Here is a 144,179-nt window from a genome sequence, read left to right on the forward strand (position 1 = left end):
AGTACTGTAGGCCACTGTTTTAAAATGTTCCTCTTTTTCTCAGAAACTGGAAATATTACTTGTTCAGGATACACAATGGAGACGTGCCAAATTTCAAGCTGACACCTGCAAAAGGTACAGGAGAATCACAAGAGAAATGTGTAAGGATCAAAATTAAGTGATACGTGGTTTCAAAAAAGTCATAGCGTTACAGAATTTTGACCTGGTAGGAAAAATGCTAGGTGCAATAGCATGCAACACAAAGAAATGAAAACACATCAACATGTGAATGCGGACTGACGGAAAAGGTACAGCTTCAAAACATCCATCGTTGTGTTCCTAGACACAACAATGGATGTTTTGACTGACACTATTTTGTTTTACTGAAATAATAAAGTTAAAAAAAATGGAAATTATGAAATCTTAATATATAAAGAAGAAAGTTTGTCTGTTCCTTTATGTATTCGGACCCCGCAGGAGCCAGTACAACCAAACTCTGCATGGCCTCCTCTTTCATCCAGAGGAAGGTCGAGGACTGTGTTAGGATCCAAAATTTTGACCCTCTGGTTACTTTATTTAGTAACCCCATCGCTGGATCACTTCAGTAGCCATGTATTACAAATTAAAGAAACCCAGAAAACCAAAAAATAAATAAAAAGAACGAAAATTAAAAAAAAGGTAAAGGGGCCTGAGCACACTGAGCAACACCCAAGACTGGCAACTTAAAGGAACCCATAACGCTTTCATTCCCCAGTTTGTCATGCATGAAATATTGAATTTCCCCCAGTCAAGGCCGGGTACTTCACCTAGTGGTTTATAAAATAATATAAGTAATTTTTAGTCTTATGGTACAGTAGTAGGGGGTATGAAGGTTTACTCGATTTGAAGAGCTTTTTGCCGTCAGAGACGTTGCCCAGGGGTCACTACAAGGAAGTAGCTCTTCTTGACCCCCAAGGTTTACTTAATGGAATAGAAAAAAAAAAATCCAACTTTTACTGTTTCAGCTCTAAGAAACTTTGCAAAAAGCCAACCCTGCTAGAAGTGGAATTGTTTCTACTGAGCAGCTTCAGATTCCACAGTTAAGAGACATAAACAGTTATTAATAACAAAAAATATGGTTTAATTACAAAAACATGTAAAATACACTCTAGTAACATTTAACGTCCTTTAAACATAGACCACACATTTACTATGGGTAAAACCATAGCAACGAGTCACTGATTGGCTAGAGTGATAAGCGATTAGAAGACGTGCCAATCCCGTACTAGCAAAAGAGACTGTGACCGGGACATTTCCTTTTCTGTTTATTTTTCACTAATAGTTGGATACGGAATTACCGATAGTCACATTAAAAATTGCACGTCAGCCCAATATGAAATACTTTTTTTTACATTTTTTAAATGTCACTAAACTATGTTTGCTGTGAAGTTTTAAATATATGAAATAAATACTATTACTTTTATTGAGAACTCTGTGTGGGTATGGGCTTGATTTTAACAGGAGTTGCTGTCTTTTTTTCCCCTTCGCTGTGGTTGTCCCAAGACATTCCATTTTTGAGCAATGAAATGTTTAAAGCAGCATTTCTAATAGTTCATTTCAAGCAGAATGTTTCCAATACTGAAATCTGGTTATACCAGCTGCTTCTGCTACTCCACTGTGAAAAATGTATCAAGTAAAAACAATTCTTTAGCCTCTGCATGATTGTATATCATGCTTATAATAATAAAAATAATAATAATAATAATAATAATAATAATAATAATAATGATAAACATTTTTAAAAGTGAATGCATTATATTGCTTTATTATTTCTAAAAGTCTGATGTGAAAGATTAAGTAATTTTTGAAGCACAATCCTATTTGTGTTTGTGAAAACACTGAAGTCTATGAGCGATTGAATATTACTTTCTATGTGGTTTACATATATACTGGTCTCGGTCTTGACTACATAACTGGTGGAAACACACGCAACATTGTTAGTTACTTTATTATTTGTTACTTACCTCAGGAACTGGACTTGAACTGCTGTCTTCACAGAGAGAAGGCAGTGGGATTAGCCACTAGGAAAGATTTGTTTCACACAGGTAATAAGGTGAATTAACCAAGTCTTTGAAAATAAAGGAATGAACTAGCTGGATATGAACCTATTCCCCAAGCAGGAACAGTTCAATATGCTAGTCAATTAGTCCACTGTGCCATCATACTTCCAAGGAAAAGTTTGCTTTATCATTCATTATATAGAGAATGAATTATTTAATGAATACCAGTGAATTAGCCCACACTGCCAAGAGTAAAGCTGGCTCACCTAACATAACTTGGTTTCATTTATGACTTGAACTGGATTCAAAATTAAATGTAAAGGTCTGTAAGGTAAATTAAACAATATTTAAAAAAACAAGGATTAACACTTGTGTTTCATGTGGGACTTGAACTGATTACCCTGGGAATCAGAGTCCAGTGCTCTATCAATTGAACTGCTTAACACCCACCCTCATCCTACCGTGGTTGAATGACCTTCCTACGGATTTCAGGACTGCCCAGTCCCTGACCACCACCTGGTGCCTCCTCAAGACACATCTCTTCAGACCCTGTAAAACACCTGTAAAACTCAACTCTTCCCTTCTGGACTTCACTATGTACTTTAGGCCGTATTTACTTCTTATGGTTATAAATGGACACGTTTGCAGACTGGGTCGTTTACTTTGTTGGTCTGAATCTGGTGCTGTTTTTAACAGCAGTCTTGGTAGTCTGAATTCGATCCAGAAAGTCTGTAGACGGTTGATTTCTTACCTGTTTTTACATGGTTTATCTGAGAAAAAGTGTGTTTTCTTTTTTGCAGAAGGCAACATATTAATGGCAAACTTGGCAAGTGTAGAAAAGCGTGGCTCTTCTGACAAAAGCACAATTTTGTGCCAGTTTTCATCAGCCTCCAAACCCTGTCTAAGTCTGTCACTTGGTACTGCTTAAATTCAACTTCTAGGCTATCCAGAATATTTCCATGAACAATCTGTGGGAAAAGAATTGCAAGCTGCACGATGTCTCCCGAGCTCGCTGTGCTTTGGCTACTTGGTTGAAGAACGCGTAACTAATTTAAGGAAAATATTCTTTTGATACTTTTCACTGCCATCACATAAGACACGGGTATATGTAATTCGAGCTGATTGGGAAAGCCACAAAGCAATACAAATATACCATTCTTTATTTCCAGGTTTACTGACACAGTGCTAATTTTTTTTTTACTGACTGTCTGTAAATTTATGAACAGCTGGCAACCTTGGTACCTAGAACCCAACTCGGCAATAGACCATGCTGCCAGTCCAATTTTGTGTTACAACCCACCCTCATCCAGTTCTGTCCAGATTTATTTTGGGCGAGATCCTGCCAAACTAGAGATATTCTCCTCATGCATGGGCTGGTTGATTTCTACCCTTGGACTGACACAAGCACTAGCAGGTTTTCTGATGACAGAGAAGGTGAATTAAATATATTTTTTAACTTTGGGGTGTTATTTTAAAAGGTGACTACTGTTACTGATTGTTACCTTTTGAATGAAAAATAAATCTGGAAATTCCAGTTATTTTGGATACTTTAAAACAAGAAAAAAAGCTTTATCTCAGGATTGCCAACCTGATAACATACAAAGTAATTAAAAAAAAATAAATTACCTACTTTTAGGAAAACCGGATAAACCTGAACAAGCAAAACAGTTTCTTTCTGGCTTGAATTACAGATTATTATACTCTTTTGTTTTGCCGTGGATACGTTTTTCTGGCAATACAAAGTGTTCCACTAGTTCCGTTTCACTACAACGGTAACTTCAGTTACGGAATAATAATCAGGAAACATGTCAAGAGTGACAGGAGCATAACGAACGGCAGTCCGAATTACGTACCCAGACTACAAGCCATCCATGAAGACTCAATGCAGTTTTGTTTGTTTTTTCAGGTTGCGTTGTTTTGATGTCTGTCTGTTTAACTCAGATGTGATCAGACCACCCTGTGTTAAAGGAAATGATATCTGGATACCTTCTTTGTTCTAGTTCTATAACTTTTAAATAATAGCCATATATTCTTAATACATTCAAATAGACTAGCAGAGCAATGCCAGCTATTCTCTGTATTATTTCAGAGTTTAACCAGGATCAACACTAAAAGAAAGAACTGCAACATAGAAGAACATCTCTTTTTTTTTTTTTTTATTTCAGCATGACTTGAAACAACATAACATGTGTTAGGAAACTTCAATATAAACAATTGTTCTTTACTGACTATATTTAGTTTATCTGAATAAGGCCCCTGGTGTATTTTACTCTCCTAACATTAAAACATAACAATTCTCTGTAAATGCATTTGCCCTGCTGTTAAATACCACAGAGCTAACTCCAAAATGGACAGGCAGAAAAGTGTCCTTTAGATCTGTGCTGGGGGTCAACATGCGTCCCCACTAAGTCAGACGGGCGGTATGGAATGGGCATAGCAGCTATCTGTGTCATGCCCAGCTTACAGCTTTGGTGGCTGGCTACTCCTTACCCCTACACAAACTAGTAATGACAATCCTATTTTCTCCCCTCTTCAATTGAAATGAAAGTAGTCCTGTCCTTCCTTCAGGTTGAGGGAACATAGGTTTTCTTCCAAACCGCCACCTGTCATATCCTATAAGAGAAACGAGGTTTAGGTTTCACATAAAAAAGAGCCTATTTTTGATAATGACTATTTCATTGGGTGAAATAAATTTGGCAAGAAGTAGATAGTAATTTATTTTCAATGTTTTCTGAGTGTGCTAGAACTGAATGTGAATCATCTCCTAGGATCTAACTCTGCATCGCATTGGAGGCAGGAGGTGGGAGGGGTAGATAAGAGGATAGGAGGTTGTGGACTCCGTGGGATTCTTTATAGAGCCAGTAAATCAATCTTCATCTTTACACGCATGTTCCAGAAAGGGTGTTGGGGGGGTGGTAAGATCCAGCTTGATGGATTTGTTTATACTCAGCCCTTTGATCATTTAACTTTGGAAGATTTTAACAATTAAGCTGTCAACAAGTTCAGCAGTTTTTAGCGGTTCAGCAATTATTGTGAAACAATCTGGTTCTGCAGTTTTTGGCATATTCAGGAGCTCCTGCATCGGCCTCACTTAAAAAAAAAAAAAAAAAAACAGCCGTGACTTGGTCATGCCACTAATGAGCCTGTGTTCCAGTACATTAGGTTGGACAGCAATGGGGGAACCATTTGTCAGCTGCTAATTCAATGTGCTAGGGAGGGAAAGCTGTTCAAATTGTTCTACAGGCACAAGAGACCATTCATCAATAATTTCTGTTCATTAATTGTTGGTTGAAATCTGCAAGTCTGTTTTCCTGAATGGCTTCAAAGACTTTTCTTTGTGCAACATCATTAATATGTGCCTTCTTGCAGGCAAAAGCCCCTGACAGCCTGTTTTGAGTATTGTATCAAAGTCGGTCCATGTGCTGTCTAGCCTATCATTACTTAAACTGACTTACAACAGGGAATTTAGCAAAACCATCATGTTTTCTGTTTATCCTTCTTAAAACAACCTTATTACTGTTTCAAAGCCAGTGATTATAACAAGATGCTAACCCACCTTATTGTTTGGATATGAATTGCCTATTAAAAAGATAAAACTTCCCTAGGCTGGTTAGTTTTTGTAACGTATTTTTCTTTTTGGGAACTGAAAAAAAGTATGTTTTGGAACCCCTCCTAGGATAAACTGCTTGTGCATTACCTTTATTTTCAGTTGGCAGTATGAGATACAATTCATTTGAAATCCTCAAAATTCCTGGAATAATTGTTAATTTATTTTCAATTCTAGTTCATCCTGAACAAAGTCCACAAATGACAGTCTGCATGATCTGACCCTGATACGTCCTTTAGATGTGCCATCCTAGACCACATGATAAAGACAAGAGAATTATCTGAAGTTATGTTTTTCTCTTCCTCCTTCCCAGGATCCAATCCAGTCACAGTTATCTTACAAAAAGGCTCATAAGCTATAACACAAGGACATGACTTGAAGTTATTTGATTTAAAATAGAAAAAGTTACTTGTATCTAACATTTTTTAATCAATATACTGAATTAATGGAAAACACATTTTTTTAAGTTACCATGAGGATTTGCTCAAATCTTGCGGGGGGCGGGTTCTTACTTCCACTAAAACAATATGATTTTCAGATGTCGCTGCATAACTTAATACCTTCAAGCTGTTTATTACCTTTTGAGAGTTTATAGAGCTCATAAAGCTAGGGTTCAATCTGTTAGATATCAATTTGAGGAAGGAAGGTAAGATCATATATTTAAACACTGTACCCATCTAAAACTGGAGGTCAGAAGGTCACCATTTAAAAAAACTGAAATGAATAAACCAGCACACAATGGAGGGTCGTAATGTCAACAATGACTGGTAACAACTTCTTTTCCAGTTTAGTCTAGCTTGAGCATTGCCTTGGTATGGTGCTGTACCCCAGTTTCATTCATAATGAAACTAACCTTGTTATCTTTCACAGCTACAATACTGTATATTTTCCAAATTTGCTGTACCAGGACTACAGAACAAAAGCCCACAAAGAGTCTGAAAGTTCACTGACCATCATTTAATTTGGAATCAATATTGCAAAATGATACTGATACGGTAGCATGGCACTGCAATGGAGAGTGTATTGGATTATGTGGCGGGGTGCCACGCCCCTGTGCGTATTTTAAGTTTATATGTATGTGTATAGTGGTGAATGCGGTGTGGGTTATGTAGCATGGGTGATTATATTTGTATTTACGCACAGGGATTGCACAATCACTTCACGTGCAGATTAAAAAGGTATGTTGGTATGTGAGCACAGCGATGTGTGTGTGGAATAGTGGGTGACAGGGAGGATGTTAAAATCCTCCCATAAAAAATACATGGGAATGTGGCTGCATATTAATTAAGGTTCCAGTCACAGGTGATACAGGGTTAGTGTGTTCAGAGACGGAATGACACATGGGTCATAAGATAATAAGAAAAGCTAAAGGATACAAACAAACAATTGCTGTGCGTGCTGGTTCTGAACCAGCATGATACTTGTTTTATTTAGTGTTTGTTCCATGTCTGTTTTGGCCACCGTGACGTTTATTTTGAGAAAGTTTATTTTTATTTATTATTAAATCTGCGCATCAGCGCATTCAATCCCAGCACTGTTGTCTGTCTAATTCCTGGCCTGACGTCACCACATGAGCCAGGCTGTTCATGATCATACCATTGGTATGTCACAATATTAAAATGTAATTACTGTGGTACCATTCAACCAATGTACATTTGCAGACTCTGTGCTTCCAGTCCAGAACCATTAATTTACAATTGTAGTGCCACTGCATAGCCACTGAAAATCACTGTATACATGAGAAGTTCACTACTACAGTAGAACCCCCATTATTCAAACTGGAGGAATGTTCTCCCTACATTGTTCACTGATATCAACACTCTTTTTTGTGAACTCTCATTTATAAGGTATATACTCTTTTCTATGTTCCCAAGGCAATTTGAATAAAAGAAGCCCTACTGTAATTAGGTGTGATATTTAATTGGCAGTTAAAGGGTCCATAAGGACCTTTTTATTTTATTGTGTTACATGTTCCCATGTGTTGCTACAACTGCTTACATAAGGTGTGTGTATTATCTTTTTTTTTTTTCACATTTTGACCACTTCTTTAAACTTTTAAATTGCACTCAAGGTGGCCTCACATATACCTGCATGGGCCTCTCAGAACTACATTTCCCATCATCCTCCTGCTCACTGGTAAATCCATCTCAGTTACATATGTGAGCAGGAGATGTAGTTGATGGGAAATGTAGTTCTGAGAGATCCATGCATGTACACGTGAAGACCTCTCAGATCCTTGCATTTGGCATGTGTGCTGGGAAGAGCGGAGAACAGAATAGCCAGCAGTTGAAAATGCTTTGCAATCCAGGTCCAAGTTGCATTTACTAGAAGGAATAAAGACTTCAAGTGGGCTGTTCTCTTCATGTTGGTTTGTTGTCCTGCATTCCTGAGTCCTGTCTGCAGAGAGTCATGTGTGCTCTCAAGCACTGCAGCCAAACATTGAGCAAGTGTAATTATATCATTAGGACCAATTAGTTTTTTGTGTGTCTGCTTGTTCCCCTAAGATGTGGGCAATGAGACTGGTTTAGGTTACTGCTAAAAATAAGCTAGAGGAGAGCAGTTCTGGTTCAAATGTTGCTTTAGTTCACCACATATGACTGAGATCTGGGTTTCCTGTGTAAGTCTGAACTGGTTTCAGATTGTTTCCTGCAGTGGTCTGGGGTTGCAGGTTTTGTGTTTTTGCAATAAAAGGTTGCCTGTGTTAAACCACAAAGGAGAGCGCTCTGGATTCAGATCCATAGATAGAAATGAAAAACAAAAAAAACAGGCAAATATTTGTATTGGCAAAGTGAAGCAGAAAGTCAAGCTACAGTTTAAAACAAAATGTATCCAGCACAAGTAAAAACAGTAGCTTACATCCGTGGCATATACATTACAAGGTCTGGGCAAAAACACTGTCAATGTCTATAAGGGATCTAAACTGTACTGGAGAGATGCGTGACCATTTCTCAGTGATTATATAAGGGAGTCTGGGGTGGAAATCTGAAGAGCAGTTCTGTTCTCCTGAATGGGCCGTAGAGTCATCACATTTGAGAATGTACCTTGTGAAACATTAGTCAACCAAGCTAGGTGTCAGATCGCTGTGACTTGTGACTGCAGGGAACACATATGCACATTAATTGAATCACCTGTGCTACTCTTTGTCTTTGCAACATGCATAGGAAAAAAGTAAGCCCCATCTTGGGTCGTGCACTTGCACAATACTTACCAGCTTCACACAGATAATGTATGGCGGTGTGGCTTCTTTGAAATGCTTGACTGGAATCTTTGGCTTGGGTCTCTCCTAGAAAGAACATGACAGAATAAGTGTGCCACATCTGTGTACGCAGTGGTAAATGAACAAAGTGTAATGTTTGGATTCAAATCTTTACTTCTAGAGAAATACACAGACAACCACGCATGCTAGCAGTTAAGTGCATTTCTGCACTAACCATTTTCTAGTCTTTTTTATTGTAATGTGGTGCGATAAATAAAAAATGTAACTTTTTATCATGCACAACCATTAACTTTTAGCGTGCACTAACCTTTGACTCCTCGTAGGTGTAAAAGCCTTTTCTTATCTTATTTTCATCGACATCGCAAAAAGCCACAACCTGTAACAGAGCAAAACAGAATTTTACAGGTTCAAATGCGGTATACTGTTAAAAACAGAATATTCCATAATGAAGAAACCATAAGAAACTGAGGGGTCTAACATGTATGAATATTGAGCCTCTGGTGTAGAGGCTTCATTCACTTGTGCCTGCGTGTTTTAAGGGGGCTCCTGAACCACATCCATACCAGGTTACCCACATTGCTTTTACCACATTGTCCGTGATGATTGCCTTAAAAAAATGCTATTGCATCAACGATAGAATAACCTCCACTCTTCAACTAACCACTTACTGTACTTAATAAATTAAACAGCCAGGTGTCTTCCTTCCATTAGTTACATTGTTGGGTGTTTACAGTTGCCTTGTACTAATGGCCAGCCAATCATCCTCAGTTAAGCACAAAAAATGTCGGTCTAATATCAAATTATTACCAATAAAAATCAATTCAATCCATAAAAGTTGTGGGGTTTTTTGATCTCCTGAAATGACCAACCAGAAACTAGGCTGTCCAAAAATACTACACCAATGATGTACAAATCTGCTCAGTCCCTTTTTAGAAATGAAAGGCAGGTCAGTGTTATGCAACTATTTACTGTGCAATTAACCTGCCTCTAGTACTGCTTTCTGTACAGCCATATGTAGAAAACGGTCAAAAAGCCAAACACTGCTTAAATAACAGTCTTATTTTTGTTCTCTTTAAACAGCTGCTTGCCATGATAAATACTGTTCTCTAAGTGTCCTTGGGTTTACTGAATGATTAGTAACAGAAACATAATGGTAGTCTTGGGAGATCATTAGGAGCTCCATTATTATAAGACTACACAGTCTATAAATACAGCTCTCACTTTTAAATGTTTAGAGCCCAAAGCGATCCAGTACAAGAGAGTAGATTCAGTATAGTGGAGCATTCACAGTAGTCAGTTTGCAACAGACTACTGCTGTAAAAAGTGTATTAAAACGTGAGCCGACTTTTAGCAACATTTTATTTTAAATGGTGCTCCAGTGCAGTTGCATATAAGTACTGAGGATCCTGTACGTCAAGATTAGATTTTTTTAAATTGCATATTTGCTATCATATGCGTTACTTTTAAAATAGCACTTATGAGATCTAGACAGCAAATGATTCCATTAGTTATAACCACTCTAATCCTAACTTGAGTCTTCCCGAGAACAGGCAGTATAATGAAGGAAGCTTTTCTCGAGCATCACAGTAATGGCAAACCCAGCATTGTGTGAGCTTGGCACCAGGTACTTAAATATCCCGTTTCTGGAGAATTACCAGCCTAGTTTCCTAGACCTCTCTGTATTACCAGACCCACTCATTCCAGCTGCAATGGGCAAGCTGGTTCCAGGCCATAAAACATATCTTGTTACTGTATGTGCCTGATTGCTTTCGAGAAACATCCAGAATCACGAACAGGATGTAATGCATTTTGTTAAGTGGTAGTTCACATTATACGTGGTGCTGCTGATATTATCTGGTCCTATACAAACAATTTAAGATTTTCAGCTGCAGTTTCCCAGGAAATGTCACTCTACTTTCCACTCTAAACCCTGGTTGAGATGAATATTTTTAAAGAAGAAAATGAGATAGGAAGAGAGTGTGAGTTCAGAAAAAGGAACTCTTTTTCGCTTGCATGATGCTTAGCCTGCAAGAATGGCGACCCACAGGAGACATAAACATGTACTATATTATCTTTTCTGTTTACAGCTTGTTACACAGAGCCCAATCAGCACTAATGTAGGACTATTTAATGTTACAGTACCATAGGTAAGGTAGTCCAAATTGGGGTCTGAGAAACCCTGTGTTTCAAGTACAGTGAACTCTTGTTCAGATTCGCACTGATTACGATCTGCACCATATTAAAAACACATAGGGCCCTATTGAGCAAATATTTGCGCAGCTGCTGTCACTATGGCAAAAATGACAGCGTTAGCAAACCGCTGTTATAGCACACAAAAACATAAATTTGAAGTTGGGTTTCATGCGTGGGCTAACGCAAATAGCAAATCATGCGCCCAGCCAACCAAAGCACAGTGGGGGGGGTGGGGAGTAAGGTTACAACCAATCAGGATTCAATATTCCCTTTAAGAGCACCACAGCGTCTGTGATAGCGAATGGAGGGTATTTTAAAACCAAAAACAAGAAGGAAGACAAAAGTGCAAACATTTTTTAAATGTCCAGCAGCCCAAGTGAAGAGGATGACCAAGCCTCTCAAGCAAGGCTACAATCTTTTTTTTTAGCATCCTGGAAGGGGAAAGTGAATATGAAATTTAAAAAGTGCTCTATAAGCAAAATTAACATTTTTTTTTTCTGTTTCACTTGCTGAGCGAGCGCGTGACGATAGTGGGTGGTAGGGGGGCCCAAAAATCAGGAGTTTTCCTTAAGTTAGATATGTATAGCTCACCTTCGAACCATGAGCACCATCGCTACCTTCATAATAAATGCTTTCCTGTTAAAAAATATACTGACAGTACGCTTTTGTGTCTTAAACAACAATAACTAAGCAGCATTTTTTTTTTTTTTTTTTACCGGTTCTCATGTGTACCTGCGTACCAGTTAGGTGAACCCCTGTCTATAAGGCTTTGTCTAATCTGCCTGGCACTTGCAGCATCTGCACGCTCCAACACTGGGGCTTCAAGTTCAGCATCTACTGATCCGACACTGGGAGAGTATTGGAAACCCATAAACCTGGATCACACACTGCTAACCAAACAATTGTTTAACTTCTGGTTTACAGAGAAAGAAACTGCGTAGGGGTTTTAATGGATACATACTTTCTATCAATAGTCAGTGACTACTTTAACGTAAAATGTATGCAAGTCAGAACTGGAGGGATTTTATGTAATTTTAACATCCATTATGGAAAGCTATGTTATCTAAAACACAAATATCTAAACAGGCCAGGATGATATTGCTAACCTTCTGAGGAGTATACTGTAGTGTTCCCCCAGAGTCATCCAAACATCGGAATCGCATTTCGAGGATTCCAAATGTTCGCTCAATTACAGTACAAGCACATTTAAAGGTACAGTTATACCTCTGTTCGACAGGGGTCGTGGGGTTGAGCAGCAGTCAGTACCCACTGCTTCAGTGGATACCCGTTGTCCCCCATCAACCAGCCTTTCAGACTGTCATCCTGCTGAAACGCAGCTGCCACCTGCGAATTAGCTAGGACAAACAAGGCATCACAGACCACACACTACTTGCACGTTGACAGAATAGGTTCCCTTATGATTTCCGTAGGGGTGCCTATTCTGTGTTGGTGCACGTACCTTAGTGTTACAAGCATACAATGTGCTCTCCGCATGTCTCCTTCCAGGTCAGCCTGAAGCAGCTGGCAGATGTCAGTGATTGTTTGTCTGTTGAGGCGAAATTGCTGCATACATTGTGTGTCAGACAGGCTCAGAAAAGACAGATGACTTCCTAATTTTTGGGTACGTCTCCTCCTCCTCCCTTTGTCTGGTCACGTAGAAATGATTATTATTATTTATTTATTTATTTATTAGCAGGCGCCCTTATCCAGGGCGACTTACAATTGTTACAAAATCACAGTACAAAGAATCATTACATTAATCCAGTGCACACTCCATATTTCTTTTATTTCTCTTTTTTCTCTCTCTCTTTTCTTTGCCTGGTTCCCTGGTAGTTGCACTGGCATTTATAGTCGACCATGGAATTTGCACACAGTTTAGACCTGCTTTTCACACATCAACTGAAATGCAAACGCTAACACTGTTAATTGTTTGCTAAATCGCTACATTTTTATTTAAATGAGGATACCCCCTTAAAGTTCAGCCTATGTCCAGTGCTAACCCTGACTTGCCGAGTGGGCACTAAAACACAGTTGCTAAATTACATCTGTTGGTAAAGTCTGTTTGCCCACACGTGCGCCTGATTCTGGTGCGATAACTGTTTGATTGCCTTAGAGGTTAGTGAACACTGATAAATAGGGTTCCTAGTCTTTGTTTTAAGTGCTTTACAGTTAGACTAATGATACTGAAACTTGTTTTCAGCATGCATTTCATTATAATTCTATGGTTGGTATTATAGGTCAGTTCAGATTAGTGACAGTCAGCTGTACAGTATCCTTATTTGAGCAGTCAGCTTCAGAACGTGACAACGGTAAACTGCCTTCCATCTTGGATGTGTCTTACCTTTTTCTGATTGGCTGACGACAGGCCCCTGTAAAGCTTCCGCCCCTGTTTCCCAGCATTCCAAATAGTGAAGGAAGCCCAGTGGCTTAGGACCCTTTCTTCCAGAAACGTGACTCTGTGGTTCCAGATGGTGTCCCTGGAGAGCGGAGAGCAGTCAGGTTCCAGGGTAATAACATTATCAGCACAGGAAATCCTGCTGTCAGAAGCAGGCCTGGAGCAGGCAGGCAGGCTGGAGTGTTGACTGGCAACACTTCTGCCTGCAGCTGACACACTTTCTCCACAGCAACTAGGCCTATAGTGCTCTCACTTTCATCCCCCCGAACGGCACTGCAAACACAGCCAGGCCTGGCGCTTGAGAAGGGATTTCAGTGGAAGTCTGAACCATAACTTCACTCAACGCTCAGATCATAAATCCGAAAAACACTCACGGATCAGCAGACAAATGATTCATCTAGTTGTCTAGGTGAGCCATGTGGGTTCTGATAATAGCTTCATGCTGTATTTCATGGTTGTGAAAGCATAATCCACGCATATTAAAAGCATATACAGTACAATCACAGGTAAAGCATGGTGCATGCATGGTTAACACTAAAGGGTGAAGAATCAATCTGCCATAAACTTTATATTGGGAAGTCCCATTTAGTTTCATTCTAACATTATAACCCTTCCCTTTTTACAGTATTTTAGTATACCAGACAATAAAGAAAGCATTAGCGTGGGTCAGGTTTTATGACATGTAAGTATTATCACAAATGCATCAAACTGATGCCTTTTTATTTGGGAGTCCTCACGTCCCCTAATATGTTTCAATGTAGCCCAGAAGAAATGCTAACCTCCATTTATTGACCAATTTCTAACAGGATTATTCAGATAGAATCTCAGTACTTTTCTTGTGTATAACAATGACACAGACAGAACTGTGATTATGCAACCAGTTAATCAACCAGTACAAGCTACCCTGCAGCAATCCAAATACCTCCACCTTAAACCCAGAGGTCAAGCTCTTTAAGAGCTGGCTAGGATCCTAACCCCTACATTTCCTTGTAATTTTTAACAGACAGGAATTTCCTGTCTCCCAAAGACTTCCCTTTCCTTGTCTTTGAATGATAGGTCTTTGTTAACAAAAAAGGAAAAGTTTCTGGAAGTGTTTAGAAACATTGTGTGAGTTCTGGGGTATCCCCCAATTTCATAAAGAAAATGTAATCAGGTACTTGTAAAAGTGGTTGTATGAAATTGGCACAAATTAGATTGCTAAACCTTTTGGCATAAATGGAATTTATGAATGGAATGGAATTTTTTGTTGCTGTACTTAAAAAAATATTTTTAGGACCAATGTATTTTACCAAGCCGCTTCAGTGTCCAAACAACGTATCATTACAATATCTATTTAGCGGTAAAGAGTTTGCTTTCCAGTATATTAAAGCTAAACTTTGCTCCACGTCATCCCTTTTGAGATCTCAATTTGTATTTATTTATTTTTTTATTATTGAGCAACAGTTGGTAAAACCCCCTTTGCATATGTCTATATTGTGAATTATGTTGTCTATAAACTGCTTTTTCTTTCAGCTGGTTGTGATCTGTAGATTCTCTAAATGTTATGGTTATTTTTAATGCAACCAGTTTATCAAGCAGTGTTAATAAAAACAGAAGAGCTAGCTGTTTCTTTCATTGTAACTTAATGGGCACTAAATTTAAACATTCGGCAGATTTCCTTGAAACAGATGTACTGTGAAGTCTGGGTTCAACAAAACCATATTTTTCAAAGAAAATAGATCAATACATAAAAGTCCTCATTAGCTAATAATAGTGCTGTATACTATTAAAAACATGCTGTGTACCATCTGTTTGCATTCTAAAGCATTTTGTTTACAGTCCCTAAATATAGTTTTATCTGTAGAGGCACAAACTTCATTCTTCATTGAAACTTGCTAGCCACTAAGAATCACTCTGAACCAAACGAGAATTATTCATAAGAGGTCATCAGCTAGATCTGGCTACTGTTTAGAGAGCAAAGCGTTATTTAAAAAGTGATGCACTACATCTTTAAGATCAAAAAGTTGTCATTGCTCTGCACTCTCAATTCCTTTAAACGCAACATGAAGCAAAATAAGCATAATCTTAAATACTGTTGTAGTAAAACAGGATCTGACCTGTTGCAAGTGCTTTTGAGCATCTGGGTTCCAATTAGGTTTATGTTCTGTCATGGTTAAAGTGACAGCAGACTGTTATGGACAATGACAGAGCAACTGGACACTTCAATTCTGTTGTACATTTCACCTGTAACTATAAGCAGACTTAATAAAGTGAAGGCAAGGTGCCGCAATGTGTGTCTGCATGAACTAACAAGTTTCTTTAAGATTCTTAATGAAAACACCACTCAAGAAAGGCTTTTGTCCACATTACAAACCTGTCCAGCAAGTAAATATGCCTAAGGTATAAATGATGCATCATTTCCAATGTTTAATACAGGAGCATACAAAAAGCATTCTTCCTTTTAGCACACACAGACCACCTACAGCTGCTTTTCAGTCACAAAAACACACAGCTTTCAGTGGAACCTCATATATTATCCATTTACTACTAATGCAGAATGATTGAGTGCTAAATTTGCTCTTCTAGAGAAAACATCCAAGGAAAAAGGATTTTTCAAAAATGTAGTACTAGAGGCGCAAAACAATTACATACCAAAAGAAGACAAATCAAAATCTAAAACAAAAAGGTCAAAATGGTTTAATAGATCAATCATTCTGAGAAAAAGGACACTTTACAGAGCATTTAAAAGGGACCAAGAACAAAGTACACAGAAAGAGTAACTGCAAATCAAAAAGAGAGATAGAAATGAGCATTGCTAAGGGGGCTAAAACCAAATCCAAAAAGCCAGAGCACATTCAAAGAGGAGGTAGCATGCCTAAGAGACACAAATGCAAAATCATAGATGCTTGATTTTATTGAGGATGCAACATCGGCAGTGGATAATTGCAAAGCATATGACATGGTTTATTTAGATTTCCAGAAAGCTTTTGACAAAGCCCTGCATAAAAGATGAATTCTCAAACTGAACGCGGTAACCTCAAAATGGAGCGAGGTAACCAGTGGAGTACCATAGGGATCAGTATTAGGTCCTCTGCTATTCCTAATCTACATTAATGACTTAGATTCTGGTATAGTAAGCAAACTTGTTAAATTTGCAGATGACACAAAAATAGAAGGAGTGGCAAACACCATTGCAGCAACAAAGGTCATTCAAAATGATCTAGACAGCATTCAGAACAGGGCAGACACAAATGACATGTAATACAGAAAAGTGTAAGGTACTGCACACAGGCAATACAAATGGATATCGCTACAAAAAGGATATTGCTGCTCTAGAAAGAGTGCAAAGAAAAGCGACCAGAATTATTCCGGGTTTAAAAGGCATGTCACATGCAGAAGACTACAGAGTGACATTCATTCAAGCATTCAAAATTCTAAAAAGTACTGACAATGTCGACCCAAGGGACTTTTTCGAACTGAAAAAAGAAACAAGGACCAAGGGTCACAAATGGAGATTAGATAAAGGAGCATTCAGAACAGAAAATAGGAGGCACCTTTTTACACAGAGAATTGTGGGAGTCTGGAACCAACTCCCCAGTAATGTTGTTGAAGCTGACACCCTGGAATCTTTCAAGAAGCTGCTTGATGAGATTCTGGGAACAATTTTCTGCAATGGTAACTGGCAAAACCAGTACCACATTGATAAAACATAGAGAGGCAATGGACAGATTGTATTTTTCCATAAGAAAGAAAAAAAAGAAAGTTATGATTACCTCTAACAAATCCAGAGCACTATTATTAAGAGTTAAGAGAAACGGTTGACTGCATGATTATAATTAAAAACAGAACATGAATGTGGAAAGCCCCAAATGAGCTGATTGAAGAAAGAATGACTTCCTTCCATGTTCTCTCTGCATGAAGCAATCTACAGCCCTCAGCCCAATCCCTGTCCTCTGCCAGCTGAAGAGTGAAAAGGTCAACTGCATTAATAATAGAGCAAACCATGTAATATGACGAGAGAAATAAACTTTATTGACAAGGGTAGCAGAAAAATTACCTTTGAGAAATCTCTGTAGTTGGGAGAACTCTTGACATTTACCGTAAAAAACGATGTATAAGTCTCACCAGTGTATCAGTCGCCCCCCTCCATTTTTGAGACAAGAATTTCAGGAAAAAGCCTATATGTCGCTCCCCCCTTTTTAGGACCCCGTAAAAATACCTGGAAAATAGACTTATACAAAGGTTTTTACAGTAGATGGGGAACAGTACATGGACGCACTGCACTCACACATCCAGGGGAGAAAATTATATGAACAAGCAAATAAAACCACATGTATCAGTTGAAAGAAAATCAACCATGAATCCTCTCAAGCTGTGCAATGAAAGGTACAACTTGGTAAAGCGTGTCTCTTTTCTTTCCAGCCTGGCCAGTGAGACTGAGCTGCAACACTGTAAGATAGGAGAATAAATAACTTTAAACACTCAATCATAAACAAGTCACTTTGTTATAGTTTAATCTCTCTCTGATTTCCACTGAGATTGTATATCTGATTTATTATTATTACCATATTATCACGCAAATAAGCACATGGGCGTATACCGTAGTTGGGTACTTTGGATGATAACTTAAACTGGTTTAACAATAGCAACTTCTTCATTTTATATAGCACTCATTGGTACACAATGTTTACCATTTCAAGTTGTATGTAGAAAGCATGACTTCTTGTTAGTAATGCACGATTAACAGGTTTCTTTTAAATACACGCACAGTGATTGATGGTATCTTTCACAGTTGCCACAAGGCCTCATTACACATATTTTAGTGACTAAATCATGTTAAAATAAAAAGTCCAAAAGGTTAGCTATGTTTGTTTTTCAGCTAAATTTGAATCAAGCCAAGATTACTGTACATGACTACTTCAGAGAAAAACCCCAATCTTCTCTGAATACTAGAAGTAGAGAGTCTGTCATCAGTGAAGGTGGTTTGGTTTGGTTTGGTTTGTTTTAATTTAATCTTTAGCAGCATCATCACTTTGCAAAGTCAAAACAGAACTTGAAAGTCCTTTTAGCAGGGCCTGGAATGAATGAGTATGATAAATCCACTGGGTACTGCTGTGATAGATTAAAATAATTAATGGGGCCTATTGCACAAAAGTGGTATAAAGAGTTATCCTGATAACTTCTAGGTTTAATTGTGAAAGTCAGGCTTAGTCTGTTGCACAAAACAAGATAATAACTCAGGCTGATATCCTATGGCAATTTATTGTGATTAAACTAACCTGCTTCAGAGCAGGTTAACAAAGATTAATCCTGACTTTTAAAACAAAAAACAAAAAAAAAATAAAAAATGGTGTCACCTTTTATACAGAGTGGTAGATGTTGGTGCTATAATTGTAAGAAGGGCTTTTCAGGGGAGAGGGTGTTCAGTGATCCAGACTCCACCCTGTATGAGCGATACCGCTTCTCTAGGGATGGTATCCTGTATCTGGCTGATCTCCTAAGACCCTCCCTTGAGCAACCAACCTGACGAAGCGGAGCCCTTACCCATATACAGGTACTAATCTAAGATTTATGGCCTGTGGAACATTTTTGTATGCAGTCGGCGATGCTGAAATTCTTAATAAGGCAATGACCTGCAGAGCTATAAGGAAAGTGTACCTTGCAATGAAAAAGTTGCTGCCAGAACATTTCCCGGACATGGTCCAGTAAAGCGGAACAAGGAGGCGTTCTATTCTATTGCAGGTAATTATTATAAGATATATTTCATATTTTCTCCATATAAATAAGGAAAAAAAAATATTTATACTACATATTTAAAATTTTCATTAGTATTTTTTTCAATATTATTATCATTTTTCATGTTTCATTATTATTAACACATTATTTACTTATATAGGGTTTCCCAATGTGATTGGTGAGGTGGATTGAAATAAAAATAGTACTCTCTATATATTCTTTGGGATATTATGGCTATAAATTATGCCCATACCTAATTTTTATGAATCAAAATACAGCGGGATATAAATATAAATAATATATAATATAAATAATACAGTCATGGGATTTGTGCTTGTGTACTCATGATATCTGTATACTTACTCATTAACAGCATCAGATACAGTTTGCCAGGGGGCCACCCTGGCTTTATTGGCAGTAGCGGTGTTTATTTTCTTTTTTCTTTTGTTAATGTGTTGCTCGGAAGCAGTAAAAAAAGTCGTCCTTTCCTTCTCCATTTTGTCAGATGACCGTTAATAAAGATTACCATGACAACACACTCAAACAGTTAGTTCCAAGCGCATAGATAGAAACACTAACCCGGCTTCAGTTATCTAGATTAATTTAAACTCCGTCTACGTTCTTGCAACAGAATTATATCCTGTTAACTCAAACCAGATAAACTAAACCCGGCTTTTTAAAACCACTTATGTGCAATAGGCCCCAGATGTATAGGGGTACCATTTCCTTTTACTAGAGGTTAATTTTGTCTTAGCTCTTCTTATACAAATGGTAGAGTGCTTACTATAACTGCAGAATGTATTGTTTTTACAGTAGCTTGGGTGCACAGTCCAAATTATTATTATAACTCAAGCATAACAAGCAACCGATCACAGTTACAGATTTGTTGGAATACCAGTACATCTTACCCAGTGTGCAGATACTCTACACAGAATATACTGTATGGCATAATTCAAGAAAGGAAGAAAATAAATGTTTATGTTAAATAGCAGTTCCCTGTGTCAGTACAACCTGCTTTTTTGTACTTTATAAAAAGGTTGTAGGATGTGTCTTATTAAAAACTGCACAATATATTGTATATAAGAAACAGGACATTAACACATGATACAAGCAATGTCCTCCCAGTTTTAGTTCCAGCAGTAACACTTATTATACAGTACAGTAATACAGAGATGCCTTTTCTCTGTCTCTTCTAGTAATTTCATTTCAATAGTGCATTAACAGTATTACACAGTCATTTTAGCATTAACTGTGGCTGTGTTTGGACCAGATCATTTGTTAATTAACCCTGAGGATTAGGTTTAGTGGGTTCAAAATGCGTGTCCTCTTCCTTTTCAACAGTTAATTAACACCACATAAAAGTCTGAAATGAGGAAACCCAGTAAATGATACAGAAGCCATTTCTGTTCAGTCTTAAAGCCTTGTTGCTATGCATACAACTACCAAACCTGACTGGTCAATGCAACAGACCATACTGGATATTGTTACAAGCCTATGGTTTAAGTTCTAAGTTCTAAGCCTAAGTTCTCAGCCCATAGAACTCAGTTCTCAGCCTTTAGTGTCTAAGGTTTTTACCTGAGCATTTATTATTGAATGTTTGATGTTATGTATGACCTCCTAAGGTTCCCAAATACTCAAAACTAAAAAACAACTCCTTCTGAAGCACGCAATTCTTTTAAATCCAGTTGCTTTTTGTTTTCTTGTGTCACACAGATTTCAGAGTCTCATTATCTCTAACAATTATGGAAAATGATGTTTTGTTTAGCAGTTACCTCAGGAATGTAATAAATACTTTAATTGTTAAAAGCTTTACAGGGTACTTCTTCACAACAACATTACTTTCCATAAAAGTACTCCAGATGTAACAAATTCTGCAGTGGGACTTCAATTACGTGGCATTCCTTTGCTAAGGGCCTCCGTGAAAACAAAGCAGCACATCGATAAGAACAAACACACAAGAATGAAGTGTGCCCTACAATTCCGAAGACAGTAAAGTTTTCTTAAAGGTACGATTTGTATGTGTTTCATGTTGTGTGACATCTCGCCCTCTCCACTCATTCACTTGTATCCTTCCCATTACAAATGAGACAATTTAAAGAATTCATAAAACTGAATCATTTTTAAATATTAGACACACCTTATTTATATTTTCATAACATTTAATTTCATAGCTGTTTAATATTTTATTGTTTAGTTCTGTACCCCTGCAAATATTGCTTTTGAAAAGATAGGGCTGGAAGTGAGGAGAGGACGAATAAGAGTTGTGCACTACAGCCCACAGATACAGTATTATGCACTGAAGCCTCTGCAACACTGATATGCTTCCCCAACACATTTATCCCACAGTTATTCTTGAGTATTCTTTTCAGAAGCTTTTTTTTTTCTGAATTAGTTTACATGCTGAATAAAAACCTGAAAACATACTGTAGTTGATCAATTGCCTTCATCAATTTTGCACATACTAACTTCCGTCCAGTTGTCATGTTGAGATAAAAGATTCCTTATCAGCCATCCATCCATATGAGTAATTACAGTAATTTAAAGGAATTATCCTTGCATGTCCATAAACTGACACATACAACGTACATGAATAACTCGAGGTGGTGTGTACTTGCAAATTTGACTTCAGTTTGAAATATCACAGAAGTTTAAAGAGCTTAACAAATTTATCCATATTGCTGTTTAGATCTACTTTGTAACATTTTTTTGTTTAAGTCAACTAGTTGATGTTTTAAAACTTAGAAGATAAATGCACCTCTGTGGCAACAAAATGGCTCTCAAACGTCTTCTCTCCAGTACAGTACAGCTGTTACACCAGTGTAGCCATGAATCAGTCCCCTTGAAACACTGCCCACAGTGGATGTACTGTATACATCTAAGAAATGACACATAGAACAAATGGCATTTCTTACATACACTTCTAGTGTTGCCAAGGGACCGATTATGGTTACAGTCTTTGTACCCTCTCTACTTAGAGAGAAGACATGTTTGAGAAATTTTTGAAGCCACAGAGTATGTGATGACTAAAACAGAAAATTATACACCAAGTGATTTTAAACAAGAATACGCTTAGTTAATTACTATTACATTTCAGAACTGTGCCAAGTTGCTCTTCAAAGAAACTACAAGTGCCCTTTCAGCCATGCTACTCTGGGACTCTGATACTTGGACTAGAAAACAAACATTCTGGGAGTCTCAGCCATAACCCTTTAAATATAAAACCACTTCATAAACATTTTTCATATTCGACTTGGAACTCATGTAAAAGTTAATTTTAGAAAGCAGTGAAGATTCCTCTAGTCCCAATCCATCACAAACAAACACGCAAAGCTCTGCTATAACTTATGTGTGAGTTGACAGTGCTGGCATTAGACAATGAAACTGAAGTGGAAATCTGAAGTCATACTTTGTTTTCACTCTCCTGCATCTGGGAAAACATGAAAAAGAAACATGACTGCATGGGTTGTGTTTAAATCAGCTAGATCTAATGGTTCTACATCGTAAAATAAAATCTGAGTAACAGCAAGGGAATGCTTTTAATAAAGTATTTCTAAGTCTTTTCTGCATCACATTACACTAACAAAATCCCAAAGCTGCTATAAGGCTTATTGTAACATGCATTTTTATAGCCAGTTCAGGGGTAAAGCACTGGAGTGATATTATTAAGCACTGTCTTTGGGTTACTTTCTCTTTTGCAACTGTGGTGACTTGCAAAAATATTTTAGCACCTTTTGTTAACAATATTTTGTTGCAGAGTTATGTGAAGTTGAAGTGGGCTGACGATGACACAGCAAGTTACAAAAGAGTTTAGTTGCATGTGACAGTGTATAGCTGTTCACTAAAAACAAGAAGTCTTTTAGGATTGCAAGTTAGCATTTAGTACACTTTTTAATAACTTTGTAATTGGAACAGCAGCATATCAATCTTGCAGACAGAAGCCCCAGACATAAATGTGGAATTCCTATAGTAGTATTCTGAGTCCCCCTGCACTTACATTTTATTTTTAAAAAGCCTCACTTGACTACAGCCCACAAGGAGGTCTTTCTAGACTTTTTCTCACTAACTCTTACCACTGATCTATACTGTGCAACCTAACCCCTGAAGTGTGAAAGCACAGGCGTGGGATGAGTGAGGGTTCATAATCTGTATGCAATTAGTCCATGAAGGAGCTCAGTGTATGCTGATATCATTTTATTTGTCTTGAGGATTGCTTTTCTGGACAGTTGCTTGTGACTGACTTAACACTTGGTTGATTCCATATAAGGCAACAACAAGCTTCTTCACGTCTTTATTGATAATAACGTAGTTCAGACAACCACACAAATTCAAAGACAAATAAACAATGTGATCTCGCCATTCCTCCAGAGTTCCAGTGATGTGCAGCCAACGCCATCCGTCTTACAGAGTGTCAAAGGAATTTGGATTGGTACGTGTCATGTTAAGTGGATGTTTCATCAAAAGCTTGTTAGTTGACTGATTTAAGCCAGGAAGGGAGATAGTGTGAAACTTAAAAACAGTTACTTGCTTTGTGGGAAGGTTTAAGTTTTAGCCTACCCATTTCACTCTTTTTTCTCTGTTACATATACTAACAGTGGACCGCTCACATGATAATGAGACGGGATTCTAAGCACTGTTTGTTGTCTTCATCTACATGTTTTTAATATTTTTCTGCATTCCAATAACTGCAACAGAATTGCCGTGTCTTAAGCAAAGATTCTTGAAAAACAGTACATCCGTGCGTATGTTTCTTTCACATACAGTACATCTTGCCGTCTCGATAAGCCACGGATACTTCATCTCCCATTCAAAATTATAAGAACAGATTTTTCATTTGCATTTTTGTGCATTACTACTGCTTCGGTCACTGTAGTACTCGTAACCAGAAGTAGATGGCTGAGATGCAGATGCACAATCTTCTTCATGAGAATCCCATGAAGATGCTGACTACTTAGCAAAAAAAAAATTTGCATGACAAATGACTTGCTGTCAGTGTCCACTCTGCATGAGGTATTAATTTTTGTGCTTATAAAAACCTGTAAGGGCATCCCTGTTAAACTAGTGTGAATTAACAAAAGCACAAAGTTAAATTAGGCGAAATGAAATGCAAGTTAAAAGTAGGATCGGGGAGGAACAAGTCACGTAATTTGTCAGCTCTGTTTGAAATAAAATTAAAGAGACCAGAATTAAGCTCAGGCAAGATACGAAGGTAAAAGCAAAGATTGTTTTGCATTTAACAGCTTTTTCTGAGTTTAATTATGAAACAGAATCAGCTAAATTTGTCACCTGATTAAAAATAAAACCCAAAAACTTCAAGCCCTACTTGTGTGTGTGTGTGATAGAGAGAGAAAGAATCAATGTTGCAAATTTCCCTCCCAACGAGAAAGGACGCCATGTAAGGACGGTGGTACGCTGCCTCCTAGATGGGACAGCCTTGATGGTAGGTGGAAACCAGAAGGTAACCATATTAGGAGGGGCACGTAATTGCAAGTACCTGGAACAACTCCATTGCAGGCAGCTATGGGACGGTCCTCTATTGGAGAAACCATGGCGACGGGTTGTTTGCAGGGAGGAGTGTATGGGTACAAAGGGGAAGCAGTCACGTCGGTACGCTGCCTTGCGCTGAGAAGGTAACTACCGGCCGGAGGATTGCGTTTGTTGTGATACGTGTTTGTTTTGTTACGTGTTTGTTTGTTAGTTGTCTGCAGAGGAGGAATACGGAGCCAGCCCGCATCACCAGAGCACCACCCGGAGGATTAAGAGCACACTTTCGTGCATGGGATTATAGTGGAGTGTTGTGTTTATTATTTGGGATGGCAAACCAGCCGTGTTCCCCCCGATACAATTGCTGGTAGAGGGGTGGTTCTTTGTGTTCTTTTATTAAAAATACAGACATTTTGGGAAAAGAACTGTTTGGACATTGTTTTATTCACCACACCACTCACACAGTTCACAGTGTGTTTGCATTTACTTTTTCCAGAAGACTTGTTTTATTTCTTAGCAATACGGACCTCTGATAATATGGGGCCTAACATATCATTTTAAAATAAAAAAAACAATGCATGGTGAGATACTATTGTGTTAATTTCCACTGTTCATTGTGTTGCTAGGAACTGTAACCAAACTATTCTAATAGTGTGTGCACCCATTACGCCCAACTAAACATGAAACGGTACTTCAGTGTGGATGCTAAAGTATGAGTTGGATTAATTAAAATGTTTTTGAGTACAGTTCTCGAGATCGGTTATGTAGTGTAGACAGTGCCTAAAAGTAAATATCCTTAATATTGCTGGCAAAGCCAAATATCAGGCTTATTGATGCCACCTACAGGACTGGAGTGTACCTTAATCAATTCTGTTATATTGCAGGACAGTTTTTTTTTTTTTTTTTTGTTAAAACAGTCAAGTATTTTACAGCCATTGCTGCAGTGTAATAGACTACCACGAATATGCATGTCTGTGTCCCTTTCCATTCTGTGAGTCCAGTGAACGCAAGACAACATATTTTTCTGTCTAATGGATTTGTTTTGCATTAACACAACCTCTGCACTGTTGAAGAATAGAGTCCTTTACACTCTTCCACCAAACAAAATGCACATGACTGCCAACCCACACCATCGCCAGAGGCAAACGTTTCAACAAGTGGCTTTTTCCACGACAGTGGAATGAAGATAATTTGGCTGAAAACTTAAAGTATAAGTGAATACGATGCAAATTCCTCACCAGTGTGAGAGAAAGAGTTAATCTGTCAACCAGGCTGAATTTATTTAATAATTTAAATATATATATATATATATATATATATATATGTGTGTGTGTGTGTGTGTGTGTGTGTGTGTGAGATTCTGCTTCTCTCGGGTTCTTTTTCTAGCACTTTGTTGTTGCAGTTACACACAGGACTTGTTTTCAAAGCTCAGTTGCTCTGTCATTTTATTTTTAAACAAAATAAACAAACGGAAAACAAAACCTAACTCTGTTCGGAGTACTGACTAAACACTTTTTCTTCTTTTAACCTGACTCAGCAACCGGGCAGCTACTCTGCTTACCGGTAATAAAAAGAAGAACAATCGTTACTAAAACAAACACATTAAACAAAAAAACCTTTTATTTCCTTTTTTGGCTGTACACACTCACAACTGGGCTTTTCACTCTGCATCCCAGAATGCATAAACTGTGGGGTTGTTATACCCTACTAAATCATGCAATTGGCTGATTAGGCCAACTGCCAAAATAAATAAACAATCACATAATTAAACAGAGAATCACCACAATTAAGGCTTTTCAGCCCAAAGCCTTCTGGGGAATGTGCTCCACAAGACTACACTCTCTTTGTTCCTTGTTTCTCATATGTTAATAGGAATGCTTTGGACAGGTTTATTATCTGGTTCAATATACCAGCTGTATCTTTTCAAAGACCCTATTTTACCTTGGTACTCTTAATGAACTGAAACACATAGGGCAATTTCTGTTCAAGCCAATGCAATCTGCAATGCCACGTTATACCTGCCTTCTCCATAACATGCAAATTGTTGTCTGCTAAAAAGCTTGATCATCTGGTCATTGTTTAAGTCAGTGGGTGTACAGACTTTACAGTTGGCATGAAACTAGATGGGCTTGCTTTGATCTTTCTTGATGTTTCTCTGCCTAAAAGCTGCATACCAGACTGCACTTGCCAATAGCCAGGGATGCTGTTGGCTCAGTGGTGATCTCAGAATCCTTGTGACAGTGCTTCCTTCTATAGTGGAGCTAACCTGTCTCTCTGTTCCAAGGACAACACACTCCCAGCTTGGAACTTATCATTCTTGGAATGTGAAGACCCCAGTTCTGCTGCTAAGGTTATGAACCAAACTAATTTCAAAGAAATGACACAGAGATGCAGCTTCTGGTCATTATAACCTAGTGAGCTTTATTGTTTGAGGGTAGAAAAGAAAAGGCAAATGTGTCCATGCTTGTATGCTTTAAAAAGTCAAAATTACATCATGCAATATATAGTTTTTTTTTAACCAGCTAAACTTTTATACTTATTTGATTATTAACAATAATAAGAAGAAGAAGAAGAAGAAGAAGAAGAAGAAGAAGAAGAAGAAGAAGAAGAAGAAGAAGAAGAAGAAGAAGAAGAAGAAGAAGAAGAAGAAGAAGAAGAAGAAGAAGAAATTAAATTATTAGAAATACATTTACATTTTGGTATTTGTCTTTCTTTTTTTACCCACTGCATCAGGCTCTATTTATAGACACTGTTGATGTGGTTTAACCTGGTGGATTTGGATGCTTGTAACCTCCAGTTGCTCTGTCTGAGCTAAAACCTGCAAGAACTGAACAGCTACAAAATTATACACAATTGTTTATATTGAATATAAACTGAATGAAAACACACGGTGCACTGAGGAATCAGCACGTACACCTGTGTTAATGGCTTTATAAAAATGATGTTCTTGATTACCCTAGACCTTGTTTTTATATTACATTTAGTTTTCACTGTCGATGCCATAAACTAAAAGTGGTTGTTTAAGTTATTTTGAAAACATTTATTTAGAGTTTGTCAGCTACATGAAGTGGCTGAAAACCAGGACATTTTAAAGATTTTGAGCAAAAAGTCGGGACACTGGGACCTTTGATGGAAAACCTGGACTGTCCCGGCTAAAACTCAAAAGCAATTACCAGCTACGTATCTTGGGTTGGGGTCTTGTCAGAAGTTTGAAACCAATGGTTTTGGTGGCTTAATAAGGGAACTTTCCCCAATGGTCAGCCTTCAATCGACTCCCCAGAATGATGTCAGAGAAGGTCTATTTTTGGTTACCATGTCTAGTTCAGACACAGAGGCATAAAAACTAAACTGTATCATTCACAGGTAAACAATGGTAACGAAAAGTGCTGGAGACAAACAAGACATTTTATTTTTCTATCAAGGACATTATCTATGTGATGGTCTTCAAAAAAGGCAATATTAATATTTGTATTTAGATTGTTTCTCCTAAATATCGAAATGCTCTCACCAATATTTTCAAAATTGAAACTGAAGGCACCATTTTAATTTGCCCTCAGTAAAAAATATTACACATGCTACCAATTACACCGATCATTTTTGTTTCAAACTACATGTGATGTTTTTGGTCAGGGGAGATGCCAGACCTTGATTAGTAGATAATGTTATTATGTACACTACTTCAACTGTAACATAGATCCCTGGAATCCAGTGGTATAATAACCATGTGTGTTTAAAAATCCATTAGAACCTGACCTGAGACTGCAAAGCAGACCCTGCTCTTTCACAATGCACATTGTCTTGTTAACAGTTCCAGGAGAACGTAATTATTACTCCATGAGAATAGCGTTTGCTTCTCTCATTTGACTGGAAATGTTTCCAGTAACTTTCCTGACTCATTAGCATGCCATTGTCTTACGTCAACCTGTTATAAATGCTATACAACTTTTGGCCTCTGTCTCACTGCAATAAAAACATCTATATTAAAAATATGTATCATTTGTGAAATAAAGAAAAATTAAACATGCAATACTGGAATATTACTGCATGATCAGTAAAATCAACTTTTGAGTCTCTCCCAAAGACAGAACCAATTATGTTATGGGGTGTACCGTACAATAGAGGTTATTAGGAGGCGTTTGCGGTTTAACAAAAGGCTTTTAAAAAACGTCTTTGATCTTCTGGCTTTTTCTCTGCAGCTGGCACATTTTTTAAAACTCAATAACACTGTTTGCAGTGCCCATGAAACTTGAACAGCAGAGGTTTCGTCATGAGCTACCCGCCCTTTCTCAGGATGCGCTGGAAAACAGGGACCCGCACTCAGTGATCTCTTAACTGTGCTATCTCTCTAGAGCTTGTCAAAAAGAGGCAAATAGTATCCTGTCTCTAATCTCTTCACTCGGGATATGTTATTTCCACCACAGCAGCTTACAGCATTATTTTAAATGGATTGGAAGTTATGATTATTATTAAGAAAATACCACTACTATTTATAAACTACTGTTGAAGAAGAAGAGGAACCCAATATCAAAGTTATTATAAAATACTAATAATTAAGGCTAGCTAGAAATCATGCTTACTTAACAGTCATCACATTATTTTTCTTTCTTTCAACATATTCCACTACACAACCTCTTCTTTCAAAAATGTGTAAAGATGAAATGCAAGTCGAGGAGCTTTAAAGGAAATGGGAAATTTTAATCAGTGTTGAAACGTTACATGTAAACACTTCACATCTGGCACATGCAAACTGAGATGAGGTGAAGAGTCCTTGATGCAGGGGGTTCCATCTAATTCCCAGCTGCTATGCCCAGTCATGCAATCACTCCTAGTTCAGCCCAAGCCTTCCTATGTGTTACGAGAACTGCACGATTAACGCTAAGCTTTAATTAGATTGATTACAACTCTATTTGAATTCCAGCATGCGTTTGGCTTAGGGTTATTGATAGTGCCACAGATTTCTAATTAATCCCCACTGTGGATGATGTCAATGTGGAGGAAGAAAGCAGAACTAAGTTTCCTGCAGGCCAAGAACTACAGTACACATAACGATGGTCCTTGGGAAAGGAGTGGGGCAGTTCGTTGGTCCAGTTGGGATTGCTTTTTATCATAATATGGGGGTGTAACAGGGGAGATCTGAGCTGACACTCCAGGCGCATTCATAGTGCTGCAGGAATAGGGCTGCAGCCCTATGCCTTCAGGGTAGTCGAACGAACAGGGAAACTGCATCAAAACACAGATTTTTTCTCTCGGGAAGGCATGGAGGTGTAGGATTTTCGAATGGACTGGTGGTGCCATTCTGAGGGGGAGGATATGTAACAGGGGAGGGACCTGCACTGACTCTCCAGGCGCATTCATAGCGTTGCAGAAGAGGGCAGCAGCCCTACAATATACCCCTATCAGTCACGGCATTGACATGGAGAGGTGGGAAAGAGGGTGTGTGGGCTTTCCCTCTCTCTGAGTGGCTGAGGGGCGGGCTTTGGTGGGTTGCTGCACTAATAAAATGACGCGCTGGGGTTCCCTCGGGTCTGCCCCCTCTAAGACGAAACGAGCCAGCCAGCTGGTGGAAGCTCTGCTGCCAGACCGAGTACGGCCGGAGAAGAACAAGCAAAATAAATAATTTAAAAAAAAAAGAAATAAAAGATTGTTTTTGCAGTGGGGAAAAAACTTGGGCAGACCCCAATAGGGTAGTGAGGGAACGCATGAGCATAGGACGGAGACCCGGGCTGTACGAGTAGCGGCAGTTTATTTTCCCCTTTTCTTTCACCTTTTGTCTGTTGTGATTATTATTTCCAGAGCATCTGCAAGTGCACCTGCATTAGACTGTGTACCTGGATTGGTATAACCGTGGTCTTGTTTACCGTTGCCGGTACTCAAGCCACGGACAACAGTGCCTTTTGTGGCTTGAAATAAATCAGTGTACCTGAGCGGCGTTACAAATAAGTTCTGTCTCCGTGTCAGTGAATTGCCCACCACCCTTCTACAGGCGGTTTATCTAATAACACAATACTCCCCTAGCTGAGGTGCCTTTGCACAGTTTGAATTATCAAACGTTAACACAAGACTTTTAAATATAGTACTACAATTATGCTGAAAATCAGTGATCTTTATGAATTCCAGGCAGTGTACAACCCATTTAAAACAGGAACACCTCTGTACTGCAGTAGGGTTGGGTGAATAAGAAATCCCTTTAATAAAAAACTTGGCAGAGAATCACAGCATCTTTGAGATATAAAGCCAATGTCCAATGTACTCCCAATGTTGTTAAATAACGTAACGTAGTCCTCACTGTGCAGTAAGTCCTCCTTACTAATTTGTAAGTATAGTTTAACAAATGTCTTGCTTTTTATTTGTATGTTACTACTTGATTGTATGTGCTGTGATAAAATATTGAGAGACCATTTGATTTTCATTTTAACAGTTTGTTTTACCTTAACCTAGTTGTTTATTATTTCCAACACCTATGCACTTCCTTAGGAACTACTGTACAGCTTTGGCCAAGTTTTGCATCACCTAGAATTTTAGCACCGAGACGTTATTTAAAAAAACAAAAATATCATTTTTAGATTTCGAAATGCCACATTTTATGGAAAACTACAAAGCGGTATGTAATTCAACATGTTAACATAACATGATTCAGCAGGTTTCATTTGACTTTATGAAGCAAAATTAGGTAATTCTATAGGGTGATACAAAACGTTTGGCCATAGCTGTAGGGGCGAAGGCTAGAGGCTATCAGCAAATTCAAATTACATCCTCACACTTTTCTAAATATAGGCTAAAAGCGCTTTCTTTAAAAAGTAAACTTAAAAAATCATACAGTTTTGTCCTCCAGTTAAAGCAACCTCATGCTCATCATGTCCGTCTGTCTGTCTGCATGGTGAACACTGCCTTGAATTTGCAGTCTATAATACTTCTTTCCAGCTCCAAATAAAAGGTATCAATATTGTTTCTTCTTTTTCATCCCTGGACCAAAATGGCAACATTTCCATTACAATATTCTCCACACTTTTTATCACAAACTCCTAACCTTTTCTAGATCTTTCCAATTGAATATGGGTATAATTATACAACAAATCGTTGATTTTATACAAATTTCAATACAGAATTCGGAGAACAACAGTATGTCTGTGCTTCACTTAGCTAATTGGTCAGCCGAAAAATAAAAACAGCCAATATACACACGGGCCACACTTGTTACCAATCATGTATAATTTTAGGCAAGGTCAAACACGCCCTATCTTGAAGAGTGTAGATGTTAAAAGATGTAGAAAACAAGATAGAAATAGCTTCTTGGAAAAAAAAGATGAAGAAACTTCTGATCATCTGATATGTGATAACCAACAGGAAATGTTGTGATGCCTGTGTTTGCTGTTCCTGTTATGTTTATTTTTAAACTCATGATCATGCACGAAGCACATTGTGTTTCTCTACAGGCATGCTTTGCCTCAACATTAATCAAACTGAACTCCAAAGACTGCAACTAATTGCCCTTGTAAAGTCTTTAGTATCAAATCTGAGGGTAGCCTGCAACTATAAATGTTCCTTGAATTTGATTATACAGACCACTATCTGAACTAAGCTACTTTATTAAACCCACTGCATGTTAATTAACCTAGTTATGTTTTCTTGGCTGATGTGAGTTTATCAATGTATCTTCTATATATATAAAAAAATAAATAAATAAATAAATACAATTTTGGGGAGAAAAGCGTTTTCTTTCTGCATCTCTTTGCTGACTTCATGAAGGGTTTTTGGTAACAAATTAAAGGTTAAGGCCATTGGAAAAGTGTTAAGGCCAAATAAAAGTTTCCCATAGGAAAAGTTTTTTTTCTGTGTACTTTGAGCTGCGTTCAGGTGCTGTTCTTCTCTTCAAGGAAACTGATCATTTAAAAGTGCATTCTAGAGCTGCCACGATATATGTGCAATTACAAAAAGAACCACAGAATGATTCATCATTATAAAAAAATAAAAAGACAAGGAGACAGTATATAAATAAATAAATAAAACTTTGGAAACGTAATTTGAAGCTTTTTACTATTACAGGTGTTGCCTGATATTTTCTGGTGTTTTGTTATAAACATTGAAATTGTATTGGAAAACTCCAAGCTGACATTTTCATTAAGTGTAATATGCCATACATTTATAACGTATGAGACACCTTTAAAAAGTTATAAACAAAAGGATAGTAAAATAAATAAAGGTCATGGATGCTGTGATTTAAACCCCGGTTTTTCAGCATCCCAGCCCTATTCTAACCACTAGGCTACACTACGTACTGACGATGGAAATGGCGGCTTACTAGAGTTGTTGTCATAACAGACTTTCACACCTTCTGGACACACTGTCTGTTGCTGTGACTGAGTGATGTAGAGGAACAGGATTTCTTCTACTGCACTGACCTCACAAGAATGCTCTGCGTACTCAACTTCTAGCAATCCTTATTTAGTTGCTGCTGGGTATCGCATGCCTGTCCTCAGGGCCATAACTCAGAATTAAAATATGAAAAAAGTAAACAAACTAAAAATTCCATCGTGTTTCAGCAGAGGCTGCCGAAACATTATTTTTCTGTCAGTAACTATAAATAAGTGAGGACATGTTGTTCCCAAATTCAAAGTCAGATTAATCTGTCTATGTAAACAGAACCAATACAATTCACACCATCAACAACAACAAAAAAGGAAAAAAAAAGTGAGGTTTAAAATCTTTGTTTTCCAAACCTGCATTTACTGACATGATTTTCCATGGGGAGACGACTCCTTGTGAATTACCGTATTCGCTTGAGTAAAAGTCGACCTTGTGTAAAGTCGAGCCCCCCATTGTGAGGGTGAGATTCGGGTATAATTTTTTCCCCAAAGGATTATGAGCTCATTAACACTAGAACCACCGCAGTTATATTTATAACTAAAACTGCCGCTGGCAGTCACTATCACGGTACAGTTTAAACAACATCAATATTAAAATGAAAGACAAACTATCGGATACAACTCAAAAGTTTTATTGCCATGGGCCAAAACATACGAATGCATCTGTTGTTAATATTATGGAACCATCATATATGCCACTTCTAATATCTAACTACTGTATATCTGTTGGAGTGCTGAAAATGCATGATAAAATACAGGTTTCCTATTTGGCACAGGTTCCTGCAGAATAGCGATGGAGCATTCGAACCGCAAAGATAAAGAAGGGTTCTTACTCGAGCACAGAGTGGGTGGCTGCCTGGGAGTGATAGCGGTACATCAGGAGGCACTCATCCACGCGGTACACTCCCCCTCCCTTGCGAAGGCTCTCGTAGAAGAAGAGCAGGTCTTCTGGGACACCCTGTGGGGAGAGCCATGAGATTAGATCCACCCTGCTGGGACACCCATGAGATTAGATCCACGAGGAACACTGCCTCTCATGGGGCCCTGGGCTACACACAACTGCCTCCCCACCAGCAAGATGATTCATAGGAATCCCATCAAATAAACTGTTGAGTCCCAATTATATTTACTTCATGACAAAAGCTAAAGTGGTTGCTGAGAAGGAAAAAGGAACTATGGTGTTTCTTCATGCTTTTTTAAAGTCAATCTTGAAATAATCACATAGCTAAACCTGTACAGTTTATTTGGTTACAGATGGGGAAAATGCTCAGATTTTCTAGTCCTTTAAGCGTTATTATTAAAGAATGTTTGTCAATTATCTTTACTTTGAAATGTGATCATTTCCAATATACTTTAATTACTTTTTTTTTACATTTTGGGTAAAAAACAATAAAAAGACAGGGTAGACAATCAATATATTTTGCATATCCTTATCTTGCTATGTCTGAATATGGATAGCTTTAGTTTCTTTGTCAGGCACTGGGAAGGTGTGAGAGCTGACTGCTGTTTCTACCCGCTCACACAGTTAATTCCAAATTTCATTCAAGAAGCTTCTTCATGTTCCCAAACCCAGAATAGCGTGATCAACCGAGTCATTCTTGTGAGAACAGACCTCATCACCCAGATAAAACATTCTGAAAAAAAAATGAAACAGACTGGACACCTCTCCTCCCCCACATCCACCTTCAAAATCCAACAAAAGCCTACTGTGTAGAGGAGGAGAAAACCTTGTAAGCCAGCGCACACACACACATTCTATTTTTGGTTTTAAGTCTCTTTAAATTAAACATGATAAAGGTCAGCACATCCACCATCTATTTATACCACATCACAGAGAGGGGTGCCGTCATATGCGGTGCTGTCAAAAGCAATATTTTCCTTCTTCTTGTTCTACTTGAAGAGAAGCCCAACTTGAAATTGGTTTCAGCTCTTGCATTTGCATCAGGGCCATCCCATGAAATTGGTATATTAAAGTTAGGGTTCCTGAGAGTCCTCCCTGCTTTCAGATCTGTACTGGCCTACAACAGAATATACACAGAAACTACAAGGGCATAGATTCAGACTATAAAAAGTTCCAACTATTTCACAGAAAAAAAGAACTGCACTAACAATTACACATTCTCTAATATCCAATAGTATTGACAGAATACCACAGTACCTTTTCCCAAAGGCTGAAAATAATTCTAGAAGTTGTATTAGTAGCAAACATGGTGGCCACTTGGTGGTTTTGTGGATTACTAACCTACCCCAGAGCAATTAAACCTATAGGTGCAAGCACCAGATAATGGGAATCAAGACTCAAGGACTACCCCACTTAAGGGCCATCTTAAGAAGGAATCACTCAATATGACAAATAGTTGCCATAATCAGCTGTCAATATTAATCCATGTTAATGCAGTTAATGGAACAAAGCTGGTGGTCCTTGAATCTGGTTGTCCATCGTCTGGGTGTTTCACCCACAAGGTGGCCAGGAAAACACAGAAAAAAGTTCTTACCTTGCCCCCCTCGTTAAACCTGCCAACTTGATTAAACCAGTCCCGGGCACAGAACCAGCTAGGCATGATGACAGTGGGCCCATGAGAGGTAAATACCTGGAGGGGAGGGAATAGTTATACTCATTAGAGCTGAGTGATCAGATCAAAGCATTATGGAGCAGTTTGATGTCTTCCATTACATGAGAGTAGATGTTAAAATGTCATGCTGATATTGGACTCTCGCCAAGATAAGCACCAACTAAAACATAGCTTCTTTTACTGTAAACTTATATGATCCATCTGCGTTTCCTTCCATCTGATCATGTAGATATCCTTCTGCCTGATGCTGATGGCTGAAGTGTAATGCTGGCTCCAGGGATCAGCCTATTTTGCCTCCCTGGCGCATCAGCACACACAGCGGCTGCAATGCTGGCTCCAGGGATCAATCACATCAATCCCTAACGCATCAGCATGACAACCATCTGGACTGAGCCGAGTAGGGTACTACTCTGGGGTCTTCAAATGGGCACCTTCCATCCTTGGTGTTTAGTCGACTAGCCCACAACACCTTAAGAGGACTCAACAGTGATTCTGGCATCCTAGCATTACCCTCCTCCATCCCCCACTCAGCTCAGCCCAGCTTACTTACCTTCCTTTACATCAAGTTTTTTTTTTATTTCTACTGTGCTTGAGGTCCCCAACCACAATATTTTTGTCTCAACCAGAGCCAGTTGCTACTCCTCTCTGCTGCTTCAGATAAGTTCTTCACTATGTGTCACAACTCTTGACCACTGAATCCGATGTCTCTGAGAAACCAGGTTGACAACCCACCACCACTGGGTAAACTTGGACTCTTCAACCTTGCTGTTCTGCTTCAGCAGCTAGCTGAGCGTACCAAAGTTTCTTCCTTTCATACGCCTCATCCTCCCATGGCACTGTTAAATTTACCAGGTGAACAAGGCATGCTGATCCAGACCATAAGACAATATCAGGTCGAATGTTAGTTTTGGCAATCTCAGGTGGAAAAATAAGCCATTGTCCAACACCTGCCAACATTTTCCAGTCTCTAGCAGTTTCCAGTTCCAGAATAATAATTGAATGACTTCAAGAACGTTAATTGGACCCAGTCATAGTGCTGTTGGACTATTTTTTATGTTGTACTGATGCACTGGAATGGCGGTCTTGTATAAAAACATTAATTTTTAACAACACTTTTTCCTACATCCTTTGGGTATTTTACATTATTCTAGTATTCCAGAAAACTGCAAAAAATATACAGCGTAAAAACCCTAAAGTACTATATTTAGGGCTTCTGATTTTCTGTGTTTTCCACCAACTTTTCTACTCTTCTTAAAAAATTAAAATGATACACGTTCAGCCATTCATGTATCTCAGTCACAACTGAGAAACATGTTAATAGTAAAATTGATTTAATATACAGGGGGTTTGAATGAAACAACTAAATGGGCTTTTACATTGTAAGTCTTACTTTTTCATTGTAAAGAAAAAGCTACTCCTCTTTATTAATGTAAATACAGTCACGTAGAACGATTATAATAAAGTATATCCAACATAAAATATTTTATTTTTCATTCTAGCTTTAATAAAGATCAGTTGCTTATTAACATGTTGCGTTCTTGTTTGTACGTTCTGCTTGTTAATCAAAAATTAAGGTTTGGTCAATTTAAAAGCCAATTTAGTTGTTTCACAGAAAAAAAAAAACAACAAATTAAATCAATTTTACTATTAACACGTTTCTCAGTTGTGACTGAGATACACAAATGGCTTAACGGGTATCAACTGAATGCTTAAAGGAGAGTAGAAAAGCCAGGGTAAAACCTATTATGGTTGGTGACTTTTTTTGTTATTCAGCGTCACTGAGGTTACTGGCCACCTAAAGTTTAAAAAAAAACACCCAAACCCGAATGCTAAACAATAGCACATTCTCTTCATGACAGCATAAGTCAAAGTTTCGCCGAATGAGTTAATGGCTTAGAACATGTCACCCAGCAAGTTTTTTCATTTGCAACATTAACACCTGTTAAAAGAAAAAACAAAGGCAGTCCGTCATTCCAAGGACACTTTGCATTTTGGTCAAAACAACACTTGGGGCTGTATTCATAAATTGTAATCTACATTTCAGGAAGTTGCTGAATTGTTTGCAATTTTTGAATTTTCTGGCAGGTGCAGATGTTTTTTCAGTCAACATTATATGTAGCAATTCAAATGAAACCATCTTGAGTTACCAATGACAAAGTACAATAGGTGGCTTAAACAGTAGAGTTGTACCTTTATGTGTCAAGGTACCAAAATGCTCTGAGCTGTCTTTCTGGTCAAAGCAAGAACTTCATCATCCCTATTACAAATCGCAATAATAATTTAATATGGGCAGTTGACCCAGGCAGCCTTTCTTGGTACTAGACCATTAAATCCCTTGTCCTGCCATAGACTTCACATGTACATTTTGTGGTGATAAAAAACCTCATAATAGCACCCCACTGTGTCCTGTTCCTTCCTACTGAAATTGTGAGTGACAAAACCCAGATAGTCACAGTAAACCCAACCTCAAGGACTTTATCCTGCAAATGCAGCCTACTGTCTATTTAACTCCCAATTTGTCTGCTAAATCCAGATGATTCTCTTCATAAAAGCGCTGATATAAAACATGATCTCTGTCAAGAAGGGACTTGTATTTGCTAGAGTCATCAAGTATCCGCCTGTCATCGGATTTACTTCCTTTGTGTTGTCAGATCATGCAATTATAATTTAACATTTAATGGAGAAACAAGCCCTTAATACCTTGGGAAACACATGTATATTGCATGTTGAGGCACACAGCATTTCATAGAGTTACATGTAGTCTGGCAGACATCTACAGTAGAAAAAAGTGGTAGTGCTGTAAATTCTATTAACCCAGGACCTTCTATTAACTCCTTATACATTACCAACATACATTGTCCCATCAAATATGGTATATATTTGCTGAACATGCTTACTGCCAAAACATATAACGACTGGCTGTGTATGTTGATAGGCCTAAATCATAAAGTGTCTTCCTGCACATGATTTTGTAACCTCCTATGCTAATGCAAAATCCTAATTGTGTTTTTACAGTATCTTTTTGTATCACTCTGAAATCCTGGGATTATAAATTGACATGCAAAACAAGGCATAGTTTATCACTTTCTTAAAGAGTAAGTAGCAGGGTTCCAGAAAAAAATATAGCGTTGCATGCTAAATAAAATATCTATAATTTTTCTTTTCATTGTTATCATCCTGATAACTTTTTACACTTCCAACTTTAAAGTCTGTTTCAGAGCTCTTTTCAAAATGTCAGCTCCAGTGCACTGATCAAGCAGCTTCTTTGGCAGTAGGATCAATATCCAAGTGCCTAATGTAGTGCCAGTCTGTTCCAGCTGCAGTCACAACTCAATTTGCATATGTGTATGCCAGTCCTGCACCAAGCATTTTGTTGGCAACCTTACTCATTTCACCGTCTGAAAGTGTTTTCTGTTCATTCGCCTGCCTAGCAGGATCACAACCCTGAACCTATCTGAGTTCCGACCACGTCAAGCACAGCCTACTGTAGGATATTGTTTTCTTCTTGCCGATTTTCTCTTTTCTTTATTTCTTTCTTTTTTTATTATGTCACAAGCACAGCACTAAGCAGCTTTAGAAAATCGCAAGCCTGTACCACAGTTTGCTTCCCCTTTGCGCACAATGCAGTCTACAGTAAAGACTATTCTGGACTGTATATATGAAATCCATGGATAGAATTTCTAACAAAGAAAATAATTCAGTCTGCATTCTGATTCTGATTAACAAAATCTCAGACCCTCTCTGGGTAAGTTTTCCAGAGCTTGAGACTTAAGTGTTACAATGATGTCTTTGTTTGCTTTGAGGTAATTCCATATCAAAAGGTCTCCTGCCCCATTCTTTATTCAGGTGAAACCTATCCAAATGTTTTTGAGTCTCACAGTTCAAGACATTGAAGCAGATTTTGTCTGCTACTGAGGAGGTTCGCTGTAGCCTTGGCTATGCTGGAGTTTTTTTTGGCAAACTTGAAATAAAAATAACATTAAACAAATAAATCTTAATCTGAGCTTTCAGATGACCTACACTCTTTGGTCTTATTTAACTAAGAGCAGAATGCGCCTTTCAAGATTCAGCGTGGTGCACAGACACATTCATTCTGTGACAAATGTGGGAGAACAAGGTGGGAACCATAGGATTCTGGGGCTATAAAGATAGAATGTTAACTTAAATGTGTTCACCATTATTAACCGGTATTACTTACCATCATTCTGCAATTGTTTTGCATTAGAATACCCATACTTTTCAACTTGTAGGTTTGCCCTTGACTGAACGGTACATGGGAATTGGAACACTTCAGGGTTTCTTGAGAAAGCTGGCAATTAACTCTTTTAGAGCTAAATAATTTTACAGAAAAATAACTGATTAGACCGTATGATTGAGTTTCATTGATTTATACTGTAAAAATGGGGCATTTATATATCTTTGTACGCACAAGGTTAGTTTACTGCTGTTTTGAGTGGATTTATCTGTATTTATCTGATTTATCTGTACACCCTGCAGTTTTGAATGGAGTGAATTGCAGTGTTGAAAGACTAAAAGAAACCAATGACAAAGTAAAACACTATTGCACCGGTCTACAGAAATAACATTGTCAAAGCCATTTTTACTATAGATAGCAGTCACATGACACAAGTACAGTGGAAAGTCCCTTTTTAACCATGTTTTACCTCAAGAACCGGCTTCAGCATTGACCACTACTGGAATTTGAAAGTTTGCACAAACTACATCATGTACAAACCCTGCATATTCATCACAATCTTAACCATACAAAGTTTCATTTGAAAACGTAAATACAAACACAAAATAAAACTGCAGGAGGACGTAAGTAAGCAATAGTTCTGAATCACTCTCATACGATGTAGATAACATCATTTGCCTGTGTTCGAAAAAAAAAAAATCCCACTTTTTAAGATGCTTTATCTCTTGATCAACATTATTCATCATCTCTGAAGGAGGTCACACTAGCCTATTCAAATCCAGATTTGAATTCCTTTGTGGAAACAGCTGGACTTGTGTGAGTGTTTAAGCCACAGTCCTTCAATAAAATGCCTCACTGAGGAATTATGTTTTTTTTCTAGTATTCTGATATCCCCCCCCGCCCCCCCCACAAACCTGAGGAATCAGGGAGTCCTGGCCAAAATGAGTTGGCAGATTTTATGAGTCATTAGCATGTGTGTCTTATTAAAAACATTTCGAAATAAGTGTCGGATTCTGGAGCATTTTTTCTTCATGAGATCCAGTTTAATTTTGTTTCAAATCAGTTAGGGGCTGTTTGATGTGTCATATAATAGAAACAAGAAGTGATACTCATATATGGACCTGGTATCTTCATTTTGTACATGTTGTTGTTTCCTCAGAGAATTTGGCAAAATATTTTAAATGAGCTAAGACAAAAAAAAAAAAAAAAAAACCCTACAATGTCATTTGAAAGATTTCATTGGTGCAACTTCTGGCAATAATTATTATTACAGTGGCACCTGCCACTAAAAGGACTAAGTATGCTGCCGTGTGTAGAGAGATGGACCTGATAGAGATCTTCAGACTGTCTCTAAATTGAAAGGGCAGACAGAGAGTGATCTGAACAGAGTAACAATTGTAAGGTAAAATGAAGAGGGAGGAAAAAGGAGTTCAACAAGATTCTGCAATCCAAATACAAAGAAAACGGGGGGGGGGGGGGGGGGGGGGGGATCTTATTGTGCACCATGAACATACAAAATATGTTTTTTTGTTTAGGCTAATGAATCATTTACATTGTAAATGCATTCATTAAATGCACATTCATCCTAATTTGCATGTCCAACTCCATGCATTTTGAATGTTAAAATAATTAATTTCTAATTCATTTTAAACACAAAAATGAGAATAATTATTTCATAGATTTTTAAAACTTGGGTGACATAAAACCCCATTTAAATGTGGAAAACATAAAAAGCATGTAAGCCAGGCTATGTGCAACTGCAAAAGAACAAAAGAACGTTGCTCTACTTGAGAGAAATCCAGCTCACTATCTAAACCAGAGATTCTAAAAAAAAAACATGAGACAGTGGTGAAGAAAAAAACATCAATGCTACAGCTTTCACAGAAAGAAAAAAAAAACTTTCCAACACTACCAGCAATTGTTTACAGCTTTACTAAATCAAATCAAACATGTTGAATTTACAGAAGATTAAATTAAGCAGCTTTTTTACCCCTTTTGCTTTTTCTCTGGGATATAAGCTGGTTAGGAATTCCTACTGTGCCTGTTTATTTACTTTAGTCACAAACCCCTCTGGGCAGCACAAGGTAAGTGTTAGCAATATAATGCAAATTAAAACCAGGCCTTGTGTTTGATGTGTCACTGATGTGTGTTCCTGTTTCAGATCCTGGATATCAAACTGAAATGTTTACCTTCCACCAATTTTAGTGCTACTACCAGTCCAAGAACAAAAGTGTGCATGTGCTTAACTATTCTAAACAAGGGCCTACAAGGTAGACTTTTGCCCAAACACACCACGTTTGAAATTATAATTTTTAGTCCTATTTTTTATTGAATAAAGAATTACATTTAAAAAAACGAAAAACACCAAACGATCAACCAACAGTGCATAATGTCCTTTTTGCCAATAAATATTGTAATCCTTAATTCTGTCCAGTTCTGCATATCATTCTATATTAGTTTCATTCTGCTTTTTTCATCCCCACCCTTATGCCGGAAACCAAATGAAAACCAAAAACCCTTTTATGTTTTACTTTGCTTTAAAGTTTTACAAAACAAACATGCTTTGAAAAAGGTTTTTTGGTGCACAATGGGTTCACAGTTGAAACAATAATCATTTGATCATTCAATTCTTAATTATTTATTATACTGTAAAATTATTAGAGATTATCTAGTATTCCTGACAGTTATCTCAAGGTAAAACAAAATATGCTAGAGAGATGTTTTGTTCACTTTCTTTATACAGCCTACTTGTCCCGGATTTGTCTGAACTTAGTTTGGCAATAGCAAATCACTTTCAGTCCCTCCTCTGTTGTGGGAGAAAGCAGTGGTATGGCCTTGTTATAAACAACACAAAAAAACAGGAAAAGAAACAGTGCGTGAGAGAAAAACTTTAAGCATCACTTTTTTCTATTGCATTTTGAAAAGCCAATTCGCATGTCCTACTTATCAATTAGGAGGACCGAGGATCAACAGGAGATGGCATTACCGCTATCAAGCATAACTAATGTTACAAAACCCTGACGCTGAAGCCAGCCATGCAAGCCTCCACCTGGCCCCAATAGGGGTCGCTGAAGCGAACTATCCCTGGGAGTTTCTTGGCCTGTTGTCACGTTAGGCAACTCAGCGCATCCAGGATTTATTCCAGTGAGCTCCTAGTTGCATGACCCACTCTACAGTTTGCACAGTAGAGCCATTCCTAAGTGAACCACTAGGGAAAACAAGGCACTTTTTTCTGTTGTACCTCCATGCCTGCAGACTTTAAAAGGACCATGAGGAATCCTTACCAACATAAATCATCTGTCTTGCTATAGAAGCTATTGCTATAGAAGTGTAACAAATACACATCCCACCCAATGCTGGTGCATACAGAAAAATATTCAGCATATTTTACATAGAAGCTGCTTCCAGACAAGCAAACAAACTAAACTAAACGAAACTAAACAATGTCATTGCCTGATACGTCACAGTATCTGGGCAGATTTTGACATATGACACAAAGACCTTTTTAACTGACCCCAGATAACTCTTGTGACGCAGGTACAAAGCTTTCTGAGAAAACTTTTGATAAAGCAAAATAACCTTGCAAGAAAAGGATAGGTGAAGAGGGGTTTCATTAAGCTACATTTATAGGAAGAGTCAATGGGCCAGCATCACTTTGTTCCGATGGCAACAAGAAATAAAAAAAAAGAAAAAAAATTCTAAAAAAAAGTTTAACATTATTTAAACCTACCTGTTTCAAAAATGCCAAGCTCTTATAATGCAAAGCAGAGAGAATCAGCCCTTCAACCTTTTTGCAAGCCAAAGGGCCATTCAGCAAAAGCACAATGGAGCAGCAGCACGTCTTTCACTCAGCACAACCCAAGAGCAGTTTCTGAAAGTTTCAGAGGAAGAATCTGCTGTCAGGGAGCAGCTTTACAAAAACGTAACCTTGACTGTGTTGCTGTGTACAGTCCCCACTGTGGGAGTATAATTTAGGTAAGAATTTAATTATCCCTTCGTTTCCATGTGGAGATATATGTCGTAGCTTTTAAGCACCTTAAAAATAAAAACATATTTTTTGATGAAAATGAAACGTGGTACTCTTGACAGATCAGCTAGCCAAGGTTCCCATCGTGTCTAATGTTAATATCAACCCCTTTTTCACTCTCCAGTTCAATGTTCAATATATAGACAATCTCTGACAACAACAAGCAAACAATGCTGTATCAGAAAAATACTCTCATACAGCAACGCCTGATAATGGAGACTGAATGAAACTGATCACCCACAATTTTCCCAAATATTGATAGTCCAGAACATCTATCCCTTATGTCATTTTACTTGGGAGCTGGGAAGGAGAACTGAGATCTCGCCAAATGCAGCAGCACAGACAAGGCGGCGAAAAAAAAGCAATAAGCTTTACCTGTTCCACATATTCAGGAGAACAATCTGTTCCACCACAGGCAAACCAAGGCTTCCACTATTACCAAGGCTTATTAATACTAGTGGTATAGTCAACATACATGTCATTTACTGAATTAAATGTAAAAGATTGTTAGTAATAAATACTGAGGGAGAGTCATGACACTTGATTTAAAATCTTCAGAAATAAGTAAAAAGTAGCTAAAAAAAAGTGTCAAGATGGGTCTTAAATATATTGAGTCACTGAGGCCAATAGACCATAATATCTTTGGAGAGTTAAACTGAAGGTGCTTACTGGAGGGAGTAACAAAAAGCCACAATGCCACCTCGTACCTCCCAACCACAGTTCTGAAAACCTCCTGCTACATGACTACACAATGCAAAGGTTATCCAGGCTTTCACATAACAGACTGCCTTTACTCTCCCAATTGTCATAGCACACTTATTTTAAAAAAGATGCTACCGCTTTTCATACACAAACTTTTACTTTTCGGGTGGAATTCAAAACTGACAAGAGAGCTTGAAAGGAACGATCAGGTTTAGCGAGCCGTTATTGAAGGCGTTTATATAATGCATTGGCTTTATGATGGTCAATGACAGTGCTAGATCTCGAACCAATCTCTTTGGGTACATACACTGGTTCTGGCTCATCTATGCTGGCTGTCTATCAAGTAACTAAAGATCCAGTAGGTGAACCACCTTTATCCAATTTAACCAAACTTGTCTCATTCGTTTGTGCTACGTTTCTGCTGCTATGGTTTTTAAGATAGTGTAGCGTGCACGGGGGAAGGAATCAGCAGGGCTGGTAGGTGACGTAATCACACACAAAGACATAAGCCCGATATGCGCTCCTTGCAAAGGAGCCTGCTCTTTTGTACAGTGGTATCGGTGCTATGCTTTAGTGTGAGAAGTCCCGGGTTCGCGCCCGCCCTCCGTATGTGTGTGGATTGCCTCGCCCTGTGGGATGCATCTGCTTGTGGGGACAGAGATTGCTACAATATTAACGATTATTTTTTAGGGGAGTGATGTCGCTCAGCCCCCTTACAATAATGGAATTGTGTCATGTGTAATTTGTTTGTGCTGTTTTTTTTTTGTTTTGTTTTTTTTTTTTTTTTTTTACATGCGCAGTGTTTGTATTATTAGGGCAGTGCCTCAATGGCGTCTGACAGAAAACAAACTTCAAATCATTGGCAAACTGGCAAAGTGTAGTATGGTAAAAGAGCAGTGGAGCATGGAATAGGCAAACAAAAGAAAGCAACTGGGTCCAGTGAAATTGAAGTGGAGGGGCAGGAGCTGATTCCAGGGGATCGCATTTCCCACAGAACAGGCCTGACCTGCATTGAAAAATGATTACTTTGAGAGGTAAGGTGAGTCATCGTTGTATTACAAATTGTCTCTAAGTAGGTTGCGCAGATGTAGCAATGTTGTTTTTTTACGTTTTAATCCTATTAGTTTCGGCAAAATTTCCCCTCCTGTACTGTTGTAATATATATCGCTACTTGTTCCGTTGAAAAAAAAACAGAAAAAAACGCACCTTTAACGTCCTGCTGTGCTTGCGCAGACCTGCGTAGACTTTAATAATGTTTGGACAATTTAGAATGAAACATACTTTTCATGAGTCAAAATATATACCTAGATAAATAACTTCCACAATTTTCTTTAGCATAATGGTATGAATTATAAAATGTATTTTTCAAATTAATAACAAAATTATTCAATAATTTTAAACAGGTGAAAGAAACATTAGACTAATTAAACAATTACTTGAAGAAATACACAATTAGTTTCATTCAGATCTAACCTGCTGTAAACCTCTCTTTATTTCAACAGCAACCAAAGTCTGCCCCTCAACATTTTTCCCCTCAACACTTTTGCTCTGAGAACATAGATATCTTTCAGCACACCCCTTTGAGACATATTCTTCACTAGTTGTAATTGACCCCAGATCTGCATTGACTGGAAATGGGAATACTGAACTGGCGAAACATTAATCCTTTGTGTAGAGCACTGCGTGAGGGCATACCTTGACTTCTGCGTTTCTTGATATGACTGTCTCTGGCAAGTCATCATCCTTCTCCCAAGTGAAATCGTGCCCTGCAATATGCAATGCAGTGACCAAGTACGTATTTGCTAGCAGGTTGGCAAACCTGAGTGTGAATTTCTCCCCATTTAATTCCACGTTGTGTGGAAATTCTGAAAGTCGACTTTCAAAGACATTTTCAATAGGGTTCTTTTCATTACTCGAGCAATATCTCATGTCAGTATCAATACAAAGATGCTGTCAAGGTGTGGGTTACAGTCCCATTACACAGCATGCTCTCTGAAATAGAGTGGCCAAATAATTGCATTTCCACAGGGGTATACTCAACATCCTGAACTTTTGCAAGACATCCGGATTAGTTTAATACCTTGCTTTACTCTTTCTGCTAGCCCTGTCACTCCTCTTGCCTTCAGTGTATCTACAATTATGGACACATGACATTATATGAAACTCCATCAAGCCGAGAGCAATGTGTTGACGAGCACTGACTCTTTGCTGCCATACTAGTCACTGTTATGAATGATTTCGTAATGATAGTTACTTAAACAGCCAAACACTTTAAAACTAGTGTCTGTTATTCCAATGTAACTAACATGTGATTTCCTACTGATTTCAAATTAAATTCCTATTGAATTCACAAGCATGAGTTCATGACATACTTCTCACGACTTCATAACATTTCCCTAAATACACATGAAATATTCATGAACAGACACCTATTTTAAAGTGTTACCAACAAAAGTGTTATTCATCTGCACTGAATAACAACTTTTTAGGTAGCTTTTTTTATCATCTGTTGCTTAAAGCAGTGATGCAAGCGACCGTGACAGGGATGTGCTGCAGTTTTCCATCCATCCATTATCTGTAACCACCTAATCCTGTAGAGGGTCGCGGTAAGCCAGAGCCTTACCCGGCAGACATAGGCTGCAAAACGAGACTACACCCGGACCGGACGCTAGTCCATCGCAGGGCAACATAATTTATGCATAATGTTTATCTTACCCATAAAAAACAGTTTTACACAACAAATGCACTACTACCACCTTTGCACTCTTTCTAGAGCAGCAAAGGGGTCTTACTAATGCACTGTAAAGTTTTAACATCACTTCCCTTGATTTAAATTCAACACTTTTCACAATGTATCCGAGCATTTTGTTGGCCTTTTTTATAGCTTCCTCACATTATCTAGATGAAGACATTTCTGAGTCTTTTTCATAGATTCCTTCTTCAATTTCAGTATCTCCCATATGATATTTATAACACACATTTTTATTGCCTGCGTGCAGTACCTTACACTTTTCTTTATTAAATGTAATTTGCCATGTGTCTGCCCAGTTCTGAATGCTGTCTAGATCATTTTGGATGACCTCTGCTGCTGCAACAGTGTTTGCCACTTCTCCTATTTTTGTGTTGTCTGCAAATTTAACAAGTTTGCTTACTATACCAGAATCTAAGTCATTAATGTAGATAAGGAAAAGTAGAGGACCTAATACTGATCCCAGTGGTACTCCACTAGTTGTTACCTCACTCCATTTTTAGGTTTATCCTCTAATCAATGCTTTGTTTTCTACATGTTAACCACTCCCTAACTCATGTGCATGCATTTTCTTGAATCCATACTGCGTTCAGTTTGAGAATTAATATTCCAGTAAACATAAATAAAAATCACAATACTCACACTTTGACGTTTTTTGTTTTATTTCCTTTTTAAAAAACAACCACTTCAGAAATCATCTCAAGCATTTTGAAACTGGTAAAAATGTAAATCACACATTAGTCAAAAAAACACATTAAAAGTAAATAATAATTGAAGAAGACATACCATGTCCATTATTTTTTCATCATAACACTTCACTCAATGTCTCTGCTGAAACTCAACAAACAAACTCAACGAAGAAAAAAAAAAAGCTTTCGGTAAGACTGATTACTTATATGATGGTGTGATAGTACTCATAAAGTTTTGCTGCAATTCATGTACGAGTCAATACCATTATATATCATAATGCCAGTCGTAAACACAGAGAATAAGAAAGCAAATAAGACGGCAACAATACAACAAAATTGTATAATACAGCAATATATTAAAAGGGCCAAAGGTTTCTCACTGATAATGTACCCTTTCTCAGTCAAATTGGCAAGTTTATCAGTATCGAAAAAGCTCAGAGGGAACGCTGAGTGTTAATAGCCTTTTAGTTTGAGTTATTTTTCTAATCTTAAAATCCTTGATATAATGTAATTTGCCTTTCATAAGAGCATTGATGGGCTGAGTGGTTTTTAAGGCTCACTTCTTAGATTCACTTAAGTTCTGCTCTTTTAAATTGTGTATTAGGAGTTTCTTTGTCACTATATCGTTTCTGGTTTCTGCTAGCTGTAAGCACAAGACCACATGGAAAAACTGACAAAATGGAGGTAAAAAACAACATTTATCCAAAAGATATTTTCAGTGGACACAGTCAGTATTCAGGCTTTGGTTTCTATTAGTGTAAGATACAGTAGATCAGTTTTAACACAGTGTAAGTCTGGGCCGATTCATGCTCTAGTAAATGAAAGAATTGGTGTTCTTTATATCTGTGTTGACACAAAATTGTTTGTCTTCATCACTAAAATGTACATATGACAAGTTCTCATGATCATGTTACATTCTGTGTTAAAATTAATTAAAATGTTATTCATTTTAGAAACATGTTGTCACAAACATGTTATTTGTTAAGGCTAAAGCTTTGATAAATATTTTTCTCTGTAGGCGTTTAATCAGGTCCACCTGCACATATTTCTAAACCCTAAAGTTCAGGACTCAATTCGATAGCCAAATTATTCAGTCAGCACATAACAGTGCTGCTTCGTAAAAGGGCTGTTTTTCAGTGTCTATCTATTCCCTTTTTCTGTTTTTTTGTTCTCTTTTTTTTGCAGATGGACAAAAATCTGTGTTTACTGTAGCTTTTATTTTTATACCATATGAAAACATTTGGGTTTGACTCTGGTTTTGATGAGCTGAGGCATCCTGAGGGCAATTCAAATAACGAATAGGGGTACTATTTGTCAACACAAAAAAGCAGTTGCCTCAAGTGTTCTTTCAATGCTTAAAGGATAAAAACCAGCTTAATTTTATTGGTTATAACCTAAAATCAGAAAACCTATCTATAACCATGTTCCACACTCTCAATTCAATCAAATATTCCAGTGGTGTAGAATATCTGTCAACTAATATTCAAAGTAATTCTCATTGTAAATATAACTGGTACATTGGGGAAAAACAAAACCCTAAATGGATAAGGTTGAGCAAACAAAAGAAACAATAAAGCAATTTTCTGAACTGCGGTTAGCGCCAGAACACTGCTGTTGAAATTAATGAGCGTTTATAACCTCAGGGGCAGTTTTTCTGGAACTCTTTACTGCACACCCAATCAAAAATGACAAGGCTACAGAGCTCTGTTCACATTCATCAGCTTTTCAATCATCTCCTAACCAACCGTTGCACAGCACACCAATGGAGAGAACGGATATGATTTCATTTTTCGTTTCTTCTAAAAGGCCACAGCTCAGCTGTGCATTAGCTTTACAAAACTGTTTCAAATTAGACAGTGGCAAAAGTGTTGGTGGCAGTCCAATTTAGAAGAAACTGGACTGCTACTTTTTTTGGCTTAAGCTATCTAATTTTAAAAGGTTAGACAACAAAAAGCTTTTAGAAAGTGTTTATTTTCTCTCCTCCATCAGGCAGAAAAATCACATAGGGAAAGTACCTCAAACCTTTTTGCACACTGAGATAATTAGGGTAATTAAAATATTTCTTTGGTTAAAGTTAGTTTTCCCTTAGGGACTACTAAAATAAAAAAATAAAATAAAAAACTGATACAGATGTTCAAGAAAATTGGACCTTTAAATATTGTTTCTTTGGAATAAAAACTGAAGAACCCGTTTATTTTTCATTCACGTCACACTTCAATGCAATAGAATTTATTCACTTCCACATTTTACTGAACTTGATTTTAAAATGGCACTAGAACAAACAAACCAAACTCAGTTTGCATGCACCAATCCAATTCTGGGAGCGAGTTCGTTCCAAGCATTCACATTTGCTTTCAAAATAACTCCAAGAAAGGTGTGAATGGGCCTGTGTCAAGGCTGAGGCCCTGCACATGTGTGTGTACAGTATATAGTTACATGTGTATTTTGCTTGTTTTTATTGTTTATTATTATAAATAGTTATAAGAGAGTAAGACGCTCAGCCTGAGACACGCTGCCAGCAAAGTTTGTTTACAAGGAATCCCACTTGGGGATTGGACGTGTCCCGGTCTCGCTTCATAAGGGAGCCACTGACACACCCTCACGGAGCAGAACAGACCCTGAGCAGCACCTTCAACATCACTTCGATGTCTGTCCCAATCTGTCAGCAGAAATTATCCACAACCCCCTATCACAGGGGCCTTCATTCTTGGCACCACTGTACAGCATATGATTGAATGTTTAAACATATGGCTGATACTTTTAAAGGCAAATGGACAGTTTGTTACTCTGTCGATTTTAGTAGATTTAGTTTTTCTGCAAAGAATTCACCGTGTTATTCTAAAAAATTATAATAAACAACTAAAGACCACCTACAAGTACATAAATTAAATGTCAGTTGTTCTGGTTTCATAACTTTATTACATGTGCTTTTGTTGAAAAAACAAAACTGTGCTAATGATGATCTGAAGTAAAAAAAAAAATAAATACAAAAAAAAGACTCCCCACACTGTTTAAAATCTGGGTTTTTCAACTCTAGTAGACAAAGAGCTCTATTTTTAATCACCCAATAGCTACAGCATTTACATCTGCCTGCCACTTGTTAGATCAGCGAAATAGACCACACTTTATACAATATATCTAAATAGAAACAGTTGGTATTATCACTACATTTTCAATAGCAACCAAATCAATGGATTCAGGTCACATCTGGTAACCCCCACAGGGCAGTCTACTTGCCAACAATCAATATACACGCACACAAAGTCAGTAAATGGAAAATCTCTATGTAGCATCACAGCTTGAGAAGGGACAGAAATTACAGCTGCAGTCCTTGGCGGTTGTTTTTATAAACCACCTCAAATTGACAAATTCAGCTTTTAGAACTGGTTGAAAAATGACTTTTGTTTTGCTGGGATAGTTATGAGAACACATATTATAAAACAATATTAGCACCAATCAGAACTATATCTAAATCAGATCTATATCCTAAGCTTACAAAGAAAGATACAAATTCAAAGACAGTGCCAGCTTCGCTCATTGCATGCGGAATACCACGAGAACACATTCATGCTGCAATGGGTTAAGAGAAATGTACTAGTGGTTCAATCAATTGAATTGTCGGTACATACATCTACACTATTCCTGCCAATGATATGCACATTGCAGGTGTCAATACAAAAACTGTACAAGCTGTTCCCAAGACTAAGGAATTGAATCAGCCTACACCCTACCGGGATAAGCTCCAGCTGAATATTTTAAAGCATTATACAGAGAAAGGGACTCCAGCTAGATTGCATCAGCCGTTTTTATTTGTCGGGGTTAACCATTACAATTGAATATGCATTTCTCAAGATATCAAAACAAGTATGACAAGTATCCAACTGACAAAGAAACACACAGTCAGGTATAGAACGTCAGTAAGAAACTCGGTTATAATTTTTATGCTATTCTTACGGTACTGCCAACACAGCTCCCCTCACAAATAAATAGGATTACCATGATATTTTTGGCAACAACAATTGGGAAAGCTAACTGTTTTTACATTTTGTGAGTATGCACAGTAAGTCAAGCCTTTCTGAATGGAGTGGTATTCAAGGATCTCCACTGGCTGTTCAAAACTCAGTTTCCAAATCTATTCTTAAAACTAAAGAAAAAAAGACACTGGCAGCCTTCCTGCTGTGCATTTCAATCCCACAGACACAGGATTCCAAAAAGACCTACAGTACTGTACAGCAAGCCAGACAACAAGCTTGCCAGCAAGCACGGCTGACATACCTGCCAATTTCTGAATGCCTCAAAAGTGTTTAAGTAGAATCTTTCGGCATGTCTGACATGCCATTGAAAGACACCGCTTAAAATAGTCCAAGAAGTTTAAGTAAGGGGCTTAGGAAAATAGTTTCTCACAGTTAGGAAGTCAGTAAGATTCACAAGTACGAGTTTACAGAGCAAGTAACTATTATCAGGGACTTTGGTGGTGACAAGCTAACAGGACACCTACACTGCTCCTGGAGTGCCCTATTCCACTCCATAAGGGTATTCTACAAAAAACACGCACATAAATGCCCAGTCCTCAACCTGCCAACATTTAAAGTAAAAGAAGGCAGCCTCTTTCTCCGGTACATAACAAACATTGCTTGAACAAAGGGCTCAATATCAAAGCTTGAATTTGAGTATTGCACGTTCAAAAAAGGTGTATGAATGGGCAACTCTCCATTCAGGTGTTTTAGGTGCTTTTAATTAGGTTGTTTCTTAGTTCTATACTGTAGGTGTACAAGATCCTCTTTTTCATTTTTTATCAAGCTATAAACAGGACTTACAGATGATAACCCTCTACCACTACTTGAAGAATGACAAATGGTAAACTGGTTTCGAGTGTCATTGCATCTAAAACCATATCAGTAGAGTAACAAGATCGTGCCCCTGATCCCCCCCATGTGCATGTTCTTTTAATTATTATTTTATTTAGAACAGGAAACTCTCGATAAATGCAAATGTTAATGAGCCATGTCATTAGGGGAGAAAGCAATTGTGACAACTATTTGGGACCACAGATTACTTGTTATCTTGTGTAGGTATGAAAAATAACCAGAATTCTAGTTTTAAGCTTTTAATTACTGATGTGCAAAAAGAAAAACAATCTCTTCCAGCTCTTGTGCCACAAATAATACATTGCCTTAACCGTCAAAAAATTATTACATTTGCATAATGCATTGAGTTTAAAAATCAAGAAAGATCACATTAAAAAAGCACCAAACATTTGTTTTATACGTGCCACTGGTGGATAGAGCATTTCATTTGGTATATTACAAATTCACAGCTAAAACTACATTTGAACTCGAGCAGGCGGGATACAGGACAAAAGGGGTTTGGGTGAAAGGTTTCGTGTAAACGATGAATCCCCCACCACACCCCCACCCCTGAAAAAAAAAACTCCAACTATAAATCTATTTGACAGAAAAGGGAACTGCGTTTTCCTCACCCAGTCAGAATATGCCGGTTCAGATTTAGACGGATTTTATATTAAAGCACATGTAGCTTAAATTACAAGTAGCTTCAAAATATATATATATATATATATATATATATATATATATATATATATATATATATAATATATATAGATTCTCTGGACTTTTTATGCAGCTTAAGGTCAAACTAAAGGTACCACTGCCATGGAGATTAGCAGAATGAGGAAGCTGATAAAAAAAATAAATAAAAAAAAATAAAAATCTATAAAACTTGATATTTGGGCAACAGCACTCTACTCAAAATGATTGAAAATGTCATAAAAATGGAAGTGAATGTAAAAACAGAACCTGTTCAAATGTAATTGGAAGCTATTTGCTTTTAAGCCCTTTGTAATGAATATGAAGATTTTATTTGAATATTGCTGGCAGGCTGCAAGTGGAAATCTAGCCTGTACACTTGATTTAATAATGCAACATGGAGACTTCTGTTTTATTGATTGGATGGTTGCGGCAGTTTGATGTGGTTTGTTAATGAATAAAACAACAGGAAAAGGCTGCAACAATCAAAAACAAACTTAAATATTCCAATTACTCTACGTGATTCACTGTGAACATTACAAGTGCATTGTTTCTGTGGGTTCCAACATCTGCGTCATTGTTTTCAACCTGTCGATGTCAGGAACAATAAAAGCGCATCGAACTTGCATCAAAAAGAAAAACCAAGTTAGTAGAAACAATTGGGGCAACCTTGGCCCCCATCGGTTTTACAGTTTTTGCTTTGCGCTAGGCAAGGTTGTCCCAGTGGTTTCTTTTGTGTTTTTGATATCTCCACTTTAAATGGCAGGGCATTTTTGATAACTTTTTCACTCTTCCAATGTGTTTTTGTTTCAGATAGCATTTCTTTTTTCACTTAATGGATAATAATATGCATACACACATTACGCGAATAGCAAAGGTGAGGCTTGTACTGCAGTTTGGATAGGGTACATGTAAATAGTTTTCATGTTTAGGAAGTAGTACTTGGTGTTGAATTCTCAAAATGCTTGTTTTATTTGAAACGACAAAGAATTCCTGTCAGGGGCCAGAATTCATGGCACCAAAATAGTAACCCTACGTTTTAGTCCTTTCACTTCATATTCTCTCCAGTCTCAGCTCACACGCACAGTTTCTCGTTCAAGTTAAGTGCTGGACTGTTTCCAGTCCCCAGACTCATGCACCCCCTTATATAATCTCCCGTCGTTTCCCACTGGTGTCCAGCTCATCAACATGCTCACAGTCACATCCATGCTCTGCAACACATTCTCCCCACTCATTCACTCACTCCCCCTTACAATACATCTAACATAAAAGACAAACTGAACAGACAACAACTCCTGCAACAAAGCAATTGTCTGGGACATTACAATATATATTTTTTATTTTAAAGTAAAAATATATGAAAGTATGAAGACCTTTATGTACAAAAATCTTCACTTATATACACCTGAACAATAACTGCTTATTTTTGTTTCATACGGTATTAAATGGCAGTGTTTATATCTGAAAGCGAAAAAGAAATAAATTAACATCAAGATAAAGAAATAATGTCTATGCATTGATTTATGTATTCATTTATATCAATATTTATTAATGTATTGATCTATTTATGTTTTACTTTTACCAAATATATAGGCTATCCTTCAGCATAGATAATTCTCAGAAATTCGCATTCCTTTTGGACCACAAACAGCGTTACCATCATCAATCAGTATCGAAAAGGAAACCGTACTTTCTTGCACCAATAGAGACCACAATGAGCGTTACACTGACATGAAATCTGAATCAGGATCAGAATCTCATTATGATGAATCTCCAAAAATATCTCCAAATGTAAAAAATTGCAGTCCCTCGAATTCTCAGCTGGCTGACTTCATCTTTGAGAACACTCTTTGTTTTCTCAACTAATCTCGTGTAGCACTGACAGTATAACATGACATGTTTGCAAACTGAAGGTCCCATGAATCTCTAGAGTTTATATATATATATATGCCCTATCCTTGCTGTACAGAGAGGCTGGCAGTTCTCGCTGACAACTTGGCGAGAGGAACTACAGTTCCTCTTCAATATTCATCTAATTTTATGGTCTCTCTGGCCTGTTCGGGGTCAACGCACCTGCTGAATGAATTGCACCATGGACAATTTAAACAGCCACCTATAAAGCTAAAATAATTTACTTGCAACCTTCCCCATATCAGAAGTGACCTTCATTTGAAGTCCACAATGCTCTAGAGTTAATGGGCAACGATTTGAGCCATGTCACAACCCTGCAGGCTTAATTCGTTATGACCTGCTTGCAACTGGAGTTTTGCTTTCCAGTGGTGGTTTTCTGGAAGCATTGCCATTCCACCCAGGATGGTAGACACACTGGTCAATAAAACCAGAGTGCTAAGGGACGTGATGTTTTTTCTAAATTTTAGTTACATTGCGTTTCAGTTTTTTTGTGTGTGTATTTGTTTACTACAACGAAGTACTAGCAGTAGCAGATCATGTGATCTGAGTATGGGTTTTAATTGGATGGGGTCCAATGCAAATGTTAACATGTTAGTGGTGTATCAATGTAATGTATATTTACTATAGGCTTTCCTACTGTACTGTGGATGTGTATTCCCCACCTGGAAATTTGACAAATCAAATGAAGTGGTCTTGAAATTTAAATACTATATTAATGTTGAAAACAGTGCATTTTTAAACATATGCTGGCAGTGTGTAACAGTTAACTTTATTAGAATAAACTATAATGGGCTATGCATATAACAGTTAAATTGGAGTCAAATGTAATAAGATATGAAAAGTGTTGTCAGTCAGAATCCAATAATAATGTTCTACTGCTGCCTCCCTGTTTTTTTTTTGGCCTCCAGCCACCACTGCCTCACACTCTATGCTGCCAATACATGAAGATGAGGTCATGTGGTCTCTCCCATTCTTGAGAACAGGAAGTGAACACAGACAGGAAACCATTTTCTGGTAGTGCCATGTGTGAGGGGTGTGCTGTGTCAAATTAAAATTAAAAAGGTTCTAAAACAAAATTCAAATCTACTTCTGAGAACTTGTGTAAATAAGTTAAGAGTATTATTATTTTATTTTAAACCTTGGTGTTACGTTCAGTGGAGCCTGGTTATGCATTTTGAAACTGAAGTTGGTATTTACTGTGATGTAAAAAACTCTGCTGTCTATAAGTGATTCTTGTTGGGTTTCAAAGGAGTTGCCTTTCAGGCTGGATTTGTACAACTACGTCCAAACATCTGTTCCTGTGCTGGCAGGGCATAGTCACCAGGATTCTACATGCAGCCAGCTACAGTTAAGTAAAAAATGCTAATGCTAGTAAAAAGATGCTAATCCTCAATCTGCTTGTCCACATCGTGATTTGGCCCATATGTTAATGGGTATTTTGTGGCAATAGCCTGTTACACTCTGATCAAAAACAGGCCTAGTAACCCTGTGCCCCCCAACACAACACATGAAAAACAAAGAATGATGTGCACAGTTCTAGCTGTGTATCCAAGTTGATTTTATCAGTAATTCTGAATGACAGTGCAGTCTTCTCTAAAACAAAATACTTCTGATTACCTTTTAAATACCAAAAAAAAAAAAGACAACAGGAAGCCGCAATAGTCTAAGGATTACCAAATAACAACAACAAAAAAAATAAAATAAAATACACCCACAAAAAAAAAAACTTTCCTACTGTCTGGACTGTACCACATGGTTAGCTGACCTACATCACACATTGGTTACATTTTCTATTACGGGACACCATTACCCTTAAATGCATTAGCCTAATCTTTCGCTGACCACTTTCTATATTGTATTTAGTGATCAATAAATCACAACTGGGGAGGTGGGTAATTATGAAAAGGAGAAATACTTTAGGTTTGTCCTTTTAAAACCAATATAAATAAGTGTTTGAAGTTCCGAACAGGCTGGATTGGAGTTAAACAGGTTCCTGCTTGAAGGAGTTTGATTCCTTGGTACATTAAACTTACATTTCATGTCTACCATATAAGCTGCTGAAAGATGTGTAGCTATGAAGCACTGTTCACTCTTGACCAGAGGTAGGCTGCGCATGCACTTTATGCCTACCCTGTTCATAATTATTACATTGGATCAACCGAATCTCTGAACAGCCCTAACACACTTTAAACCTACCGATTCAACCTGAAACAGAATTGACCAGTGGCCACCCCTTCCCTGGTCTACACATGGATTTACCCAAACTTGACCATCTCTTTAAATCCTATAAAACCGTGTTTCAGTGAGTGTGTCTTAATTTAGCTTGAAAGAAACCTGCAACTGTTTGCAGTGCAGAAAGAGAGCAGGAGAGGAAAAGGCAGACCCTCGAGAAGCAGTAAACAGAAGGAATCCACATTCTGCCTCAGCTGGCAGCAATCTTGTGGCACGCCAGCTCACTGCTTTTCATTTATTTTCCTTTTCCACGTTTGTGTGAAAGCGCAGCACTTCCGAAACACATCTGCTTATAGGTGAGTAGCAAGCACGGAGCCCTGCACGCAGTGAACGGATCCAAGATGCACCCCTCAGTTTGAACAGGTGGCTTTCTCTCGACGACTTTGCTTGCATTTAAGAAGAACATTCTCAACGTTCTTAATAATACTGGTGGGGTTGCCAAGTTCTGCCTTCCTTTATAACAAAAACTCCCCTATAGTAAGGGTTCATTTAAGGTCAAAGTGGTGGAGGTGCTCAAGAAAGTAACCACTTGATTCAAACTGTTTTTGTTGGCATCTTTCAATTTGTTTATATTGAACTCTCGATGTGCTGAACTTTTAAAAATACTTGGTCTATGTAAGACATGGAGTATGACGCAATTGTAAGTGTAGTTGCTACTAATACAGTAACAAGCTCTAGCAAAACAGCCTTAAAAAATCACATGGAGAATTTGTCTTGTTTCAGATTTTCATGGAATTCTGTTCTCTTTGTGTTTAGATTCACCTAGTGTTGCTCAAACAGTCTGTTAGCAATACAGCAAGTGTGGTATTTCCTACACCTACAAGGGACAGTGCTGCAAGGGCCAGGTTAATAGTTACACGGTATACCTGCTGTAGAGTTTATAGATGATTCTGAAAACTCTACTGGGATGCTTAAGAGTTTTAAAAACCACCAGGATTGATGACTAAAACAGTCACCAGGTTGTGATGACTAAAACAGTTAAAATGACACAAAGTGAACCTGGACAACAAAAAGAACACAATAGTTAACAGCTACTGTTTCATACCCACACCAAGTTGCCCTTTAAAAGATTTAACTTATTTATGAAAACAGCTTTACATATTTGTGTTCTCGGCTATCCCGGAGTTTGAAGGTGTATATGTATAACCGCATGCTGTAAACTGAAATGTCATTTTTTGGCTGACAGAGTGATGCAGAAGCAAGTCAGTTTCAAGGGAATAGCAAGTGTCTGCCGCTACAGTTAAGCTACTTTTGGTTAGGGTAACATAGCTTTAGCTATAGCTAAAGGTTTTGCATCACCTATAAAAATCAATATGAACAGAATTTAGATCTTTTATTTAACATCATGTAATCAAACAAACTACAAAATTATATCACAAAAAGTTTACTTAAGTCATAACAGTGGTAGAGTATTTCGAAATGACACATTTTCAATTTTTGGCAGTTTTTCATTAAGTATATGGAAAACTACATAGCGGTATGTAATTCAATATGTTAATGTAACATTATTAAGCAGATTTCAGGTTTCAACTTCATGAAGCAAAAATAGTTCATTCTATATAAAGGGTGATTCAAAACCTTTGGCCAGAGCTGTAGATTGTCAACAAGCAGTAAGAACAGAATTATTGAAAAAATACATTAAACCGATACAAAATTATACTCTACAGTAAAAATGAACATGAAATTGTATATAATTATTGCAGCTGGAAAACCTTATGGAGACCATTATTCAATGTTCCTGACAAACAAAAGTGTTATTAACAAACAAAACTAATTAACAACAAAAAACAGTAACATAATTGCTTATAACATTACACCAGTATGTATATGGTGTGCTCAAATCTAAAAAAAAAAAAATTAGACTCATGCCTTTGGGCTGTGAACAATGCTTCGGATATGCAAAGTTTCTTCCTCCTCAATTTGCATGGGATATGTTTTTTAGTGAAACTCAGCCACAGAATCTGCGCTTTAAAACTGTCTTAAGTTACAGCGATTCTGGAACAAGGCGTGTTTCAACATCGCCACCTAACAGGTTTGCAATCATTCTCTTACTCATATGAAGACATATGTTTGCATAGTCTTAGGTGGCAGTATGCAGCTTTATGTTTTATACTTAAGACACACAGGGTCTTTGGTTTTTTAATTCTTTAATAATATATTGCAACTCAAAGATTTACACACCTCCCCTGCTTCAATTTGCAGGACAATGTTGGCAAAAACAAGTTCCCAATTACCTTCAATACAGAACAAGCCCTGTTAATGCACAGAGCTGGAGGCGGTGTACCTGGGTTTCAGCCCCACTCTCCACTGCTTCATAGAACAAGTTCTTATTATTTAATTTTTTAAGGGTTTGAGGTTAACTTATTTTATTTCAAGTAAGGAACAGAATGTAAACTAAACTTTTTAAAGAAAATGTACCATATATAGTTTCAGTGTACACTACATATACATACATACATACATATATATATATATATATATATATATATATATATATATATATATATATATATATATATATATATATATATATATATATATGTGTGTGTGTGTGTGTATATATCTATCTATCTATCTATCTATCTATCTATATATATATATATATATATATATATATATAGAGAGAGAGAGAGAGAGAGAGAGAGAGAGAGAGAGAGAGAGAGAGAGAGAGAGAGAGAGAGAGAGAGGTTAAAATACAAATAAACAAAAATGGTTATCATACTAAAGTTCCTATAAGGTTTTCAAACATGGGCTCCCTTGAGAAAGGTATGCAAATAATACCAAAACTTGGGCAGCTGGCTCTTTGAACAACATTCTCTCTCTCTCTCTCCATCCATCCATCCATCCATCCCACAATCAATGCTTGAAGAACTGAAAATGGATGTACTGCCTGCTGTGTAATATGTAAAACTAACAAAACATTACATTCCTATTTTCAGGCCTCCTGACCACACTGTGGCCTCTTGTGTGGTCAGGACACTTGTGATAGGTCCCTTCAGAGTTTATCCAGTCAAGGGCAACTCAGTATTCTTTGTAGTCCAAATCTTCTGAAACCAATAAACCTACTGCATCAGAGTAGACCAAGACAACTGAGCAGTTTGCAGGGTGAATTCCTTAATTGCTTAAAGATGTAGAACTTCCTGAAATTCTGATGTGAAACTTGGATAACCTTCACATGATGTCAACATAAGCCCACCTGAAATTCGATACCAGCCATAACAAGAGAAGACCTCCATTTCCTGAAGAAACTAACATTCCTTTAGAGCTGTTTCAAGATTGGACTGAAATAGATTACAGATAACTGCAGCCAGATCTCTGCAAATAATGTATCCTGGTTGGGAGGTAGGGGGTGGGTGGCTTGTCAGCCAAAGTATTTGACTGCTAACAGGATTCTTTGTTAGGGGGTCTGGTGTAAAGACGAGGGCAGAAGATCAAGATTCAGGAGGTCAAACCTCAGTATCCATGGTCAGACACGGACTCATTGTTTAACTTCAGAGACGCCACTTCTCCCAGCTATCAAACTTGCCTGATACAGGACCCAGTGGAAAAAGGAGATGTTGCAAGTTAGAAAGAAAATTCTAACCCTAAGATTAGATTTTATTCACAGCATTTTATTCATTCTTGTAGCATTTTTTTCAAAATAACAAATAACAAAAACAAGTGAAACGGATGGTTTTGGCTATTTCAATTATCACAGTTTTTTGTTACTTAATCCCAGAGTTATCCCCATTTCAGCTTTACATTCATAAATATCGGGCAGAAACCATGTTGTCTTTCTTGGTGGCGGTTTGTTATTATACATAAAATAAAATCACTGTCAGATAATACTGCTTTCACAGTCCCTGATAGCATTGGCCCCGGACTACCGATCCTAATACCAGATTAGCGCTAATTTGGTTACTTTCTCACTTTCAATCACAAGACCAGGAACGGAATCTTACTTTCAATCACAAGACCAGGAACTGAATCTTACTTTCAATCACAAGACCAGGAACGGAACCTTAGTTTCAATAACAAGACCAGGAACGGAATCTTACTTTCAATCAAAAGACCAGTAACGGAATCCTGAAGAAGCAGAATGCCATGCCGGACCGTGACGCGAAAATTTAACCCCTGGGCAAACGCCATGTGACACCATGCTTTTTATATTCATTTCCAACAGAAGTTTATTTTCAAAATGTCATCCGAATACTGTCCATACCTAGTTTCACAAACCAAATTAGCACTGGGACTACCTAATGCTATTTTAATTACAGTAAGGTAGCACAAGTTTCGTGGTAATTGGGAGTCTGTGACCAGCTGAAGGTTTTAGTTGTGGTTTGTGCCACAGCACCCACTTCCTTTTGGGAATAAAATGCAGCACTCTGTTTGGTGAGTGACGACAACATAATTTATTAATGAATTGCCAGTTCACAGTTGTCTTTTCCTACTAATCTTTTTTTTTGTTTCTTGGAAGACAACCAGAGCCTCTTGTTATCAGTCGCATGCCACTCTAAGAGAGATAAGGGTGGCATTTATGAGGCACCCTGCTCAGCACCTCTTACAACCAGCTCAGAGAGGCAATACCCTGAAGTTATGCCTGAGGAATGCGAAACGAGACATTTCATTACCCGGGGAGAAATGCTGTCAAGAGGAGATGTTTTAAAGATGTTCTATCCTAGGCCAGTTTAAGGCTCTGTGTAAGCAAGAGGCAGCCCCTCTCTTATAAAAAGCACCATTTCCAAACATGATTGGCATTAATATTACCCAGCAGTAAAGTAAAACGATGTTTATGGAACAGCACATCGAACGGAACGTATGAACTGACTGCATACTTACCCTTTGAAAGCAATAAAAACAGTATTTATTATTAAATACTTTAGTATTATTATTTATTGCCAAATTATGCTGCCTAAAATTACATCTAGTTTTTACACAAGGGTCCTGTTTGGCGTTAATTTTGTAACCAGGTAGGAATGAGACTGTCATGTCCACTAGTGTATTCTGAACCTAAGGTGATGTTTTTCTCACTTGTGTTGGAATGGCTGTAGTAATGAACTGGAGCAGATTCAAGTCTAACAGTCAGGATAACTCTCTGCTCAGAGCCTCACAGTCATTCTTGGGTGAATGTTTACTACATTCTTCCAAATGTGCGAAGAAGTCGTTAGGACTTCACCAGCCATGGTTGGCAACCCAGTTTGTTTATATTAGCTAAGATTTTTTTGACTGCGGGCATGCCAGCTTTGTCTTTCCTTGAAGCTTGACATTCACAGTCTGAACTTAAATGACTCTCATTTATACCAGTTGGAAAATGACAAATGCCATATTGATTGCAGTACAGCAACAGAGCAGGGAACAATTTGAAACAAATTACAGGTCATCCCACAAGCTCTGCTTTCCATGGTAACCAACTGTCTGTTTTGGAGCAGAGATGTAGATTTTGGCAGAAGCTCCACTAACAAGGTTTTTTAAACAACTATAGTTCAGCGCTGAGACAAGTAAACAGAGAAACGACTGAAACAAAATCTTAGCTTGCAGAAGAACTGAAAAACAGACCTACCAAGTGATGTAGCTATTTTAGATTGACTGAACTAGAATATTCTGACTTTCGCCATGTACTGTAAGAGGGGGGTCTTGGGAGTAGCCCTAAGAAAGAAAGGATCATTTTGGCACAAGACTGCATTAGAGTTCAGGGCAATTATTATTTAAAATGCAAATGGGAAGCAGAAGTAAGAAAATCAAGCAGGGAAATTGTTTCTGTATTTTCTTTTCTTCAAATCAATGTGGTGGAAATCAGCACAATAAGTGTACCGTCACCTGCTGGCAAAATTCCCATCTTTTCCAAATTTTCTTTGTACTATGGATATAAAACTTGTTTCAGGGTTGTAGGCAACTGAGCAAAGTCGGATACTCTCTCTCAACCTGCTATATAACTCCCCAACCCCCCTTAATAAACCGTGCACGAGTGACGCTTCAATTTGGACAGCTCGCTTATAACTTGACATGAAACAAAGACGACCCTATTGCTGAACTGCAGGCCAGTTCTTCCTACTTGTACCCATTAGTGCTGCATCTCTATAGCGCAATGACACGTCCTGTCTGCAAACTGAGACCCAGGGACAAATTTGGATTCCTCCACATAATTAACAATTCTTAATTTGCACAATTATTGCTTGTTAGGACAGGGTCATTTTGCAGCCTCTGTCATCAGAATGCAATAAGTTCCCATTCTATGGAAGATCAGGGTTTTCGTTGTGAAACAGCACTCTGTGATTGTAAGCTGTTCCTGCCTAGCAAGTCATGTTAACACCAGTTCATTTCACATAACAGATAGAGCTGTTGAGGGTATCAGTGTACAACTGGTTCGGTTTTGCCATACAATGATTGTTAACAAGTGGCACATAGCCTACATTCTGTCTTAATCTTTTTTTCTTGGCATTCTGTAGCTTCAATGTCATTTCTGAGGATTCCACACAGCCCTTGTTAGGTGGGTTCTGTGTAATGGTAAATGACTGAAGAAAAAAAAAGCATGTTTTCCACTACTGAAACCTACAACATTATTTTGCAATACCACCTCAATTAAGTCATACTGCAAAGGTCCTAACAGTTCAATTCTAGATTACAGAAGATAGCACAATCTAGGTGTTAAAAATAAGGATCACGATTTTATTGTAACTCCAAACAATGTCAAAGCAGAGGAAAAAAGAGTCTTCATAAGCTTTCGTCTTATGGGATTCTTCAGTGAAAAGTACTAACCTTCCTCTACACTGCAGTAAAAAAGACGTTTTATTGCTAAAACTCACATCGCTACACAGTTGTAAGTGTGCAATGCAGGACAATTTATTTCTTATTAAATATTTCTTCATATTAGTTTCCATATGTAATTAAATGCTGTCATTATACTGGCCTATATTCTTCCCTATGGTCAGATAGCAGGCAATGTAACACATGGGCAACTTACCCACTGTGGAAAATCGGGTCAGTAATCCACAGCAATGTTGCCGTAATTTATAGAAAGCGATACCTAGCTTTTCTGATTGCTTACAAACATTTGTTTGTGCAGTCACTTGATCAGGACTTGATTACTTTCAAGGGACCCAAGAAAAGAAAGTTGCAGGCTGAGAAGAACGCAGGAATACAAATATGTTGCAATTTGTACCAATGTATTAAGTTTCTGGTTCATAACATTTTTTTCAAGTATCATAATCCTATTCACTGATTAATGCATTCCTGGAGCAGACAAAACATGGTGTGCTTGCTTTAACTAGAGTTGGCTAATTGAACAGAAGCAGAATAATAGAAGGCTCTGATCAGACTCCATATTACTTGATGTTTTGAATAATGGATATGATTTGGGTTGTTGCACAGATCAGGACACTTCCTGTACCATAGAACTGCTGCCTAGGATTAATTATGGCTATTAACCAGTATCTGCTTGCTTCTGTACGGAAAACAGGGCAGGCACTGTATGACAAAGACAAATGGCTGTAAAGACATAAATTTCTTTGTTTACACATTGAGTAGCTCAAAGTGATGTTTTCCAAGCCTCCACTCTCAGATTCTGTTGATCTCAGCAATTCTGTGTAACCTGACACATGGGACCTTATCAGATTGCTTTTTTAAAATACTAAAATGCATATGATAAGCTAGTTTCCCTTGAGTTCCACCCATGTCTGGCTGTAAAGATAGTGTGTGTGATTGATCAGGATATGAATAAACAACGGATGATTGTTACTGTGTTAACTTTAAGACCAAGTTTTGGGTCACTTAGCCCCTGACAATGTTTACATATGTTACATACCAACTTATTATTGAATAATAATTCTTTTTTTTTTAAATAATTATAAAGCAACTACAACACAGTATTGACTATTTTGATTGCAGTGTAGTACTAGTGAGTAATATTTTCCTGTTTATACACTGCAAACTGTGCAAATTTAATTATAGCATTTGATATTTGTTCCATTTGTGCAATAAAAGCATAGATTCGCCTGGTGACAAAAAATACACAAAAAGTATCAGCTCTATTTCTAAGGATTATACAGTCTTTGACATATTTTATGCACAGCTTCCCTTTGTTACCATAACCATGGATTCACACCAGGTAATAAGCAGTGAGTGCAGTAAGAAATGCAGTATTACATGCTGAATATTAAAGTAGAACATTGAGCCAGATTCTAAAAGTCATTTTCTTTAAAGTGTCATTGTTAGTGCTATTGTTTTCTGAAAGGAAAAAGACCAATTGCTATTCTAGAATGAGAAAGGGAAATGAAGGCTTCTTACAGGCCCCCAGATTAAATGTTTATTTCTGGATTGATAACTTTATTGGGTGCATTTTTCCTTTAAGTTACTTAAGGTTATGTAAATCTAAATATAACTCCATGCCTATTTCAATTATTTTAATGATGCTGGTATGTACGTGTGGCACCATTTATTTAATTCAACTGAACATCCCCTAGTGTGAGTTCACACAGGAGTTATAAACCTTTATAAAGCACTGCTGCTCATCTAAAATGGACATGTGGAAATTGGTAGATTGATAGACAATCGTCAGGTTCAGACACAAATCTTCAAGCATACAACATCTTAATTTAATTAGCAGAGCAATAGCTTAATGCAAAAGGGAGGGAGGGGCAGCCCAACACAAGTAGGAGCCAAAACACCAGGTGTTGTCTCTGCAGCAACAAGTTGACAGGAATAAAAATTCTCAGAACAACCACAAGGGATGCAGCACTTCTAACCAGCCCTTCTTGTAAACATTAACAGTACACATTTTATTAACTGCTTAAAGACATCTTTAATAGCTGTGACCTGAAGTAGAAGCCCATTCTTTTCTTACTGCTAAGATGTAAAGTTTGTGCTTGGAACAGCTGACTGGCTGTACAGCTGCAAAAGACATCTGGAAGAGAACAGGGGACTAGCCAATGCCAAGATTGCACAAAAATGTTTCTACTTTGTCTGTAAAAAAAAAAAACAAACAAAAAAAAAACCAGCCAAACTCTTTCTAATTACAGCATTCTCTATCTTAAATGAGAAACGTTTGTTTGCAATAAATGGGAAATGGGTGTTTGAATTCCTTTTTATTTGAGAGTGGAACATAACAGCGCTGTTCTGTTGTGATTTAAAAGCATTCTTTTTTTATATTTATGTGATTTTTTTATTTATTTTTTAAAGAAAATTCTAACACCTCTCATCCACCCCCATAATAACGGTACCTGTGAAAGCCAAGGGTTACAGCATTATTAGCTTACCAGTTTGTAATGCAGTTCTAGCTGCATGGCCCACAAGCTACCTTTCTTGAAGTTTTCTGCCCACTCTGTCCTAACTCCACCCTCATGCTTCTATCTGCAGCATCAGCAGAACCGACAGCTTCTTTTTTTCAATCTTAGATTCACATAATGATTGCAATAAACACATCCCGGTACTATAATTAAAAATTCTTTACAATGTGTTATTGCATACATAACACCTAAGGGCTGTTCTGATTGGCCATTCTGTAATCTATCTTAATAGTGCCAAGATAATCATCTCAGACTGACAAATGAAAGTCCAAGAGAAAAGCTCTACTTTTGTGTTTAACAAACCAAACATTTGTATCCTTTTTTTTTCTTTAGAAAATGAGATTCACACTCCACAACAGAGATAGAGTCCAATAACACTGCTAAATCATGAGTAGGCACTACGTCTAACAGGGATAGTATATGTGTTTCTTAATTGCCATTGTTTTTAATGGAGATAACAGTCACCAGTTCCACATCCTGTTTCCAGTCCTGCAGCAGTGAATTAATTCTCCATGGCAACACAGTGAAGTCAAACGACAGGCAGTATGAAAATATTAATGGTTTGCGTTGATAAAACAACAAAGGAATCTAATCTTCTACAATAATTTAGTGGCTGAGATACATAGTCGGTTGTGATGTCTCTGTTTTAAACCCACTTTGCAGTTGAGGGGAGCAGAGGTATGTTTCTTTCAAGCAGATGACCTGGTCAGCCGTACCGCTATAGAGAATAAAGTGCAGTAAGAACACAATCTTCTTCAACTGATGTCCTGAATGGGGTTTTGTTTGTGATCTGAAGGATCCTCAGCGGTTCATAATATTGGTAAGTAAAATACTGTCAAACTGATAAAAAAGAAGAGAAATGCTTGTATGTGTGACGTTGACATAACTTAATAAAAGGTTTTGTTTATTCATGGTTACAGGTGAGGAAAGCATTATTGGCTGACGTAATAATTATTTTCCCTGTTAAAATAATTTCTGAAAAACTGATATACCTAATTAACTGGTGACTTAAAAAAACAATGTGTCTTTGTAAATATCTAAAATTATGTGACAATCACTTATCATAATCATTTACATAAAATAAAAAAATTACCTCACAACAAGATGCAGACCTACACGGAATCCATACCCAAATTCTTCAGACAATAAATGTAACTAAAAAGGCTAACCTAAACATTTCCAGTCCTGTGCGAACAGAGAAAATGGAAGCAAGCTACTACAGATATCTTTAAAATCATGGCCAACATTCAATATTTTTGTATTCTTTCATTATTAATTTTGTCTTATGCTGTTTTCTTTTTATTCCTGCATCCCTCTGCTTCAAAAAACAACCAACCAGCACTGAGAAAACCCAAGCTTGGTTTATCTTGTAAGTCAATGTTTATCCAAGTGGATCCTTGCCCATGATAATATTTGTAAGTCCTATTGTTCTAACTATCATAACTATCACACACCTTCTTGTACAATATTGCTTGATTACAGACGGCGCCCCCGCATGACTACTGTAGGGCAGCATGGCTTTTCCTCTATGGACTGGCTTTGCAAAGCACTCACAAAACAAGCATTGTTACAAGGGCAACAAGGTTAAAAGGGGATTCAAACGGTAGCTGCATTGAGTTTTCTGAAAATCATTTAATTTTTTGGCAATGTATAGTTCAACCACATGGTATCTGTGCTAGGGAGCAGCATGTTTAATGCATGACATGAGCATCATAAAGCACGCCTTTTTAAAATTATATTTAATGTGCTTAGAAGCCAACATTTATGGATCATTCAGCATTGTCGTTGGTTCTTCAGAACATTTGAAGTATAAGCACCGGTACCTGCTAATGTCATTTTGAAACAGTCTTTCTATAATGTTTTTTTTCTTTTGCTATTTTCATTTGTTTGTTTTTTCCCGTTCTTTCGACTGTCAGTACAGACAATTACAAAGCCCGATTCTCCTGCTAGACCAATCAGTGATAACGAAGGAGGGCTTTTGGCAGATGGTAAAGATGTATTGAAACAAGCCTGCAACCATGTAAAGAGTCTGTTTCAGTAAAGTAACCTGTCAGTGACAGAAAGAGGAGGACTTTTGACAGAGGTGAATTTCTTTTTTTTAATATAAAGCAGACTTCCACAAGGTACAAGCTTAGAGCAACAAAACAGATCAGGTTTCTTAATAAACGCATACTTTAATCTGTTCAGAAATAAGTCAAGATATCAATAACAGGGGTACTTAGACTGTAAAACCGATGGACTGCGGCTCGAAGTTCAACAAAGAAAATAAAACGGCTGCTTACCAGGATGGCTATAGGCACAAGAAATTACAGGTTGCTATCAGTTCATACTTTGTGCCAAGTATGTTCGGATATTTCTGTTGTCCCTGATTCCACAGGAAAGTGAGCAAGCAAGACTTAAATTGACAATGTCTTTCAGGTTATATCAGTGTATTCAAAAGGAAATGTATGAATTGTTTACAGATAAATACGTAAATCCCTCTTATGCTAGCAAAGCTGTATTGGCACAGGTACACAAAGCTTTCCTAATCAATTTAGCCTTTTTTTTCACAGAATTGTGATGATGTAATGACTGTATGGTTTGTAGCATATGAATTAAAACTTGCCATGTTTCAAAGACAGGCCCAGATGAATATTCCAGCACTGGTTTTCAACTGGTCGTGCTGGTTCAGGACACATGGACCTGGTCTAAAGGTGTGGGTCATTTCATGCCAACTCAACCAGAAAAGGGGCATTTTGTTGCCCGACCGTCTCAGATTTTGCTTTAAAAATTCAGCAGGGGGTGTTCAGGCCCGCTGAGTTCAACAATGCTAATCTTTTTATTTATTTTTAATTTCCCTTCGAGCTATGAGCAGTCACCCTAAAGTGAAAAAGTGACCCGGACCAGACAAATCACACTGGGCTCAACTTAACGCTACCATCATGTGTAGCGCCTCGTTCAACTCGTAATGAACAGGGCTTTTGAGAAAAAAATACCTAACCCGCTTTTGGCAAGTTGTCAGATGAGAGGTAAGTGATGAGTTTTATTCGAACTGCAGCCCAACCCTTTACCCTGAAAGGGTGTGGGTCCTAAAATGTTAGTATTGCTGTAAAAACCTTCTTCCAAATTTAGTGAAACGCTTTTGGTCATTAACCCCCTCTGAAATTTGAATTTTGGTATTTCTATCAATTTTGGTATTTCTAGGCCAAAATAACACACGTGAAAAAATCATCCAAAGATATGTTTGGATAGATGTTGATGAGAGCTACAAGAATCAAGCAAAACATTTTGGTACCTGTGGACTTTTGTTGCATTTGTTATGCATTCAAGCACTGCTTATGGCCACTTTGGTGAGGCTAAAGTACCACATAGTCTTAACCGAACTGGCGTTATTCTTCAGCTTTGCATTGTCTGGGGTTAGATCTAGAGTAAAAAGTGACAGGGTGTGCTTCCAGTGGCACTAGCTTGGAGCTGAGGGGTTATGAACTTGCGTGTGGAACTTAAATTTCTTTGTTACAGTGACACATCTAGTTACTTGTGTAGATGGTAGCATTTAAGTTGAGCCAAGGGTGATTTTTCTGGTCAGGGTCACGTTTTCACTTTAGGTTGGCCTTTGCCAGGTCACAGCTCGAAGAGGAAATTTAAAAAAATGATTAGCATGTCTGAACTCAGCGGGCCCAAAAACTCCCAGGTGAATTTTTCTAGCAAAATGTGAGACGGTCAGGCAATAGCTCTGGTTGAGTTGGTATGGAATGACCCTAGTACCATTAAAATCCCTTCACTGTTAAGTTCTAAAATCGACTGTTTGTTGTTTCTTGCTGAATGACCAGTAAGAGGACAATAAATACTGTATTTGTTCCAATTACAAACTCTTGAATGATCTCCAGTTCACCAGCAGTTGCTGGAATTTTGAACAGGGACAACACAAAAAATATCTATCTCCGTATAACACAGTTTTGAAAAAATACCAATGAAATATGCAGCAAAGACATTGAAAAAACAACAACCATGAAAAAGAAGCAAAACAGAAAACAAAATATGCCCAATACAATGTTATTAACATTTAAAAACAACAGAATTGAGACAAATTAATTGATTTTGCCAGCAAACAAGCTGCATGGCAAAACAACGAAATCTTCCAGGACAAAACACATTGTTCCATAATAAGCCCCTGCTAAATTCCAAAAATTAATTTGGTCCACAAGCGAAAAAAAGGTCTGGTACATCACTGGATTGCAGGTTCCTGTGCTGAAGATCCCTTTAACACAAAACTGCCTCAAACTGGTTTGCATCAGCGTGTTGGGTAATACAGCACTTCTTCACCTCAGCTCTAACCTCCTTCCTTCCTTCCTGTCACCATCCCACCAAAACCACAGCGGGCTCGTGAGCCAGGTCCTCTGCGGGTCACAATGCCATGCGACTCACAATGCCACAAATACACACACAATGCAATTAAAAAGAAAACGTGGGTTATTCAACACGTTATGCTTTTGATAATGCAAATAATTTTAGATACCTACCAACTGGACTAATCGACCAACAGAACAGGTCTCCACACCCTCTACTCAAGACTCCACTTGGGTTTTTTTTGACTGCCCCGTACAAGTTATGGCTAATGGCTGTAATTAAAGATGTGCTCATTCACTATGGCAAGTCTAATTATAATTGCCTGGTGTGGCGCTGAAGTAAACAAGTGTAGAATTATGCTTCTCTGACACAAATAAACTAGCTCACTGTCAGATCTATTAAGGTGTCAGAGTGCACTATAGAGTTGTACACTATACTCTTTTAGGCAGTGCATATTCTAAACTGTTTTTGCAGTACTGCAGGTGTGACTTCCTAAAAACACCTCCAGTGTCCTCACTACCTCTCTCACAGCACATCAGCGACATGATTGTTTCCAACAGCCATAAAACACCAATGCTTTGTTAATGCAACATGCTGAAGCAAATTTTTGGTTAAGTATATAAATGGGACATAGTCTGGGAAAGGGCAAAAGTGCCAGATGAGTGGACCAGTGGGGTTATAGTAAAGATACCAACGAAAGAAACACTCAGTGATTGTAATAAATGACGTGGTAACACTCTTCTATCTGTGCCAAACAAGGTATTGTGTAACATCATAGTCCAGCGTATATCAGAGGCAGTTGCTAACGTTCTCAGAAAAGAGCAAGCCGGTTTTCAGAAAGGACGTGGATGCACAGACCAGATCTTCACTCTACGTAATACAATAGAACAATGCTCAGAATGGCAACGGCAGCTCTACATAAACTTTATAGACTTTGAGAAGGCTTTTGATAGCATTCACTGGACCAGCCTATGGTGCATTCTGCAGGCATATGGAATCCCTCTCCGTATAATCAACATCATCGAAAGCTTCTACTCCTACTTTACATGCAGTGTTGATCACAGCAAGCTCAGTTTTTAAGTCACAACAGGAGTGTGTCAGGGGTGTGTCATGTCTGCAATACTCTTCAACACTGCCATCCATAGACGCAGAGTTTGAAACTTGAAGGGGGGGGGGGGGGGGGGGGGGGGGGGGGGGGGGGGGGGGGGGGGGGGTAAGCTAATAAGCATACAAGTTGGAGAAGTCTCACACCACTCACCCGGCAACTTACCGAACATGAATGTCTACAAACAGCAGTGCTCGAGTCCTGGCGGAACGCACCGGAACAAAGTTCCTGCACTTTTTTTGGTAGACGGAACAGAGTTCCCAGACTTTTTCAAACCTTTTCAAAAATAAACAGAAATCTTTTCCAGCGAACTATTTTCGAATTTGACCACACACATGTGAAAATGTATCATAGAATTTTGCCGTCGCCTCAGTCATTGGAAAATGTACACGTTTGTTACATAAATTCATAAAGACTTTTTATTTTTAGTTAACATATGTTTGAAACAATAGTCTTACCATATAGTAAAGTTAAGAAATGTACAATTTATTTGGGGTTCGTGACCAGACCACTGATTTTACATACACAATATTTAGAAATTACAAAAGCAAATGTAAAAGGAAAAACCATAAGAAAATATGAACATATTGAACTTTTACTCATTATATACTGTGGGAAGAGGGATATCATTTATGTTTCTATGCTAGTATGCGCTGACGGTGATTTACACTCAGTTGCTTCCTCATAAGCTTCATATTCTAGTTCTTATCTGCATGTGCCTGGTCCAGGGTTTTGTGCCTAATGGTTGGGAGCTGCGCACAGATCTTTGCCTAGGCATGTTATACAACCTTCAGTTTTGAACAATGCCAGCTTTTTTTTTTTTTTATTCACTAAAAATGTTTTGTCTTTTTGTGTATGAAGAGATAAGACTCTATTGAGAAGAAATGCAAGTTACAAACTACAGGTGGAACCCAAGTTAACTTAATTTGGAATTTAAACTTGTACAGAAGCTGTTCATAAAGACGTGATGCTGTATTATCGCTGATTTAATTTCAAACATCATAAACTGTCAATCTTCATTGTTTTGGGGGAAATATCCACACAAATGTAAGTGCAAAACTTGGACCAACAGCACTCTGGAATGCAGCCTGCTGTTTTGAGAATAGTATTGAAACTTGTTTTCAGTACTGAATTCAGTTTACAGTTTTTCCTTTTTTTAACATTTAAAAAAAATTGAAAGCAATTAATTGATATGCACATGCATACAAATAAAACAGCAGTGCTTCACTTCTTTGACTCAGTTTTACATTTATTATACTTGTAAATAACACTTCAGTACACTGTCAGAAGTGCTTTGCAGAGTGACGTTATACGGGCGATCAGAAAAATACTCATTTTTGAACAAACCTTTAGAGTCCAATACATGTATGTGTATTGCTTTTTTTTTGTAAACATCTGAACGCTTAATACAAACCATTGCTATGTTCCCCAGCTGTTCAGATAAACGGGCTAGCGTTTCCATTTTTATAGCTTCTTAATTTGTGATTTAAAAAAGGGAGCTACAACCTGCATTCCACATGGTCCTAGTGTCAAACAATCTACAAGTTCATCATCGTCCTATCAAAATCCCAGGGGGGCCGAGCCCGCTTGTTAAAATTCCTATGTTGCCATCGACTGGGTCATGCAGCGTACAACAGGAGATATGCCAAACAGATGGATGGAAAATGATTCCATCATCAGAACAGCAATAAGATGGACACCTGAAGGCAAGCAAAAACAAGGTCGCCCAAAAACAACATGGTAAAGAGCTGTGAAGCTGAGCTGAAAAACCTAGGGTACAGCTGGGGAACCATTAAAAGACTTGCCAGGAACAGACAGAAGTGGAGGAGCTTCATCACTGCCCTAAATGCCAGAGGCACAATTAGCAAGTAAGAAAGAAAGAAATCTCATGTTTGAATTCCTTAGATTTTACTTCAAGCTAGTTATTAGATCAATACACATCTGACCACAGTGATTTCGTGAAATTCTGAATGTCTTTAAGTGGTTGGTTTATAGATCAGAGAGCTGTGGGTTTGGCCCCATTGCTTTTTACTAAAGTCCCCCCCCCCCTCGAAACCAGACCCCAGAGATGCATTGAATCTACTAGGTCCCAACCACGCAGTTGGCTAGGAAATTCCATGCCACCGTGGGTCTCAAGACAGAAGGAATGGGTCAGTTTGCAACCCCTGCAGAGCATAGATCATAGGGAAAGTGAAGAATTAAGAAATATGAATAATTACACAGTAAGATGACTAGCATACTGTTAAAGCACTATATTGCATCAACAGAAAATGGTAAGCACATTCAAAGGTAAGAAACAGTTTTAAAGGAATGGGGACATTTTTTATTTATTTTTTAAACTGTATATAAATATAATGGGAAAAAAAGAAATCCCTTCTGTCTTCTGCAAACAGATTGGACAGCCTTGAGGTACAGAGAAACTGACTGACAGAGCTGGCATTTGTGAATGTTGCCGACAGCAAAACAGACAGTTTGTTCAATTGGCTTCCAGGAATTCTCACCAAAAGTTAATATGCATCTCACAGAATGTCTCAACTAGAAAGCCTTGAAGCTCAATAATGATCTCTTCCAACCCTGTCCATTCAGATTATACATTAATGTAGAGTACTTAACATTTAGCTCTTGAATGTTCAAAGCTACATTTGCGTTAATTATTCAAGGAGCATCTTTGGGATGTTAAAATATATGTTCCAAGCACCCATAAATAAACGTCTGAAAAAATCACTGGGATTATTTATATAATACAAATGTATTACCTTGAAGAATATAACATATGTGTTTCAATATAAGCTAGAACAGCATGTCAATGTAACAATTCTGAAAAAATGTCAGTAAGCTTAAACTGACCTATACAGTTTACTATTTTCATTGATTCATATCCCAGTAAACTCTGGCATCAACACAGTATGAAAATAATGTGTTTTATTTTCATTGCCCCCTCTTCCTACATATTTACATTTAATCTGTCAATCTCCTCAACTTCCTAGGTACCGGCAGGCCACAATAAACCACTGTGTTAATCTTGCACACTGCAGGTGAACAGGAAATGACTATTTTATCTACCCACGTGTGGAGAAGCAGGCCATGAGAACACACAGCTGTGTCACCAGGGTCTAAAACAAACTTGCATCGGTTCAGCGGCACTGTGAAAATACAAAACTAAATACATGACATATGACAGAAGGCAAAGAAAAATGTCTTTTTTTCTGGAGGTCTCAAAAAATCCATTGATCTGCCACCACTGCCTCAGAAAGACCTTCATTGTTCTTGGGAGCGGCCCAAGCTCAAGGCGAGATCTGGGGGCGATTCGATTTTTCCAATTCCAAAGAAAATATAGAGGGGGTCATTTTATGATCTGGAAGGTGGCAGCCAGTGGGCGAAAGAGAATTTTGTTTAGTCGTGCAGCCCGGGTTGTTTGAACAGCAGAAATCAAGGGATACATTATCGCAGTACAATGAGCTGATTTTATACTCCATGGAAAAACAACGCAGCAGTGTTGAAGCCATTGCTTTGGCCAGTGAGCGTGAACAGGCTCAGGAAAAGTTCAGTTTGCAAAGTTCAGATTCACGTATGGTGCCTGTTTACTGTAGCTGGCCCTGCACACACACACTGAGGCAGCTTGCGTTGCATGAGCATACCAAACTTTTTAACCCTTTCAAAAGCTGCATCGAGAACAGCTGTACACAGTTGCATCAATAGAAAAACAAACTTTAGCTAGTTTCCTTAACTAGTTTGTAGAGTCATTCTAAGATGTGACTGAGTTGTAGGCTGTGTTCACACGATGTTAAGAGATAAGGAGTTACAGTAATTTTTTTGTATTAACATATTCTTTTTGAAGGATTATTTTCAAGGTAGCTAATGCATTTTCAGCCAGTCTTTCTTACGGGAATATGTGTATTTGTATTGGGTTTTTCTGTTTTTTTTTCTGGTAAGCAGCTACTGAAAAGAACAAGAAAGATCTACACAGGAAATAGTTTATTGAACTTGTTTAGATTAGATAGTTAAACCCCAGTCCTATTAATTTACCTAATGTAATTCTTCATTGACTGCATCAGTGCAACTATAATTGTGCTTGTCCTTTTAGATGGGATGGCGCAAACAAGAGCCAAGTACAAATCTTTAAATAAACGATCTGCTCGGTTCAAGTCACTGCAGTGCAGCACACATACCGGATGCATCCTGCCCCCGTTTCCTGAGTCTATTGGGGGTGTTTAGCTACGTGAAAACCCTACTCGCAAAAAGACAACGATTCACTTCAGTAAACATCATGGATATGTGTCATCATTGGCTGGCTTGCTGGGTCTTTATGTCACAGTGTAGTTTTTGTACTTGTTGATTTACGTTAACATCCAGGTTTGCACAGTCAGTGGAAATTTGCCACCATTTCGCTGATTATCCTAATAAGAGGTAGATTTAATCCAGCATTATGAATCTGTATTATTATTTGTTTAATGGTGCTATACCAATACCACAATCTAGAATCTAGCTGTCTGTTTAGTCTATCAGAGTTGAGGATTCTACGTAAATAACTCAGGAGATAGCTGGAGTGGTGGTGGCATCAACCCAACAACTAACTGAGCCATGACAAGCACAGCTAGTTATACATATTTTGAAAGATTGCGCCACTTTAACGGTTCGTTGCCCTTTTAAGACCAGACCCAGGACACGGAAATGGATTTTGAAGCGCTTACGTGCTATTTTTAATAAACACAAATGAATGCAAACAAAACAAACAAAACAGAAAGAAACACCTAGCTCTCTCTTGGAGCTCTAACTAACATTAACAGGAACCTAACTAAGGCACTCAGGACGGCTAAGCCGTTTACCTGACACAAACAGCGAACACAAACTCACACAGACTTCACTCAGCACTCTCTTCAATACGACTGGACACACACGCAGTCAGGCTCTTCACTCAGCAGCCCCGATCAAACTGGCTGCCTCTCTTAAATACCCTGCACCTGGCTGTAATTTATAATTATCACCAGGTGCAGGGGACTAACTAAATCACTAAACGATTAAAACAATTAGCCCGTTCACCCACAGTGCATTCTCACATGGATTTAGCAGGGAGTAATTTTAACCCCCTCCTTGCTATCTTACAATATATATATATATATAAAAACTGGTAAACTCACCAAGATGGAAAGTCAGGCATAAACATTCTGTCAAGGGCAGATACAAGGGTACATACAGTTACCAAACAAAACAAACAACAAACAACAGTGCACCATGCTTAATATAAAAGTTAACTAAAATGTTTCTAACTAAAAGTTATTTCCACACAGTTTAGATGGCACAGCTAAAGCGAGTGTGGCATACATTCGTGCAAATGTATGTATGGAATACATATATCTCAGTGCACACAGACTCTTGTGGAAGCCAGTTTTCTGTATTATTAGCTTGTCAGTCATCATGAAAAAAAAAATAAAACAATGTTGCAATAAAACTGTGGGCAGGTTGCGAGGGGTTAAATCTGCCCACATCCGGAAAACCTGTGTGCATGTGGCACATGACCAAAAGCTACATCAGTCAGCCAGATTCGGGACACTTCCTTCTTGGCGGTGTGCGGCTGCCTGGCTTTCCGGCCCATGTGGAGAGCTATGACCGTGTAATATCTGTTTCCTGTTCTAGAGGTGGCTGTGCACTGCCCTCAAATCACAGTGGGCACCCACCCGGTTCCAGGTGACGAGTGAACTGCACAGATATGGAGTGGAACTTGCATTTATAATGCACTTTCTCTCCAACTGAGGGGGCTACTGCATCTGAGCATGGCCACCATTTTGTCCTTGCTTATCGTACAATGGTGAAACAAAAAGGTGAAAACATGGTACGTCAATTCTATGCATACTTTAAGCTACTTGCTGTAACCACTGTTGGCTTAAATGGTAAACATCTGCAGACTAATTTGCTGTACAGCAAACTATACAATATTTGCAGAAAGCAGAGTTGGTGGCAGCTATAAAACAGGCATACAATCTTCGTGCAATCTCATTGTTAAGAGGGCAGTTTCAAATAGTCACGCTATGGCTCTGATGGTCAGCCATGGCATTTTGAGGGAGAGGAAACTGACAAACTGTTCTTAAACTGTTGAGCAGGGAATGTTCATTTACTCTACAGGGATTACAGGTAAAGGGAAGACTTGTGGATCGTATGCATACATGTGCAGTACAACTGCTACATTAATAATCAGTTATGGCCATTATTAAATGCAAACAATGCAGAAACTACATGTATTTAAGCTTTAACCAAGCTGAGAATACTACATTAGTTGTAATATTTCATGCAAATACATCTACAATCTATCTACAAAATGTCTTCAGGTTGCATTGACATAAATTCACCGAGACTGACATAACTGATTGAACATTGGCACGTGAACTGCAAACTGTATAGTTTTCAGCACTGGTAAAACATGCCTTGGGCACAAGGGACAACAGGCCACTTTAATGACTCCAATTCAGTCAATGAACTACAGCTAGTTACAAGATTCCTTCATGAAACAGCTAGACACTCAAGCTGCGTTTCCACTGCCACAAATCCCTTCTTAACACAATTGCCAATGTGTGGCTGTTCAGTCAGGAGAGAATAAGAATTTTCAGAAAAGGATGAGTGAGAACACAGACTCAATGCAGGAAAATCCATCAGAACTTCAAAAGGGTCAATTTTTTAATTATTTTAAATCTCAGATATATACATTTAACTGCTTGGAATGGTGTAGAACCAACATTACATTTTAGAGGGTCTTAATTATTTAATATTACTTTTTTTTTTTTTTTTAATGCTACGTTACTGATTCTTTGTATGTTTAACCAATAACAATATTTATAATAATCCCTTATGACCCATCAGGGTCATATGTTACTTCCAATTCTCCGCACAGGCGTCTAATAAATAACAAGACTGAGCCTTACAGGACTCTTGGTGGAAACAAATACTAGGCTCAGGAGCATAGTACTCAACAAGAATGCATCCCAGCATGCATCTGAGACTGGCAACAGTGGAAAAAGAGCTTTATATTATTCTCTTTTGCCCCTTTGAGATCTACACACTAAAACAAGACTGTCTAAGGGCTGGTGTCACATTAGGTTGTCAAAGATTAGTGTTAACTTGAGTCTTTGAAACCAATCCTGTTAATATGTGACAGTGGCAAAACATAAAGACTTTTCTTTAGTGAATGAAGGCTATAGAAGAGTAGTACTACCCTCTTGCATAACAACATCTGAAAGGTGTCAATCAGTTCTCATGATAACCCAAAAAACTACAAATGGGGCCACAGGTGTTTTGTAACACTTTCCTAAAGAAAAGAAAAATGCTACAGAAGAAAGAATATTTTCTATTCTGGCAATTTTCCCAGTTATTTAAAAAAAAAAAAAAAAAATCACATCAGTTTTGACTAATGATTTAAAATGATCCTATTCAAGATTATTGCTAAAAGAACCCCCCCCCCCAAAGGATAGACTGCAATTCATCATCACTGTATGTCAAGCAAACTATTATCCGTTACACTCCATTTCTAAGCCGTGACACACAGAAATGACAGGTAAGCCTTACATATTTCTATCAAAAACAGTAACCAAAAATACCAAATTTTAGGCGGGAATAAAGAACATTATAAAACGTTTTGTCAAGTATTCACCACAGTGAGTCATTCCTGGCCTCTGCCACTTGAAATCCTTTTCTGGCAGCTGATCTGTGTTCTCGCTAATTAGGGTTTGCTTTTGCCAGAGTTGCTGCTTCAGTTTGAATCTGGCAGCTGGCCTAAGGCAAAGAGACTCTCCGATGCCAAAACTTCAATTCGGTACCATCCCACTAAGGAAAAACAAAGCCAATTATGGCATTGTATAATACGGAAAACTAAACAAGGTCACAACACACACACAGGTGATTAAAACTTTGCTTTCAGGCAACATTTATTTGTATTTGTATTTTGTTGTAGCATGCCCTATACAGTTTCAGCTGTGGTTAGGTGTAGTTGTAGTGAAATCAGAAACTGATGGTTGAAGGAGGTTAAAGATTATCAACATCTCTCAATTTAAAGCCATAAACTATACCAGTGAATAGAATACTTTGTGACTGAGCAGCAAAAGGCTATTTTCAAAAAACAAACTATGCACTGCTAGCTAAGCAATAGAGCTGCACAAACCGGTTAGTCACTAAGCTCACCATAGATGAGGGTCATTGGTGTTGATTTGGCTATTTTACCATTCCAAGTGAAACAACTGAAAAGACTAAGCAAAGCAGCAATCACTGCAATTCCAAGCAGCTGTTTCTTCACCTGTTTCTTTTTGAATGGTAAATTAGCCCAATCGACAACAATGACCGTCACCTGACTGTCAGCACCTGATTTCAGTGGAAAGCTTTGTCCGAATAACCGTTTCGTGCAGCACTACCAAGCAATGACTCAACCATGATGAAAATATCAACTCTCTCAGAACCTTGAGGTGAGTTTCATACTAAAGGGGCATGACTGCTAAATGCCCAGATCACCATGGCTTTTCAATCAGGCTGAGGGATTGCTAAGAGAACATTGTTGGTTTAACAGTACGGGACTGCAAGTAGTTCCTTTGAACAGGGAGGACCAAACCATACTTTGTGGTTTGTACCTGGCAAACACACTAGTATAATTTATAGGCAAGGAAGCTTGTATGTCACTATCAGGCTCATCAATTCAGCACAGCAGTGACACACTGAAACGGTGCCTTACCTGAGTCAGAAGCTGTGATTGAGTCAGTCCATTAATCCATCGGGTGTAGCGCTCTGTGGATCCTTCAGGCTCCCTCCTGACCTGGCAACCAATTATCTACAAAAAAAACAAATTAAAACTCTTTGATAACTACCTTGTAAACCAATGCCCTTTTTAAAATGTATTTCTAGAATGTCCAATTATTTTTCCCCTCACTGCAACAATTCCCCATACAGCTCAGTAGAACTGAAGGGCCAGAGGGCATCCTCCAAACCCACAAGCAAGCCAGTTTCCTCTTTAACACCCACTTTGCATAGCCAGGACGTGAACCTGTGCTCATCTGACTAGTTTCTGTTCTGGTTTATTTTAAGATTTCCAGAGCAGAGACAATTGCTGTCAATTCTGTATTATTATTATTATTATTATTATTAACCTACATATCCAAATCTAGAAACTTGTCTTGTTCCTAGTTATACTTCCCAATTTGTTAGTTACAGACAAATGCTGTTGAATTATTTATTTATTTTTTTAAATCTGTTTGACTGTAATTGTTAGGGTGATGGGTGCTGCATAACGAACAGTGCCATCACATGCAGTATTTTATGTCTTGCATTAGGAATTTCACAGCAGAAGGCCTACTTCAAAAAAAGAGTATTATTTTAAATGTAAACCAACCGAACCAAAAATATGACCTAGCAAAAACAGTTTTTAAAACCGTACAGCAACCGTACAGAGTCCTCAGACATGTCTCTAATCATCTGTCAGTTTTCCGTATGATCTGAATGGATATGTTTTTTTTATTCAAAATGTGCTTATCCTATTTTATTGACCTGGTGTTTTTATTTATTTGTCCGCCCTGGCTAATACAGACCAATGCAAGTTGAATCAAAATATTCCACTTCTAGCTGCCAAGAGGCTCCCTGGCTTTGAAAGCAGACATCAAATAACAGGCCGTCTCCTCAACACTCCTGTGTTACCTGGCACACTGACACAGACCGCTGCCCCTGTTCCAGGACACCACAAAACATAAGTTCACTGGATCAAGAGGAAATCAGGGTCATAATGAGGCCTTCTCAAAATAACCATATAAATCAAGATATAAAATGACCTTTATGGTTAACAAGATATAAACCTTGCAGTGTATTTACCAATTTAGTGAACCAATGGGGACCCAGTTTAAAGCCATTTTTAATTGCTGATTGCTGTGTTTTTATAGAAATGTAGAAATAAAGTAGAATTTAAGGCAATTTCATTACCACAAAAAATGTTAGTGATTTTCTTATTAACTGTTGCACAAATTAATAAAAACGCTCTAACTATTAAAACCACTTTAACATTGAGAAAGACTTAGTCAAAATGCTTGTCATTTCATTTTAAAAGTTTTGTTTCAATATTACTATACAAATAATATTAATTTTTTTCCTACTTATGATTTTATTTATTTTTTTTGTGAGAAATTGTCAGCTATTTTCAAATTGTACTACATCTGCCAGTTTAATACAGTTACAGACAGATACTGGGTGACCTGTTACAATTTGTAACACTTATTGCAACAGAAATGTTCATCCGTAATGGATAATTCACGAGCATCTGTGTACAGTACATTTGAACAACCTCAGTTTGCATTACTACTCTGAAATTAAACATACTGAAGACCATTTTGTGACCACACGTCTTGACACTTTACTAGAGTAGCCACATGACGTGGCACATGATTGACTGTGCGGTATATAAGTCCGGGGGCTGTTAGAAGGAAAGATATGTCAGTCTTAAGGGACACCACAGTGGGTGCTAAACATAAGAACGTAAGAACATAAGAAAGTTTACAAACGAGAGGAGGCCATTTGGCCCATCTTGCTCGTTTGGTTGTTAGTAGCTTATTGATCCCAGAATCTCATCAAGCAGCTTCTTGAAGGATCCCAGGGTGTCAGCTTCAACAACATTACTGGGGAGTTGATTCCAGACCCTCACAATTCTCTGTGTAAAAAAGTGCCTCCTATTTTCTGTTCTGAATGAACAAGTCAGAGCATCTTTATCTGAGCCTGCAGCAGGGAATACAAGGACCACTGTGTCACACTTCTTTAAAAAATGGCAAAGAGCCACAAAGTAACTACTGATCAATCAGCCCACACAATTTCACTATTAATCTACTACATCTTTATTAGCACAAAAATGATGCCACCATTGGGTAACCTCTTTTAAAGAAACTACTGTATGCAGCTCTTGCCAAAAGTTTTGCATCACCTAGAACTTTAGGATTAAGACATATTAAAAACTATATGAAGATAATTTAGATGCGATTCATTTAATGTTGATTCCAATGGAGTGCTGAGATTTGTTGTGGTCATGTGACCAAGGGCTTTGGTTTTGCCAGAAAAGGGATTTACCAAACAAACAATCCTTAATAGCAGAACTTTCATGTCCAGAAAGAACAAACCCATAAAACTGAGAACAATAAGAAAAACATTCAATTATGATATCCAGAGAGATTAGAATGCTTGGCAGTGTCAGCTCTGACTTCATGTTGCCCATCCTTGTTGCTATGTACATGTTGCACTATTTAGTAATTTCTACTGTGTGAGCTGTACCAATATATATATATATATATATATATATATATATATATATATATATATATATATATATATATATATATATATATATGTTTTACTTCATTTATTTGCTGTGCTGTTGTTTGGTTCGCTTAATATGCTAATCATTTTTCACAGAGAAAATCGTTCAAATGGAAATACAGCTGGTTAAGTATTCAGTTATCTTGCAATTGAGCCTGTTCTGCCTTTGCAGTCTCTGATCTCCATTTGAAAGTGGGTGGGTAGCTGTTTGCGTTACAAAAAATAACTTAAGCTGTAATTTATTAATTTTCTGTGGTGCATTTGTTAACTGTCCAAATCTCCTTTGTTTTTCATAGATTATCTAAAAAACATTAACTATAGCGATGGCCAAAACACTTTTAGGAGACATAATAAAAAATAAATTATATGAGCAGAACTCAGATATTTTATTTAACATCATGTAATCAAAGAAACTACAAAATGATATTGCAAAAGTCATAGTAGTACAATATTCCATGTTAGATTTCAAAATGTAATTTTCTTTTTATTTTTGTAGTATAACTACAAAGTGGTATGTAATTCAATATGTTAACCTAACATAATTCAGCAGGTTTCATTCCAGTTTATAAAGCAAAATTTGTTCATATTAGATCTATAGCGTGATGCAAAACTTTTGGCCAGAGCTGTACTGTAAGTGGGACTTTGAACAAGAAGCAACATGTTTTAGTTCAGTCAAGTCTTTCATTAGCACAAAGGAAACCAAGTTTTGAACCCGCTTCGGAAAGTCATCTGTGCCTGTGTAGCTATCTCTTTTATAGGTGATCCTTTAAAAATACAAAGATGGAAAGGCATTGCAAAATTGATTCAGACAGTATAATATACCTGTCTGCTTGACTAGTCCCAATCAGGTGACTTTGCAAAAGATTCATATTGGGTCATTCTGGGCAAGTGTATTTGGAACTAACAATATTTGCATTGTCAACTTGCTTAGCAAGCCACTTAAAATCTATTACCATATATGCAATGCTAAAACAAAATTTGCATTATACCTCAGTGTACACTACCACAGCATTACATAAAGGTTTGTAGTAGTAGCCCTTTATTTAAAACATTGAAAAGAGTGTCACTATATAAGGGGTAAAGACTGCGGGTGTTGTATTTTACAGTTGAATCCCCCTTTATTCTAAGTACAGCTCTGGCAATGTCATACACGTTCATGTATTACAGTCCTGGCAATCTACAATCATTTCAAGCACAGGTTATGCCTAGGCAGAGCTTACTTGCAACCCTGCTTGTGTTATCCCTTCTCTGCAGATACAAGCTACAGCCTCAACTCTAATCCAGAGAGAGTACTGGTGGATGCAGGCTGGCTGGCTGACTAGCGTGGGAAAAATGTACAATGAAAACCTGACGCCAAGTCACTACAACTTCAGCAAGCCTCGAAATCGACCAGAACAAATATTGGTTAAAGGCAATGGAGTGGGGCAGATAATAGGACCCTCTGCTCTGGAATTTTTACACCTACAGTGTTATGTGCCAATGGGCAACATAGTCAGACAGCAAGTTTCCAAAGTAAGAGAAGGAGGACGTGAAGCCTGTCAATTGGCTTCTGTACAGCAATGCAGCAACCCTTAGTCTGTACAAGGGTGTATATTTACAGGTCACCAAAACTGAACTCCGCTGTATGTAGCATCTCATAACAAATTCCTATCCATATATTCATCAAATCTGGGCAAATAGTTGCCAAGATATAGCCTTCAATAGCTCAGTCAGTCAAACATTAGTGCACCTTGGTATACATTTACGTTAAGAGCAATGCCGTCTTGTAAGTAATGACCCTGAAGGACTAGGATTTTAATTAAGGCTGTTGGTTCCTAAAACAACGTCGTTTTCTACTAAACCTTTAAGCTAAAAAGCTATTTTTGTAATGTGATGTTTTTACCCACTTTTGAAATGCTGCTCCCTTTTGCACAGAAGGAGTTACACCTCAAGACCAGCTTGTTTACCAAAGCAAATGTTTAATCAGCTTCATGAAAAATGTGGCTTTATCCCATCCAACTGAAAAAATATAACCAAAGTTGTACATTCACTGACCTTCGGTCATGTTTCCTCAAGTCAAAGAAGAAAAAAAGTTAAATCAACAGAAGGTAGATTAACCGTTTTATCTCTATTAAGAGCTGTCTTTATTAAACATTAAGAACTACATCTCATCGCGGTTCACTGCCAAAACTACCAAATGCATGTGCACAGCCATGTCATGTCTGTACAAAACCAATATTTAGCTTCCTGTTAGAATACTGCAGCAAAAGCTTCCCAAAACATCATACAGCAGCACAAGGAAAGGCTTTGGGTTAAGCAACAGTTCAGTCCCTTGGAAGAGGTAAAGAGGGCAAGTTCATATACAGAAAAATACCCCACTCATTTATTTTTTGTTTCGCTGGAAAATAAGGTGTTGATTTAAAATTTGGGGTCTGTGTGGTCCCCTTTAACCCCTGTGCCAACATGTAATGCATGCTTATTGTCAAAAGTGTTTATTTATGTTTTGCATCAGTGACAATCAAACAGATACAACAGGCTAGATTCTCAAGGCTTTTTAATCCAAATCGTCATTGGCACATTTTTTTTCCTAAAAAAAAAACACAAAAAAAACACACCAATTACAATAATTCTAAAACTAATAAAAAAATAAATTAAAAAAAAATAACTACTTACAAGCGCTTTAGTCTGGGTTGTTTATTGCTGGTTTAGTAACTACTGTGTGCATTTTGCCTTTCTGAAAGAACTGCGCTAATGAGGATTTGGAGTAAATAGCTTTCAGAATCTAACCCAGACGATCCTTAAAACAAGGGCTAAATCTGCATGAAACTCACGAAACAAAAATAAATCTAAGCAGTTGAGGACCCCCTATCCAACATACTGTACGCTAAACAGAGTCTGTGTAACTGTGCATGGATTTTCATACTTAGTAATGGTATGAACGTTGCATAACTCCAAGTATATAAGAAGTAATATAAATTATAAATAATGCCTCCGACTTCCCTTTAGAGAAGAAAAATTAAAATGAAACTGACTGGAATGAGTGGTTAACTGCAGCCTTAGGGGATTACATTTATTAAAAATGTGTATTACTTTATTAGAAATGGTAATGAAAGTTTCAGGTTAATGCAATGTCACAGGTAAATTATCGTACTTTGTGGAATGTGCACGGAACTATTTTATAAATTATGTGTACAGTTTTTTTTTTTTTCCCAATATAGAGATAAACGCACTGACATCATCAAAATTTACGTCAAAGTTATTCAAGCACTTTACAACAGATTGTGAAACGGTGTTTTAATTAACAGCCTGTAGGTAAAGTGTATCTGCAAGGACAGCTTTCAGTTCTAGTATGTCAGATGCATGTTCACCATTTAGGTCTTGCAAAACAAATTCAATGTGTAACCCATACTGATCTTGAGCATCAGTCGACTCGTCGGTGACCACTGACAAGCAACCAGACTGTTTTACTAATTCTAAACTCCTACTTGTGATACTTTTTAGGCACAGCACTGTGTGCATTGCGAATAGTACACACAGCAGAGCTGTACAGTTTTCATTAATGTGATTTTTTTTTTCCTATGAAATACAAATAGTAAATTATGAAATCATTTATTTTTATTTCTTAAGAATATTGTAAAAATCGTGGTATTGGGCTAATTTCATGATTTCAGCGCAGCCTGTGAAATCATAATTCACACAGGGCCTTAGTTATAAAACAGTCCATTATCCCTGATAGCCTGCGTCAGATCTCTTCACCAGAACCTGGAAGCAATATCAATTTGCAAGGAGAACACGAGGGGGAAAAAATAGAACACGTTGATCTAGATATTGCGAGAGCATTTAAGTCCTGTACGACCGGTTTCCTATAACCTGCTCTGGAAGCCATTGCTTGCAGTGCTTCAGCTTTCTTAATTCTAACGAAGCGTATCTAAAACATCAAAACAGGGCATTTCCAATTAAAGACCAGTTTGAACAAATCAAATAAGATCCAGTCTATTTTGGTTATTTTCTTAACATTTGCACAGTTTGAATTTTGAATCTCATGGGAGATGTGGGGTGACCTAGACACCTAAGTCTATTTCTCAACGGAGCAGGGATAGCAAAAGGAGCATCTGAGTACCTTCCCACTAATCGCCAGTACATCTTGGGGACATGAGATCAGTGCCATTGCCCAACCTTTGCATCTATTTTTGACCTGCAATGTTGCCCTGCCTGCATCAACCGTGCCAAACAGTGGTGATTTTAATATACAGCTACTCAATGATGGCTGTGTTAGTTGGAACACACGCTTCCAGAAGTTAAAGGCTAGTGCACTGACCCTCTGGATCTTGGCCATTTGGACCCATACCAGTATAAATTGTTCTGCATCAGTGTGCAATGCCTGCATTTCCATTGACTATGGACTAAGAACCTCAAACCACTCTCCATCCAAACCTGGACCTTCCAAAGACTGCTTTGACCTAGCACTGCTATCTTTAAACAGCTGCTGCTGCTGCTGCTTGTTGCCTCATGGTTTTGATTATTTGTAATCATCACAGGGTTGCAGTTTGCTGTGCGAGGCATCTTCGCATAATTAGCACAATTTGACATTATTCTTCCGAGAGCCTATGATTTTTGCTTGAAATTGCTGCCTAACAAAAAGCTCTGTGGTCTTCATGATGTGCAAAACATCTGTCACCATGAGACACAACTGCTCTTAAAATACCATTCGCAACTTGCAGCTAAAGTAATTTCTGGAGCACTAAAAGCAGAGCACTTGAACCACATTAATAGAAATAGACAGGAGATTGGAAGTCATTGTAAAAAGTCTCAGGTGAGAAGGAAAGGAGTGAAAATGGTCGGCAAGGAGAACTTTAAGACAAAGATTGTAATAGAAATCAACTTTAGGAAACTGAATACTGGACTCCATTACTGACTGCAATTGGCACTGACTAGTCACACACAGCCTGAACAGAAAACAATATTACTGCTAAAAAAATTTAAGAGTAACTTAAACTGTTTTCAATTTGAATGATGAGTGCAATCACTTCGGTGGAGCTGCATATATCATAGTGTTCCGCGTTTTCAGTTTTTATCTTAAAAAAAAATTACTGGAAATTTTTTGAGTTTATTTTACATATATTAAAATAGGGATAAATAATAGATTTTATTGAAACATCGGCAAAAATCGGGGGGAAAAAATCTCAGTATACACACTTTGCATGTGGAATATGATGTGTAGCAGTTCTGGTTTCTGATTAGGTTTAATGTCCCTGGCATGTATGATGAAGCAGAATCAGGGTGGTGGAAGCCATCGGAAGACGCATTAAAAATCACACTGGACATTTCCAACAATGCGTTCCATGTAAGTTTATAAACTAAAGCATCACCATTTTCTGTCAAATATTTAGTTAAGATTGTAAGCGTTAGGCGATACATACCTCTCTGAAATAAACGGTGTCTGTCCAGCAAAGCACAGCGCTCTGACAAACTCATTAACACATTCTGCACTCTCTTTTTATTAAAGCGCATGTAAAAGCTACATAAATGGATTGCTTGTTTCTCAGTTCACTTTCTTGTTTTAGTTTAATGTGTTGCTTATTTTTCAGTATGTCAAGAGCGAACATGTACCTCAATGCAGCAGTATTTGCAACGATGTGTATCCTTTCAAAACATTTGTTTTCTTTTGAAAATTCATAAAAGGATTTACGTTTTCTCCCCCTTCCTCATCCACTAAAAATATTATATTTTCATGTATTTCAATTTAGTTTTTGATCAAGCTAGTAATTACTACGCCCAGCAATTGCTATAAAAATCAGATTTTGATTGGCCAACATAATCAGGTGATAATCAGGTGATAGTGTGTTTGTGAAGTGAAGTGACACCACCCCCATCTATGCCACTGGTGTATAGTATAGTATAGTATAGTATACTAGTCAATTATGAAATAGTAAGTTAAACATTAGAAAGGTAGAGATCCAGAGCTATTGGTGAATTTAGCTGAATACTAGATATAAATAACTTGACACTTAATTCAGCACTATTCAGAATGACAGCAAACATCATATACCGGATTCTGCAGAGACAACGCCCATGTCTGAACTATCGGCCCACCCCCACTTCCAGCTGAATGTCAATTTTTCACAGTTTCTAATAACCAAAATAAATAAGTAAAAAAAAATAACCATATGCAAATAATGCCTGGGATTTCAAATTTTGCGCTTCGAGTGAGTAGAACAAGCCGTGCAGTACAGCAGTTGCTCTGTGCACTGATAAATTGTCAGCATTTTTCGTTTTGGTTCCGACAATACAGACTCTAAGTCCTATTGATTACGTTTTCCTGTTAAGCTACAATCCATTTATTTATTTATTTTACCAAAGACTTCAGTTTTAAAAGGTTAATGTGTCTGTTATGAAGATTCAAAATGACACTACAGTAGGCTTATACAGCACCCTTTTTTCAGGCAAACCTTTTACTTTCTATTTCACCATTTAACACTATAACCGTCGCGGTTATGCTTGTACCTAAAACCACCACCGGCAATCATTATGAGGGTTGCATTTTAAACAACAATATTAAAATGAAAGACAAACTATCTGATACAACTCAAAAGTTTTATTCAAGCACATCATACCAAACATCTGCGCAGCCGAAACGCCGGATTTAAATGAACAATTAAACATAAAAGGGGTTATTTTCTAACTTACCACATATAAAGCACTACTTCAAAAAATGAAAAACTATAATAAAATTAACATTTCAAAAGAAACTAGTGTGTAAACATGTATATCTACATACAAAAATGCAAAAACAAAAGTTGTTTTTAATTTAAAGCAAAATAATGTTTTCTCTCGTGTGTGTCACTGGGTGCAGCACTGAATCCAGGTTGAGCTGCAGCAATCTGCTGCTTTGCAGATTTCTGGTCAAAACGTTTCTGGCGGAGCACTGTGGCTAGCTTCAAGATGAAATCTCTCCTATTTTCCCCAGTGTATTCCTTGTACAAAACAAAGAAATTGATTTCTGTAAGGTCCAGCAGACATAAAGAGCTTCCAAATGCCATCAGGGTTTTAATACATGCATTTGGGAAAAGTCAAGTAGGGACAACCGTGTATCTTTCTAACACGGAGAGTACTTAAAATGTTTAAAGTGAAAACTTTAAAAATGACTGCAATGGTAGTTCTAGTGTTAATAAATATTAACTGTACTTCTTGATCCATTAGAGTAACTGTGTGCTGTGCTTTTTGAATTTTAAACATGTCTAATTCTAAACTTAATCTAGCTAGCTAATGTTAAAAACATTACAGTAATATTGCTTGTTATTTTGCCCCTGTCAACGTCTCTCCCCCACCTTTGCCTTAACATCAACTCTACGCCCCCAGGGCGTTGACTCGGCAGGATCCGGTATGAGACCAGCTGCTATTTCTAAAATAATCTCTTTCATTGCAACAAGTTTCTTTCTATGCACAGGCATCCCTTTCCTCATCAGCAACTAGAACTGTGAAGTCTCCTGTAGTGAGAGGAGTCAGATAGTATGATATGCAAGTCTGTTCCAGTTAACTAAGTGCATTTCCTGGCAAGGTATGGCAAATTTATTTAACACCTTTGTGATAATTTTCCCTCATAAGTGCAGATATTAAAAAAATGTATATTGGGACATATAGAAGACATAAATGCATAATGACCCTATATGAGGATGCAATTTTTTCCCCTGTAAAGCAATGGAGAAAAATATATTTATTATGTCTCCCAATCTACTTCTTTTCAGCTATTTTTAATATTAATAACACCTCTGAGTTTGTAATCTGTGCTGCCTCTACATAAAATGATGTACAAACTTACTCGAAATAAAGAGTGGATTTGAACAATGAGGCTGCAGCTGGTAAACAAGACACCCACAGTTACCATATTCAGAAATGCCCAGAGGTCAAGCAATCAGACCACATGACCTACAGCATATGAAGCAATAAGTTACAGGAAGCAGCAGTTTTATTTATGTATTTGCACTGTGTTATGAAAATTGATTTTAAAGTTATCACAATGCATACTATTTTCACTTTAACTACTGAAAGACCTATGAATGCACTTTGGATACTGGCACATGTCCAATTTCTCAATACACTTTCCTTCCTGTAGCTGGCAATTTGTTTACTAGATCTTTACTTTCTTAACTGACCTCTTCTCAATGCCAACACTTTGTTATCAGGGGCAAGTTACCAAGTAGCTGGTGCACACACTTGCAAGAACGCTTTGAAGGATTGCCACTTCTGAAGCCATTTAAAAAAAAAAAAACACTGGGGTGTATTAATTTGAACAGGGATGGATCATAATATGGCCGTCACAGAATTTATTCAAAAAGTACTTTTTTATGACAACTAACAGTATTGATTTATTTTTTCTCATTTTAGAAACTCAACAGTTCTTGTTCCTTGAACATTTTTTTTTTTTTAAAGCCAATGTTTAGTAAATCAGTCGAAAAAAGCAATTTAACACACGTACTGTTCAATTCTATAATGAAAAAGTAAAGAGAAGAAGTTTTCACTACACCTTAAAAACAATGTCCAACAGGCAGTGCGCCTAACAGGTGCATCAATCTCCACAAATACACAGGTAACACGCCACAGAACAGATCCGCACACCGAAGGAAAAGAAGCGCACCAACGCTAAATTCAATGAAAAACAACAGGCTGTATTTATTAATGACAGGCTAAAACACAATGTGCATACTGTGCAAAAAGTTAAAAGTGCAGATGTTTCAGTCAAACATTGACCCTCATCAGTGCTACCAGAAACAAAGAACACACACGTTTATAAATAGTTGTTTCAATTAATTGATGTGATATTTATGTGCAAAACAGCCAATTGAAAACAATTAAAAACAGGTGTTTGAGTGTCAACATATATGGACCATATATACTATGCATTATGTGCACAAACAGAAATAATACAATAGTAGGCAGTACAAGGATAGACAGCATGTTCACAGCTAGCAGGACAATCAAATCACAATAAAGTCATATTCAAAAAGTTAGTTAATTACATCATTCCAGCGCATTGCTGCTATCTTCAATATATAAATCAATATTCATAGCTCATGATTAAATTAGATCAATTACACAGTTTCGAACATATCAAAGTTAAAAGAAAACAGCTTATAGCTTATTAGGGTCAACAGGAATTCAGACAAATATAACAGCACTGTTGTCTACAGAAAACAGCATAGTAGTCTATAGAAAACTGCACAGTAGTCTATAGAAAACATGATAATGCAAGTTCTTTGCTCAATCCCTCTGGCTGTACCCTGTTTAAATAAAAAATCCATTTTGATTCACACTGTAACCATTTTTGGTCAAGACTTCCACCCCTACGCGTTTGGAATAACTGTTGTATGCCACACAATTTAAGATCCGTAACAATGTCTAGCATCGAGAAAATGTCTCACTATTTTCTCCAGATTGAACTCTTGTGTTCGTTAATGCGCAATCTTAACTGTCTGGTGGTTTTTCCAATTTACTGTAAATGACATGGACAGGAAATCAACTAAATAACATTAGTCGAGGCACAGGTAAAACAACCTGTAAATACTGTACTTATTCGATGTTGTGTTGCTTCTGAAATTCTACCACATTTTAAGAGAAAGAAATGCTGCTAAATCAGTGAACAATGTTTTAAATAACGAAAACATTGAATTAAATGTACTTGTGGCACTGTAGGCTTTTATTAACAACTGACAATGTGTTTAGGTATCTGTGTTTTGCATTTGAGTAAAACAAATATTTAATTGTGTTTTTAATGCTGTTTTATATTAAAGTATAACAAAAGTTAGAAAAAGCCTTCAAAGTTTTGCAAATTTTAATAGGCTTGTATGTAACTGTCTAGACATTCTTCCAGCTACATGTTAGCGAATCTAAGAAATAATAAAACTGCTTTGACTATTTTATGAGTTTACTTTATATGTCATCGCTAGGAATGTAGCAATTAATTGATGAACCTGTTATTGATCACCGTGGCTTTTATTTTGCAAGTCTCACTGATTGATGAATCGTATATATTACAGAAAAATAACATTTACTCATTGCATATATTATATTACTATTATATACAGTAGTATGGTCATGCATATTTCAGTTGTATTTGAGCGTTTTTTGTTAAAGAGTTTTCACATTTGTTTTGCTTCTCGCTTTTGAATAATGATGAGTTTTCAATGTACTGATTATTACCTGTCTGATATTTGATTAGGAAATGGTTTGCTGATTGCTTCTCTTGTGATAACCCGTGCCTTTAGTCTGGACAGCAGATTATCTTGCCCATCGGTTGCAATTTTATTTTCTTTACATGAAAAACGACTGATTTGACAAAAAAATGACAATATCTTTTTTAAGGGATCAGCCTCAGTAAAATGAATGTTTACCACTAAAGAAAATAATCTCACTAACCTGGATATTTGGTAAAGCAGCCAAATAAAATAATGCTCGTCAATATTGTAATACAGATTTTATTTATGTGTATGCATATATTGCCCCTATATGGCAAAATGTACAACCTCAATATAAACCCAATATACGAAAACATATAATTTGCTCTTATAATGAAAGAACAATTTTTAAGTCTACAACAGTTTAAACATAGCTTCAAAATATGCTTCGTAAGAGCCACTAAAAAGTGTCCGTTTGCCTAAAAGCATTAAACCAACAGAAATATAATTTACAGTTACTGGTTTAAACCCATTTACTTTCTCAAAAAGTGGTTGTATTTCTATTTTTGTTTGTTTTATTTCACATTATACTAAGAAATGGGTTATTCCGAAACAAATTACAAATGTTGGCTCACAAAGTGTGCTTAAAACTTGGTACATAGGGTTCCTCTAGCTAAAATATAAATAAAAACAATTAAGCCTGATGCGGTCAACAGGTCAAGTTATGGGGCTGACATATAATTGGCCATAGACTCAAAATCCGTTTGTCTTAGTGACTTCTGTGAAGTGAGAAATACAAATGTTATCAAACACCCTGCATGCTTTTAATCTGAGGTACACACACACACAGAAGTTTATTGCTATTTGTATAATTCTATGTTGTGTTACCTCTATAACTCCTCTTGTCTTCTGCTAAGATTAGGAATAGAGAAATACAACACAACACGTCCCTGTCACTTCCACTCAGCGGCAGCTCATTCGAATTGTTTAAAATAATGCACAGGGAGTGCAGGGATTAAAATAGTTCAGGCATGACCACGCCCCACTTAATCATATAGCACAGCACTGGCATATGAATGTATAGTGACAGACATCATTGGAAGGCAACATCATGCAGCCACAGAAAGTGGCGTGTGCATCACCGCAGAATGACTACATAAGGACTGCTTGACTGGAGTCTGTCTGCAATCTTTTATTACAGGGCAGCAGTGTTTTGTGTGTTTCTTGAGGGGATACATTAATAAGGGAACCCACAAATAAACATGACAAGTAGAGAATCCCAGTGTAGCGTGAGGTTTTGCAGTAACTGAAATGAGCATCGGAAATCACAGCAAAACATATTTTGCAGCACAACGTGGTTACAGGAGATCGTTTACATCACCATGTTATCATACACGTTTTGGCTTCAAACCCGAAAATCCTGAGAATGAAAGGATTAGAAAAGGCTACTTAAGACTAATTCTCTGTACCCAAATGTTTGTCTACTTAGTTTTTTACCTTAAAATTCTGATTAAGTTGTAGATAAGAATTATAACAATTACAGCAAGAAACTACCCAGACCATTACTGAACAGCATTCTTCCTGTAACTGTCATAAAGTAATATCATGCTAGCTTTATAGCTCTACACTGTGGAGGGACATCACAAAATCACTGCACAATTAGCAGTGTTTGACAAAGAACCGCTACGCACCATCCCTGACAGTAGCCATTGCCATTCCCCTCCCCTTTCAAAATCACCAAAAAAGGGAAAATGTGTTAATGTGGTTTAGCAGCAGTCTGCTTTCCCCTGCAAAGACTTTTAACTTCCCAGCACTCAAGTCCACATATCGGTATGTCTAGTTTGACGTCAATGCTTTCAATTGTAACAACTTTACTGGCTGTGTGACCTGTGGATGACCTTGCTGACTTGAAAAAGGATTTAAATAAATAAAGCAATACAATAAATAGCTGTAGGTACAGAGCCCTAACACACAAGCATATTCACCGCACTGTGCATTAAACAGATCTTATTAAATATCTAGGCTCAGTGTATTACAGTATTTATTAAGGAATTTACAGTTTTATAATTAACACAGCGGTGGCCAAGCATATTCTTTTCACACAATATCCAGTGAAACCCAGGGCACTTCATAAAAATAGTCAACAAAGCAAACACCTTCATCGCCTAGTAATTTACTGCTAAGTTTGGAACGTTGCTGCCAACTCCTCACATGAGCTGGTTAGCATAATTACATCTTTGCTAAATTGAACCCAGAAATGCAATTTGCTCTTTACGTTGTTATGTTAACTAATGCTTGCTGTTTTGTGATGACAACTAGCTGCTATTGCCAAGACCTGCAGGGCCTAGTGATTTATTCAATATTCTTGCAAAGGCATCATTTCCATTTAATTTTAACAATGGGAAAACAGTAGCCAGGGCTCTTTCCTGGGAATTGCTTGCTTTAACATGCAGTACCCTTTTCTTCTCCATACATGTCTGATTTATGGTTTTCTAACATATCATTACAATGACAGTAACAATATTTTACATACTGCCTTTCGCAATTGTCTCAAAGCATTCACCCAATCCAGAATTAAATGTCACATGAGAAATTACATAATACACAATACACAAAAATAACATGCCTGTACTGCAGCTAAGACTCAACCAGTTACTTAAGGAGCATTTTCAGATTCAATTCTGTCTCCACTTGCGAATGGTGAAATAGCTTTAAAAAATGAACTAACCAGATAGTATAAAAATCTTCTTTTAGGTATATAACATGAAAATGCCTGTTTAAAAAAAAAAACCTTACAAAGAACAGCTGTTTCTACTTTAACATTTGAAAGCATTAGACCATTTCATCTGCAGCTACTATGGGGAGTTTGTGTAGCCAGTAGAAGCCAGTAACCCCCAGCCTCTCTGTTAATAACCTTTCCACCATCCTGGTAAGCAATTGCTCTACTGCTTCATTCAGCGCATTTTGTCGTTGTTGTCATGATGTGGGCTTGCATTCTGAACCCTCTTATTGCTTCCTTTTATGATCCCCGCTAATAGCAGGCCATTATGAAGTATTAATTATTTTCCAGTTGCCAATAATACCTTGCATGCAGCAGGGTTCTGGTATAAATAAATAAAGTGATCTGGAACTCAAAAACGGTGTAATTGTTTGAGTAAAAGAGTTGATCACAATATTATTTCTATGTAAAAAAACAAGGGGGGGCATAAATTGTGGACTATTTCAAAAACAAACCTGGGCAGAATCATAAGCTTTAAAATTGGTCTTTCCACTGATAGTTCATGTATATGTTACAATGGGGAACAAAACAAAAACCTCCACTGTAATTTTGATTTGTCATCTCTCCACTGGGGGAGACTTGTATGATATCTCCACACTACTTCAAACCAGAACCCTGCCACATGTATGACATAATGGCCAATTACCACATGGTTCACAGAGCACCAGAGACTGTATTCATCTTTTGGCTTGAGTACTGGTTTAGTGTGAAACAATCAACATGTAAGACATTTGGAGATTTGGATATGATTTCATGATACTGTTTTGCACTTATATTAGTGCAATAAAGCTTATATTTGCTTTTTTTAAAGTGGCACAAGATATGTTTCATGGGAGATAAATAATAGTGACATATCCCCCAAAAAAGTCACTCTACAGTAGAATTGTGTTGGACCCTTCTATGAGAAAAGAATACTACTGTTCAGAACTTAAGACTGAAAAACAGTGTTTTCAACTTCGCTAACTGCACATCCACATACCCTACAAAGCCACATTTAGATATAAAGTGCCGACCACATCATGCAGCCCTGCAAGCTCAGCTCACCCACAGATGTGGCTGACAATGAAAGAAAAGCAGCACACTTCCCCATCTTTGAATTAAAAGCTGTGTGTAGCCGGTTTTGTATTTGGGTTGGCTCATTACATACAAGACGGCTATAAATTCAAGAATGTGCTTTGAAATCCCCCCAAAACACAAATTAGTATAGAAATTCTGGGAGGGTCCAATAATGGATACCAAACGCAAAAAGACAGCATCACGACAGAACTATTTTATGAGGAAATGGATGTACCAATTAAAAGTATCAAAGCTGAAGCAGTTCCTATAACATCTCCAGATGCTGCGACCTTGTTTGCCTTGACCTATGGCTGCACTGTGCTTGTGCACAAGACCAGCTTGACTTAGTTAACACCATTTGGATGAATGACAACCTGATGGACTCATACTTAATTTACTTAGCTGTTCCCCTGAAGGGTCCCTTTGTGCTTTAATAAATAGCACAAGAATCCCAGTGCAGCAAAATTTAAATCTTAAGGTCATTAACCCTTTGTAGAATAAGAAGTGTTTTATCTCATGTAAAACGTTTATTTATTAGAGAAAATCTTATATATACTAGAGAATTAGCAAGGGGGGTAGTCTCTCTTGCTGGAAAACTTATAATCTGAGTAAAAATTGCTAACCTTTCAGTCTTAAAATAATGTTTGCGCAATTCTATACACACACATTTAAAACACTGTTCTTTCAACGACATCAAATCCCAAGCACAGACAATGTGTTTACCCTACCAAGTTTCTTCTATGTTTACGCATCTGTTTTCTGGTGCCAAATAAATCTCCTACTTTTTGTATTACGCACATAACAGTATCAATCAGGCGTTTAAAACCAAATTACTGCACTTACTTGCTTTACGAAATCTCAGAGTGAATGTAAACAATAAAATTCATCATGGCTTTGCATCAGTATAACACATTGTCAAGACAAAAGTTGCAATACGTAAGCAGTTCAAACCCCCCCCCCCCCCCCCAACACACACACACACACACACTTACTAGCCCTATCTTCTTGCTATTAAAGACAGTAGGTGTGCAGACTAGGAGATTGTAAAAGGTTTAAACACAGGTATTAGCAATGCATTAACTACGACAAAACGGTTAAGACACGGGTAACGAATGGTATGGGGAGTCTATTTTTATATTTGCAAGGAATACAACACAAAATAGTAATTAACTCTCACAGAATGGATATCAGCTTGTATCGTGCAGCAATATATATATATATATATATATATATATATATATATATATATATATATATAAAACGCAGTTTTTCAAATTCTTACGTTACGCATATATTGAGCTTTACCATGCAAGTTATTTCACATTTAAAAAATAAATAAATGCCATATGTGCTGTAAAGAATAAGATAATTCTGACACATTAATTCTCACACACTGAAAAGCCAGTACAATGCTTACAAATAGCAGCTGTTTCTTAAAGCTGTTAGGACTGACTAAAGAGCTGTCAAAGAGGGTTAATTTAAAGTCGACTGCCTATGGCTTTACAGCGGTCTTACTTAATATTTGCATTAGACTTACAAGGGACATGTGTGGTCTTGAAAACTACTTTGTGATAAGCTTTTTATAACCCGTACAATGGGTTTCACCGTCTATTTTGTTTTAGTTTTCTACTGTAAACCTGTGTAAGCTTTATGTGTATTTTTGTAAATTGACCAGTCATTTCAAAACCATTTGCAGCTCATGGGTGGGCAAGGAGGACGCTCCTAAATCCTATTTGTTATTGGCTCTGAAGGTCATTTGAGAATGGATTACTTGGGATCCTTATAGTCTCCTTTATTTGTTTATTCAAACGGTGGGAAAACTGCACCACTTCACATCCTCTGCATTGGGCTCTGGGAGTTTGACACCATTCAAGGCCCCTTCCCTAAACAGTGTCATTTTTAAGAGGTATTGCTAAGAAGTGTAATAAAAGATTTAAAACCGGAAGAGTCAGTTATTTTTATTTTACAATTGTCATTCTTATCGCTAAAAAAAAAAAAAAAAAAAATCCAGCCATTACAGAAACATTATGTCTAGAAGGATAAAGTTTATGAAATTCAGCTGCTTCTATATCAACACTTTGGCAGATTGAAAAGAAGATGTCTGACTGGAACCAGAGTACACAATACAAACCCTTTAGGAGAGCAGCATTTCTACACCGGTGAACAGTCTTAGAGAGTACAAAAGGGTTAGGCATATGATTACCAATAAGTCAATATGGGAAAAAGTAAAGAGCTATCTTAAAGTCATAAAATATTTCCTAGCAGTTGAGTATCCCAATTTCAACTATTTATATTACTGTTTCTATTATTAAGAAGTACAACACTCCCTCAGTCTGGAAGAAAGAAAGTTCTTTCACTAACACCAAGTAGAAGAATTGTAAGGAAGGTTAATAACAATCCGAGATTGACTGCCAAAGATATTCAAAGTGAATTGACTGCAAGTGCGACTGGGGTTTCCATTTCAACCACAGGTCCAGTATTGCATGGTGAAGGTCTCAATGGTCGCAGGCCAAGGAAAAACCCATCCTTAGGAAAATGTCCCAAGGACAATCACTTAAAGTTTGCAAAACAGCATTTGAATGATAGAGATAAGTTCTAGTTGAAGGTTTTGTGGAGTGATGAAACAAAAATGTAGCCATTTGGTCATGCTGATAGTTGTTACATTTGGAGAAAGTCTGGTGAGGCGTACAAAGAAAAGAACACCATACCTACTGTCAAGCATGGAGGTGGTAATATCCTTCTATGGGGCTGTTTTTCCTCTAATGGCACAGGAAATTTAGTTCCAATACATGGAAAAATTGATTCCATAGCATACCAAAAGACATTGGCCAATCATCTGAAACCCTCCACTACAAAACTTGGTTTAAAGTGCCACTGGATGTTCCAGCACAACAATGATCGAAAAGACACATCAAAATCTACTTCAGAATGGTTAAAGAAGAATACAATCAAGGTTCTGGAATGGCCTAGTCATACTTACGATCTAAAGCTGACTGAGAATCTTTAGGTATGATTTGAAGAAGGATGTGCATAAGAGAAGTCATTGGAATTTGAATGAAATGGAAACATTTTTACTTTGAAGAATAGCAAAAAAATCACTTAAAAATCATGCCAAAAGCTCATTAAAATAGGTTATTATTGCTAAAGGTGCCTCAATTAGCTATTTATTAAAAAAAAATAATAATTTAAAAAATTTGATTTTTTATCAACTTCTTAAAGTACTGTTTTTTTGTATTCAGCCAATGAAGGACTTATAGTCCGAAACATCCTGATAATCAATTATTCTACCTTTTTAAGTACCTAAAATATCCTGTTCTTTTTTCGTTTTTCTTATTGATCATTTTGGTACACAGTCTTCCTCTTCTCTCTCTCTCTCTCTCTCTCTCTCTCTCTCTCTATATATATATATATATATATATATATATATATATATATATAAACCAGGATTAATTTAACTGAAATCCTAAAGACCACCCACTCTTGTTTTGTAATATCCTTTCAAGAAAAAATGGTCCCTGTGTCTATAAAAGGTGTATTCTGCAAAAGCAATTACAATGCAAAACAACGGCAGTGCTGCCTGCCTTGGTAGGGTTTCAAATGATTAGACAGACATTTGGTCCTTGGAGTCCCACCAATTACATAGAAGAAGTCCTACAGGAACTAACCTTCAAGCTGAAGGTTTATAAACGTTACCCAGAAGAGATGCTGTGTTGTTCTAAATGGCTTTTGGAATGCCTCCAAGATGTGCTGCATTAGTGTCCTAAGGTTCAATCTGAGGAAGGAGATGCTTGGAAATGTATAAATTCTCCTCTGGGAAGCTTTTAAACAACCCACGAGCAGGGAGGCTTCACACGACTCCGGTGTGTTAATGTAGTTTGGTGCTGTGTGACACCCACAGTTAAAACTAATATTACTCCTTGCAAAGAGCAAGTTGATAAATAGATGATTGTTGAGGACAGCACAGGAAAGGAAGGAAAGTGGGAGTGAATGTAAATCTCCCTTGCAGCTGCTTCTTTTGGAAATTAATAAATCTGCAGTTCTGGTTAAACTAACTTTGGTTTGAATCCCTGTAAAAAAAACTAAAACCTCCTTCCTGAGAAGCAGTGTCTTCAGCTGGGCTCGGAAGCAACCAGCATCAGTGGAAACCTCAGTGGAAGCTCTCAAAGTTGGCAGTGGATTTGAATAATTTCTTCACAAAACTAGCTGCAACAAAAAGAATGAGGTTCGCAGGTCACTCTTTAACCCTTTGCGGTCCATTTATTCAGCCCGTCAGGCGCGTCAGGTCCAATTTATTTTCACACGCGCGGTTTATTTTATGCATGCTCTACCCCTTGTTCGCTGTATTTACAACATACCATTTCATAGTCATGCATACTGATATATCATCTCCTGATCACTCGTTTTATCACCAAACTCCTCAATAATGTCATTATTTTATTACTATAACATCTCAAAAAGCTCTGCAAATGTCCGTGATATTCTTTGAGCACTGGAAGCAGAAGCAGCTATCTTCTTTGTTTATGTCTGTGTTATCTCTGTGGTGCATGGGCTATGTGTATTGCTCAGATCCGCCCTTTTTTTCAGCTTCTCTGAGCTCCTATCGAGCTCCTTCTCGGCCATTGAAAGGTTTTCTCTGCTTTTTCCGGAGAAAAAACGACTAACGACTTGACGTCTTTTTGACCAGAAAGGGAAAATTGTAACGTCGGACCTGGTCAAACATAGGACCACAAAGGGTTAAACCCACCACACACACACACACACACACACACACACACACACACACACACACACACACACACAGATAGCTAATGATCTTTATATTTTTACCAGTGCAAACTTACTTTTGTAATCTGGGTTTTAGAGCCATTGGTCCAAAGTCATTAGATGTTCTGTTTTGTTATTGATATGCTTAATGTACAATATTTACCACTATTCCAAATGCTTTATGTGGACAAAATGAGCGGGGATTGAGACTCTAATGTTTACTTTGTTCTCACAATAGGGCTGTATGCTATAGCTTTAAAATAAAAAGAGCAACATATGTATGGCAACAGTGCCATTTAAATGACTTGTCTAATGTGTAAAATCAACCTGGAGTTGAAATATATACTTACACAAGTTGGGCATTCTAGAGAAGCTTCGTATTGCAGCTTCACCCTCTGTGGCATCATCACATCATCCTGCAACGAACAGAAAATAAATTTAGATTTTTACATGTTCAGACTTTCCGTGTGCAGCAGGTATAAAGACACCACTGTAAATCATATATGAAGCTCAGAAAGAATGTGTATGAGGCTCAGGAACACAAAAAAAATTAACTTCCTGTGTAGCCCCCCTCAAAACTGAAGCACAGGAAGTGGATTTATTGTGCGATGAGAAGACAAATCGAAAAACAATATTTTATATATATATATATATATATATATATATATATATATATATATATATATATATATGAAAAACAACTCAATTACAACACAAATGTTTCAAGTAAAAATAATAATAATTGTTTAACAAACTACAGCTTTATGTTTTCTGTGGAACACTGAAAACAAACACAGACTAAAGGCAGCCAGTGAGAAGCCTGGGTTTCAGCAGGCAAGGATGTGAGTGCATGGGAGACTACGTATAGGATTACAGCACGGCCTCAGCACCCAAGGCCTACTCCACACTTTATCAGTGAAACCAAAACAAAGAGACTCTTGAAATTGAGTCTACCTCCTTAATGATTACTCGTTCCAAGTTAAAGATAAAAACTGGTATCAAGAAATAATGAGTGCTCTCTTTATTCTTGAGAACCTGAAGCTTCTCAAGGTCATACTTGTGTGGAAATAGGGAGCTATGAGTCTATAATGAACTGCTGGTCCACCATATGATAAGAAAGCGTACTAACTAAAGCTTGGGCCTGCTCCAGAACGACAGGATTTGGAACATTAACAATGCATTCAGTGCACATTTACACTTCTTTCTGAAAGACTTTGTCGAAATGCCTTACTCTAGATAGAATCACACAATTTTTTTTTTTTTTTATATAACTTATTAAAAAAAAAAAAAAAGTGTTGTTTCATGTGAGAAAGAAAATACTTTTTATGTGTTACAGAAATTTCACCTTGCTCAAAGACTGCCCAACATGTTGCAGACTATTAAATATGCAGAGTAATAAACAGATACAAAATTCTATATTAGACCAAAACAGTATAACTTTAATGACTTTTTTTTTTACTAGGAATGTTAATAGTGTAAATTTTGGAGATTAAAGGTAAAGCATTTTCCACGTGTTAAACATTAATTTGCAGGTCAAATATAAATGTCAACTATGTATTATATACAGTTTTCCATGTAGACATAAAACTGTCCACATCATCAATTATACAAAAGCGACAGTGCTCTAGTGGATGGGCTTCCCATGATGGCATTCTTATTTAGTCAACTATTATGTTAAAGTTTAACGTTTTAAACTGAATCTAACATCTCCGTGAAAACTGGGATACACTTCCTTACAATAAATGGGACTTCAATCAATTAGTCTGCCATTAATACGTAAAGATAAATCAATTAAAACAACTTTCTCTAGTTTTGTTCACCTATAGCATACCAATGTTAACAATTAGAATTTCGCCAAGAACACTCTTTTTGTTCATGACTCAGTTGTTTGTACAGAGAAGACTCCAATAGAACCACAGGGCAGTGTTAGAATATCTCAGTGCTTGCAATAAACCCCCCTGATTACCCTGACCCACAGCCTTGCAGCTGTGTCACACAGCGGTTTGTTATGAATGGCACTCTGTATAGCACACAGTGCCGAAATCAATTAGCCAACACTTGAGCTATGATTGCACTACTTTTTTTTTTTTTTTTTTTTTTTTTTAATCAAAGTACTATAAATTAAGAAACGAACATAGCAACTGTGCGAAAAACATGCATTTGCTTTTCTGACTGTCGATTATGTTATTTTACAACTGCTTTCGAAGAAAGACAGTATCAGCAGTGGTGATTACACCAATTACAGTAAAGCATTTATATCTACATTACACCTAATGTACCTAAGTATTTGCATTAATCTCCTTTCAGTAAATGTTTAGTACACAGTCATTTATTATAAAGCACATTTATTTTATTAGACTGTCTGTATTAACACTGTCTTTTATCAGATCCTTTTTATCATTGTGTAGTTGAACATATTTTGTGTAGATCAGCCCTACAGATGTACATAATTGTTATTTAGATTTCGAATAATTTTCAGTTTTAATAACCTAAAATTATGTCTAGTCCCAAACTTTACCACCTTAAATACTGGCACTTTCTAATGCACAAACAGAAGTTACAGATGTGCACTGGATTATTTGGATCTCGACTCCACTCCTCAGTCTAACGAAAACCTACATGTGTTCTTGTGTTTAATTTTAAGTCCCAGTGTAATTCCAGTTCATCATCAATGTCTACAACTATCTAAAAATGTCTTGTATGAATGGTGAACCCACAAGCTCCCGACAGCTTTTTTCCCCTCCCCACAGTAACCTGACATTACTTTAACTTCTATAGCTTTAAACACCTTTTAATTTAACGAAACACCTACAACTTATGACCTTATTTTTAACACAAAATAAAACCAAAACCCTCTTCTTTAAAACAAAAGGCTCCTGTTTTCACCTAAGCTGCTTATCCACTTAAACCGCAACCTCACCAAAAGAGAGATCAAATTATACGAGAGGTGGGGGAGGACAGACACGACACATGATACAAATGTGCAGGTATTTGCTAATTAGAAGCCATGTTTTCCATTAGGCGGCACACAGCCCTGCCAATTAACAGTACAATGTTTACTGGAAGATGTTGGAAAGAAAGAGGACCTGTTGTATTCCGAGTGAGGCTTTCCAACACCCTACACCCTCTCCCTAAGCAGGGCCAGATAATTTCTGTCAGTAGTAGGCCTGTGAACTGCATCACCTTCCCACAGGCAGGCACTCGGCCTGCACGTGGACTTGTAAACTATCCCTGCTGGTGGAAGCATGCAGGCACGCGTGCCTGTCCTAAAACAAACCATCTCAATCATTTCCTTACTCTTTCCCCTTTTTGCTCTTTACTTATGTTTATTCTCTTACCACCTTTTATATGTTTGTGTTTTTTTTTTTTTTTTTTACCATGTTTAACTTTAAACATACAACCATGAATTCTGGGGTAAAGCTACAAGTAACAAAGTCAAGTACACAAACCTTTTGGTTATTGCTTTACTCATTTATGTTTGCCTGTGATTTATTTGTGTTGATAAAACTATGTATACATTTTTGGCCACATATGGTATGTAATGTACTTTATTGCTGCTTTATTATTTCACATTCACAGAAGATACTACACATTTTCATTATAAAGTTTAAAAACAAAACAAAAAACTAAACATGGTCTAAACCTAAGCCTGCCAAACAGGATATCCTTTATTACGCATACAAATAAATAAAAAAAAAAAAACCCTACATAATATAGAACAAGTACAACAAACCTGATGCGTGCCTTTACATGGTCTGAAAATACATTGTAGTGATCTAACAGTGATAAAACAACCTCTCCCTCAGATGAAATCCTGTGCAATATGAACAGGAAGCTTTGTGACAGCAGTGAATCTTTAAAGACTACTTTAGAGAGAAGATACGGAGGGTATTTGGAAACATTAAGAAGGTGTAGTAAAAGTAATGGTGGTGCAAATAACATCAGCACTATACACAGCTTCACAGATCATGGGTGGTCATGATCTGATAAATAGAAAAAAAATGAGGATACTACATTTAAGGCAACATTAAAGAGTAAGTCAGTTAATGCTGTGCATTCTAGTTTGCCTGCCAAACTGAAAATATGAGAGAAAGATTACAGAGCCAAAGTAAAGAGTAAAGAAAATTAATTTAAAAGTACGATGACACTTTACATGTTTGTATGATGAAACAGTTCTGATAAAAAAAAAAAAAAAAAAAAACTAGTGAATTTTGAATATTTTATTGGTAGATGTAAAGGAAACGCACCGGTTAGAAGACACATCCCTCCTTGTTTAGCATACAACGACTAAATAAAATAAGTGGAGCGATCTCTCAGAATCCAATGCACATGATCTGTTGAATAAGGCGTCTTTCTGCTAAATGAAAGGGGCTTCGAATAAATATTTGGACTTGTTCTGTTGTTTATGATACCCCAGGGGGAGTAACAGACACACTTGAAAACTGTCCGCCAGTGGCATGGCATTCCTCCGCTATTCTTCAAGGGATCCTTCATTTGTAAGAACTAGACCTTCATGACCACCACCAGCTGGTTGCAAGCTCTTAAAGTTAACACTTAGCTGGTTTAGCAGGGCCAGGGTGTGTGATCCCTCTCACAGGAGGAGAGGAGGGTCACTGTCCTGCAAACAACAGTGAGCACAGTTTCAGATGAGGGACCATCAATAAAAGATTTAAGACAGCACATGTTTCATCCTCCCACCGCCTCTGTCCACCACTACCATTAAAGAGTTAATATCTTCAAATTTTTTTTGTACATTTCCCTGTGCTATTGTATGGTGTTTATGATCATTCCGAGTGGTTCTGTTGCTCCCATATTGCGTAATAGGTATTCTAGATGCTTCTGTGTTCAATATAATATTGTTGGATTTATTTCTGTTTTCCTCTTTCAATCAGCTATCAACAGGGAATACTCCACTTTAACTGGAAATAAAACGCATGCTCGAAGCTCAGTCATAAAACCAGCCACAAGGCAGCTCCAGTTTCAGTCACAAAGGGTTAATTCAGAGCACCTGTAAGTTAAAGTAGAACATGCGATACTGAAATAACAGAATTGAAATGGTTAAATTGTAAAAGCATACCAACAAGAACACAGAGAGAAAGCAGGCCAGCCTGGCCTTTTCATTTCTGAGGCTAATCAATTGTAAGAGGTCGTATTTTATCTTTAACACGCACTTTCTTTTACTGGTTGGTAGTTAATGTGGACCCTGTCTGCCAAGAATAACAAGTTATGGAGGTTGCGCAAACAACGCAATAACAATGCTCTGTGCCTAATTGAAAAAAAGGTAGAGTTAAGGTTGGGAATTTGAAAATCGCAAAGCTTTTTAAAAAGGTACCTGAAGCCTTCCGGAATCACTGACCCATGTTATTTGAGAAAACAAGCTGGCACTTTGTCTTTTTTATGTTCTAACTTTATACGGAAATATTATATCTGTTTCATGAAGTAAGAAAAGTGAACTATATTACCAGATTAAAATTCTGAAAGAATGTCATGTCGTCAATGGCACTGGATCTCTTCAGAAGAGTGTCTCTTACATACACCTTTGTGAAGTTTAATTTGGCAATGCAAGACTAAATCAGAACCAAAACTCTCCATTTCTAGTTATCCAGGTTATAACCTAAGCAGGAAATAATAGATTAAAAAATGTCAATTAAAATGGCCAATGCTTGTTTACATGATCACACAATTGCCAACATCCTGCTGCTCTAAGACTCTGCATTATCACCATATACAAGTACTTTTGAGGAGTTTTTAAATTATGCTTTAACCACTGTGGTTCATTTTTATGAACATCTGATAACAAGCTCTATGCCTATTTTAATCAACACTGGATAAGATACTGAAGATTAATACAGTCCATGATCAGAACTCACCATGGCTTAGGCTAATATAAATAACATGTTACTCTACCATTGGTGCTTTGTAGTTCGACTTAGTCAATGCTTACACCAGTTCCTGTGAAGCATTAACACAAGACTGGATAGTCAAGGCAATGGACTAGTTCATTTTATTTAAGCCACAAGCACATATACACTAATTTAACATCCTCTTGATGCCAAAATGCAATTTGCAGCATTTTAAATGAAAGGAAACATATCAATTAAAAAAAAAATAGTAATAATTAAGGTTTATGTTCAAAGCCAAATGTCAGTTGAGAAACCTTTATAAATGTGACCTATACTGCCTAAAAGGTTTACTTCATAAAGAAAAAGAATCCTAAAACACACTTTAATACTGCATTTTTATCTGTCGCCAGCATTCTGTCTTATAATAATTAAAACATATAAAAAACTTATGCCTCACAAACATTGCTTTTTCATGTGTTTGAAAAGGTAATAAAGCATTTAACTTTTTTTTTTTTTTTTTTTTTTTTAGTTTTAAGTTTGAACCATAAATCTCCTTGTGAAATGACCACACTCCTTGACTCTCATTTTTTAATTATGTTTTGGAAGTGGATTCTCACAGGATGTAATGGAAATTCCAGGCCTACTCTGGGAATACAAATAATGTGTAAATCAAAATGGTTTTCTGGGATTGGAACCATTTTCCTGCTATTTCTGGGAGGGGGGGGGGGGGGGGGGTGAAAAGGCTTGTGTGTTTTACCTCTCAAAAGAAGTCTTTAGATAGTATACCAAATTACTTCTGGCACTTCAAACTAACAAACTACAGTGCATCTTTTTTACTTTTAAAAAAAATAATAAAAGTACTGTTAAACTTGTATTGGTTGGAAAACTAAAATGACCTTAACTCATGCTCTGAATCCAAATAAACTAATTAATAAATGGGATGGCACAACTCTGGTGACTTATTAATCCACCAAGATACTCTCCCCCCCCAATTGAATGTGTAACACAAACATTATGTGACTGTTATGATGGGAATATGGGTTTGTTTAGGAAAATAAACCTTAAGATATCATCATAAGGTCTTCAAATTCCCTAAAAAAGTCCTTCAGTGCCAAAGGCACTATTCTCCTTGTGGCTCGGCACGGCACTGCATGCTTAGTCTCTCTGAAATCTCGTGTGACTGAGATTCAATGCAAGCTTTCTTGTATAAAACTAATGTACAGGTTTGTGGGTGTGTTTTTTTTTTTTGCTCAAAAGCTCCAACTTCCCAACGTGGAAAGTGAAGGTACAAACAGTAGAGGCACTTATAGGCTTTTGATGTCATGGTAACTACACTCATTTATTTCTATTTAAATCTCTTAACATTGTTGCAAATGACATCACAAACTAGTTAATGATGTAATGACCTACTTTTCCTTTCTATTTAAAGGGTACATAAGGACCTTAATTTTATTTTATTGCATGTTCCCATGTGTTGCTACAACTGTTTAATTAAGGTGTGTGTATTGTTTCAAGATGTTGAAGTTGTTCTGTGAAAAAGTAACCCCTCTATAAATAACATAAAAGTACTATTGTATAGTATTTGATATGTCTTTTTAATTCAGGTCAATGAGTGGATTGAATCTTGTACAGTACAAAATACACACTTTTTAACATAGCTTCTGCTCCTCAGAAAAAGTGATGTTTGTAAAGCAACAGCATTGTTAAACATGCCTTTTACCACTACCATTACATGTTTAAATGTCAAACAAATGAAAAGGTACTCCACCAAACACGATATCTGTCCATCTCAACTCATGCAGCTTTGATAGGTGTGTTGTCTTCAAAGAGAGCGGCTGTCAAAAGCTGTTAAGTTGCATTCAGAATATTTAGCAAGCCTCTTCACAGATGTCACTTGCAGTGCACAAACAGCCGTATCTGTTGAATATCTGTGATGTTTGGCACAAACCCTCTGAACTTTGCACACTTAGAAACATTTTGTCAGTGCAATTTAATACAAAGGCACACAAAAATGATAAGAAACAAACAGACAGAAAAGGCTGACAAAAGCACTAAAATACATGTCCCAGATTCAACTTAAAATGGTCAGGTCTGCTGACTTATCTATATACCATATCCACAACAGGGAGATATAGTATACTGAATAAATGCATTTTTTTTCTCAATCAGCATTCTTGGGACTGGTTGTGTTCATTACAACAAGTGTTGTTTAGGCGACTTTTTTTTTTTTGGGGGGGGGGGGTTTGATGATTGCTTTGGAAGTAAAAGATGACCTTAAAATGAGCTAAAATAAAAGGCAGCTCCCTTTTTCTACCCATATTTAAAGTTTCAAAATTTCAACAAATACTTACAGCATCCAGGAAGCACAAGTACTTTCCTCTGCTTTGTGACACAGCCTGGTTCTTTGCATAACCAACTAAATAAAAAAAGACAGAAATAATTAGAAACAAACATGGTAGCAACTGACTTCATAAAATTCAGAACCAGCGCAGCTACTGTCGTTAACACTAAACAAGTGCTTTTGCCCCTATTAGTTGTATATTAGGTTGTAAAAATACGACGTTGAAAAACACGATGAAAGTGAGGCTTTGAAGGTGCTTACATCACTTGGGAAACCACCAACTCCATGTTTTTCATTAAACATACAAAGATTTCTGGTTTACAGTCAACAACTCAGATTCCAGAGTAGGAGCAATACATGGCAGAGTCCTTGATCACTAAATGTTAATACAAAAGCTCTGTGCCCAGCAGGAGGTCCAAATGTAAGCATTTCTGTGTTATTAATGACTCAGTGACCAGTTTGCATCTTTATGATGGCTTATTACAACATGACCAACTCACATGATGTGTCTACAAAGCAGTCCACCGTCAATGCATCTACTGGTTCAAAGCTGGCTTGAAGTGGGATTTTTCTATTGCTGCTCTGGTTAAACACAAACACGAAGTTATAATACTTTCAGGTACCTACTACCTGGGGGTGGATTACTAAGGTTTAGGAAGCTTTGCTAAAGATTTTGTTTTTCTTTAAAAAAAATACAGCCAGTATAAGGGTCAAAGTTATGTTCTTTTACAAATACAGTGCTCCCCTTTATACTGCGTAACAGGTTATAAGGCGGTATGGCCACTGCTCCCATTTGCCCCATAATGCCATTACACTAACACTAGTAGTCTTGTTATAAGGCGAAACACAAATAGCACAGTCTCTTATCTACGGCTCCCAACTACAGCGTTATAAAGGGGGAGCACTTTACAACAAGCACCACTAAAGCGCCAAGCAACAGGCTTGTGTTATTTGAGCGATTTTAATTAGGGTCTTTAAAAAGTTTCCATTTCAGTAAGGTTGCAATTTTGTCGCTCCGAAAAATAACTTATTTTGTAAAGATGTTTCCACTGAACTATTGTTACAATTTCCTTTTACAGATGCATGTTGTTCTTATACCAACGTGTGCTGGGTTTCACCAGAAGCTTATGTATACTTAGCCTCTGCTAGCTATGTTATTAAAATCGACTTCTCCATAATCTGTATATGAAGTGGAATAAAAATCACCATGGAAACCATTTAATCTGTAACACAGTTCCGATAATAAGTAGCATATTAAAATGGTGAAAGAAATCCAACCTAAACTTTTTTTCGCATGAAGTCAATTGCTGAGCCAGGTTTTCTTTTTGTATTCCACTCTTCTTTGTGAAAAGAGCATATTGTCATGGTTACCAAGTGCAAATTCTAAGCTTTGATAAGTTATTAACATTCTTTCACTATATGAGCACTGTAGCACGGGTAGCTTGCCGTAGTTTTATTTGCTGACTTTTCTTTTTTCTTTCAAAATAAAGCCTAAAGGGATTTAAAAGGGACCACGCTATTAAAAAGGTGTTGTAGTAAATTCAGGATTTGTCTTTTTATCAAATGGTTTATACAGCAGCTCTCTAATTAAAGGGTTAAGGAACATTGTAAGCTGCATTTTCTTTATCAATTTTAGTTCGAAATTTCAGATAGACAAGACAGTAAATATGACTGATTTTGACACAGATGATATTAGGAGTTTGGTTGGCAGTGGCTCCCATATCCAAGATGTAATAATCTTAAAAGTGATGAAAAATGGGAACCTTTTTGCAAAACAGACTTTTCTGTTGATGTCCACCTACTAATATCTTCCTTAATAATTTAAATACCTTGCAGACTTGTCACTGTGAATTAATACTCTTCTGGCTGCCCAGTTTGTGTGCAGTATATGAATCCTAAAAAGATCATTCAAAGTTCCTCTATGAATAAAAACATGCTTACTGACATAAATTACAAATAACAGCTGCTTATTATTGCATAAGTCAGGATCATTCCATTTAGACTGCTTTGTATAAGGCTTCAGAACTTTAATGCAGTTAGTTGTGTAAATTGATCAAACACAGTCTTACAGAAATGTACAAACCCTGGAATTTAACAAAACTTCCAGACTGGGGAGGACATGCCCCCACCACACCCCTAAACATTGTAATATGTCCCTAACTGAACACAGACATGCCCTCAGGAAAACTTGATTGAATTGCACCACAGAACAGTAATGCGTTTTCATTGAATGTACCTCAAAGTCAAGTGTTAGTATTTGAATGTGCTTATTTGGCACTGCTGTGGCCTGTGAAGGCTTCATTTTTGACAGGACACAGTTATGGCATTAGAAGATGAAACTGGAGAGGCACTAACCTCCTTTCGGTTGAATGGAATTGTGTCCGCTGGTTACTATGGCGATTCCTCGTTTTTTGATTCTGGGTGTCCATTTCTCAATAATAGAACCAGAGTCATCCTGAGGTAAAAACAAATGCAGCCCATTTAACTACCTCTGTGAGATTGACTGTAATTATTTGGTTAACCCATTCCATAACCCTGCAGTTCATAACTAGAAAATGCCCACTTCACGTGACAAAACATGTGTATGTTTTAAAAGTGTACTTGTTTTATTGTACTGTAATGTTTTTCTTTGTTTTCGCAATTATATTTGTCTTGTTTTATAGATATAAAGGTAATGGTATATTTCTAATAATTCAAAATGTTGGTTCAGTCTCTACGGAAAGATCCAATATGGTCAAGGTTTGGTACTATGTGAGGGATGAAAAGCTTCATTCTCCAAGTTGGAAAAGAAAAAGAAGAAAAAAAAACAGATTCTCCAAGTTGAAAATAACCTAAACAGAAAGTAAACCTAAAATATTATTTTATGAAGGATAAATAAATTAACAAAAGTACATCTGTGTTATCAGGAGGTGTGTCAATTAAGACACAGTACAGAAAGTACTGCACCTTTAAACAAATAGTCATCACAACACATTACATTGTACTGTTCTTCCAAGGCAAGCATAACTAACAATTAGTTTGTACAATACACAGAACATTAAGAACTGCTATCGATAGGTATGTTATGAAAGCAGGCACAGATAAACATAAAAAAATCACAACTTACTAGCACTATTGACATTAAAAAGTTAGCAAAGACTGTGCAAATAACTATAGTACTTCACAGCTATTCCACTTTATCAGAAAACTAAGCAGGTTGGCACTGGGCCAGTAGTGGGTACAGTGACTTGGATTAGTATATGGGACAGAATATTGTACTTTCAGTATGGCACATCCCAAAATAATGATATTCGGTCTGTGTCAAATCACATGACCTCTAATGCTACCTTCTTTAAAGGGGTTATACTTCATTAGCCCCAGTAATGCTATTTAAAATGATTTTGACTGTAAATCATGACAAGCCTGTTCTGTAGTAGGCAGCTACAGTGGGGCAGTGAGAATGTTGTAGGTCACTGGGTGTTTCGACACAATGAAGTATGTTACTTTGGAAAACCTAAAGTACCAGTCTATGATGTAACACAGGTTCAAAACGCCTTACTTCTGTGTGAAATATTTAAGGAGCAGGCGTAAGATTGATTTGAAATTTCAATCAAGCGCCTTTCAATCAATACAGCGCCTTTCACAGAACTTTGCCTCAAAGTGCTGAAAAAGAGAAAATAAAATAAAAAACATATTTAAGAAATTAAGAAATGAAAATACTTAACAATGCAAAAAAGTAATAAATACATAAGTATAAATAAGTTAATAAGTTAATAATTAAAAACAACTGATAAAAAACAAATATAATGTACAGGACTGTGAACGCTCCGTCATAAAAGTAAGTTTTCAGTCTTATTTTAACTACAGCAACAGAGGGAGCCTCCCTCACAGATGGTGGCAAGCCATTCCACAGTTTAGAGGCTCTAACAGAATGCTCTGCCACCTGCATTTTTTTCTGTATCCTTGGAATGTTAAGCAAGGCTGCATGCACTCTGTGATCTAAGAGGCTGACTAGGAGAATATGGAGTCAAGAGTTCTTTTAAATACAGGGGACCACGGTCATGGAGAACTTTACATGTCAAGAACAGGGTCTTAAAATCAATCCTGAAACGAACAGGAAGCTAGTGCAAATCTGCCAAAACAGGGGTGATATGTTCTTATCTCTTGGTTCTTGTTAAAATTCTGGCTGCAGCATTTTGTACAAATTGTACTCGTGAAATAGCACAGCTAGAAATACCAGAGAAAATACATCTAAGTTTAGCAATATTTCATGAATGAAAAAAGGATAGCTTAGTGACATTACTGATATGTTGTTCAAAGGAAAGACCTTGATCAAAAATAACGCCTGCATTTCTCATTTTAGACTTCCGATTAGAGGGGAAGCCACTAAGAGCTAGGTCAGATTAGTTTATGTTACTCTGGCAACTTAAGGGTCCCAAAAGCATCATCTCAGTTTTATCAGAATTCAGCATTAAAAAAAAATATTGACATTCACTTTTTGATGTCTGACATTCAACTAGTCAGCACGCCTACAGCTAAGTTGTCCCCTGGTTTAAGTGATAAATATAGCTGAGTGTCTTCAGCGTAACAATCAAAGTTTACCTCAAAAGCCCAAGGGCAACATATATATTGAGAAAAGAATAGGACTAAGAATGGTACCTTGCAGAACACCCCAAGTAAAGGCAGATATATGGAGGTGTCTTCCTCAGTTTTGACAAACTGAAATCTACTTGACAAATAAGAACGAAACATTTGATTATTGAGGCGATGAATTTGCCAATGGTGGCAAATGCAGCACTTAAATCTAGTAACATAAGAACTGAGAGTAAACCCATATTGTAAGATTGCAATACATCGTTTACAACTTTAACGAGGGCTGTTTCAGTGCTGTAAGCGTCGCGGAAGCCGGACTGAAATTTCTCATTGATGTTGTATGCTACAAGAAATGTGTTAAGTTGATGAGCCACCACTTTCTCTAAAGCTTTGGATAGGAATGGGAGATTAGAAATGTGTTTGACATCTGTAAAAATGTCTTTGACTTTGCTCTATAAACACCAACCAATATTTAAGAAAAAAAAATACTTAGCATTATATATGAAATATGGGGTTTATATGCATGCATTACACAAAAAAAAAGCAAGGGGAATATGGACCATACCTTACTAGCATCATTGTAAATAGACAGTTCCATGTTCCCATGGAAATCTTGCTCAAGAACTGACTGGAGACATTCCTCCAACCAACTGGAAGCATTGTGGACTGGCAGTATAATGGACTGTGGAAAAGAAGGTCACGGTATGTGAGCTCATTGCTCAGAGGATGCCCTGCCACACCAGCTTTAAGCTGTATTAGCAATGCCTTTCTAGTGTCTCTTTAAAATGGACTGGTCAGCCCATTACCTTTGACGACATTTTATTTGATTACATATACAAAATACAAAACTGCAATTCTCCCATATTCTTTTGTGGTCTGCAAAAAATGTATTACATGGCCTCCCCTCCCCGCAAAGGAACTAATCATTAACTTCAGAAATGCATGCATTTATTTCAAAAAGAAAAAGGCAAGAAGATTAATAAACTGCGGATATAAGATGTATTATTATAATTAATTAGAAACTAAGGTTTCATGACCAGAACATTTTGAAAGAAACGAATTACAAAATTTGATGTGGAAACTGTACAGGAGCCTCAAAAGGAGTAACAGTTAAGTGTACATCAAAGTGTTCATCTTAATGGGGGAAACCGCTTCTGTAAAGCGTATAGCAAACTAAGATGTAGTATTTCCCGCAGTCTAAGGCCAGATTTTTTTTTTTTTTTCACTGCAAAACCTACACTGTAGCTACACAAATATCCTGCATTAATGTTATATATATATATATATATAAAAACACACCACGTCAATTTTGCAATCTTCTTCCCGGCTACATCCTAGCGTTGTTCGGGGTTTCACTGTGCTTCCAGATGGAGAATGCCGCTCACATTGCCGCTTGGCAGGAATAGAGTCGTCTGCTGCTTCACCATCGTTCCCGTGCATCTTACTTTCTCTTGTGTTTATATTTTAACAGATGTATAGAGGCTACAGTACAAAAACTGCTTCGGCTTTAGACAAGCTAGCGCATACCTATACATAAACAACGAGACTGCACTGGGCATATTTTATAAATTAAATGCAGTATGCATGTAAAAAATATTTATACTACGGTAATAATCTAAATGGAACTAGTATTGCAGATTCTAAAAAGTGTAATAATTCCCCAACACAAGCCCATGATTTTGTTTTTATTTACAAAAACATTCTATGAAATGTGATATTAGGAGTCGAATTTCTTCCGAAAAAAACCTATATTACATACCAGGCACTGCAGAGAACTCAGATTCAATACAGCTTTTTCAAAAAGCGCGTTTAATATCACTTTTGTAAGAGACGAGTTACAACGCACTACACTTCCGTAAAGCGTGCCCTGCAACAAGCTAAGTCCCGCCCCCGTGAGAAAACAATTGGTTTTTGTCCCAGTATCTGACACTTGAGAGGTAGAATGTATTGTCAATCAGAAAGTCGTGATGAAATTGTATTGGGCTGCAAAATGGGTGATTGTGATCTTAGTGGAATCTCGTAGTAAAGAAACAGCGTCACAGTTTTTGTGATAAATCTTAAGAGCCTGACAAAATGTTAGAACGCGCGCATCAGTTATTGCATGTCTATATTATTAAAGTTGCACCTCCTCGAAGTACATTTCTTGGATAACTTATCTTTCTGTGTACAAACCAAACCAAGCCCATTTATTTATTTTTTTAAATTGTGTTTTGTTTCACAAATAGCACTTATGCAGACCTGGTGTTTTCAACGTGGAATTCTGAGTTATCAAAATGTTTAAATGTATACATGTTAAATATTTTAAAACTATTTGATCACGCCAACTTTAATACAGATTTAAAAAAAAAATAAGACTAGCTACCTATTTACTATTATATATATATATCTATATATATATATATTAGTAACGCATAAATCCTAATTAGCCGTGATTTATATAATATATAGTGAAAAGCACTTGTTAATGAAATAAACATTAATGAATCTCAGGTAAAAGCCTGCAAGCTATTTTGATAGTACTGTAGTACTATCGCACTCCCTCACGAAGGTCTGAGTCAGAGCTGAGGCGTGGTTTCGGACAAAAAAATTGTAACTCTCAGTTGGATAGCAAAGCCATGACGCGGAGTCAATCTCGAGTAAAACTTTCCTCACAACTCAGCGCCGCTTTATTTTGGCTGAATGCGATGCGGGGAATGGATTACTGCTAGAGCCACAGCCACGGGTCCGATCTGTTTGGGACGTACTTGTTCCTGCATTGAAACTATTTGCAAAATTTAAATTACAATGTAGCGGTGAATTTAAACAAAAATTGCATAATTGTTGCTCGGAGAATCCTAAATAGAAATTGGCGTTGAAAGTCAGCAAGTGGAAGATAACATGCTAACTCCGTTTCTAACAGATTTGATCGCAGTTTTGCTGCTGTGCCGAGTTGCGTCTTCGCAGTATTCCAGCGATCAGTGTAGTTGGAGAGGAAGGTAATTATGTTTTTTATAAAAAAAAATACTCATTTTGACACGCTGGTTTGCATTCGCTCTGGTTTAGAATAAACAAATCTACTTAGAATGATGGTGTGCTCAATTTTTTCTGCTGCGTATCAGTGGATCCTGACTGTGTAATGTAAAGTCTCAAAAGTTGTGTTTAATTAAAAACATTTTAGAAAAATTAGGTGTATAATTACCATCCTAATAAGTAGTTATAGAATAGATGACTACAGTTGTTTGTAATGTGTATATATATACAGTATTACAATGTATTTGTGTGTGTGTGTGTGTGTGTGTATATATATATATATATATATATATATATATATATATATATATATATATATATATATACACACACACATACTCGTTACTGTTTCCACTGTCTATAGTCAATTTCAAACCCTTTATAACATACTGATATTAACATTGTTTTAGAATCACCCCAATAGTTGTCAGTATGATTTAATTCAATTTCATATAGGCACTGTAAATAAATAAACATGGTAAAAGCAAACGCTGATAAGATTTTGTTTAAATGCTCTCAAGTGTCTAACTGTGATAACAAAGAAACGAGCAGCGTGCTGGAATTAAATATACCGGCAGTCTACTGTATGTTTTAAATAGATTCCTACCACGGCATATGGATGAGATTAGCAAATTGTCTGCGCATTAAAATACAATGCTAGACTGGGCGTTTGAAGTCGCCTGTCTTGATATCAGAAGGTGTGTAACCCAACACCCAAGTAACAGATTTTAGTGAATTGGACCGGAAGAGGTTCCTTTGCGCATCCCAATTCGCCGCCGCATTTAAACGCCACCTGCAAATCAACCGTCTTGTATCTGCTTGTTTATACATTCTTTGGAAATGGTTCGCTGCATAACAAATTACTTCTGAGTCTGTTAATTTGACCTGCAGTTTACTTTACAGCAGAACAGAAAATAGGAGGCACTTTTTTACACAGAGAATTGTGAGGGTCTGGAATCAACTCCCCAGTAATGTTGTTGAAGCTGACACCCTGGGATCCTTCAAGAAGCTGCTTGATGAGATTTTGGGATCAATAAGCTACTAACAACCAAACGAGCAAGATGGGCCGAATGGCCTCCTCTCGTTTGTAAACTTTCTTATGTCGTTTCTTTACATTAGCTTATAATATACAGTAGTTGAAGGCAGTGGTAATGCTGCCAGTGTGGCGTTTAAATCTCCTCACACTTTTGCAATGTTAAATTCAGTACAGTTACACTGCTTGTTGATTTAGGGTTTCTTTTAGATGTGTCGCTAAAAGAACGCAGAATAGCAATGCGTACTCTCGAACAAAAACTACCCCGTGACCCTGAAACGCTGCTGCTAAATTTCTGAAGTAGACATTCCGATTAACGCTCTGTATTCAAGCCATTGTGAAAGACTGACCGTCGAGTCATCATACTTTAATTTCCACCTCAAATATACTAGAAAGGGCAGCAGAAGCCTCTCCAGCACAGCGCCCGGCTTGTTGTAATCACCATCTAGCGGGGTGAAGGGGTAATTCAATTCCCATGCTTGCTTAATCAAGAACATATTCGCCTTGAAGGCATTTATTAATTTATTCGTTTGTTAAATGGGCGTGTCTTCTTGCGAAAGGAATTAGCACCTACCCAACCGTCACATCGGAGTAATTTGCAGTAGTTTGGTTTGACTTTAGATGCCATTAAAGTAAAAACAGCAGATGTACTTTGATTTGAAGTAATATATAAATATATATTTTTTCCATTAGCATCTTTACATGCGGGTTTCTGAAGTACTATACATAAATCATATGTTAAAGACCCAATTAAGAAACAAAACGATGTAAATGAATGGATCGGGTACATTGCAGTCAGTTAATGGTTGGAGCATTTAATGTGTGTCAGGTGTGTTGTTGTAAATGCCTGCTGGAGTTTGCTGTTTCGGTGATATTTTGAAAAATCTTGTTTTTTTGTGTACAACCGGAACACAAATAGCTTGGAAATTCAGCGTCAAAAGCTAAGTTAAATTAGATTCTTTCCTGTTTTGTTGATTTAGTAGTAGGGGAGACCGGTGTTGGTTGTCACAGTGCTCATAGCTATGAAACTAGATGGCGCAGACACTTAACTTAATGTTTGCTAACACTTAATGTTTGTTCTACTGTCTTGAAGTCAACTATCTTGTAATTTGAGGTCAATTGCATCTAACATAAAGGTTAGCATATATTTCTTTTTTTTTCTTCATACCCAAAGTAAAAAAAAAAATCATGTCATGTTAATATGTTAACTTAGTAGTACTGGAGTTTGTTTGAACTGGTGGCCATGTTAAATAGAACCACATACTGGCTATCTTTTGGTGTAAAAACAAAACCAGTAGGTTCTCCCAGTAGTACTGAGAGAATTAAATTATCATGTAAAGTCTGGTTGGGGCAGGTTGTCACATAGTTTTGGGGGTTGGTTGTCACATGTAAATCCTATAGGAAGAAGTTTTATATTTTTTCATTCTACTTTTTTACACCATAATGTGGGCTATGTCACCCTGTAGTGCTTATTTAAATTATTTACTGTTTGTCCTCTGGTTCTGTGGAGGCTGTGGTATTATTTTGTAGCATGGGCCAACATTTCAAATTATATATATATATGTCTGTATTTTTTATGTTAACATAAAAAGTAAAAATACAACTTTCTGTCATTGTGCACAGTAGAAACTTTGTTATTAAAAAAATAAAAAATAAAATAAACTAAAAATGTTGCATTATTGTCTGCTGTAAAAGCAAAAACATACCCTGTGACAACCAACCCCAGTATGGGGCAGGTTGTCACAGGTGACGGCACATTTTCAACTGTCTAAATATCATATTTGGAATAAAGTTATGCTGAAATAAAAAACATCAATTTGTACGTGAAGAGTTATTCTTCAATATAACGAGGAACTAAAGAGTAGAAAGTGTGATAAACAGCCCTGGTCTCCCCTACTGTATTTTAAATAAGCAAGCAATCTGTAAAGTAGGCCTACAGCCCGCATAATTCTAAAAACACCAACATCTACATTACAAAAACCAAAACAGTCCTGTTTAAATGTAATCCAAAGCGAACATTTGCTCCGAATTCAAATTAAATCTTTTCATTCAACCGGTTAGCATCCTGCCCGCAATTACATGCAAACGGAGGGGACGTTATTTTCAGAGTGGAGCAGAAGAGTTTCCATTGATATATTTGTCATTTCTTTGAAATCACGCTTTTTCTATAATCTTTATTTATTTGTTTTTAAGATTGTTATTATCAAATCAAGCAGCAAATAACATCGATGCAGTCATTAGCTGTCTGTTTTTTCATTTATATACTAGCACCACAGGTTCAGGGAACAGTTCATTGTCTATTTTTGAGTGTTTAAAACCTCTTGCAAAGAATATCAGGAGCATACGAATTTTACAAATGGTCTGATGTACTGACAATCAGGTTAAGGGGGAAAGGTTTCCTTTCTGTAAAAAAACAAAACAAAAAAAAAAACTTGAGGATGTAAACAAACTGGACTATCAACGATGAAGTAAACCAGTTAAATATATATTTTTATGACAGCAGAACTGACTGCCCTACTTACCTCTGTCAGGTTTCCAAAACAAAAAGTCTTGGCTCAAGCAAGCGTTGATCACATTTTGGTTAAAGGCGGCTTTACCAGAAATGTAATAACTGCTTGTCTCAAGGTTGTCTCGGCTGTATTCATGTTATGCAGTGTCATGCAATAAGTGGGAGAGGGTACCCGGTATGAGACATCAGCTTCATAAAGTCTTTTCTTTTCTTTTTTTAAACTGGCAAGTGCAATAAACTCCAAAGCTGCTTATTAACCTGAAGCTACAAAAGGAATCGGTTTAGGATTGGTAATGAAGTACTATTTCGGGAACTGAAGTGCATTTTAAAAGGGTGAATCAGCAGGGAACGTTGCTGTGCTGCATTATATGATAGCTGAGTTCAGTTCAATATAGTTGTCAGCAAGCATGTAGCAAACAGATTGTCTCTTGGCTGAAAATTACAACTCGTAACAGAACAGTATGTACTAGGTGTAACAGCTGTGGGGATGGTAATATAATAGTGTCTTACTTTGAGTAACCAGTCATTCTGGACTTTTTAAACTACCAGTTCTGCATTTTTGCAGATGTGTGTAACTTCAGGGTCTGAAAAGAAAAGAAAATGCAGAGGAATGCTTAACGCCACCTGTAGTGTCAACTAGGTGGTGCTTTTATTGTCTGTACACTGATGCAGGTAGACTACCTATATATATAATATATATATAATATATATATATATATATATATATATATATATATATATATATAAATTTCTGCCTTATATATTTAAAAGTAGGATTCTGCATTTAAAGTAGAATTCTGCAATAATGAGACTAAATTGTCTTTGTTATTTTAAAACCATAAGCTGCATGTGGGAGTCTGATATGTGTCTGGTACTTTCTTGATAATCCTCATGCTATACCTGTTTACTACCAATGTTTCTGTTATTTCTTTCAGTGGGCTGACACATGAATCGCACACAAGGGACGTGGAGCAAGTCTACCTCCGCTGCTCAGAAGGGAACTTGGAGTGGCTGTACCCAACGGGAGCCTTAATCGTCAACCTGAGACCCAACACCCTCACAGCGGCCTACAAGTACTTGACTGTGTGCATCAAGCCACTGAAGGACTCCAAAGGAGCTAATATTTATTTAGAAAAATCTGGGGACCTGAAGTTATTAATCCAGGAGCAGGACCATAGCCCTAACCAGGTTTATTGCTACGGGATAGATGAGGGCTCCCTGTTTATAGAGGCAACCCTACAGCAAGACATTAGCAGGAAGATTACTGCCTTCCAGTATGAACTAGTGAACCAGAGGCCTGGCTCTGATTTGCACACTCTTTCTGGTAAGTAGCTGATTTTACTAATGGTGTTCTTGAACACTTGTGCCTGACGTGGTGTGAAACAGGTTTCAATGGGTGAGTGGAAGATTGTGTTACTACAGCTGTCAACAAAGTACAGCGCACAGAAGGCCTTAACTGGGAGAAACAGGCAGCAAGGAATTCTATTTTAGTGCAGATGTATTGTAATGTAACTAGCAGATATTTTGTGTCATATGCGTATATTGTCGTTAAGCACTAATTTAAAAGTGTCTTTGTTTTGCTTTGCTTAAAGGACCGCTAGGGTTAAGTCTCCTTCCCTGGTTCCTGGATGTCCTTTAGTGCTTAGGTTAAACACACAAATGAAGAATGAAATCCACACAATTTAACAAGGTAACAAATTGAGACTGCCTTTCAGTGAAACAAAAGTGGTCCATGTTGTGTAGTTTTCTAGCTGTGAAGAGCTGCCTGCAAGCAAACAGAAACAAATCTCTTTTTGAATGAAGTCATGTGTCTAAGCTGAGCGACACCCTTTAAACAATGTCCAGAAGTTGGTAAAGAAGTTGCCAGGCGTAGCTCGGAGGCTACATATTGTTATAAATTACTTCTTTGCCCTGCTGGAAAAAAAAAAAAAAAAGCTGTTTGGGTGAAAAAATACTCCATTGCAATTTCAGGAGCGTACCTGTGTGTGTTTTGTTTTTTTGTGTTGGGTTGATGCAGAGGTTATTTTCAAAGCTGGAGAAAAAACATTATATGGATAAAGAATATTGACCAGTATTTCCACACACCCCAACTCCGAATTAAACCCCCCCTTTGTGAAGCTGTCACATAATTGTAGGTTTTCAAACCTTGTCTTCCATTTGACAATGTCTATAATACTCTTCAGCACCCTACTGTAATTTGACCACAGTTGTCCTTACAAAAACCTGGCCCTATGGCAGTAGATTGTATTTGTAGCGTACATCCCAGAATACAAATTACAACTTCTATAAACTGAAGTCTATGTGTCCCTTTTTACAAGTTCTGTAACTGCAGGCCTATTACCAGGTGGATGTAAAAGAGTGACAAGTGAGTATCTTTCTGAAAGTATAGGAAAGTCGCTCTTGTGGTAAGCAGTTTCAGTATACTGTTTTGGTACCCCACTGTATTTGTTTTGCCAAGGCAAACAAGGATAAAGGATTTAACTAGGCAAATGTATGCAGGCTTCCATTTTGAGGTACAGTATATCACCAAGAAATTGTGTTTTATCTTGATTGCTTTTTCAGATAGTGCTTCAAACCTATTAAATCCTAAGGGAAGTTACTAGTCAGATTTTTTTTTTTTTTTACTGATAAGAGACACGTTTGGAACATAGTGGAGCTGTGTTGAATATGTTTTTCTGGATAAACTCCAAGACTATGTCTTTGAAAAGCAACAGTTCAGTGAATGTGTCCTTCACAGTGGTAACTGAGTCGCACAGCAGTTTGTATTCAGTGTCTGTGTGTTCCATTCCCCTCTGACGTTGTCCCAGCTGTTGGTGTCAAGTGCCTGCCTGCCGAGGGGATCGAGGGAGACACAGGTGGCTCTTTTCAGATGCAGGTTTTGCCGCTTTGGAGGTTTTTATCGTTCTGTCTGATTTCCTAATTGTTTTCCATCTGGCTTGTATGAAACTTAATGCAATGCACATGCTTTGGAACTAATCCAAGGAATTATTCCTTTGGATAAGGATATATTTTGCAGAGCTTTGTAGGTCTTGTCTTGTACCTGTGTGCCACTTTGACTTGCGTTACTTAGATTACTACCACTCATTTTGCTGTGGCTTAATAAAATTAAACTAGAAAATGGACTTTAAGTACATTCAGTAAAGGTTTTTTTTTGTTTGTTTTGTTTTTTTGCTTTGTACCTAGAGGCCAAATACCTGGGTGCTAACTTACAAACTAACTATTGTGCACTATTTAAGGTCTGCTTTGTGACAGATAGCTTCAAAGACCAGGGCTTAATGCCATACTTGGACAAAGCAAAAGACCTCTTATTTTAAAAGCATAATAATTTTTGCTACAGCTGGTTTTTTAACTTTGTTCCTGTGTCAGGTCTCTCCTCTAGCAGAGGTGTTCTGAAATCATTCCTTCATTTGAAGTGGCCTGTAACTAGTGTCTCATTCCTTCCCTGTCTCTTGCCCAAATTGGTCCTAAACTTAGCTCCAGGCACACATCTGTGTGTCTAGGCCCCCTTTGATGTCCACATCTTTTGTTCTCCCCTTGCTCTTCTCAAACAGCCAAGGTGGAGATGGAGTAGTAATCGTAAAGAAACAGCAATTAAAAGAACAGAAGAGAGGTCTCGGGCACAATTTCATTTTTGAACTGAGCTAATCCTGAATGTGCTGATCTAGTTTTCATTTTTTTTTTGTTTTTGTTTTTTTTTATAAAGCATAAGGGGTGGCCCCAGCATCGGCTGTGAGCTGACCTTGTAGTCCTGCTGAGGGTAACTTCTTTGTGGGCAGACACTTTATTCCAGTAGAATTCCTCAGCTCTCTTTAGTTCTGCCCTGGGAGTTGGTTAATCCTTCTACAGTACTAACCCTTCCCAACTCTCCCTAGAAATTGCTTATCTTGCTAAATCTATGGGTCTTACTTTGGGGACAATTACTGGTTTGTTTGCGGAGGCAAAGTAGCAGTCTTGATTGTGAAACATAATAATTTCTCTGGTTGCTCCAGTTATGGGCATCAACTTCTGCTTTGAAAGGCTTTTGAAAGACAGAATCTCCTATTACTGATGTATTTCCCTCAATCCAAGTTGCCTTTTCTGACAACAGTTTTTATACTTGACTGAGGTGAGTTTGGCAACTCATCATCACAGTTTAGGCAAAGACGAACCAAAATGTTTCTTTTTTTTTTGTAACGGTAACCATTGAACCAAGTCATTTACAGTCAATTGCATTTTCAAAGGCAAATGCCATTTAATTACGAAAGGGTCCTTCCACAACAGTGTAAAAACGTTGCAGACAAAAAAATACCACGGAATGACACTACTTAATGGCAAACACATATTCCTGGGTTGCACTCAGATTTTTATATTAGCCCTTTGTAATGGTATATGTTGGCTAATTTTGTTTATCAAAGTGCCCCTTTGTGATTTGTACAACATGTAAGAGCCAACGGTAGTGCTGACTGACATTTCTCTATTTGCGGTGTTACATTTTATACCATAAATACTAATGGGCAAATGTATTTAACAGCAATTTAACAAACCAGTACATGAGTGTACCCAACTGGCCTCCTTCCATATAGTACCAGCTAACATCAGTTGAAATATAATGAGTGGAAAGCAGTGCTGCTTAATTCTTAATACCACTTTGCTGTAGGTGTGAATGGGGTAACAAAGTAAAGGAAGCTGCATAATATATGCATAGCTGGTAATAAGAGCTAGAAGTGACAGTACAGTTGTTAAGTGTCCTTTTCAGAGTATTATCAAGCCTGCTGTAAGGCAGCCCTTTGATCCATAAGTGTGAGGATCAGGGGAAGCTTGAGGTGCCTGAGTTATCTGAAAAATGGAAAGTTCTGCTTTTTAAAATACCATCCTTTGTGTTTTCTGAATAGGTTTTTTTTTCCAGTGCAGAAGATTGATTTGGCCTCCTGTTTTTATTTATTTTTTGGCACCCATTTTTCTGAGAGAACGGAAATCAATATTTTGGAACTAATAAAAACAGTTACAATAACAATTTTTTTTTTTTCTAGTTTTGGAACATTAGAACGATCCTTTCAGATGAAAGTGGCCCTTGCTTCAAAGTGGATGGTTTGCGCGTTGGTACTGTGACAAAGTTGTTGCTCACCAATTACTGCCTCCCTCCATTCTAACTGGGTTAAACTAAAGGGTGTGTGCATAAGGCCGCAGGATACTTGGAGCAATTGTGTGTCTTTCTCACTAAGCTGATTCTCCTAGTGCTAATTGAATTTGGCGTAGCAGGGATTTGGATGACTTGTGCATGGTAACTAAACACGTATAAAGACGTCCTTTTACTGACTGAAAGCATTTGTTTTTGAGTTGGGTACCGTGAAGGGTGATTCCTTGTCTCGAATGCCTGCTTCCTGTCACACTGTGACTGAAATGTGCCACATCCCCCAAATCACATAAAAAAAACCCATCCACAGAACTCAAGCAAGGAATAATGGAAACTGCCACACCGGCGCTGAATGAGAGTGTTGGAAAGGAGCTGGAATGAGATCACCACTTTGTCTGCCACTCTCCTGGAATGCTGGCATCAAGCAGTCCTCCCTCAACATCCTTATACAGTCTATAAACAGGCTGTGTGCTAACAAGTGTGGCCTATTGTGAGTGTCGTCGTCCTCTTGCTAGTAAAGCTGAGTTCAGAGGGCAAATCGCTCAAAGCAGCTGGAACACGACTGCTGCTGCTGTCCCACGAGGAATGATGTAATTGCATCGTAGTGTGAAGAGAGCAGAAGGGTTGAACGGGGCCAGCTTTCTGAACCACTGCTTGCTGTGCGCAGTCAGCTGCTTCAGGTTACCTCATGGTACTGCCAGCCTAGGTCTGTGGCAAGGAATTCGTGAATAGCCAGGCAGCAGACTCTGACAATGGTGGCTTTGTGAGGGGAACTGTCTGGGCCTTCCGCTACAGGGGGCCTTCCAGGAGACTAATGCCTGCAGGTTGCCACAGTCTAGTAGCCCTCAGTGCAGTAATAAATAAAACACACTGTAGACTGACAGGGCTATGGGGAGTGAAGCACAAGGACAGATTTGCTTGTGTTGGTGTATGAGAATCTTATGTAGCCAGTGCCTTGTTTGACGGTCTCAAATTCACCCTGAATTCACTGAGGGCCCACTCTGGATAAGCTGGCTGCTTGGACTCCTGTACCATACACTGACTAGCTAAGCAAAGACCTTTCCAATTTCGCAATATGAAAATATTTTAAAGAAAGTGCACCTTTGTTTGGTTATGTCAAAGCAAGCTGTAGTTTTGTCAAGTCAATAAACCCATAAACTGTACCCATGATGTATGTTGGTTTAAGTGAGAGTTAGAGGTGAAGACACTTTGGAACGAATTCCAACCTTCCTTTACATTTTATAAAATGCAGCTAAATTATTCATTGTTCCAAACTAAAGGATTAATGAATTATTTTCTAGTATGCATTACACACTTTTCTGGAATGGAAAGCGAAAAAAAGATCCTGTCAAAAGTCCAGTTTTCCTTTTGAAATGATTCAATAAAAATAATGATTTATTTTTTTTTGTTTCCCTCACCAGCTCCTTGTCGCCCATGCAGTGATACAGAGATTCTATTGGCTGTCTGCACTAGTGATTTTGGTAAGAGACTTTCTATATTTTATATGATATGGTTCCTGAAATATGCAAGAAAACATGATGCTGGACCCCTCAAGTTTTACCATTTCACTGCTGTAATTCATATACTGTTAAAAAACTGTGCTTTGCATCACCTCAGAACAAAGGGGCAGTGATTTAAAAAAAAAAAAAAAAAAAAAAGAAATGTAATTCCCATTTAAAACAAACATCAAAAATTCCACGAGAGTTGTGAAAAGGTGAACTGTGCTTCTTCATTAACTGAAAACCACAAATAAAACCATAGGTATTTTTTTTTTTAATTTAAAGAAAGTAATTTAGAAGGGTCTACAACTTTAAGAGTTTAAGCTGTCTAGTCTTAAACTCATTTCTAATATGGCCGTCCTGAAGTGTAGATAAATGTCTCGTGGCTCTTGTTGTTAAGATCAGGTTACCCATCCCACTCCAGTTTAGGTAGAAAGGCTAGTCAGCAGTAAACAGGAAATTTACCTGAGCCACTGTAAACAAGTCACACCAATTAAAGGGGGGGATGAAATGAATGGGGCAGACCTTCTGAGATCGTAATTAGTTCATTTTTCACCACCTAGGGAGAATGGGCTTAGCAACAGGGATAACAGGAACAGGAGTTCAAAGGTTTCCAGTGGCAAATGACATGCTATTTTTCCCTTGATGTCTTAAGTAGACAGCTAGCAAAAGGGACAGAGGGCCAGTTTTCAATAGGGTCTTCATATAAAGAGAAGGTTTAAGAATCATTACATTTGGGAAAACTCTGCTGCAAAGGCTTATTGAATTCTCAGAGCAATTTGTTTTTTTTTAAGTCAGCTATTTTTCAGTACAGTGGCTTTGGGTCTGTGGTTTTGTTTTTTGTTGTTGGCTTACAATAAAGAAAAAGCCACAAAACCACTGCAGTATGTACTAGTAGCAGTCTTGAGATTAGTGCAAATGTGAATCCATTGACAATTTGGATCCTTGGTGGGAAAAGTGTTTTTTGTCTCCTCCTTGTTGTTTCTGTATTGATGATTGAAAGTGCTGCAGTAGTAAGAACACAGCCCAGTTCGGCAGTGCTTCTTTTAGACTCCGGCAGACCTTTGAATCTGGTCTCAGACAGTTCACAGCCCTTGACATACTGTGTTATATTCATATGAGTGAACAACCACCACCAGAACCTGAAACACATACAGTACAGGGACATATACTTCTATTTTAAATAAGTTCTAGGCCTCAAAATGTATATGTATAAAATTCCCAACATGCCTTCAATAAAGAGATAGATGAGAAGCCATGTGTTTTTATAATTTGTATGGAAGCTCAGGAATTTGTAATAACTGACATGCTTGGAGTCCTTGAGTATTTATTTTTTTATAGATTTAAAAAGTAAATGTAGGTAAATATGACGGATGATTTATTTATTTATTTATTTATTTATTTATTTATTTTGACAATTAATTTTTTTCCTTTTAGTGGCAAGAGGCACCATCAGAGGTGTGACGCACGACTCTGAGCTGCAGGAGTCGACGATAGGGGTGTCTGTGAGCAAGCTGTACAGACAGAAGAGCAAAATCTTCCGTGCCACAGGGAAGAGCCGGCGCTGGCTGGGTCAGATCAGGACGCCACTGGAGTGTGGGGTGAACCCTGGAAATGGGGACTTCCTCTTCATGGGGAGCATGCACTTTGGGGAGGCCAGACTGGGCTGCGCCCCTCGTTTCAAAGACTTCCAAAGAATATACAAAGAGGCGAAGGACAAAGGACAAAACCCTTGTGAAATCGATACGGACTGAAGAAGCAAGCAGCGTCGCGTTGGAAGCTGTGTGGCGCTTTGGCTGAACTGAACTGGTTTCTGATTGGGCGTTACTGGAAGAACTGGGCTGGGCTGAAGAAACGAATCTGGTGGAAGGACAGAGCTTGCTGAGAGCTGGAGAAAAACTGATGAACAAAATGGCTGCTCCTTACACATTGCATAGCACACTGTTACACTTATCAAGAAATGGCGGTACTAGCGCTTAAATGTTGCTAAGCAACAGGTTTGGACTGTTTTTAAAGCCAACTAAGTTTTAAAACATGGACCTATTTAAACTCTAATGTCTTGAGACTTTAAAAAAAAAATTTAATGATGGATTTGTGAGGTCTTAATGAAATACGAATGTAGCATTTGCTTGTGTAAATTGAGGTTAATGTGAAAGAACATTATAGGAGAAGTCCCATGTGCTTTGTAAAAAGCTTGATGTACAGTTTGAAGTTGTTTCTTATGACAGAAATGTATGAAGCTTAACTTGTTTTTGTTGTGTTGTGTTTTTTTTTAAGGAGTCTGCAATTTCAACCTGTAATTTTTCTTCAGGCTGGTGAATTGTAAAGAAGGGTTTTTCCAGAGAAATAAAGCTCCCTGGGTTGCACCCATCCATTTTCTGTGCTTCTATTTTTGTTTGTATGGTTCAGATTGCTTTTGGCTATACACTCTGAATTTCCAAAATATTTAACCTTTGGTACTGTGCGATTATGGGAACCGTCTGTATGTGGGTGCACTGGCTTAATATGTTAATCCTCTTTTGCCTTGTTTTTAAAAACTCTTTCTGAACAGAGCTGTGGTTTAATGTCTACCTTATAAACTATAAGCTTATAAACTATTTTCAAATAAAAATACAGACTTTTTTTCTGTTGAATTCTGCATAGTTTCAAAATATATTACTGACTTTCTTATTGCCTCAAATACAAAGCAGTACATGTGGTTAAATACAAATTATTCAATATGTTTTGAATTGCCTCTAGCTCTCAATGGAGGGTAACACATAGACTCCCCCTACCAACATGAACCTGTGTGATTAAGTTTTGGAGACTAACCACATTCTTATCATGAGTGAAACTCCCTGCAGGGTTGTGGCATCAAACTACAATGCATTCAACCACCACATCTGAGCTACTGTAATAAAATTATTGAAGAGATTCGGTTATGATCAGATATATCTAACAATGTATTCTTAGATCACTGGCCTAGTTACATTCAGTGGCGTATGTGGCTCCCATGTGACGAGGCTTTGATAGCAGTGTTATTAATTATGTTTACATTGAAACTGAATTCAATCCTATTGTGGCCTTTATCATAACACATACTCCATTATAAAGCACTGCTCCCTCTAACAGCGTTGTCATGTGGGTGGAATGTATTAACACAATCTATAACATGTATTCACTGTGTGTCAAAAACAATTTCATCTTGGAGAGAGTGGGCAATTTTTTTTTTTTTTTTACTCCTTATATGAATAAGGGTACATATTATTCAATTCAATAGGGCTGTGTAAGAATTCTAAAAGCAGGGTATTTTAATATTTTACAAGACGTTTTGAAAGTTCTAAGTCTTTATTCCAGCAGGATAAACATAAAGCCTGGTTCAAGATTACTTACCTTTTTTCAAAATGGATGCCAAACTGTTTCTTATTTAAAACAAACAAAAACTAAAGATGAATATTCTTTACTGAAAAATATTTGAATCTATTTATTTTGCTATTTTGGAGATGTTTCAAAATGTATAAAAAATAAAAAGCTGAACAAAACATTTTTAAGGGGACGTGGAAATGGGTAAAATTGAATTGTATATCCCTAGTTACACAAGACACACACAAGGGCAGTGGTTCCCAACTCTGGCCCTTAGGATCCATTCTAATCCAGATATTTATTCCAACCAGGTGCTAAATTAGTAACCAAGCCCACTGGGGCTTCAAGCAAGAGGCCTGTTTGCAAAAGATTTGGCCTGTGCCAGAGAAGAGGTTCAGACTGACAAGAAAAAAGAGAATAAACAACAAATATCAGATAATTTTAACAGTGATGAATCTAACTTAGATTAGAATGCAGGTCATTCCACCCTTAACCCAAAGATAACAAGATTCACTAGAGCATAAACAGTGTACAATCAGTTGTTTACTGAAGAGAAGGCATAACACTTTAAAAGCTTTGTAACATGGACAGACCTGTCATGTGTTTAGAGACACTCTGGGTGAAGAGTGATGGTTTGTATTACCTCATAAAACATCATGAAAAAGTGTATTATTTATTATTTTGATTTTAATTGTACAATACCTTTTAAAAAATGATTAAAAGCTTTGTAATAAAAGCCTGCTTTGGACTTGGAGCACGGGTAATTTTCTAATAAGTTACTTCTTTATTTGCAATTCATAAAATTGTATAACATATTATACTTGTTCTTAATCTGAATGGAATTTAAAAGGATTATGAATATGTTAATAACATATGCCCCTGCCATGTTTGAGATATTAATAGCATGAAAAAGTAACCATATAGGGGCTTCAACATATGCCCAGATCCAGATTTTCCCATTAACTTGTGTTTAAATGTCCTGACCAAGTTTCCTCACAATTGGGTTACGTACTTTCCCATCACATGTGGGGATATAAGACCAATGCATATTGTTACAGACTGTTTCCTCTAAAGCAAAAGTCAGTTGAAATAATAATTGAACATGTCTTGAATATTGACGACCCAGAGTAAACGTTTGTTCAACTAAAATAAACATACCATGATTTAAGTAATAAAAGACCAAAAATATATATTTACTGAGTGTAGAAAACGTTAGGAACACCTTCCTAATATTGAGTGACACCCCCTATTTCCTTCAGAACAGCCTCAATTCATTGGAGCATGGACTCTACAATGTTTCTCACAATTGTGTCAAGTTGGCTGGTAGTGGATCTCTACTCCGAATAGCTTGTTCCATCTCATCCCACAGATGCTCAATTGGATTGAGATCTGGTGACTGGGCAGGCCAGTACAGTAAGCTGAATTCACTGTCATGTTCGTGGAACCATTCCTGGACAATCCTAGCCTTGTGGCATAGGGCATTATCCTGCTGGAAAAATCCATTAGCAGATGGATACACTGCTGTTACGAAAGGATGCACCTGATTGGCAATGATGTTCAGATATCCTGAGGCATTCAAACATTGCTCCAATTTTATCAAGGGGCCCAATGTGTGCCATGAAAACACACCCCACACCATCACACCACCATCACCAGTCTGCAATGTTGACACGCGGCATGATGGATGCATGTACTCATGTGTTTTTCTCCATACCCTAGTCTCCCATTGGCGTGAAACAGCAGGAATGAGGATTCAACAGACCAGGCAATGTTTTTCCAATCCTCCAGTGTGCAGTGTTTTCATTCCTTAGCCCACTGCAACCCCAGTTTCTTGTGTTTTGCTGAAAGAAGTGGAACTCTGTTAGGTTGTCGGCTGCCATACCCCATTCGTGTCAAGGTACGACGAGTTGTGCATTCTTTTATGGGTCTTTCGGCACCAATGTTGTACTAGACTGTCAGTTGACTAATTGTAGCCCATCTGTTGCTCTGCACAATTCGTGTCAGCCTCCTTTGGCCTCTTTCATCAATGAGCCGTTTTCGACCACTGGCCTGCCAATGGCTGGATGTCCTTTGAGTGGTGGACCATCCTTGATACACCCAGGAAACTGCTGAGCGTGAAAAACCCAACACCCAACACAATCCATGTCTCAATTTAACCTGTCTCCCCTTCATCTACACTGATTGAAGTGGATTTAACAGGTTACATCAATAAGGGATCATAGATTTCACTTGGATTCACCTCGTCAGTCTATTTCATGGAAAGAGCAGGTGTTCCTAATGTTTTGGACACTCAGTGTGTGTATATATATATATTACTTCAACCGGTTGTTCTCCAGCTCATAGGAATGATCTTGGTATTTGGGAGGGCAGAAATGAAGTTGTAGATCTGTTTTATTCTCCTTTCAGTCTCCAAGAACTAATACTGTCTTAAACACCATTGATTAATCTAGAGAAATGGAGCCCAGACTGTGTTGAGAGTAGCTGTTTTCAGGCTCTCAGTTAATCAACGTTACCCTCAATCTCTCTCCTTCAGCACCTTATAATAAAAAAGGTCTGATCTTACCACGTCAGAGGGTAGCAGCCAAGACGAAACAAATTCCTGTTTTGTTTCAATTGCCAGCAACAAGCACTGCCTACACACCACTAAGGGAAACACAAAGCTTGTGCCTTATGTGACGAGCATTGATCTTTTTTATACAAAAGACTATCTATTTAAAAGCAGAAATAAAAAGAATGCAGATGTTAATTATTTAAAGAACGTCCCACTACTGTGCTTTCCTGGGTGCTTTCATGGCTGTTTACTATGGCTTTACCCTAAAGATCCTACACTGAACCTCATTATGCAACCTCTGGGTAAAGCAGTCTCCTAGGCAAATCATCTTTGACTTCAATACACTCAATTAATGGGTAAAACTATTAATAAACTCGGTCAGATAAGTATCTACTACAAAGTACAATGGCAGTTTAACGTTAGTGAACAAATCTGAAGCATGTATGACAAATATGAAGGATTAAGTAGCAGTTTAAGCGTATTGAAGGCAGTGGGAGGTTATCAAACAGGACTCCTCAATGAGTGTAACAGAGCAGGTGGGATTATTTAGTGTGTTTACTTCTGTTACAACATCTAAAACTTCCGGGAGTTTTAATTGATATTAAAGGCAGTGGTATTGAGAGCCACCACTATTTAGATACACTGAATAGACCCCAGTGACTTTTGTAAGTATGAAAAGTCGACTTGTTTAATGCCTGGGGACTGGTGAGGATATCTTTGTAGTTACTAATATGACCGAGCATACTGCGGCATACTGGCTTTGACTACTCAAAGATTGAGCTTGAATTAACTTTGCTTAATTCCCCAGCACCTGCTGCAAGCAATGGCCTCATCACAGTCTCTGCAGCTTTAAGTCACTATCCCGGATATTTTTCTTTGTTCAGAGTTTAAGATGAGCCCTGTCTCCCTTGCAGGTGTGCAGAGTGACATTAATGATAGCTGCTAGCCATGATTCCGATCATTACACGAACATTATTACCGCCCCCTCGCCTAATCCTTTGTTCTGCACTAGTAGCTTTTCATGTGGCTGAATCTGATACTGTATAAGTTAGTTGAGAGAAGGATCTCCTTGAATCACAGACCCACTGGCCTCCTGCCTGGTTGCTTGAGATGCTGATTGATGCCCTTGTGCACTGCAATAATAGGAAGCTGCAGAACATCTAGTTTAGCTGATTCAAAACCTCAGAACTTTCATCCACTGATCAGCCACTAACTTATATTCAGCTACTACCTTACATTAGTTGGCCACTGGGATATTCAGATAACAACTGAATTACTTTCCAGTGGAAGTAAATCAGTTTTGAAAATCTATTGTGTTGCCAATGCTAGGAAACTACAGTTTCATTTATGTGGTTTTGTCATTACAATCAAAACAACAAGCCGAATCTATAGGCGTATTGTTTAGATTTAAATCATATGTTATGCTGTCACTTTATAATACTGCTACTGACAATATACTGCGACAGTAAGTCTGTTGTTTGATTACTTGTTTGCAATATGGTCTGAGAAAGGCTCACCACGCACCAGCGACCCCTGTAGTCTGGCCGGGCGCCTGCAGGCTTGCCTGTAAGCTGCCCAGAGCTGCATTGTCCTCCAGTGCTATAGCTCTGAGGTGGCTGCACGGTGGGTTTGCAATGTGTAAAAGAAGTGGTCGGCTGGTGGTAGCGGTGAGCTGAGCCTAAAAATAATGGGCTATTCCAAATTGGGAAGAAAATGATAAAAACAATTGGTGACTACTAACAAAAAAATAACTATGTACTGTACAAGCTAACTGTAACAAAATGTATCAAAATAAGGTGTGACCTGAAAAAGATTCTAAATGCATCTTACTGTACAATATGGAGGGATACTATATGTCTTTTGGTCACTCCTAATTCATGGCATATAGAATGATTTCTGCTGTGGTTTCTAGTGCTACATTGGTATTGCAATGGTATCCCAATGGTGTTTTTCAAAGTTTTTTGGAAAACAAGAAGACATAAGAGATGTTTCATGTAAAACAATCCAGCCGTAATCAAACTGCTTTAAGATAGATGGCACAGATGAAATGTAGGCTGTCAACCGAGTTTTGAATGAAAAGACAGCTGGAGACAGAATACAGTAAGAACTATAAAAAAAAAAAGATGTGGAACATGGATACATGATAGACAGATCGACTGACAGATAAAAACTCTGCTCTGGTGCGTTACTTGACAGGAAGATTGATGCTGAAGCCTGCACTGAATGATACATTCCAGTGTGGAGAGTAAGGAGTTTATAAAAACAGTTTCCGTACAAGTGCATAGCATTAATAGTATTGGTATAAGTCACTGTTGTTGGTGGAATGTAAGAAATGTTCTTGCTAAACGCAACACCCTGAAGCGAATACAGAAACTCTCGCTCGTGCCATTTGTTTTGTAAACCCAAAATATTTACATTTAAGAATAAAGTCATGCGGAAATGAATTTTAACAGCCGCCCTTTTCAGTTTAATAAGGCCTTCCAATCTTAGTTATACAAGCTGTACCAGGAAAGAGTCACTGAAATACATTTTTGATAAGCTGAAAAGTTTTAAAATAGTTCTTGTTGATCACGCTCTTCAAGGCTCAACTAAAAACAGATGGAAATCATTGGTGAATGGGGAAATATTTTATATCTTATTATGCGTGATCCTTTAGGATTATCTATTGTTTTTTCTAATAGGATTAGATCATTATTTGCTTACTAACGATTCCAGAAAAAGAATGCATCTGAGTATCTGAAGTGAGGTGGAGACACATATTAGTGTTACGCTGTACACTGAAGCCTGTGCAACACTTTGAATCAATTAACATCCCTTGTAGTGACCAATGAGTTTGTTTGTTTTAGTTCCTCAAGTTCTGTCTGGCTTCTAATATGGTTTACTGTACTTGTGAATTAATGTGCTTCAACATGATTTTTCTATATACTTTCTAACTATATTTTCCTTTGCAGTTAGTGCTACACTGCAGGGATTATTAAAAGTATCATCTGATTTGTACAAAAGAAAGAAAAAACAGTTTATAGTAAATTGTGGATCATCACAAGGTCTGAAGTAGGGTCCCTTAAGGTATAAAGAGGTTTCAAATGTGGTATGTCTTAGACATTGAAAAATACTTCTTTCTCTCACTTTTTACATCTTCTAAATTAAGTTTTTTTTTTGTTTTTTGTACCCATATAAATTGTTGGTCAAACTACAATTAAGTCTGCTGCAAATTTATGGCACATTAAGCATATTAAGTACCATTTTCTTTCTAAAGCAAAGTTAAAAAAAAAAAAAAAAAAAAAAAACCTTAGCAGCATGATTTAGCATTGTGACAGCACAGTGTTTGTTTTCACTGCTGAAACAGAATCAGTTCCTTTGGGAACTAAATGGTTGACTAAAGCAGAATGTACTGTGGCTAATCTGGCCTTTTGTCTTCGTAAGTGTACTGCCTCCTTTAATCAGGACAAATATCAGCACTTAACACAGGACACAGCTTCCTAGCAGGAAGCATCTAACAACCTTGCCCTGTAGAGAAGCACACGTAGCGCTGTGGGTTTACTGAGTGAACTTTAATCTGCAACAGCAATTGCTAGAGCCATTACAGACCTCACGTTGCTTTATCTACATTGCTAGGATAAACAGCACCCTTTCTAAATTACAGCACTTGCACAACTATAAAATGAACTACAGTTATATAAATTCTGTACTGTTATTGCATTTTGTGTTTTTTTTTTTTTTTTTTTTGGGGGGGCTGGGGTAAGGGGGGGGGGGGTGTGTGGGGGTTGCATTCAACAGTTATGGTGTTTGTAATCATCCGGATTTATTTTCTCTAAATCTGACTACCTGCTTTGAGCTGAGTCTGTAGAGCCAGCACTGAACAGCATTCCTAATCCCATTCAAATCATGTGCCAGTGACACTTTCCAGCTCTAGCACCATCTACTCCATGTATATACTGTATAGTCAGAGAGATATGGTAAAGGATGTTGTGCCCTATACAGATTTGAAAGGTATTATAGTCATCATTTTCATTGTTGGACCATGTTTGTTTAGTTCACTGAGGTTAGAAATGGGTGGATGTTTACCTGTTTCTGAAGCTTCTGTTGGGCATGTAAACAAACTGGAATGCGAATGAGGTCTTGTTTCTGATTAAAGGCGCATGCACAGAATAAATGTAACAGGACTGTTGCAGAAGACTGCAACTTTAAACATTATTATTTCCACGTGTTCCACTATTATCATCTGTGTCTTTTTAATCACACTTTACAGTTGCATTTTTCATCATATAAGTCAGCACAATGCTTGGTCTGAATAGGTTCTGGTTGGGAGAAGTGATTTGTCCATCCAGTTACTCAGACATTGAAAGCAGTCAGGCACTTGTCCAACACACATTAAAATATGCAATAAAGTGGAAAATTGTTCAGCGGAATGCGGATCCCTCACCACATGGCAGGGGCATGGAAAATGTGTACCTGCTGAAATTGTGTGACCCAATCTGACAAGTTAACAACTGGCAGCTATAAAGACTGTGAAATACAAACAGAGTTCTCATGGTAACCAAGCATGACTTCAATGCTTCTATTAAATGTGTCTGAATTACAGGAACTACAGGCCAAAAGTGCCAGTCAGCAGTGGAGTTAGAACAAAATGACCACCTGTAGCAGGGCGAGTAAAATTCTGCAAAGCTCATATCCTTTGTAAAATATGTATGTGGTTATGGGTTACAAGGAAATGTAGTCTGCATGGTTTTAATGATTGCATTCATAAAACTAGAGTTCAGGAAAGGTGTATTGTCTGAAATGTCCTGAACTTTGATAATAAATCAGTTTATGTGCAACTTAAACTTTACTTTTCCTTTTTATTTCTTTACAACGTTATGTACAAAGCAGTTAACCCATCTTCCTTATATATGACACAGCTTGGACATATCTTTTTTTAAAAAAGCCAGCTTGTCTATCTATCTATCTATCTATATATATATATCTATCTATCTATCTATCTATCTATCTATCTATCAATTTACGCAACACATACCCTAATGTCTACTTTTAAGACGAAGCACCTCTCTACCGTAACAGAATGGTATGCAAATGTTTTTTTTTTTTTACTATTTTTTTATAACAGATTTCAGGTATCTTATATGGCCATCACAATCCAATTGTTTAATCCAATTGTTGTTCACAATCCAAAAATATAAGCTGTACAGGGGTTGTGGAATGTAATCAGTATAGCATTTGGAAAAAATTCTCTCCCCCTTTAAAAACATACATCAATTTAAAATGGCTGTATAAATTTAGCTTGTTTAAAAATTGGAAGGAAAGTCTGTGATGATGAGAAGTTAAGAAATTCCTGCCATAATTATATATAATTTAGACATGAAGTATTGCACGGCAATCAGTGGCTAGAAATGACAGGTCTGACTGAAATACTGTTGTTAGGCAAAGTCATTTCTGTTGCCCTAGTCATGATGATAACCCTTTCAAAGACATCAGAATTAAGCAATATTAAATATTTATTCAGGATAGATCTACTGAGACGTAATGGCTTGTGTCCAGGTGTATCCTGCCTTCAACAGAGTTGTGGAAATTAAGATTTTTAAATTAAATTAGCCATGGCAGGAGAGATGTAGTCAAACAAAAATAAAATGACCTGTACCCATAATGGAATCCTGATGCTCCAATCTTCTTTAAAACAGTTCAACAAGGTCAGACTGATCACAGATGATATCAAAATGAACTTTATAAACATTTAATACTCAGCGATTTAAATCCGAAAATGGTATTGCAGCATTGCGCAATGGTTTGTTCTCGAGTTGCTATTCTTTTAAATAGCACCTCGTAGTATATAATGAGTTGGCAAACCTACAACTGAAGTTTGGCAGCAAAAGTAGTTAGGCTTTACAAGATCTGTGGTTGAAAATATGCAATCCTAAAAGTGACAAATTTTGTTAAGCCTTGCTTAGAAAGATAAGTTGTTATTTGTTATTTGCAAGGAACCATAAAAAAGCTAAGTACTGACTTCTGTTTTACATTGGAAACTGAGATTGCTTACGGTTGCAGCTGTCTTGACTGAAGCCCTTGTGGCCGTGGCAGGCCGCATCCATGCAGAGCAGCGACATTTGAACTTTTTTGTGGAATGAGAAGAATTTGTTGACTCAAGAAACCACTAATGAAGCTTTTCCCCTCATTTAGGGAATCAGTGATATATTGTGTGTCAGCACGTGGTTCGATATAGTGAAGCGCTCTTCAACACAAACACAATTATTCAATAGAAATTCTTGCAGCCTACATGAGTTTAATATTCATTGTCCAATGGGAAAGCCATTGTGCCTGCTCACTTACTTTCAGCCTGTTTCCCTTGTAATGGGTTCAGTAACACTAAAGAAACTCCTTATAACCTGTTTATCCTACCTGTGTATATAATACACTTTTTAAAAATGTCAATCACTTCTTTTAAGTTTTACCTTATGGATGAAGTTTATGGCAGCTTACCATGATAAAAGCACAATAATGGGAAAGTTAAGCAAAGGTAATAGTGAAAGCAGAGTCAGTGTCAAGCCGTGGAGAGAATAAATGTATCAACGGAATCTTTGTTTATTCCCAGCATTGTAGCATAAAGGTTCAGAAGGACAAGCTTATTTTCAGCTAGTTTATATGTAGCTTGAATCAGGGAAAGTTGTTATGCAGTACTTAACCAGTGAAAACTGGAAATAGTCACTAGTTTTGTTCCTATTTAGTTTCAAGCTTGTTTTAGTTTTATAACTGGCAGGGGTGCCCAATAGATCATTTTCTGCTCCATGGGTCTTAGAAAATCTTGATAAAATACATCTCAGGAATGTGTTGCAGAGTAGTAAGCATTTTGACAGTATGTTTGTCCACAGTGTGAATGTTGATTATAAACTACATTTTATGCTTAGACAGAAAATTGGATTGATAATCACAGATACACTTATGTACATGTGATGTCGCTCAAATGTCCTATTCAAGTATTATCCAAATCTATTCTACAAACCATAACTCTCTATCTCAGTTTCAGTCTCTGTGATAACGTGTTTCCATATCTAAGGCTGCACAATTTCATTCTGTAACACTGTCCCGTCTGCACTTGATTCATGACCCATTTCCAACCCCCCCAGGGGACAATTGAGAAACAGAGGCCTAGTGCCTAGTGCCTATTTAATGATCTAATAAAATGGATTGGGTTTTCCTGTGGAGAGTGAGGCACTCACACCAGCTGCGCGGAGGCAGGGTTGGAGCAATTCTGATTGTTTCTCTTCCACCTTCCTCCAATTGTAGCCACAACTGGGCTCAGGCTAAAGCAAAACGACTATCATACTATTCTGCTATCAATTAAAATCCTGTAAAAGTGTATTTATGAGGGTCAATAAACAGCAGCTCCTGGGCTTGTCCTAGTTTACAGAGACTAATAAGAGACATGTATGTTGTAGGCACTCTGTCATTAGACCAAGGAGGGCAAATTCTAAAGTCTACTATGGCACCTCCCCTCCCCCCAAAGAAGATTGGAGTCAATAGGTTCTCTGATTAGTGGTGACTATTTTAGGATTGGCCAGTACAAAATACAGTGAAAAGTGCCCAGACTGTAAAACTGATTGACCTTTCGCATTCTTCATGCTGTATAAATTATATAGAACACAAAAATATACCATCAGCAGGACACCATTTTACTGCCAGAAACCAGAAGGCCTTACTTCCAGACTCTTTATTATACTAACACTAGCACAACAAAATGCATCTTTATGTGATTCTGTGCAGATTCAGCTATGAAGAGCAAACAATCTTTAAGAATATGTGTGCTTATATTGTTTTGTGTATTGTAACTGCTTTAAGCTTTAAAGTGTGTCTTTCAACTGATGAATCAATTAATGAAAATATCAAGATTAAAACCATGTACATTAACGAAAGCAGAAAACATCATTATAACAACATGGAACTCACTTTATCCTGATTTTATTCACGTTGTGGGGTTCATTGTATCTAGCACAGGGAAGTTAACTTAGCAACAGTTAGAAATTCCTCACACAGCTCAGGAGAACTGAAGGTTGAGTGGAAGCCTTCCAATCCCATGACCAAGCCAGCTTCCTCTTCTACACCCAGGAACTCGAGAGCAAAGGACTGTCAGCAACTACCGGCCTCTAGACGACAAAGGTCAGCCATGCAGGTGTGTGTCTGAGCTCACTGGGTGTCTGGTCAGTAGCGTCCAATGTAGCGTTATGAGGAGAAACCGTCCCTTCTGGTTTTGCCTCTCTAACCTACGAGAGCACCAGTGCTAATGCAACGCTCCCATTAGAATCCCCAGCGAAGGCGACTTCGCACAGTCAGGACGTGAGTCTGCACTCCCCTCAAGCGGCCATGCTTTTACCAGGTAAGCCACGTAGGGAACTTTTAGTACTATGGCATATATTCAGTATTTTCATAGCAGTTAATTTGGAATTATCAGTTCGGTTTACAAGATTATATACATATTATTTTCTTAGTGTAAGAAGGTATTTTTGCTTTAATATGAATATTGAACGTGGCATTTACTCTTTGCATGACAGTCCTTTGAAATTAAATTGCTCATTTCCTGCAGTACAATCCCAAGAGGATATGACACAAGCCTGGAAGCTGTGTGGACAGCCCAAAGTTAATTCATATCAATTATATAATATTCCAAATCCTATTGGTAATCTCCAAAGGACTTGGGCTTTTTTTCTGAAGAAACTCCATTTACAGGAACACTTTGAAACTGTAAACTGAGACAGGAATAGGCCATCTCAAAAGGGAACCCTTAATCTCAGTGCATTGCAGTTTCTGGAGAGGAAGGTCACGTGGTGCTGTATCAGATGCCTTGGATCGACTTACGAAAACAGCAGCTGAAGCATTCCAACAGTAATCAGAGGGTTCAAGAACTCAAGGGCTGGCAGCGCTTATGCACAAGTCACTAGGATGAGAGGAAATCAATACAGAGATAACAATTCATTTTTGATCCACAGGGGCACATATTGTAGAAGATCAAATATCACTTTCTCTAGGATAATTAAAGGGAGATCAATCTACAGCCTTTTACACTTCAAACGTAAATATATATATATATCTAGATATATATATATATATATATATATATATATATATATATATATATATATATATACACACACACACACACTTTTCTTTTTTAAATTCATGCATTACCTTCAAATGTAATAAAAATGTGTTTATGAATACCTATATTTTTCTTTCTGCAATGCTCATGAAAGGATATGGGACCATGACAACTCTGTGAGTACACCTAAATGTTGACCTGAACATTCAGTCCTGGGTCTCTCAAGCAATTATAGCAGTTGTGTGCTTGGTATATGGTGGAAAAAACAACAAATCTGACCTGTTTTGAGTCCAGGCGAGAGGCATACATGACTAGTGAATACAGTACTGTATGTGGGAACAGACTGATTCCAACTTAGGCACACAAGCTCAGGAACTTGGGAGACATGCTGTCGTGTTCCCGGAAAAGAACAAATGGTTCATCTTCTTATTTAACCATGCTTGTTGTCATACAGAATATACAGTAGTCACACCCATCAAAGGGCACTGATATTATATCAAGCAATAATATTAAGCATGACCAAACAAACTTGACCAAAAGCCTGATAGCCCAGAATACACTTTTAAACATGGTTGCTTGTATTTTGGAGGCTTCTATATTATAATAAAAATTCAATAAAAAAAGGAAATATAACTTCGGAAATAAATATTATATTAACTTTATTTCTGCACGGCATAAAATTAGGTTGGTAAGTAATATTTTTAATTGGCTCGAACTAGACCACAAGCATGAATGGCAGATTAAAAAGGGTCTTTCTCAAAGCACAGAAAAGGCACAAAGCTAAGTGGGTACAATGGAATCTGAAAATAGCAATCACCATTGTTTGATCCTTTTACAAACTTCTTCTATGAGGTAACAAATGATCATATGTTGTCCAAGTAACATATTGCTAGGAGCTGAACAAAGACACTG

The 144,179-nt window shown here is 37.4% G+C and overlaps 2 protein-coding genes and 1 long non-coding RNA gene across 9 annotated transcripts; 1 reads left to right on the forward strand and 2 right to left on the reverse strand.

Moving 5' to 3' along the window:
• Positions 1-4,176: 4,176 nt before the first annotated feature.
• Positions 4,177-116,982, reverse strand: b3gntl1 (UDP-GlcNAc:betaGal beta-1,3-N-acetylglucosaminyltransferase-like 1). 6 transcript variants are annotated; one of them, XM_041221256.1, is made up of 12 exons: positions 116,429-116,982; positions 115,695-115,811; positions 112,913-113,012; positions 110,568-110,632; positions 102,724-102,789; positions 81,012-81,107; positions 35,485-35,580; positions 33,823-33,947; positions 13,377-13,512; positions 9,150-9,218; positions 8,834-8,908; positions 4,177-4,631 (listed from the first exon to the last, which is right to left on the reverse strand). In XM_041221256.1, exons 1-12 carry the CDS (start codon positions 116,567-116,569, stop codon positions 4,551-4,553), a joined length of 1,167 nt encoding a protein of 388 aa, XP_041077190.1. In that variant the 5' UTR covers positions 116,570-116,982; the 3' UTR covers positions 4,177-4,550. The 6 variants fall into 6 exon arrangements, with proteins under 6 accessions (XP_041077190.1, XP_041077191.1, XP_041077192.1 ...); XM_041221257.1 differs by lacking the exon at positions 116,429-116,982 and adding an exon at positions 111,058-111,134 and having other exon boundaries at positions 115,695-115,776; XM_041221258.1 differs by lacking the exons at positions 115,695-115,811; positions 116,429-116,982 and adding an exon at positions 111,058-111,134 and having other exon boundaries at positions 112,913-114,194.
• LOC121296082 lies at positions 106,579-108,896 on the reverse strand. The gene is made up of 2 exons (XR_005947016.1): positions 107,836-108,896; positions 106,579-106,991 (listed from the first exon to the last, which is right to left on the reverse strand). It is a non-coding gene; the product is annotated as an uncharacterized LOC121296082 (long non-coding RNA).
• Positions 116,983-117,787: 805 nt separating the features above from the next.
• Positions 117,788-130,669, forward strand: LOC121296081 (meteorin-like protein). 2 transcript variants are annotated; one of them, XM_041221264.1, is made up of 4 exons: positions 117,788-118,104; positions 122,619-123,004; positions 128,215-128,274; positions 129,730-130,669. In XM_041221264.1, exons 1-4 carry the CDS (start codon positions 118,007-118,009, stop codon positions 130,044-130,046), a joined length of 861 nt encoding a protein of 286 aa, XP_041077198.1. In that variant the 5' UTR covers positions 117,788-118,006; the 3' UTR covers positions 130,047-130,669. The 2 variants fall into 2 exon arrangements, with proteins under 2 accessions (XP_041077198.1, XP_041077197.1); XM_041221263.1 differs by having other exon boundaries at positions 117,789-118,104; positions 122,616-123,004.
• The last annotated feature ends 13,510 nt before the right edge of the window (positions 130,670-144,179 follow it).

Source organism: Polyodon spathula, chromosome 21, assembly GCF_017654505.1.
Source record: "Polyodon spathula isolate WHYD16114869_AA chromosome 21, ASM1765450v1, whole genome shotgun sequence".
NCBI lineage: Eukaryota > Metazoa > Chordata > Actinopteri > Acipenseriformes > Polyodontidae > Polyodon > Polyodon spathula.

Bases quoted from the DNA above. Each gene is read 5' to 3' on its own strand.
- LOC121296081 (XM_041221263.1), top strand. From the start codon at position 118,007: ATGCTAACTCCGTTTCTAACAGATTTGATCGCAGTTTTGCTGCTGTGC. The intron at 123,005-128,214 runs GTAAGTAGCTGA...TTCCCTCACCAG, and splicing joins TGATTTGCACACTCTTTCTG to CTCCTTGTCGCCCATGCAGT. The intron at 128,275-129,729 runs GTAAGAGACTTT...TTTTCCTTTTAG, and splicing joins TGTCTGCACTAGTGATTTTG to TGGCAAGAGGCACCATCAGA.
- b3gntl1 (XM_041221256.1), bottom strand. From the start codon at position 116,569: ATGCACGGGAACGATGGTGAAGCAGCAGACGACTCTATTCCTGCCAAG. The intron at 110,633-112,912 runs GTTAGTGCCTCT...TTTTTTATTTAG, and splicing joins TTCCATTCAACCGAAAGGAG to TTGGTTATGCAAAGAACCAG. The intron at 33,948-35,484 runs GTAAGAACTTTT...CTCTCCCCACAG, and splicing joins GGTTTAACGAGGGGGGCAAG to GGTGTCCCAGAAGACCTGCT.